This window comes from Schistocerca piceifrons, chromosome 2, assembly GCF_021461385.2.
Source record: "Schistocerca piceifrons isolate TAMUIC-IGC-003096 chromosome 2, iqSchPice1.1, whole genome shotgun sequence".
Lineage (NCBI taxonomy): Eukaryota > Metazoa > Arthropoda > Insecta > Orthoptera > Acrididae > Schistocerca > Schistocerca piceifrons.
The window spans coordinates 887196863-887341041 of NC_060139.1; the positions used below are offsets into that span (position 1 = coordinate 887196863).

The 144179-nt window shown below is 42.6% G+C and overlaps 1 pseudogene; it reads left to right on the forward strand.

The window, feature by feature from the left end:
• Positions 1 to 138137: 138137 nt before the first annotated feature.
• LOC124778732 lies at positions 138138 to 138255 on the forward strand (annotated as a pseudogene).
• The last annotated feature ends 5924 nt before the right edge of the window (positions 138256 to 144179 follow it).

The window sequence follows — 144179 nt, forward strand, 5'->3', positions numbered from 1 at the left end:
AGAATTACGTGCTAAACTGACGCACTGTCACAGAGAAGTGGCTTCATTGAATTCTAAAAGCTCACTGGTTTATTTTGGTGGGGAAACCTAAATAACTAGTTCATCGTGAACATCCGTCCATCTTTGGCGGCTCCTTGTTCATTCAATTGTCTAAAAGGTAAGCTGGCATCAGCATCTCTCCACGCCCTACAAAAGTATGGAAAGCTCTCCCCTCCTGACCTGAAAAAGAAATTGACACAAACACTTTTATTTACAGTTATTGATCACAGCGATGTTAGCATGAAAGGCCTTTCTCAGGAACTCTCAGAGCTCCTGGAACTGGTTATGAATGTCATTGTTCGTTACATTTGTGATTTTCGACTCTTAAATCACGTTTAGCCATCATTAGAACTTAAAGCTCTCCTCTGAACAACATGGCAGAATGATTCGTTCCCATCAGAGCAAAATCCTTTCTGTCCCACTCCGTCGCTGATGCACTTTCTCGACGTCCCCTCCAGTTGCAGGAAACCGACTCTCAATAACCTCCCGCTTTATATCAGAGAACTGAATAACATCTCCAGCTTCAGAAGAAAGTTAGTGACATATCTGTCAAAACAAAAATAAGTATTACCACTGACACTGTACGCACTCGTTATCCTTGCAAATCTGTCTTTCCAACCTGATCTCCCTCATTTCCCTGTATTCCTTGCTGATACAGTCTCCTCGAATTTTATTTCCTCAGAACTGGCTATATCAGAAAACATCTATTTTGTACACCTATAAATTCTTCTTATATCTACCGCTATCATTGTTATTGTTATCATCACTATTATTATTATTATTATTGTTGTTGTTGTTGCTGCCGGCCGGTGTGGCCGAGCGGTTCTAGGCGCTTCAGTCTGGAACCGGTCGCAGGTTCGAATCCTGCCTCGGCCATGGATGCGTGTGATGTCCTTAGTAGTTAGGTTTAAGTAGTTCTAAGTTCTAGGGCACTGATGACCTCAGATGTTAGGTCCCATAGTGCTCAGAGCCATTTGAACCATTTTTATTACTGTTATTATTATTATTTACTATCACAGTTAGTGACAAAAGCTGCAGTAATGCAAGTACTATCAGTATTAACTTTAATTCATAGTCAGCATCATTTACTCACACCACCACTTCACTCATATCACTTTAATACTAAGCTCCATGTTAAAGTTGTTATTTCTTGGGTGATTATGGTGCTAAAAAGGTATTTTATGTGCGAAATCCTGGTCAAATGTAAAAGAGGGCCTGTTGGCACTAATCATATCAGATTAAATAAATTAATTAATTAAACAGACAAAAAATCAGCGTTAAAATCCAAGAAAAATTTTCAAAATAATAATATAATTCTTTACAAAAGACGTTGTGGCGCTCAGTTGCAACCAACACCCATTATGTACCACTGGAAAAACAAACTTTCAGACAAGAAAATGTCTCTGCTTTTCCTGACAGGAAGCAGCAACGCTAGGTAGCCAGAACAAGGCAGAATAGTGAAATGTGCATCAGAGTCCTTAATGACATGTTTCATCCTACGCTCTGTTGTTTTCAAGAATACGTGAAGCCTATACTTTACTGAAAAATTCAAACGAAAAACTTAGGTCGGCTAGCGGTGTGCCCGGGAATAAAACAGAAAACAGTCGAAGCTGTCCGACACTACGCCTACATGAGACTAGCAAATGACGTTGTTCGTACACTTAGTGGCTATAAGCAACAAGAAAAACAATATATCAATTTACGATATCTCCATTTTTTGAGTTTAAAGGCTCGTTTGTAGTAATCTTTCACCAATTCCTCTCCTGTGCCAACCTTTCCATCTCAGAGCAGCACTTGCACCCTGAAGTCCTCCATTATTTTATGGATGTATTACAATCTCTCTTCCCATACAAGGCTTAATCCCTGAAGGACTGTGGAAGTTAATCCTTGATACCTTGCCACCTTCCACATCCTACTGTTTCTTCTTTCGTCAGTGATTTCAGGTGTTTCTCTCCTGGAAGCTTCTGCGAAAAACCTCTTAATTACTCACTTTCTCCTAAATTTTAGTACCCTTCAGTAGCTTCACTTAACAAACGCTTCGATTCTCTTCTTTCCAGAACTTCCCCAGTCCGTGATTCACTTCCAATATAGAACTGTGCTCCAAAAGTACGTTCTCAGAAATTTCTTCGGCATATTAAGCCCGTTGTTTTATATAAGTAGATTTATTTTGACTAGGAATGCCCTCTTTGCCTGGGACAGTCTGCTTTTTATGTTCTCCTTGTTCATCATGCGTTATTTTGCGTCCGACGGACCATTTTCCTTAAAGTACCTCGTGTTCTCAAATTCTCATGAACAGATTTTCCCTAGTCTCGTTTGGGTTACTCCTCATTATTTTCAACTTTCATCGGTTTACTATCAATCTAGCTACATCTACATGGTTACTCTGCAATTCACACTTAGTGCCTGGCAGAGGATTCATGGAACCATTTTCATACTACTTCTCTACCATTCCACTCTCCAATGGCGCGTGGGATAAAGGAAGACCTAAGTTTTTCCGTTTGTGCTCTGATTTCTCTTATTTTATTATGATGATCATTTCTCCCTACGTGGGTGGGTGTCAACAAAATATTTTCGCATTCGGAAGAGAAAGTTGGTGACGGAAATTTCGTAAATAGATCTTGCCGCCAAGAAAATCGCCTTTGTTTCAGTGACTGCCACTCCAACTCGCATATCATATTAGTGACACTGTCACTCCTATTGCGCGATAACAAGAAACGAGCTGCCCTTCTTTGCACTTTTTAGATGTCCTCCATCAATCCTACCTGGTAAGGATCCCACACCCCGCAGTAATATTCCAGCAGAGGACGGACAAATTTAATACAGGCTGTCTCTTTAGTGGGTTTCTCGCATCTTCTAAGTGTTCTGCCAACAAAGCGCAGTCTTTGTTTCCTCCTCCCCACAATATTACCTATGTGGTCTTTCCAATTTTAGTTGCTCGTAATTGTAATTCCTAGGTATTTAGTCGAATTGACAGCCCTTAGATTTGTGCGATTTATCGTACACCCAAAATTTATCGGATTTCTTTTAGAACCTATGTGGATGACCTCGAACTTTTCTTTGTTTAGTGCCTATTGCTACTTTTCGCACCATACAAATGGTTCAAATGGCTCTGAGCACTATGGGACTTAACATCTGAGGTCATCAGTCCCCTAGAACTTAGAACTACTTAAACCTAACTAACTTAAGGACATCACAAACATCTATGCCCGAGGCAGGATTCGAACTTGCGACCGTAGCGGTCGCGCGGTTCCAGACTGTAGAGCCTAAAACCGCTCGGCCAATCCGGCCGGCCTCGCACAATACAGAAATTCTCTCTAGATCATTTTGTAATTGTAACTGATCGTCTGATGAGTTTACTAGACGGTAAATTACAGCGTCATCTGCAAACAGTCTAAGGGGGCTGCTCGGATTATCAGCTAGATCATTTATGTAAATCAGGAACAGCAGAGGTGTGCTCACTAGACTGATCATTCCAATTGACAGGTCCTGTAATTTTTCTTCACTTTCACCGAGAATAGCAATGACATCAACCTTGGATTTTAAAACCAGTGTCGAACAATACTTTTACTAATAATGGAGAAAATAGCAGCAATCGATCTCAAAATTCCTCGTTCTATTTCAGCAGATCTAGACATCGGTTATTACATAGTCATCTTCGGGACGGATACTAGATAGTGAACAACATATCGTAACTGCAGACATAAGTATCACACATAACCGGAAGAACAGACAGCACGCATTCATATAGTTGAGTTGCCTCGATGGGCCATGAATCCACCACCTACAGTGCGAATGCACAATCACGTTTCGATTTCCTGTATGAACCTCGAAGCAGCGAGAGTGAAGGACATTGGAGAGGGACTGCAGACAGGTGGTGCTAGATGGGAATGTGGAGCAGCCCAGAGGCGTCTGTGCAACTGCGATAAACACTGCACTGCGCAGCCGGCACAGTAGCTCAGCGTGTTAGGTCAGATGGCTGGCTACCCTCTGTAATAAAAGAAATTGAGTGAAGCTGAACGGTCCTCATGTGACGTCCGTCCCTACCAAATACAACGAATACTAACGATCAAATTGAAAGAAAAGGGGGAAGAAACGCAACTGGCTAAGAAGCAGGAGATTCTGGGTTCGAATGCTGGTCCAGTACACATTTTCACTCTGCGTCGGTGACTCCGCAATAAGTGGTGACTCATCTGATGTCACAAGTTGCTTGCCTTTCCTTTGCCTTCTCCCCCCCCCCCTCCCCCCCCCCACCACTCACCTTCTATTTACACAATGTGTATCACAGCTACGGATTCTGCGTGGTGTCTATTCCTTCGAACACATCTGAAAGAACAGACACCTCGATTTCATACACTAACAGTAAGTGCAACATAGAATGTAAGCTATTTTTTTTCTTTGCGTTACCAGCTAATTGGAGGACATGTATTTGCAATTCCATACAAGAGCGAAAAGTACAATGTTAAAATAATATCCCAAAATAATTATAAAGGAATGAAAATAGTACATGAAAACTTGGTGTGCTCGCTCTGGCCATAAACTAAAATAATAGAGATGGAAAAATACTTTAGCGCCATCTCTGGGCTCACTTACAAAAATATATGGAATACAGCACCATCACAGTGTCGAGAGGTATGAAGTCAGCCAGTGGTGCATAAAAATGAACAAATAACTAAAATAAAGGAGTGAAAATGGTACAATAAAACGTTGTGTGCCCTCTCTGTGCATAAACTATAATCACAAAATTGGTTCAAATGGCTCTGAGCGTTATGGGATTTAACATCTGAGGTCATCAGTCCCCTAGACTTTGAACTACTTAAACCTAACTAACCTAAGGACATCACACACATCCATGCCCGAGGCAGGATTCGAACCGGTGACCGTAGCAGCAGCGCGGTTCCGGACTGAAGCGCCTAGAACCGTTCGGCCACAGCGGATGGCTAAAATCACAGGGATCACAAAAATACATTAGTTCGACCTCTGGGCCTACAGTATAAATGTGTGGAACAAGGCGGCATTAAAACTTCGAAATGGCGCGATCGATTGCTACTCTTTCCTACATTGTCTACATTCAAAGATCATTGCGCACAACGGAATCACACGTATTCCAATCTAATTTCCTTTCCTTTCGGAATTGCTTCCTCGATGTTTAGCTTCAACAGTAGGAGCGAAAGCCTGCATACCTGTCTTATATCCTTACTAATCCGAATACTTAGTTCTTGGTCTTCCATTCTTATTTTTCCCATTTGCTTCTTGCACATATTGTATATTACCGTCTTTCACTACAGCGTACACCTATATTCCTGAAAATTTCGAACAACTTGCACCATTTTAAGTTGTTGAACGCTTTATGCACTTATGTGACAGACGTCTTGAGATAGCGATACGCACATATAGTGATGCTGATAGCATCGCGTACACAAGGTATAAAAGGGCAGTGCATTAGAGGAGGTGCCGTTTGTATTCAGGTGATCTATATGGAAAGGTGTCCGACTTGATTATGGCCTCAACACGTAAATTAACAAACTTTGAGCCAGACGCAAGGGACACGCCATTTCGAAAACCGTCAGGGAGTTCAATATTCCGGGATCCACAGTGCCAGGAGTGTGGCGGGAATACCAGATGTCGGGCATTAGTTCTCACCAAGGACAACACAGTGGCCACGGCCTTTACTTGACGACTGAGAGCAGCGGAGTTTGCCTAGAGTTTTCAGCGCTAACACATAAACAACACTGCGTGAAATAACCGCAGAAATCAAATCAATGAGGGACGTACGACTAACGTGTCAGTTACGTCAGTGGAGTGAAATTAGGCGTTGACGTGCTATGGCCGAGAATGTCCGACGCGAGTTCCTTTGCTAACAGAACGATAGCGCTGGCCATATAGGATGGAGCCTAGACGACTGAAAAACAGTGGCCTGGTCAGATGAGTCCCGATTTCTGCTGGCAAGAGCTGATGGTAGGGTTCGAGAGTCGCAGACCACACGAAGCCGTGACCCAAGTTGTCAACTAGGCACTGTGCAATGCAGTAGTGGCTGCATAATGGTGTGGGATGTGTTTACATGTTGTTCCAAAACAACAAAGGAATTTTTGTGGATGACAATGATCCGCGTCACCGGCCCACAATCTCTCGCGATTGCTTTGAAGAACATACCGGACAATTCGAACGAATCAGTCCCATTGATTATTTACGGGACGTAGTCGAGAGGTCGGTTACTGCACAAAATTCTGCTCGTTTGAAAGGGCACTGCCGAGTTCCTTCCCCATCCTTCTCTTATCCTATGGGACTGATGACCTCGCTGTTGGGTCCTCTCCCTGAAATCAATCAACGAACTAAAATCCTGCACCGACAACACTTTCGCAGTTATGGACGGCTATAGAGGCAGCATGGCTCAGTATTTATGCAGGGGACGTCCAGCGACTTGTTGAGTCGATGCCACGTCAATGTTCTGCACAACGGCAGGCTAAAGTAGGTCTGGCAGAATATTAGGAGGTATCCCATGACTTCTCTCATCACAGGGTACTACAAACTGTCTTGATTTCTCTTAATTCAAAACTCCACATCCGATGTCTTTAACTGTCTTACGGCTTTTCTGATAATGTAACTCATTCTACAGATATCCTTGGCTTCTTCCCATTTTCATTTCCATTTCCATTTCTGGTCAGATGAGTATACATCTATAGCAGCAGAAAATTATATAACGAGAGTAGGATTCATTATGAACAGGAAGGTAAGGCAGAGAGTGTGTTACATTGAACAGTTTAGTGACAGCATACCAACAACGACAAAAATAGTTTTGGTATACATTCCGACGTCACAAGCTGAAGATGAAGAGATAGAGAAAGTGTATGAGGATACTGAAAGGGTAATACAATATGCAAAGGGAGATGACTCATGAAGGACCGGAATGCAGTTGTAGGGGCAGAAGTAGAAGAAAAGTTTACAGGAGAATTTAGTCTTGGGACAAGGAATGAGAGAGGAGAAAGACTAATTGAGTTCCGTAATAAATTTCAGCTAGTAATAGCGAATACTCTCTTAAAGAATCACAAGAAGTGAAGGTATACTTGGAATAGGCCGGGTAATACGGGAAGATTTCAGTTAGACTACATCATGATCAGACAGAGATTCCGAAATCAGATTCTGGATTCTAAGGCGTACCGAGGAAAAGATATAGATTCAGATCACAATGTAGTGGTGGTGAAGAGTAGGTTGATGTTTAAGAGATTACTCAGGAAGAATCAACATGCAAAGATGTTTGATACGGAAGTACTAAGGAATGACGAGGTACCCTTGAAGTTTTCTAAGGCTATAGATACAGCAATAAGGAATTTCTCAGTAGGCAACACGTTTGAAGAGGAACGACATCTTTAAAAAGGGTAATTACAGAATCTGGAAAGGAAAACGTAGGTACAAAGAAGGGAACTGCGAAGAAAACATAGTTAACAGAAAAAATATTTCAGTTGATCGATGAAAGAAGGAAGCACAAAAATGTTTAGGCAAACTCGGGGATACAGAAATACAAGACGCTGAGGAATGACATAAATAGGAAGTACAGGGAAGCTAAGACGAAATGGGTGCATGACAAATGTGAAGAAATCGAAAATGAAATGATAGTCGGAAGGACTGACTCAGCACACGGGAAAGTCAAAACAACCTGCGATGGAATTAAAAGCAAGGGTGGTAACATTAAGAGTAAAACCGGAGTTTCGTTGTTAAACGCAGAGGAGAGAGCGAATAGGTGGAAAGAGTACATTGAAGACCCCTATGAGGGTCAAAATTTCTCTGACGTGATAAAAGAAGAAGCAGGAGTCGATTTAGAAGAGATAGGGGATCCAGTATTAGAATCACAATTTAAGAGAGCTTTGGAGGACTTAAGGTCAAATAAGACAGGATCGACAACATTCCATCAAAATTTCTAAAATCATTGAGGAAAGTGACAACAAAACTACTATTCACGTTGCTATGTAGAATATATGAATCTGCCGACATACCGTCCGACTTTCGGAAAAATATCATCCACACAATTCCGAAGGCTGCAAGAGCTGACAAGTGCGAGAATTATCGTACAACCAGCTTAACAGCTAATGCATCCAACTTGCTGACAATATTGATGTACAGAAGAATGGAAAAGAAAACTGAAGATGTGTTAGATGACGATCAGTTTGGCTTTAGGAAAGGCAAAGGCACCAGAGAGGCCATTCTGACGATCTGGTTGATAATGGAAGCAGGACTGCAGAAAAATGAAGAAACCTTTATAGAATTTATCGATCTAGCAAGAACGTTCGACAATGTATAATGTTGAAAAATGTTCGAAATTCTGAAAAAAATAGGGGTAAGCTATAGAGAGAGACGGGTAATATACAATACGCACAAGAACCAAGAGGGAATAATAAGAGTGGACGACCGAGAACGAAAAGCTCGGATTAAAAGGGGAGTAAGACGGGGATGTAATCTTTCGCCCCTAATGTTCAATCTCTACATCGAAGAAGCAATGATGAAAATAAAGAGAAAGGTTCTGGAGTGGAATTACAATTCAAGGTGAAGGGGTATCAAGGGGTATCGCTGATCACCTTGCTATCCTGAGTGAAAGTGAAGGAGAATTAGATGATCTGCTGAAGAGAATGGATAGGCTAATGAGAACCGAATATGGACTGAGGGTAAATTGAAGAAAGACGAAAGGAATGAGGAGTAGTAGAAATGAGAACAGCGAGAAACTTTGTACTCAGATACGTAATCAGGTGACATGCAGAAAACATTAAATGTAATGATTATGAAAATGATAGCAGCAACTAGTATGTTTTCTTTCTGGCGTTATTGAAGCAAATCCACGTTTCACCCAGTAACTAGCGATTATCAGTATATTATTTCAGGTTTTTAAATACATCCCCTAGTACGTAAACCCATGTTGTTCGGGCTCCTGTCACAGTTCATTCAAGACTAGCCGAAGTAGTATGTATTAAAAATCTGAAATATTGCTTTAATAGCCGGCCGCGGTGGTCTAGCGGTTCTAGGCGCTCAGTCCGGAACCGCGCGACTGCTACGGTCGCAGGTTCGAATCCTGCCTCGGGCATGGATGTGTGTGATGTCCTTAGGTTAGTTAGGTTTAAGTAGTTCTAAGTTCTAGGGGACTGATGACCTCCGATGTTAAGTCCCATAGTGCTCAGAGCCATTTGAACCATATTGCTTTGATAATGGCCCGTTATAAATCTAAATCTGGATTTGCTTCAATAAAGCCAGAAAGGAAATGACTGATTGCTGCATTCCACCATTTTGAAAGTCATATCACAGTCGTTGAGTGCTTTCCGCACTGCTAATGGAAGTTAATTTGCCAACAGAGACAAAATTGTACCTAAATAAGAGTTCAGGTTTGCATTCACAAATACAGCAAAGTTTTGGTTATCCCAGTGTTTTGGGTTTCTTAGGCTAACAAAGCCACTGCTATAACATTCAAGAGAAGAGTATGTTTCATGTAGCGAAAATGAACAAATACTCGTAACCCTAAATGCATGCTCTTTATTATCCATGTTTATCTGAAATAATATACTGATTGCTGCATTCCACCATTTTGAAAGTCATATCACAGTCGTTGAGTGCTTTCCGCACTGCTAATGGAAGTTAATTTGCCAACAGAGACAAAATTGTACCTAAATAAGAGTTCAGGTTTGCATTCACAAATACAGCAAAGTTTTGGTTATCCCAGTGTTTTGGGTTTCTTAGGCTAACAAAGCCACTGCTATAACATTCAAGAGAAGAGTATGTTTCATGTAGCGAAAATGAACAAATACTCGTAACCCTAAATGCATGCTCTTTATTATCCATGTTTACTGGCCTTTTTTCTTATTTTGGTGCGTACTACCTCCTCTCAAAATATGGCAAGCAGAGAGCTTGTAATGGAAGAGATTTGTTTCATAGTATCGAAGAAGAAGTGTTCTTAGTTCTTAAGGTAGGCGTTTTAGAGCCCATGTTGACTGTTTAGAAGAATAGTGAAATCAGCTGTACTGGGGTGGACGGGTCGTTGTAACTTAAATGTTTGTCTGTTTCTCTCTATGAGAGCGACCGTTCCTAAAACTACCACCAGAACTTCTCAAAAATGATTACCAAACAAATTCTTAACTTAAACTCCTGTCAATGCAAAACTCTGACTGAACTGTATTGCATAAAGGCTTTATATGTTTCGTTCAACACTCTCTATAAACTGAAGCTAACTATTTCTATAAAAATGCAGTGCTACCACTGATGTAACCCGACTTCAGAAATAAATGCGCAGCTGAACTTACCGTATTTCCACTTACCTCGTGTCTTCACAAACATTTTTGCAGATTTTTGAAAGTAGCGCACAGGGTACAGCAGCAAAGCAAGATTGAAAAATTGTGATTGATACTTCCGTTCCAAAAAGCGCAATGTGCGAACGTACATAAAAAACTGAATGAATGGTGAGACTTTTTACTGGTAGAAACTAACTTCCGACAAAATTATAATGAAATTCTATATTCAAAAGTAATGCTTTACAAATTAATTGAATGTTCACGATACTATTTACATAAAATGACTTTAAAAAATAACTTAAAGCAAGAGGAATCTCCTCTTCCTATAACTACAATCCATATAACAGTACTATTATCTGAGCTTCGGTACTACAATTTCAATTATACGAATCAATGTTACGCACTTGCGTGCTTACCTCAATGCCTGAACATTCCAGAAAAATGCACAAGAAATTTGTTTATGTTCCCTCTCCAAACCTGCATCAGAAATACACATACTTCAATTCCATCAATTTATATTACATTTGTAACGAAAATTTCCGGACCATTCTTCAAACTACGCCTGTTACTAAACACTGCTCAACTTAAAACGCGTCTAACTTTGCTTGTGCTCACAGGCAGAGGGGGTGTAGCAACACTAAGATAGTGTAACAACAGTCAAAGATTACTCGGTTACATGGTTTTGCTCTGTGTGAGCTATGTATAACGATATTTACGTAAGAAACAGAATTTACAGAGTGACCAAAATATTGTGCTTATCTCACATGACACAGATAGTTAAAACGGAAGTAACTAAAATGATATTAGATGGAAATTCAGGGGATCAAAATGGACAGGGTAACTGAGAACAATATGGATTGAGTCAAGGAGGTCCTGAAGAAAACTGGCTGTTGGGGATAGAAAGCTTAGGATCGCCATAACTGGCAGAAAATGTATTGTGGAGCCACAGAAAAAGAAAAGAAAGAATATTGTGAAGACTGTCCATAATACTGGGCAAAAACAAGTAAACAGAATGTTACTACAGAGTTATTTAGTAATTTGCTGTAGCGTCTCAACCCGAAATACGAAGAGAGGAGAGAACAGTAGTGTGGAGGGTGAGCAACAAAGGAACAGCGGAAGAGCTGCGTTGCAGGGCGGCCAAGTTTTCTGGCGGAGAGTGGAGCAGCGCCGGTCCAGTGGACGGTAACAACCGCAGCGATTAGGCGGCTGTCATTACGGCAACTGCCCGCGCTCCGCGCCGCTCTAACGGTGATTCGCGTCATTAGCTGCTGGGCTGGGCCGACCCGGGAAAGGCCGGCTGTGGCCCGGGACGCTGAGTGCCCGGTGGCAGGGCATCTGCCTCAGAAGGATGCGCCGCGCCTCGCCGTACACCAGGCGGGAGAGGCCAACTTCTCTGGCGCATCAGCCCCACCCCGCGCTCTCCCGGGTGGACTCTGCCTGAAACGACAGGCTGGAACGGAGAGAATGCTGTGGAGTAATTCAGCATGGCCAGTGGACTAGCTCCAGCTTTTAAAAAAATTTAACTGTCGTGCCCTGCTGCTTGTAGCGGTACAGAAGGTGCGCAGTGTCACGTGAACCTCACGCCCTACAAGATGTATGTGTAACAAAAGTACTGGAATTTAACATGTTGTTGGGCCGATCTTATGTTGTAATATATGATATTAGAAACCAAGATCACTTGCTGTGAGTCGGCCAGGGTGACCGAGTGGTTCTAGGCGCTACAGTCTGGAACGGCGCGACCGCTACGGTCGCAGGTTCGAATCCTGCCTTGGGCATGGATGTGTGTGCAGTCCTTAGATTAGTTAGGTTTAAGTAGTTCTAAGTTCTAGGGGCCTGACGACCTTAGAAGTTAAGTCCCATAGTGCTCAGAGCATTTCAGTTGCGTAAGTGAATATATGATCCTTTCCAAACACAGGACATCTTCATACGTTACGATATATCATAGCATCTTTGATACTCATATGTTTGCAAGCTCTTTGTATGTATGAAAACGTGTGGTGCGTGGTAGAAATCTTCTCAGTGACAAATCTAAAGTGTTCAGTGAGAAAAATTTACAATAAGAATGCAGTGGGAATGTATTCACATCTGTTGGACGAATGCTATGGAAACAAACACTCCAAACCGACGTTTTACGTAAGTCACATGCAACGAAAATCTGTAACACAACCATCTGCGTGTGGCGTGATTATAATTATGTATTATTTATATTTTAGGACAATTAATCTGTAAAAAACACACCACATGTCATAAGGAAAGCATGTAGACCGTCTGAAGATGAATTACGATTCGAAACCGGTAACGGTACCCTTTGAATAAAGGAACTGAAAGTAAATTTGTGGCTGGTTGCTGTCCCAACACCATCAACATTTGTCTTCAAATAACAGCCAAGGTCTCCATCATGTCATCATATGACAAAATTGCATATGATAATCTTTTCCTTTTATCTCTCCTTTTTGTACGCTATTCTCAGTATTTGAATAATATAGGTGTTAATCAAAACATTACCAGTGTAGATTTTATCGTCAATACTTGCCGTTACTGTCAAGATGACTCACTTCCCTACTTTAAGTTTCCACAAAGTTTGTTAATTGTGGTTTTCTGTCCTTGGGGCGTTACACCTGAGCCTTTCTGCCTACCCTGGCTGAAGTACAGAGAATACCACGTGTGAAACACTGCAACCAGAAAAGAGAAGGAGTTAAAATGGTTCAAATGGCTCTGAGCACTATGGGACTTAACATCTGAGTTCATCAGTGCCCTATAACATAGAACTACTTAAACCTAACTAACCTAAGGACGCCACACACATCCATGCCCGAGGCAGGATTCGAACCTGCGACCGTAGCGGTCGCGCGGTTCCAGACTGAAGCGCCTAGAAGCGCTCGGCCACTTCGGCTGGCCAGAAGGATTTAATATAAAAGTAGACGGCTTAATACTGGTAACGACTGAAGTTTAACGACTAAAGTTAAACACGTTAAATATTTGTTAACTGATAATGATAGCGCTCACAGACTGTGATGAACTTAAATCAGCTACGAAAGAAACATGAGACCTGCCAGTCCAGCAATGGTCTTACATGTATCGCTACAGCATATTACAGTTAAAAGAGGGGTTAAGTTATGCACCTGTACAGGGTCTATCTGGTAATCCATTGCGTCTTGGAGTTTGTTCAGTTTTAGCCATTTCAGCTATTTGTTTCTGGTGACATTTTATGGGCATTAGTCCGTGGTCCAAGGCGTATTCTTCTGCCTAACTTTTTGTATTCTAATGCTGGGAATACCATCACATGCTTAACATCTCAGAAAGCAGTTACAATCTCAGACAAACTCAGAAAGCCGAGCAGTTTATATATTTCCAGAAACAGTCGGTTTATGACGTCATCAGACCACTGCCTAAGATCGCAGAGTCGCGCCAACGTGGATTACAGAGCTTTGCTTGATACTAAGACCGCTTGCCACAGCCAGATTACACAAAATCCCTTGCAGTAGAGGTCAATCTACATAGAAACTATCAGAAGGAGCGTTAACGCACGTGTTATGGAACACAAGAGCAATTGTCGATCTAGGAAACACGGATAAATCGGCAATAGCAAAACAAACACTGGGACCAGGGAATCAACAAATTCGTTTCTTTGACACCACAGTTTTATCAAGATCTGACAACACTAACCTGTTCGGCTCCGGTAGCTGAATGGACAACGTGATGGATTGTCACCCAGTTTCGATTCCCAGCTGGGTAGGTGAATTTTCTCCACCCAGGGACTGGGTGTGGTACTGTCCTCATCCCCATCCTATCATCCTAATCGACTGCAGGTCGCCGAAGTGGCGTCACATTGAAAGACTGGCACCCAGCGAACGACCTACCCAACGGGGGAGGGGGGGAGGGGGCTAGCCAGCCATACGATAAACTAAAAAAAACAGCTTGGACGAATAGAGGGGTCACAGATATTCAAAAAAAACAACATAAACAGAACAGAGACTGAAATCAGAAAAATTGTATGCCTTAGTACAGTAGTCGAAATCAGTATAAAGGCAGCTTTTTTGCAAAATTAATAGTACAATTCTACAGCATACATATATCGAATTTATTATGAAAGTAGTAGATACACATAAACTATAGACAGTCATGACGGAATTACATACTTCTTTCGTAACAGGAGCGTCCGCCTCCACAGCTGTCAGCGCGGCAGAATGCCAGGCGAGGGGCCCAGGTTCACTTCCCAGACGTATCATCTTCATCGACACCCAACGAAAATTACCGAATAACGAATTAACATTGAACTCTACTTTCAGTTTATTATGTTTTAGTATAAATCCAATGTATTCTTTTCCATTATTTATGGCCTGACTTGAAACACCACAAAGCAGCCACTTCCAGTCCCTTATGACTCAACGATAATGAAAATTTGATAATTAGGATCTACCGTCGAAACTGATTGCAGCAGAATCAATAAAGAACTGTAGCTATGTTGAATGTAGCCTTGTACAGAAGTGAAACGCAGACGATAAACAGTTAATACAAGAAGAAAATAGAAGCTTTTGAAATGTGGTGCTACAGAAGAACGCTGAAGATTAGATAGATAGAATTACTAACGAGAAAAAGCTGAAACTAAATGAGGAAAAAAAAAAACACAACTTTACTAAATGAAGGAATCAGTTCATACGACAGATCATGAAGCATCGAGAAATTGTCATTTTGGTAGTGGGGGGAAGTGTTGGGGGTATTTCATCTTTTAGTTAGTCTTGCTAGGATGGGTAGGATATGTACATGATGTGTACAGGCGCAGGAGGAGCTGACCCCAGTTCATCAACAGCTGAATGCACTTCCGGCTACGGTCAGTCATCTTCATCCTGCTTCCTCGGTGTGTAGCGGTGACGGAGAATCTGGCACATCGCATGGGACATATGACGTGTCGCTTCTTTCCCCATGGACTCTGCTGCCTAAATACCTCCTAGTGTACCCGAGGTGGTGGATCCGCCCTTGAAGCAAAGTGAGTGGCAGGTGGCAATGCCTTTGCCCCACTGGAGGCCAATGTGGAGTCTGGCCGTCTGGCCTCACCCATTCACCCTGTGAGCGTACAACAGGATCCGAGCACGCACACGGGAGAATGGTTTATCGTGAGCTGAAACGTTAAGCGCTTTGTGGACCCCCTTAGCTCCCGACAGCGATCAGGGCTGGAAGACCAATGTGCAGCCGGTATGCCTGCCAGAGGGCCTCATCCAAGATGCGGAGGTGGCCTTGTCTGGGGCTATCGAGCGGGCAGGGTGCAGTCGTCGGCAAGTGGTGGCTCAAGTCGGCACCATCGACGCCTGTCGCGTGTGTTCTGAGATCATCCTCAATTTATACGAGGGTTGTCCAGAAAATAAGTTCCGAACGGTAGGGAAATGGAAACCACTTGGAAAATCCGGCAAAGCTTTGGACAGATGTGTTGGGCAGTGTCTCTAGTATGCCAGTCGATCGTGTCGCGTCGCTCTTTTCAGTTTTGAGTGAACAGTGAGCACTTAAATATGCGTAGGAAATAGCGTCTCCCGCCAAGTATGACGGCCTGGTTAGAGATTTCGCCTGTGTCATGCAGCCCACATAACGCAACTGTCGAGCAGTTCCTTCTTCTTGTCAATACTCGGGCCGCACACTGCAGGAGCAATGAAGACGTTCCTGCAGCGTTTCCGATGAGAACTGTTTGATCACCCACAATACAGTCCGTAATTGCCTCCCCTGAGTCTCATCTCTGCTCACAAGAACCGATGGCTATGAAGACAAAATTTTTCCACAGACAACGAGCTGCAGACCAGGGCAGATAACTGGCCGAAAGCACAGGCGGATGCTTTCTATGACGAGGATATTGGAAAGTTGATACAACACTGCGACAAAACGCGAAGTTGGAGCATCGACTATGTACAGAAGTAGGTAGAAGGTGTATCTAACTTTTAGAAATAAAACGTTCCTCGTTTTCACTGTGGTTTCCATGTCGCGACCGATCGAGTGGTGGAAGTGATGAAGGCTGCTGGCCTTAAGCGTGTGGTGCAAGCAAGGTTCGCAATTTGCAGGATTGTTCCCTGAGTTAATCGGGGTCGTTTGATCAGGAGTCGAGTAGAGGGTCTCTGCCAAAGGATTCGTCGACTCTGTAACAGGCCTGTTGGAGTTTCCTAGACCTGCGTTATCAATTGGGGATTTGTAGGACTCTCCTTGATAAGTCAGGAGTACACTACATAAAGGAAGCAGCTACTCGCGTAGCAGAGTACTTGTGGACACGAGATGAGGATTTTGTAAGCTAGACAGTAGTTTGAGGTACCGTACTCTGGTGAACACTCACTGGTTGATACGCAGTAAGGGAAGTTAGAGTTCAGAGCAAATAAACTTCCGACTGTCAAAGTTTTATCAATAAATCGTTGAAGTATCCGTAATAAAGTTGCAGAATTTACTGCCCTCCAGGAAAGTTGTCACGCTAAAATTATTCTCGGGACCGAGAGCAGGTTTAAATCCAAAGTGGAAAGTTTTGGGATATTGAGCGAGTCACAGAGCGTATATCTGAAAGACAGATTGGAGGATATCGGAGGGGGAGTGTTCACTGTCTGTATTTATGTCGAAGTTGGGTGTGACGGCGAATTTATCGTGTTGCGTGTAACAGGTCTAGGTGAACCCAAGGTAATTCTTGGATGTTTTTAATAGCCATACTCTCCACCCGATTCTCCCGTGACAGATGTAGTGTAATTCAAAGAAAGACTGTAGTCAGCAGCGAGTGAATATCCAGATCACACAATACTAGTTGGAGGCGACTTTAACCTATCAACTTCTTGATGCAATAATTTACAACAGACTGTGTCGCCTGGCAACCAAGAGCTGTTGCATAACGATTTGATTCACGGATCCAGTTATACGGCTCCTTCCGTGTACAGCGATTTTACGACCCTGACGTGTGGGGCCTGAAGATGGCATCAATGTAATGCCAAAATTGCTAGTACATTGTTCATAAAAGAAAATAAATTTCTACAATACACATACTCTGTTTGTAAATTATTGCATCAAGAAGTTCAGTCCAGCCGTTGTCCCACGGTCCATAATGGATCAACGAAGATTAACCTATCAAGTACAGACTGGGATGTCTATGGATTCATTGCAGAGGTGTATAGACAAACAGTCGTGCGAAGTACTTATGTTTTCTGAAAACTGTCTTGAACAGCTAGTTCGGCACTCCACACGAAATGGAAATAGACCCTGTAGCTACAAATAGGCCGGACCTTATGAACAACGTCAGTATAGAAACGATTAGGGATCATGAGGTGTCATTATATCAACTATGGTTACGAAAGTTAATAAATCAGTTTAGAAGACTAGAGGAGTATTTCTGCTAGAAACAGCAGGTAAGCAGTTGTTAGCATCTCACTAAGACAATGAATTGACATCAGTTCCAATAAGATGGAGGTATAAGAACTATGGGCAAAGTTAAGCAAACTGTAAATTGTGGTTGGAGAATTATGTGCCTAGCAAGTCGATCAAGGACGGAAAAGACTCATAATGATTTAATTATCAGTTTCGGAAGATTCTGAGAAATCAAAGGTTGTTGCATTCTCGGTTCAAAAGAGAACCAGCAATTGACGACAAGCACAGGTTAGTAGAGATTCGTACGTCTGTGAAAAGCTCTATGCGCGAAGCAATCAATAAATTGCTACCGTCACACCTTAGCAAAAGATCAGTCAGAGAATTCGAGAAAATTCTGGTCCTATCTAAAGTCGCTGGGTGGCTCTAAGCTTCCACCGAGTCATTTTTTGACCAGTCTGGTGAGGTAGCTGAAGAGAGCACAACGAAGCCAAAGTTTTAAATTTCACGTTCAATAAATCGTTCAAGCAGAAGAAAAGTACAAACATACCGTATTTTGACCATTGAGCAGAATCCTGTACAGACGACAAGGTAATATGCTTCCCTGAGGTAGAGAAACAACTGAAAGAGTGAAAAAAAATCACCAGGCCCGGATGGAATTCCAGTTCGGTTTTTCAAAGAATACTCTGCAACATTGGCTTCTTACTTAGGTTTTACTTATCGCAAAACTCTCGCTCAGTGCTAAGTCCCAAGCGATTGGAAGAAGTCAGGGGTGACTCCTGTATATTATAAGGGCAAAGGAGAGGACCCGTAGAAAATCAGACCAATATCCAAACATCGGTTTGCTGTAGAATCCTTGAACATATTCTCTGTTCGAATATAATATATTTTCTTTAAACCGAGAATATTAAGCCGGCCGCTGTGGCCTAGCGGTTCTAGGCGCTTCAGTCCGGAACCGCGCTGCTGCTACGGTCGCAGGTTCGAATCCCGCCTCGGGCATGGATGTGTGTGATGTCCTTAGATTATTTAGGCTTAAGTAGTTCTAGGTCTAGGGGACCGATGATCTGAGAAGTTAAGTCCCATAGTGCTTAGAGTCATTTCAACCATTTGAACATTTTAAGTTAGAGAACCAAGTATGCTATCCTCGACGGCGAGTGCTCATCAAAGACAAGGGCATCGTCAGCATTGTCCCAGGGAAGTGTGACACGACCGTATTACTCTGTGTACACATAAAGTATTTGGTGGATACGGTGCGCAGCAATCTGCGGTTAATGTAAGTTAATGCGGATGAGTAGCAAAAACAAACCCGCAATGTTCGGCTACAGCGTTAGTAATGTCCTGCTCGACACAGTCACGTCGCTTACATACCTGGGTGTAACGTTGGACAGCTATATGAAGTGGAACGAGCATATGAGGATTGTGATAGGGCCGCCGAATTGTCGACTTCTGTTTATTGGGAGAAGTCTGTGGAAGTCTGGTTCATCAGTGAAAGAGAACGCATATAGGATGCTAGTGCGACCAATTCTTGAGTACTGCTCGAGTGTTTGAGATCCATACCACGTCGGATTAATGGAAGACATCGAAGCAATAATTAGGCGGGTTCTAGAAGTGTTACTAGTAGGTTCTAAAAGCACGCAAGTGTTACGTATATGCTTCGGTAACTCAAATGGGAATCCTGGAAAGGACATTCTTTTCGGGGAACATTGTTGAGAAAAGTTATAGAATCAGCACTACAAGCTGATTTACAATGCGCGTAAGGACCGCAAAGGTAAGGTGTGAGAGGAGGGGAGGTATATAGACAGTCGTCTCTCCTTCGCTCTATTTGCGAGAGGAAAAGGAAAGGAAATGACTAATAGCGGCACGAGGTACCCTCGACCACGCACCGTGCGGTGGACTGCGGAGTATCCATAAGTGACGTAGGTGTAGATATAAAATTGTAGAGGGCGCCAAGGGATGACTACAGCAACCAGGTTCAAATGGATATAGGTTGCAGTAGTTATTCAGAGAAGAATAGGCTTGTACAGGATAGACTAGGGTGGAGAGCTGTATCCAATCTTCGGACGGAAAGTCACGCCGACAATATATAAATGAGTTGTCCAGTTCCTGCTGCGCATTAATAATTATGCTCGAAAGATATTTACCTGCCGTATATTTAAGGGTAGCCAGTACGATTACCATTTGTTTGAGTACCTATGCAATTTTAAAATGGGAAAAGTGAAATGTCAGTATGTTTTGTTTCACTTTACGTATCCCTAAGCTGTGAACTTTCTTTATAATCTCTGTTCTGCACACTCAATAACTGAATGATTTGCCTACGTTATGAAGCTTGAAAATTACGATACCAATTACGTATCTATGAGTTTGCCATGGAGATCAGGTGATATAGATCACGAAGTGAATTATTCTACCTAGGACCGGTTTTCAGAGCAAGGCTGAAAGGTAAAAACATCTCATAATATGAGACGCAGTCGTAGTAGCGTATGCATGCTGGATAAAGAGTACTTTCAAAAAGGGTGGCTGCAAGGACAGTGATGTAAACAACTCGGCATGGTGCTGCTTTAAGTCCTGATATGAGACCCTGAGTTATTGCCGCCTTCCATTACGGGATCTATGCAAAGTGCTCGTCACAAAACGAGCGACAACGTACCGCAAAAGTTCCAGGCAGTAACCCCGGTGACATATGTCCCTGCCTGACTAATGAGAACGAGTCGTGGCGAACACTCGTGTACGCTTTCATGCTTAACACTGTGGGTTTTTAACAAATGCGTAAGACGCTCATCTGAAATTATAAAAACCAGTTTCAAGCAACGCAGTCTTTCACTTTTCCAAGAAAATGATGTAACACCTGTTGAAATACAGAACAAGTAAGAATACTCTGTTCGTGTTCGTTTTTATTAAACATATCAGCATGTAAGGAATAAGAGCGTTTGGTAACTTGATAAGGTTCTACGAAGCAGCACGGTTAAGGATGTGAGATATGCGAAATTCGCGTTTATTGACACTGACCATTTCGAGCACATTTGTTACCATATATGATCCTATACTTTCGAGGGGTAGCATTAACAATACATCAGAATTACGTTAACTAGATCTACATCTACGTTTGCGTCATTACTCTTCAATTCGTAATTAAGTGCCCTGCAGAGGGTTCATCGAAACACCTTCAAACTACTTCTCTACCGTTCCACTCTCGAAGCGCACGCGGGAAAAACGAACACTTAAATCTTCCCGCGCCACCTCTGATTTCTCTTATTTTATTATGATGATCATTTCTCCCTACGTTGGTAGGCGCCAATAAAATATTTTCACGCTCTCGGGAGAAATTTGGTGATTAAAATTTCATGCGGAGGTCCTGCCTTACTTTTAGTAATTGCCACCCCAATTCGTGTATCATATCTCCCTTATTTCGCTTACCTTGCATAGCGGGCAGACTGCTAGTAATGATTTTTTTTTTTGAGCCATTAGTCTTCTGCCTGGTTTGATGCAGCCCGCCACGAATTCTTATCCTGTGCCAACCTCTTCAGCTCAGAATAGCACTTGCAACCTATATCATCAGATATTTGCTGGATGTATTCCAGTCTCTGTCATCCTCTACAGTTTCTACCCTCTACTGTACCCACTAGTACCTAAGATGTCATTCCATGATGTCTTAACAGATGTCCTATCACCTGTCCCTTCTCCCTGTCAGTATTTTCCACATATTGCTTCCACTCCGATTGTGCTCAGAACCGCCTCATTCCTTAACTTATCAGTCTACCTAATTTTCAACATCCGTCTGTAGCACCCGATCTCATATGCTTCGATTCTCCTCTGTTCCGCTTTTCTCACAGTCCACGTTTCAGTACCATACAAAGCTGTGCTCCAAACGTACAGTGTCAGAAATTTCTTCCTTAAATTAAGGCCCGTGTTTGATACTAGTAGACTTCTCTTAGCCAGGAACGCCCTTTTTGCCAGTGCTAGACCGCTTTTGATGCCCTCCTTACTCCGTCCGTCGTTGGTTATTTTACTGTCTAGGTAGCAGAATTCCTTAACTTCATCTACTCTGTGACCGTCTAACCTGATGCTAAGTTTCCCGCGATTCTCATTTCTGATACTTCTCATTACTATCGACGTACTTCGATTTACTCTCAATTACACTGTTCATTCCGTTCAGGTAATCATGTAATTCCGTTCCAGTTACACTCAGGATATTAACGTTATCAGTGAATCGTATCATTGATATCCTTTCACTTTGAATTTCAGTTCCACTTCTGAACCTTTCTTTTATTTCCATCATTACTTCTTCGTCGTATAGATTGACAAGTAGAGGCGAAAGGTTACATCCCTGTCTTACACCCTTTTTAATCCGAGCACTTCATTCTTGGTCGTCGACTCTTATTTATTTCCTCTTGGCTCTTGTACATATTGTATATTATCCGTCTCTCCCTATAGTTTACAACTATTTTTCTCAGAATTTCGAACATCTTGCACCATTTTACAATGTCGAACGCTTTTTCAAGGTCGATAAATCCCTTGGGTGTGTCTTGATTTTTCTTTAGTCTTGCCTCCATTATCAACCGCAACGTCATAACTGCCTCCCGGTGCCTTTCCCTTTCGAAAAGCCAAATAGATCGCCATCTAACACATCCTCCATTTTCTTTTCCATTCTTCTGTATATCATTCATGTCAGCAACTGGGATGCATGTGCTGTTAAGTGGATAATTCTCGCAGTTTCCCGCTCTTTCCACTTTCGGAATTTTGTGGATAATGTTTTTCCGAATATCTGATATTATATCGCCAGTCTCATACATTCTCCACACCAACGTTTCTAGAAATTCTGATGGAATGTTATTTCACCATAAGTTTTCCAAAGCTCTTTTAAATTCTTATTGTAGTACTGGATCTCCTATCTCTTTGATATCGACTCCTGTTTCTTCTTCTGTCACGTCACTAGAAATGTCTTCGACGTCATAGAAGCCTTCAGTGCTCTCCTACCATCTATCCACTCCCTCCTCTGCATTTATTAGTGCTGTTCCCATTGTGTCCTTGATGTTACTACCGTTACTTTTAATTTCACCGAGTGTTGCTTTAACTTTTCTACAGGCTGAGGTAGTCCTTCCGACAATTATTTCTTTTTCGATTTCTTCACATTTTTCATGCAGTCATTTCGTATTAACTTCTCTGCTCTTCCTACCTATTTCATTCCTAAGTGACTTGCTTTTCTATATTCCTGAATTTTCGGCAACATTTTCGTACTTCCTTCGATCAACTGAAGTATTTCTTCTGTTACCTATAGTTGCTTCGCAGTTACCATCTTTGTACCTAAGTTCTCTTTTCAGCTTCTATAATTGCCTCTTATAGATTTCTTCCATTCGTCTGCAACCTAACTGCCTAATGAGTTATTCCTTATCGCAATAGCTGTAGCCCATCTACTCATTCTTTAGTACATCCGTATCCCACTTGTTTGCACATTTATTTTTACAGACTAATCTCTTAAATTTCAACCTACTCTTCATTAATACTAAATTCTGATCAGAGTCTATATCTGCTGCGTGCTACACCTTGCAATCCAATATCTGATTTCGGATCTCTGCATGACCACGATATAATCTAATGAAATCTTCCCGAATCTCCACCAAGTATACCTCAAGTACACCTCCTCCTTTCGTTATTCTTGAACAGAGTATTCGAAATTACTGGCTGAAATTTATTACAGAACTCAATTAGACGTTCTCCTCTCTCATTCCTAGTACCAAGTCCATACTCTCCCTTAACCCTTTCTTCTACTCCTTCCCCTACAATCGCATTCCAGTCTCCCATGACTATTAGATTTTCATCTCCCTTTGAGTTCTGAATTACACCCTCAGTATTCTCATATACTTCCTCTGTCCCATCATCGGCTTGCGACGTTGGCATGTGTACCTGAACTATTGTTGTCGGTGTTGGTTTGCTGTCGATTCTGAGGAACAAACCTACCATTAAATTGTTCACAGAAATTAACTCTGTGCCCTTCCTTCCCATTCATGACGAATCCTACTCCCGTTATGCCATTTTCTACTGCTATTGGTATAACCCTGTACTCAGCTGACCGGATATCCTTGTCTTATTCCAATTCATTTGGTTGACGCCCATTAAATGTAGACTCAGCTTAGTATTTCCCTTTTCAGATTTTCTAACTTCCCTACCTCGTTCAGACATGTGACAGTCCACGTCCCAAATGGTAGAACATTATCCTTTCGTGGTTATTCAGTATTTTACTCATCATTACCTCCCCCCTTGCCAGGCCCCTCCCAGACATCCGAATGGAAGAATATTCCGGAATCTTTTGCTGTTCAGTTACAGGCCACATGTCCTGTGGATACACATTCAGTGTCTTTAATGCAGCGGTTTGCATTGCCTTCTGCATCCTCATACCATTGGTCATTGCTGATTCTTCCTCCTCTATAGGTAGTTTCCAAACCCAAAGGCAAGAGAGTGCACTGGAACTTTGTACGCTCCTCCGCCTCCTTTGACAAGGCCATTGGCAGGATGCGGGTAACTTTTATGCCAGAACCCTTTGGGCACCACTACTGATGATTTTTATTCAAAATTTAAGCGGTAGTGGTACTTATTACTAATCAAAGACGCTATCCCTAGACCATGGAGGCACGAACCAAAAGTGGCTCAGTGGACGACCTCCTGCTTCTTGCACCTAGGTATCGACTTCACAGGCTCCAGCCAGAGCTTTTTTTTTATCTTATGGGACTTAACTTCCCCTTTCCCCCCATGAACCATGGACCTTGCCGTTGGTGGGGAGGCTTGCGTGCCTCAGCGATACAGATAGCCGTACCGTAGGTGCAACCACAACGGAGGGGTATCTGTTGAGAGGCCAGACAAACGTGTGGTTCCTGAAGAGGGGCAGCAGCCTTTTCCGTAGTTGCAGGGGCAACACTCTGGATAATTGACTGATCTGGCCTTGTAACACTAACCAAAACGGCCTTGCTATGCTGGTACTGCGAACGGCTGAAAGCAAGGGGAAACTACAGCTGTAATTTCTCCAGAGGGCATGCAGCTTTACTGTATGGTTAAATGATGATGGCGTCCTCTTGGGTAAAATATTCCGGAGGTAAAATAGTCCCCCATTCGGATCTCCGGGCGGGGACTACTCAAGAGGATGTCGTTATCAGGAGAAAGAAAACTGGCGTTCGGATCGGAGCGTGGAATGTCAGATCCCTTAATCGGGCAGGTAGTTAGAAAATTTAAAAAGGGAAATGGATAGGTTAAAGTTAGATATAGTGGGAATTAGTGAAGTTCGGTGGCAGGAGGAACAAGACGTCTGGCCAGGTGAATACGTGGTCATAAACACAAAATCAAATAGGGGTAATGAAGGAGTAGGTTTAATAATGAATAGGAAAATAGGAATGCGGGTAAGCTACTACAAACATCATAGTGGACGCATTATTGTGGCCAAGATAGACACGAAGCCCACGCCTACTACAGTAGTACTACTTTAGTTTATATGCCAACTAGCTCTGCAGATGACGAAGAAATTGAAGAAATATTTGATGAAATAAAAGAAATTATTCAGATAGTGAAGGGAGACGAAAATTTAGTAGTCATGGGTGACTGGAATTCGTCAGTAGGAAAAAGGGTGGGAAGGAAACGTAGTAGATGAATATGGATTGGGGGTAAGAAATGAAAGAGGAAGCCGTCTGGTAGAATTTTGCACAGAGCACAACCTAATCATAGCTAATACTTGGTTCAAGAATCATAAAAGAAGGTTGAATGTATGGAAGAAGCCTGGAGACACTGACAGGTTTCAGATAGATTATATGATGGTGAGACAGAGATTTAGGAACCAGGTTTTAAATTGTAAGACATTTCCAGGGGCAGATGTGGACTCTGGCCACAATCTATTGGTTATGAACTGTACATTAAAACTGAAGAAACTGAAAAAAGGTGGGAATTTAAGGAGATGGGACCTGGATAAACTGGCTAAACCAGAGGTTGTATAGTGTTTCAGGGAGAGCATAAGGGAAACGACTGACAAGAATGGGGGTAAGAGATTCAGTAGAAGAAGGATGGGTAGCTTTGAGGGATGAAGTAGTGAAGGCAGCAGAGTATCAAGTAGGTAAATAGACGAGGGCTAGTAGAAAGCCTTGGGTAACAGATGAAATATTGAATTTAATTGATGAAAGGAGAAAATATAAAAATGCAGTAAATGAAATAGGCGAAAAGGAATACAAACGTCTCAAAAATGAGATAGACAGGAAGTGCAAAATGGCTAGACAGGGATGGATAGAGGACAAATGTAAGGATGTAGAGGCTTATCTCAATACGGGTAAGATAGATACTGCCTACAGGAAAATTAAAGAGACCTTTGGAGAAAAGAGAACCACTTGTATGAATATCAAGAGCTCAGATGGAATCCCAGTTCTAAGCAAAAAAGGGAAAACAGAAAGATGGAAGTAGTATATAGAGGGTCTATACACGGGCGATGTACTTGAGGACAATATTATGGAAATGGAAGAGGATGTAGATGAAGATGAAATGGGAGATACGATACTGCGTGAAGAGTTTGACAGAGCACTGAAAGACCTGAGTCGAAACAAGGCCCCGGGAGTAGACAACATTCCATTATAACTACTGACAGCCTTGAGAGAGCCATTCCTGACAAAACTCTACCATCTGCCGAGCAAGATGTATGAGACAGGTGAAATACCCTCAGACTTCAAGAAGAATGTAATAATTCCAGTCCCAAGGGCAGAAGGTGTTGACAGGTGTGAAAGTTACCGAACTATCAACTCAATAAGTGTCGGCAGCAAAATATTGACACGAATTCTTTACAGGCGAATGGGAAAACTGGTAGAAGCCGACCTCGGGGAGGATCAGTTCGGATTCCGTAGAAATATCGGAACACGTGAGGCAATACTGACCCTACGACTTATATTAGAAGCTAGACTAAGGAAAGGCAAACCTACTTTTCTAGCATTTGTAGACTTAGAGAAAGCTTTTGACAATGTTGACTGAAATACGCTCTTTCAAATTCTGAAGGTGGCAGGGGTCAAATAGAGGGAGCGTAATGCTATTTACAATTTGTACAGAAACCAGAAAGCAGTTATAAGAGTCGAGGGACATCAAAGGGAAGCAGTGGTTGGGAAGGGAGTGAGACAAGGTTGTAGCCTCTCCCCCATGTTATCCAATCTGTATATTGAGCAAGCACTGAAGGAAACAAAAGAAAAATTCGGAGTAGTTATTAAAATCCATGGAGAAGAAATAAAAACTTTGAGGTTCGCCGATGACATTGTAATTCTGTCAGAGACAGCAAAGGACTTGGAAGAGCAGTTGAACGGAATGGATAGTGTCTTGAAAGGAGGATATAAGATGAACATCAACAAAAGCAAAACGAGGATAATGGAATGCAGTCAAATTAAATCGGGTGATGCTGAGGGGATTAGATTAGGAAATGAGACACTTAAAGTAGTAAAGGAGTTTTGCTATTTAGGGAGTAAAATAACTGATGATGGTCGAAGTAGAGAGGATATAAAATGTAGTCTGGCAATGGCAAGGAAAACGTTTCTGAACAAGAGAAATTTGTTAACATCGAGTATAGATTTAAGTGTCAGGAAGTAGCCATGTAGGGAAGAGAAACATGGACGATAACCAGTTTGGACAAGAAGAGAATAGAAGCAATCGAAATGCGGTGCTACAGAAGAATGCTGAAGATAAGGTGGGTAGATCACGTAACTATTGAGGAGGTATTGAATAGGATTGGGGAGAAGAGAAGTTTGTGGCAAACTTGACTAGAAGAAGGGATCGGTTGGTAGGACATGTTCTGAGGCATCAAGGTATCACCAATTTAGTATTGGAGGGAAGCGTGGAGAGTAAAAATCGTGTAGGGAGATCAAGAGATGAATACACTAAGCAGATTCAGAAGGATGTAGGTTGCAGGAGGTACTGGGATATGAAGAAGCTTGCACAGGATAGAGTAGCATGGAGAGCTGCATCAAACCAGTCTCAGGACTGAAAACCACAGCAACAGCGATGGGAATTAACTGCTAAGGTCATCAGTCCCTAAGCTTACACACTACTTAACCTAAATTATCCTAAGGACAAACACACACACACCCATGCCCGAGGAAGGACTCGAACCTCCGCCGGGACCAGCCGCACAGTCCATGACTGCAGCGCCTTAGATCGCCAGCCAGAGTTCAGCGGGAAAATGTACAGCCAGTTGATGCAGTCCATCCGTTAGCACGTTCGCCACAATCTCTTTTGCAGCCTGAACCTGCAACAGAGAGTGAGTTATGTCAACGCATAAGCGGCGCCTTCATTGGTCCACGCCACCCAAGTACTGCCTCTACCTTCAGTCCTGGTACTTGATCTCCAACAGGCCCTTAGTAGGTGCTTCCATCTGGCACCATCTTCAGAATCCGACACCAGATCCTTAACCTCCCACTTACAAAAGGTGGTTTCGTCCTTGTACATTTTCGGGCCAGAGCGACCGCATTATGTGCACACACCATGTTGAGAGGTTGGTAGGAGTCTTCACTATCCCTTACGCACTGCATCTTGGAAAAGCTCATCCCAGACTCACCTGCCCTACTGGTCGTTGCTGTTGATGCATATCCCCAGCAATCAAATGGCTCTGAGCACTATGCGACTTAACTTCTGAGGTCATCAGTTGCCTAGAACTTAGAACTAATTAAACCTAACTAACCTAAGGACATCACACACATCCATGCCCGAGGCAGGATTCGAACCTGCGACCGTAGCGGTCGCTCAGTTCCAGACTGTAGCGCCTAGAACCGCACGGCCACCCCGGACGGCCCCCAGCAATCCGCTGGGGGCACATCCCCAGACGTCCACTAGTCGACGTTGTGGAAGACTATCCATGAGCATTTCCTTCCATCTGACACGACGGCTCTTTGTTACCACATTGTCAAAGGCAAGTTTCCCAACAACCAACGGCTTCACCGAATCGGCCTGGTTGCGTCACCTCTTTACACAAGTTGCCTCTGCAAGACCACTGACGGGCACCACCTTACCTGCACTACAGAACGCGAGGTCTGGTCGCTGATACGGTGTGCACTGGCCTGCTGCCTCCGAGCCCCAGCAGCAACGGTCCACCCCGTCTCCTACTCGTTCCACACACTTCTCATTTTCCCTCAGCTAAGAACCACGCTATTACGTGGTTCCAAGGTAAGGCGATAGCCCACTTTTCCTGCGATCCTCCCACACTCCACACTTGATTTATTGTGCCATATACTGGAAGCTCAGAGTGCGCTCGAACGTTTACCCGTATATCGTCGGACACCTACCAACTATTTGCGCAGCGTGATCAGCAATCCTCGCCCCCCCCCCTCCCCCCCCCCCTAGTTGTTGAGTATGCAGTATGTCCAGGTTGAAGCTCTACATATGTGCCTACCGCTGTGGACGAGCGGTTCAAGGCGCTACAGTCCGGAACCGCGCTGCTGCTACGGTCGCAGGTTTGAATCCTGCCTCAGGCATGGATTGGTGTGATGTCCTTAGGTTAAGTTAGGTTCAAGTAGTTCTAAGTCTAGGAGACTGATGTGACGACCTCAAATGTTAAGTCCCATAGTGCTTAGAACCATTTGAACCATCTACATGTGTGCAGTGGGAATTACACGGTAGACTGCCTTTTTTTCCTGATTTCAAATTTTAGTTCTGTATTTGTCTCTGCGATGTCGCGGGTGGGCCTCGCCCTTAACGACATCCACCTCCCCTATCCCCCTCCTCCTAGGAACGGAACGATACACCAACCCATTATCGTCTCAAAACAAAAAAAAAAAAAAAAAAAAAAAAAAGAGAGAGAGAGAGAAAATTGTTACTTATCATCTCACATGTAGCGTACCTCTGGCTACACAAGTCAGTTCAGAGGTTGGATGAAGGCAACCGCTTACTGCCTGCACAGGGTCATGCCTAGTAAATCACTGTGGTATTCAAAAAAATCTTCGCTTTGATGCCAGCTTCTACATGAATCAAACTATTTTTTGTCTTTCTGTTCATGTTGTACAAAATCTAAATAAAACCTAGTCATTCTCCGATATTTGACATCTAATAACGTAATAGCAAACTGCAAATTATCTAAAAGTATATATAACATGTCTCTGAAATACGTAAAAGTTCCAAAATACAAGGTGTGATTGGAAAGTTTTAAGAATGGGCTTGTAGTTGTACAATGGTTATTGAGATGCATCTCCTTCAAAATATTCCCCTTCTGACTGAACACATCGACTCGAATGGTGTTTCCACTTTTGGAGACACTCCTGCAAATTTTTTTCCTCAAGTGTGTGAAGAATTTCCATATTTGCCTGGACATCTTCAATCGAGTCAGCGAAAATTTCTTTTAGGAAACAGGTAGAAGTCTGCAGGGCCCATTTCACGGGAATATGGCGGTTGTGAAGCACAGGAATTTTAAATTTGGTCAAACATTCAACGATGGAGAAGGCACAATGAGACAGAACATTGTCATGGTGTAGCACCCAACTCAGATCTTCAGTTAAAATTGACTGAACTGCGTAGAAACTTAAATGAAGTTCAGCAGCCATCTCCCTAATTGTAAGTCTAAGATCAGAGCGCACTAAGTCGCGAACTTTCACAACTTTTTCATCAGTTTTTGAGGTGGAAGGGTGGCCAGACTGTGGTTCATTTTCAAATGATTCGCGGCCATTTTTAAATCTGTTGGACCAGACAAAAACATTTGACTGGCTCATACAGTTATCTCCAAAAGCTGATTTTAATAGTTCGTAAGTCTCATAAGCTGATTTCCCTGTTTTAAATCAAAATGTCACACAAATTCGTTGCTCCGTTTTTACTCACACAGACAGAATCCGGCAACAAGCCCTAACAGACCCGCACATAATCAGCTGCCACAACGAACTGAATAAAGGAAACTCAGTTTCCTGTCAGTGGGCGTTCAAGGCCAAGGCAATGACTCACTCCCCACCTTCCGTGTACCTGCCCGCCAAACCAGTAAGCAGTAGCGGATCTATTCTTAAAACTTTCCAGTCACACCTATTATACACTGACGAGAAAAATATCGCAACACCAAAAAATAGATAATGTGGTTGTTATGGTACTCAGTCCGAAAACTGGTTTGATGCAGCTCTCCATGCTACTCTATCCTGTGCGAGCCTCTTCATTTTCGAATAACTGTTGCAACCTGCATCCTTCTGAATCTGCGTACTATCTTCATCTCTTGGTCATCCTCTACTATTTTTATCCCTCACATTTCCATCCAGTACTAAACTGGTGATTCCTTGATATCTCAGAATGCGCCCTATCACGTTGTGCCACGAACTTCTTGTCTCCCAAATCTGTTCAGTACCCCCTCATTAGTTACATGATCTACCCATCTAATCTTCAACATTCTTCTGTAGCACGGCATTTAGAGAGCCTCTGTTCTCTTTTTATCTACACTGTTTATCGTCCATGTTTCACTTCCATACATGGCTACACTCTAGACAAACACTTTCAGAAAAAAACTTCCTAACATTTAACTCCATATTCGTTGTTAACAAATATCTCTTCGTCAGAAACATTTTTCTTGCCAGCCTACATTTGGTATCCTCTCCCCTTCAGCCGTCATCAGTTACTGGTATTTTACTGTCCAAATAGCAATAATTATACACTACTTTAAGTATCTCGTTCTCTAACTTAGTCTCTTAGCATCACCTGATTTGATTCCACTACATTCCATCATTCTTATTTTGTCTGTCGGTTCTGTTCAACATGGGGCTGTTGATAAAATATCGATATAACATTATTTTTTCCAAAAATTATCGGTATATATCAGCGATTTTTCTCCGATTTATCGATACATCGGTATCGAACTGGCAGTGTTGAGAGCTGATATTTTTATTTTATATCATATTTCTTTGGCAGTTAGCGGTAAGTACTTGAAATTGTTCTTTTGCTTATAAATTTAGATAACATTGTCCATGGAGTGCGGGGTCCTGGTTCTATATTGAGGTTAAAATCAACAGTCGAGATCGCAATAATGTTGGTTTATTTACCGGTTTCGGATTCTGTTAAAGCCATCTTCATAAATTTTGGCCTCCTATGGCTGGTGCTAGCGGCTCCTCGGTTTCCTCGTGATGCCACTATCGTGCACCAAGATCTTACGCATCGACAGTGTACGATCGTGACATCACGAGAAAACCGAGAAGATGGGTTTAACATAAGCCGGAACCGGTAAATAAACAAATGTTATTGCGATCTCGACTGTTGATTTTAACCTGTTCTTTTGAAGTTGTACCAGAAAATAATTTTACTTTCATTGTGTGAAGAAGTCATGCTTTTTTTTTTTTTTTTTTTGAGCTTCCATCACGTCCAGTTTTTCTCTTTGTGTGAAGGAAGTATAGATGACACAAAGAAGAAGTCCGATTGCACTGAGGGGTGGCGGTGTGAATTGAATAACAGTATTTCAAATGTGAAGAAATACTACGTCAGTTGCGTTACGACATAGCTGCTTAAAATAATGAACGAAAGTCAAAATGACAAGATTGGTCTTCGTGGGAGAAAAACCAGGGAGGTCGACTTGAAGTGTTCCAGACAAATCCGATATGTGGCGAAACCGAACGACGGACCCTTCGGTCACATTTTACTGTGCCACTTACATGCAGTTACCGTTGTTAGCAAAGTAGTTATAGTGAAGCGTGGAAGTGTATCGTTTTCCTTTCAATTATTGCTTTAAGGGGCGTAAACAGGCTGCCAGCTACTTGATGTACAGAATATCTAACAATAAATCAATACTTACATATACAGCTCTAAAATCGGCAGTGCATTTACAATGTGTAGCCGATATTTCTATAGGCCGATGCGTTGATACTTTTTCCGTCGACGTAACGATAGATCGACATTTTTTCTCGACCTATGTAGGTCCGAGAGCGACATTTTTTAAAATACTGATGTATTGGATTTCTGATATTTTTTAAAAATATCATCAATCTTACTGTCTGTAAGTCCATCTTTTCAGAGATGGTTGCGGGACACGGCTGTCCGATACAGGATGTCAAATCAAACATCTTCCAGCCATCTAGTTTCCAAACTTATTTTATTTGGCTACCAGTAAATCGCCGAAACTGGTAGCCAAATAACTAGACGGCTGAAAGGTGTTTGATTTGACATCCATGATCAGTCCTAGTTCAACTATTCTTCCAAGTTTTTTGCTGTCTCAGAGGAACTTACCACAAATTTCCAATTTCCTTTTATTCGCCTCGACTCTTATTACAGTCGTCTAGTTTCTGTAGAAATTTTACCCATGCTACTTTCATAATTTCAAAGAGAGTACTGCAGTCAACTTTTCAACATTGACAAAATCACTCTCTAAGTCTACAAATGCAATAAACGTAGGTTTTCCTTTCCTTAACCTGTCTTCTAAGACAAATTCTAGGGTCAGTTTTACAGAGGAGCCGAGCGGAGACTCTTCTGCAAGAAGTCAGGATAGTAGTTGGGTACTTACGACGCGTCTCTGACGCTAGTAAAACATCAAAGTTAAGTTATTTATCACCCATGCTTACACTCGTCTTGTCCCACACTGGTCTTGTAGCCAACGCCTCATTCAGTTGCTTGTTGGATTCACATGACGACTGCCGAGTCAGCTCCTCGTCAGCAGGCCCAGAAGAAGAGTGAGTGATGTCACCCCGCGGCGCGCAGCGACGCTGAAATGGTCCAGCACGAATGATCTTGTACTAGCTGCAGGAGAGTGCTCGATCCTACTCCGATTTCTATGATGACCCTTGATGACCCATCCGAGATGTGGTGCTGTCAAAGTCGTGCGGTCGGTCGATCTCCTTCCTACCGGCCACGTAGGTTTCAGCACCTGAAGGTGCCACGTGTTGAAGAGGAACGTGGACCCTACGAGCCCCTGCTGCCGGTTTCCGCGCTGAACTTCGGTGCCGTCAGCACTCCTGCATTTGGTGCTGTCGGCAGTCAGTCAGCTTCTGCATCATCAGTGGTAAGCGGCGAACAGTATGGAGTTCATCAGGCTACGACCATTATCTCAGGTACAGCTTTGCTGGTTCGTAGACTGTTCTGGAGTATCTAGGAAATAGATTCTCTTCAGTACCGTTATCATGGAATCGAGTGCTATTACTGTGAAGGCCATCGACACCAATGATCAACTCCTTGAGAGCTGGAGAGCTCGAGTATTTAAAGGGAGCTAACGTGCGGCTATGATGCGATGCTTGGTTCGTATATGAGTGCCACATTTCTGTTTGTTTTCTGCCCCGTGTTATTTTGTGCTGATCTGGCCCTCTCTCTCTCTCTCTTGGCACTATGTTGTAACGTGCTAACGCCTGACCCACTTGCGACATACCACTTATTTCCTCTTCCGTCTCTGCCTTTGGCGTGACTACACTTTGCTTACAGCAAGGTGAATCAGTTTTAATAAAATGTTCAACGCCTTACTATTCTGTGCCATACCAGTACTGCCTCGCATGTTCCTACACGTCTCCAGAATCCAAATTGATCTTCCCCAAGGTCGCCTTCTACCAGTTTTTCCATTCTTTTGTGAAGAATTCGTGTTAGCATTTTGCAACCATGACTTACTAAATGACTGTTCGCTAATTTTCACACCTGTCAACACCTGCTGTCTTTGTAATTGGAATTATTATATTCTTCTTGAACTCTGAGGTTATTTCATCTGTCTCATGCATCCTGCACAGCATCACATGGAAGAGTTTTGTCGTGACTGGCTTTCCATGGCAGTCAGTAGTTCTGACGGAATGTCGACTATTTCTGTGGTGTTGTTTGACTTAGATCTCTCAGAACTCTACCAAATTCTTGTCGCGGAATTATATCTTTCGTCTCATCTTCATTTACTTCGTCTTCCCTTTCTATAACGTTGCCCTCAAGTTTTTCTTCCTTGTATAGACTCTCCAAGTACTCCTTCTACCTTTCAGCTTTCCTTTCCTTGCTTCGGACTGGTTTCCCGCCTGTGCTCTTGATATTCCTTTTTTCCCCAAAGGTCTCTTTAGTTTTCCTGTACATGGCATCTATCTTTCCACTCATGAAGTATTCTTCTAAATCCTTACATTTGTCCTCTAATCATTCCTGCTTAACCATTTTGCATTTCCTGTCAATCCGACTTTTTAAACGTTTGTATTCCCTTTTCCCTGCTGCATTAGCTGCATTTTTATATTTTTACCTTTCATGAATTAAATTCAGTATCTCTTGTGTTATTCAAGGTTTTCTACTAGACCATGTCTTTATATCTATTTGATCCTTTGCTGGCTTCATTACTTCATCTCTTAATCCTACCCATCCATCTTACTTTCCCCGTTAGAGTCAACCGTAGCGAAACGCTACCTCTGAAACTCTCAACAACCTCTAGTTCTTTCAACTTATATAGGTCCCATCTCGTTAATTTCATACATTTTTCCAGTTTCTTCAGCTTTAATCTACAGTTCATAACCAATAAATTGTAGTCAGAGTCCACATCTGCCCCTGAAAATGTTATGCAGTTTAAAACCTAGTTCCTAAATCTCTATCTTACCATTATATAATCAATCTGAAACCTTCTGGTGTGTCCAGGTCTCTTGAATGTATACAATCTTCTTTTTACGATTCTTAAACGAAGTGATAGCTATGATTAAATTGTGCTCTGTGCAAAACTCTACGAGGCGGCTTCCTCTTTCATTCGTTTCCTCCAGTCCATATCCACCTATTATTTTTCCTTCTCTTCCGGTTTCTATTATCGAATTCGAGTCCCCCATCACCATTAAATTTTTGACTCCCTAACCTGTCTGCATAATTTCTTTTATCTCGTTATACATTCCTTCAATCTCTTCATCATCTGGGGAGATATTTGGCATATAAACTTTTACTTCTGTGGTGAATGTGGACTTTGTGTCTGTCTTGACTATAGTAACACGATCACCACGCTGTTCATAGTAGCTTACGCGCATCCTCATTTTCTTATTCATCACTAAACCGACTACTGCAATACCACTGTTGGATTTTGTTTTTATAACCCTGTATTCACCTGACCAGAGGTCCTGTTCCTCCTGCCACCGAACTTCACTAATTCCCACTATATCTAACTTCAGCCGACCCATTTCCCTTTTTAAACTTTCTGACCTTCTTGCCCGATTAAGGTCTCTAACATTGCACCCTCCGAGTCGTATAATGCCGGTTTTGTTTCTCCTGATGACGACATCCCTCCTGAGTAGTCCCCGCCCGGAGATCCGAATGGGGGACTACTTTACCTCCGAAAGAATTTTATCCAAGACGACACCATTACCATTTATCACACAGTAGAGCTGCATGCCCTCGGGAATAATTACGGCTGTAGTGTCCCCTTGCTTCAGACGTTCGCAGTACCAGCACAGCAAGGCCGTTTTGGTTGATGTTACAAGGCCAGATCAGTCAATCATGCAGACTTAAAAGGCTGCTGCCTCTCTCAGGAACCACACGTTTTGGCTTCACGTCTGTGCGGCTATCTGTATAGCGTTAACCGCATTAATGTAGAGTAATGAAATGCCGGGAATGCCTTGGTCTAGGTAACATATTTAAGTGGTTAACATGGCGAGATCACAGGTTAGTGTAAGCGCGAAATAAGCCATTTTAAATATGGAATGTTGGTACATTAATAACCGGACAACTGGAGCAATCACCAGGCGTGCATGCATTCTATTGTACAGGTGTCAGATGTAAGTTTGTGCAGTTCCATGTCGGTTGCAATAGGTCGGTCAATACAGGGGCGGTTATTACTATTTGTGGATTACGCTGAAGTTGTCTACCGATGATGTCCCACATGTGCTACATTGGGAATAAATCTGATAATCGAACAGGCCAAGGCAAGACGTCGACACTCCACAGAGCGTGTTGGGTTACGACAATGTGGTCGAGCGTTATCCTACTGGGAAGGACTCCCTGGAATGCTGTTGATGTATGGTAACGCAACAGGACGAATCATCAGGTTGACGTACAAATTTCCAGTCGTGATTCGTGGGTCTTCCACGAGAGTGCTCCTGCTGTCATTATGAAGTCGCACCCCAGACCATAACTCCAGCTGTAGATCGACTATGTCTAGCACACAGTAGTATGTCTAGCATGTAGACCAGTTGGTTGTAGGCATTCGAATGAACCCCTTTTAATCAGCACCAACACCGAGTCAGAACCAGCTTTCATCGGAAAACACAACACGTCTCGACCCAGTCCTCGAATGGGTTCTTGTTCGACACCACAGAAGTCGCAAAGGACGGCGATTTCGGGTCAGTGGAATGTACTCTACAAGACCTCTGGCTCGGAGTTGCTCTCGAAGTAACCGATGAGTAACAGTTCGTTGTATCACTGTGGTGCCAACTGCTCGCTCAGGTTGCTGCTTCAGATACAGTATCATGCGCCAAGACTATAAACCGAGCACTATGCTCGTCCCTCTCAGTACTGTCACATGGCCGTCTGGAGCCCTATCTTCATGCGACCGGACATTCTCGTGATCACTACTGACAGCAATCATGGGAGGTGCCTGCCATGTCTCTCTGCAGCATCGCAGAAGGAACATCCAGCATCTCGTAGCCCCCTTACGTGACCTCGTTCAAACTCAGTGAGTTGTTGATAATGGCGTCTTTGGCAGTTTAAAGGCACTCTTGACAAATATCAATTCACGACGTGTTGCTTGAGGCTTTCCCGACGGACATGTTGTATATATGGTTCTCGGGCGAGACGTCGGATGTCATAGTGAAAACTCCACAATATTTCGTCAGCGCAACTGGCCGACATCTTCAGGTGCGATGAACATGATGTCGGCCAGTTGCGTTGACGAAATATTGTGGAGTTTTCACTATGACATCCGACGTCTCGCCCGAGAACCATATATACATCAATTCACGACGTCTGATCTCAAAGGTAACTGTCACAACCGTTACAACGTGTGTTTAAAGCAAACCCGCTATGCATCCTTTTAGTGGCGCTACTCGTGCCACTCTTATGCTACTGACGCGAAATTTAAAAAGACGTCTTTCAGTTGTAAAAGCACGCCTACCAACTTTCACTTACGACACACAATTCGTTGTTGGCGTTGCGACTTTTCTTCCGTCTATGAATAATCATAAGAACGTGGTCTGGTGTAAGTCACTCACTTGACTCTAGTGCTTCGGCACGTGACCAAGTTCTTAAGTCGGAGGATAGAGCATTTTTAGTGGTCTTATGATGCTCTTGGTGGACAAGTTTGTTTGGTAAACTTTGGGCAGTCCGTGAGCCACACAACTTTATGTGTTGATTGGGACATAGAGTTGTTTTTATGTACACCTATAACGGACCAAGAAATGTTCTGGACATTAAGTGCAAGTGCAGCTATAGCCGACTGAATGTTTGCCGAGGTGAATCTGTCACGGTATATAAAGTTCAGCGGGCCGGAGTGGACGAGCGGTTCTAGGCGCTTCAGTCTGGAACCGCGTGACCGCTACGCTCGCAGGTACCAATGCTGCCTCGGTCATGGATGTGTGTGATGTCCTTAGGTTGGTTGGTTTGGGGAAGGAGACCAGACAGCGTGGTCATCGGCCTCATCGGATTAGGGAAGGATTGGGAAGGAAGTCGGCCGTGCCCTTTCAGAGGAACCAACCCGGCATTTGCCTGGAGTGATTTAGGGAAATCACGGAAAACCTAAATCAGGACGGCCGGACGCGGGATTGAACCGTCGTCCTCCCGAATGCGAGTCCAGTGTCTAACCACTGCGCCACCCCGCTCGGTGATGTCCTTAGGTTCTTATGTTAGTTAGGTTTAAGCAGTTCTAAATTCTAGGGGACTGATGACCTCAGATGTTAAGTCCCATAGTGCTCAGAGCCATTTAAACCATTTTTATAACGTTCAACTGATATATTGAACTCTAACCATTTAATTCAGTTTTAACGATTCAGTGCTATGTACAATACCTTTGGCTTACATTCGCTACTGCCGGCAATACTGTGCTTGCACTAATAATTCAAGCAGTAGATTTTTTATTACTTTACTCTGTTTAAGTATCACCCTGTGTAAGGCCATCGTTTACAGTAACCCTGCAATCGATCCGAATAAACTGACAGTGAAATTTAAACCTATGACGAGGCTACGTCATTACCCTGGAGGGCCGTTCCTTTAATATCCCCATTATTTTATTACTCCAGTCATTGAGTTTCATTGTTATATAATAATGTCACTGACTGCTAGGTTAATGTGCCTTATAAAATATCGTTGCTTCTATAAGGCCTTAAAGGAACAGTGAAAAATCAAACTCCTTGTGACCTTACTGTCACAGCTATACCATTTCGTGGTTAGCTTTATTTGTAGTGTGCCGGGAATATTTGCTTGGAGGAAAGCTTTACATTTTTCTCACTGGGAAGGTGTTCTGGTGTTGTGTCTGATTTCTCTTTGTCGGCCGGAGGCAGTCAGTCAATCTCGTTAGGAAGGGCGGGGGTCCCCTGGAAGCTGGGCAGCTTTCAATGCACTACGGGTGCGGCCTCCTTCATGCTTCTGTCAAAAGATCCGTCACCTCTCTCAGTCATAAGCAGAAGGTGCCTACTACACTCCTGGAAATGGAAAAAAGAACACATTGACACCGGTGTGTCAGACCCACCATATTTGCTCCGGACACTGCGAGAGGGCTGTACAAGCAATGATCACACGCACAGCGGACACACCAGGAACCGCGGTGTTGGCCGTCGAATGGCGCTAACTGCGGAGCATTTGTGCACCGCCGCCGTCAGTGTCAGCCAATTTGCCGTGGCATACGGAGCTCCATCGCAGTCTTTAACACTGGTAGCATGCCGTGACAGCGTGGACGTGAACCGTATGTGCAGTTGACGGACTTTGAGCGAGGGCGTATAGTGGGCATGCGGGAGGCCGGGTGGACGTACCGCCGAATTGCTCAACACGTGGGGCGTGAGGTCTCCACAGTACATCGATGTTGTCGCCAGTGGTCGGCGGAAGGTGCACGTGCCCGTCGACCTGGGACCGGACCGCAGCGACGCACGGATGCACGCCAAGACCGTAGGATCCTACGCAGTGCCGTAGGGGACCGCACCGCCACTTCCCAGCAAATTAGGGACACTGTTGCTCCTGGGGTATCGGCGAGGACCATTCGCAACCGTCTCCATGAAGCTGGGCTACGGTCCCGCACACCGTTAGGCCGTCTTCCGCTCACGCCCCAACATCGTGCAGCCCGCCTCCAGTGGTGTCGCGACAGGCGTGAATGGAGGGACGAATGGAGACGTGTCGTCTTCAGCGATGAGAGTCGCTTCTGCCTTGGTGCCAGTGATGGTCGTATGCGTGTTTGGCGCCGTGCAGGTGAGCGCCACAATCAGGACTGCATACGACCGAGGCACACAGGGCCAACATCCGGCATCATGGTGTGGGGAGCGATCTCCTACACTGGCCGTACACCACTTGTGATCGTCGAGTGTACACTGAATAGTGCACGGTACATCCAAACCGTCATCGAACCCATCGTTCTACCATTCCTAGACCGGCAAGGGAACTTGCTGTTCCAACAGGACAATGCACGTCCGCATGTATCCCGTGCCACCCAACGTGCTCTAGAAGGTGTAAGTCAACTACCCTGGCCAGCAAGATCTCCGGATCTGTCCCCCATTGAGCATGTTTGGGACTGGATGAAGCGTCGTCTCACGCGGTCTGCACGTCCAGCACGAACGCTGGTCCAACTGAGGCGCCAGGTGGAAATGGCATGGCAAGCCGTTCCACAGGACTACATCCAGCATCTCTACGATCGTCTCCATGGGAGAATAGCAGCCTGCATTGCTGCGAAAGGTGGATATACACTGTACTAGTGCCGACATTGTGCATGCTCTGTTGCCTGTGTCTATGAGCCTGTGGGTCTGTCAGTGTGATCATGTGATGTATCTGACCCCAGGAATGTGTCAATAAAGTTTCCCCTTCCTGGGACAATGAATTCACGGTGTTCTTATTTCAATTTCCAGGAGTGTACCTCTGCCAACACCAGAGAAAAACTGAGCACAACATGTTTGCCTATTCTGTTCCAGCGTCAAAGGATAAGACAACGAGACGCCACCTCATCAGCGTGGGTAGGTCTGTCACTTTCGCTCCAAAATTTGGTCTACCCAACAGAAGTGAGTCGCCCAGCCATCATGCTTCGCATTGAGTCGTCCCATCCATGTTGAGTTTCTTGAGAGCAGAGAGCTGTTGAGGAAGAGCTACCTTTCACTGTCATTTGATCACCGCACACCGTGACGGTCACTCTACTCCGGCTACTGATTGCTGATTTTGGTGAAATATGAGTTGTTTTAATTACGAGAGTGCAATCCGTGTTGAGAGCAGCCCAGTACTTTCTTATTTAGCTCACAACTTGAGTTGCTCAATTTCGTGGTAATTTATGGCAACTTTTTGTATCGGTACCTTTGATTTCGCTACCTGCAGAAATTGTTGCACTTTCTGCAACGTTCGACGCTTTTTGGTACTTCCTGTGGGGTCTTGCGCATTCGTCTCTTATAGGGTGCCTAAAGGATGCTGCGTTCTCGGAATGCTATACAACAATTCAAGCAAATAACATTAGTACTTTTATTTCAATGAAGCAGATTTGACAATACGAAGGGCGTTTGAAAGTCCGTGCAAAATAAAAACTACTCCGTGTTTGGTGTAAAACTTTTTTACTGTGCGGCTGGTCCCAATGGAGGTTCGAGTCCTCCCTCGGGCATGGGTGTGTGTGTTTGTCCTTAGGATACTTTAGTTTAAGTAGTGTGTAAGCTTAGGGACTGATGACCTTAGCACTTAAGTCCCATAAGATTTCACACACATTTGAACATTTGAAACATTTTTTTTTTCGACATAGTCTCCTTTCAGACTTATACACCTCGCCCAACGCTGTTCTGATTTGTTGATCACTTCCGAATAATACTCACCTGTAATAGTTTTACCCTTTTCCAGATAACGAGGATTATCCCTTGTGAATCCCAAAAGACAATCGCTATAACCTTTCCGGACGAAGGAATGGTCTTCGCCTTTTTTGGTGCAGATTCTCCCTTGGTAACCCATTGTTTAGATTGTTGTTTGGTCTCAGGAGTATAGTAATGCATCCATGTTTCATCCACAGTGACGAAACGACGCTTAAAGTCCTGCGGATTGTTCCTGAACAGCTGCAAACCATTCATGCAACACTTCTCACGATTCCGCTTGGGTCAAGCGTGATAGCTTTCTCATGTCCAAATGATTATGCATAATATTATGTACCCGTTCATTCGAGATGCCCACAGCAATAGCAGTCTCACGCAGCCTTAACTCTTCTGTCATCCATCACCATATCATGGATTTCTGGAGTCGTAACCTCCACAGGGCGTCAAGAACGTTCAGCATCACTTGTGCCCATATGGCCACTCTGAAAAATTTGAAACCACTTATAAACAGTTCTAATCGAAGGTTCAGAGTCACTGTAACGTTTATAAAGCTTCTCTTTAGTCTCCTAAGGCGTTTTGCCATTCCTAAAGTAATGTTTAATCACCACACGAAATTCTTTTTCGTCCATTTTTTGACAATTACTCGACTTCCCTGATTCACACGAATTCCAAACATAAATAAATGGACCAATATGCTTGAAACTTGGTGTGCGTTGTTTCCAAAGATGCTACTAACTAAACATGACCCTGATACGTGCTGGTGGTGCCATCTCTCGGACTTTGCACGGACTTTTCAAACGCCCCTCGTACTTAACTTGAATGTGCAAAATGTTTTCGCAAGCGATGGGCGATATGCAATACAATTCAGAGTCCTTGGCTATTCCAAGTTGGCCAGCCACGGTGGTCTAGCGGTTCTAGACGCGCAGTCCGAAACCGCGCGACTGCTACGGTCGCAGGTTCGAATCCTGCCTCAGGCATGGATGTGTGTGATGCCCTTAGGTTAGTTAGGTTTAAGTAGTTCTAAGTTCTCGGCGACTGATGACCTCAGATGTCAAGTCCCATAGTGCTCAGAGCCATTTGACCCATTTTTTTATTCCAAGTTGACACACGTCACTAATAACTGCTCTCGTAGTACTCTCTGCTAGGCCATGCTAATATTCTCTGAAAACTGTCCACCAATGTCCGGCTGAGGCTGTTTTTTCTCCTTTATTGTGATTTCATTACCCTGTCCCACATGGGCAGGGCAGGGCTGTTAGCGGCACAATCCGCCGCTCTTCCGCCGAGTGACATGACAACTAAGACAAGTAAAATGTTACATACATAAGGTGATAAAAAAGGGGAACATAAAACAGAGTAAGGGAAGATAGTGGAGTTAAAAATACACTGACATGGAGACGTTCACGGGGGGACAATTAAAAAAGTTGTCACAAAGTTAAAAAAAGCAGTTGGCAATTCTTAAAACACAAATAAGACAGTGAAGGCACATGCACAGGTTAAAAGTAGATCACAGTATTAAAAACGCTCAGAACAACACACTTAAGACCCACTTCGAGCACACACGATGAACAACAAAACTGCCAGGTAGGACCTGCCGAGGGAGAGGCCGCAGAGGATGGAAAAGGAGGGGAGAGCAAGGGGCAGCAGGGGAGGTGACAGGACGAAGAGAGTAGGGGCATCAGCAGGTACACTAAGAGGCAGGAGACTGGTGGGGCAGGAGATGAGGAGGGAAGACAAGGCAGGAGAGAGTGCAGAAACACTGAAAGGGGAGCACAAGAGAGGGAGGGGGAGTAGGAGGGGAAAGCCACTCAGCAGAAGGGAGGGTGAGGAGAGGGATCCCTGAGGAGGAGGCAGGAGGATGGGGTAGAATTGGTAGGAAGGGTAGATGTCAGGGCAAAGCTCATCATCCGGGAGGGGTATATGGTGGACGTTGTGTTGGGAAAGGAGGCGGAGAGTGTGGAGATGGAGAGAGGGTGGGACACAACGGTAAAGGTGCGGCAGCTGGCTGAGTGTAGAGAGGAATGGAGATACCAGGAGGTGAGGGGGATCAATGTGGCAGACAATATATGGTGTGCAGATGTGTTCAAGGAAAAGGAGAAGGTGGGGGAGGCGATCAGGTCATAGAGGATGCAGAAGGCGAGGCAGAGCACATGACGTTCGAGGATTTGGAAAGATTTATAGAAACTGGGAGGGGCGAAAATCCAACTTACGCTAGCATAACAGAGGATGGGGCGGATCAAGGATTTGTAGGTGTGAAATATGGTGGAAGGATGCAGACCCCATATTCGGCAGGACAGGAGTTTCAGGAGGCGAAGTCTGTTGTGAGCTTTGTTTTAGATGGTAAGGAGATAGGGAATCCAGGTGAGGTGGTGGTCGAGGGTGAGGCCAAGGTATTTGAGGGTAGGAGTGAGGTGGATAGGACGGCCATAAATGGTGAGGTAGAAATCATGGAGACGGAAGGAGTGGGTGGTGCGGCCTATGATGATCGCCTGGGTCTTGGAGGGGTGGCCGAGGCTGGCATGAGCGGCGCTTTCATTCATTTCTTGCAGAGGCCGCTCCTCTCGTCGCACTGTCCTTCGTCAGCGTGCTATTGGCTGACGTCGCCGCACCACCTTCTCTGGTCTTGCGTTCTTCCTCTTCGTTCCGGCGCTTGTGATTACGCTAGAACACTTCCCCACAATGTAATAATCATTCTATAGTTTTAACTGTGTTTTGAGAGAACTTTCTTCCCTGTCAGTCATCAGAGAAAATAAATACACTCCTGGAAATTGAAATAAGAACACCGTGAATTCATTGTCCCAGGAAGGGGAAACTTTATTGACACATTCCTGGGGTCAGATACATCACATGATCGCACTGACAGAACCACAGGCACATAGACACAGGCAACAGAGCATGCACAATGTCGGCACTAGTACAGTGTATATCCACCTTTCGCAGCAATGCAGGCTGTTATTCTCCCATGGAGACGATCGTAGAGATGCTGGATGTAGTCCTGTGGAACGGCTTGCCATGCCATTTCCACCTGGCGCCTCAGTTGGACCAGCGTTCGTGCTGGACGTGCAGACCGCGTGAGACGACGCTTCATCCAGTCCCAAACATGCTCAATGGGGGACAGATCCGGAGATCTTGCTGGCCAGGGTAGTTGACTTACACCTTCTAGAGCACGTTGGGTGGCACGGGATACATGCGGACGTGCATTGTCCTGTTGGAACAGCAAGTTCCCTTGCCGGTCTAGGAATGGTAGAACGATGGGTTCGATGACGGTTTGGATGTACCGTGCACTATTCAGTGTCCCCTCGACGATCACCAGTGGTGTACGGCCAGTGTAGGAGATTGCTCCCCAAACCATGATGCCGGGTGTTGGCCCTGTGTGCCTCGGTCGTATGCAGTCCTGATTGTGGCGCTCACCTGCACGGCGCCAAACACGCATATGACCATCATTGGCACCAAGGCAGAAGCGACTCTCATCGCTGAAGACGACACGTCTCCATTCGTCCCTCCATTCACGCCTGTCGCGACACCACTGGAGGCGGGCTGCACGATGTTGGGGCGTGAGCGGAAGACGGCCTAACGGTGTGCGGGACCGTAGCCCAGCTTCATGGAGACGGTTGCGAATGGTCCTCGCCGATACCCCAGGAGCAACAGTGTCCCTAATTTGCTGGGAAGTGGCGGTGCGGTCCCCTACGGCACTGCGTAGGATCCTACGGTCTTGGCGTGCATCCGTGCGTCGCTGCGGTCCGGTCCCAGGTCGACGGGCACGTGCACCTTCCGCCGACCACTGGCGACAACATCGATGTACTGTGGAGACCTCACGCCCCACGTGTTGAGCAATTCGGCGGTACGTCCACCCAGCCTCCCGCATGCCCACTATACGCCCTCGCTCAAAGTCCGTCAACTGCACATACGGTTCACGTCCACGCTGTCGCGGCATGCTACCAGTGTTAAAGACTGCGATGGAGCTCCGTATGCCACGGCAAACTGGCTGACACTGACGGCGGCGGTGCACAAATGCTGCGCAGTTAGCGCCATTCGACGGCCAACACCGCGGTTCCTGGTGTGTCCGCTGTGCCGTGCGTGTGATCATTGCTTGTACAGGCCTCTCGCAGTGTCCGGAGCAAGTATGGTGCGTCTGACACACCGGTGTCAATGTGTTCTTTTTTCCATTTCCAGGAGTGTATCTATTAACAGTCTTTCTTTGATTTGTAGATCATGTACATTGTCCGACAACTTTTCCATTGTTACGCGACCTACTAATAATAAATATAGCCTGGTGCTCACCTAAATTTGTTGTTCCCTCTAAGGCGGTGTTATTGTTGTGCACAGTGGGCAATAGCCAAACTCAACGAGCAGTTATTTTAGGAATTCAGAGTAAAGAACGAGCATTGCATTCGCTCGTCTTGTATGATCAAAGATTTATTTTATAACAAGCATTACATTTACGAGAGTCGATTCTGATCGATTACTGAGGACCAACCACTCAGCGAAATTGCGCTCTTATAATTTTTGTGAATAATTGAAAACTTCCAATACATTCCGAGTTTGTTACCTTCGTTAAAAACGTGTTCAGTTACAACCACCACAACAGATCTTTCCTGCCTATCGGGCAGAACAGTTTCCGTGAAAGAGTTAGTGTCATCGTCCAACGTCATAAGTGCCACGAAAGGTAGTAAGGCAGATTCTTTTAACGGTTTTTTATAAGCTTCCGCGCAGTTGAAACATGCAGTAATTTTTTAACATCTGACTTAAAACTTTTCGTAAACGTGAATAAAGATAAGATCGTTCACTGACAAAGCATATTATGCAAAAAAAATTGCACTGTGACCCCGATATCGAATTGGTGGAGTTCATGGGTACTCAAGACTGTTAAGTATTGCATAAATGAATTTAAACGCGGTCGTATTTTCCACATTCAGGGCTCTCGATAAAAGGTTTCTGCTGAAGAAGTGGTCGATAATATTCATGACACCGTGATAAAAGGAAGTCGCATTAAATTTCATAGGACTGCTAACATGATAGGCATCTTGTGTTATAGCGTAAATTATATCCATGGTGACCTGCTGCAGGTGAATGAAAAACTAAACGCTTGATTTGAACCGCATTTGTTCGCTCCAGACCGAACACATCAACGAAAAATATTTTAAAATCGTGTCTCGAAAATTTGAAACATAATGCGAAGGTCATCTGCAACCATAATCGAAATGTGTCCGAAATATCAAACGACGAGGCAAAACTGCAGTGAACTTGCGAACTATTGTAGATGTACCGAAAAAATTGCTAAACTTATAGGCCGAAAAAGTGATTACGACTTTGTTTTAACTTATGCTGTATTATCATGTTTGCCCTATTCGGGATACTCTTTTACCCCGCAACGAAATGAGTCATCAGAGGTCATGAGTGGTGTACAAAAATACACTCTTGTGCGAACACACTGTTTAAACTGTTACACGAGCCGTCGCGATGACAAATACGTACATATTAACTTAAAAATAGTCTCCCAACCACCACATTCTACCAGCTTGGTATCTTATAACGATTAATATGTGTATTCTGTTCTGCCGAGTCTTCAATGAGCTCAGTGGAAGTTAAGTTGACAAATACACCTTTGTTTTAGGAACAAATAATGGTTATTTATAGTGAGGTGCGTTCAACAAGAAATGCAACACACTTTTTTTGGAATGGAGGTTGGTTTTATTTAGGATTGCAGTATACCATATTATTCCCCACACTTTTGGCTACAAACCCTATTTTCCAACATAGCCGCGTGGGGTAGTCGCGCGGTATTGGGCGTCTTTCCACGGTTCACGCGACTCCCCCCGTCGGAGGTTCGAGTCCTGAGTGTGTGCGCTGTCCTTAGCGTAAGTTAGTTTAAGTTAGATTAAGTAGTGTGTAAGCCGAGGGACCCGTGACCTCAGCAGTTTCGTACCAAAGGAACTTACCCCAAATTTTTTCAACGTAATCCCCTTTCAATGCGACGGACTTAAGCTGCCTTACTGGGAGGTTTTGTATGCCCGGATGGTACCACTCCACTGATCGATGTCGGCGACAACGTCATTTTGCATCAGTAACCTCCCCTTCATCCACGTGCTGCTAGCTGCAGAGTGGATCCATCAATGAGCCAAACAGATGGAAGTCGGAAGGTGCGAGATTCGGGCTGTAGGGTGGATGAGGAAGAACAGTCCAATGAAGTTTTGTGAGCTCCCCTCGTATGCACAGCCTTGTGTGAGGCGTTGCGTTGCCATCGAGAAGAAGGAGTTCATTTGTATCTGTGTGGCAACGAACACGCTGAAGTCGTTTATTCCATCTCCTGAGGGTAGCACAATACACTTCAGAGTTGATCTCTGCGCTATGAAGGAAGACAGCAAACATAATAACCCCTTCAGAGTCCCAGAAGACAGTCGCCATTACTTTAGCGGCTGAAGGTGCGGCTTTGAACTGTTTTCTTCGAAGGACAGGAGGTGTGGCGCCACTGCATGGATTGCCGTTAGGTTCTCGGTTCGAAGTGATGAACCCTTGTTTCATTGCCTGAGGAATGTTTGACAAAAAATTGTCCCTAATAACCTGATAACGAGCAATCAATTCCATACAGGTGATTCTTTGTTGCTCTCTATGGTCTTCAGAAAGGCGACGAGAAAATCAGCGGGCATACATCTTGCAGTACCCCAGCGGATGGACGACTGTCCGCACTACCAACAGAGACGTACAACTGGACAGTGAAATTTTGGATTATAATTCGTCGATCACCTCAAATGAGAGTGTCCGCACGTTCCAACATAGCGAGACTCACAGTTGTGTGCAAGCGAGAGTTCGGAGAGGTTTAGCGACCCTGTTACGATGCTGACAGAAGTCTCGCTCAACGACTCATCGCGCTTTTCTTCACTGCCAGGTCTCCGTAGACATACTGCAAGTGCCTGTGAATATCCACGATGCTCTGGGTTTCGCCAATGGAAACTCAGTGACACATCTCTGCTTCGAACGCACCTCCGTTACAGATGTCATTTTGAAGGCTACGTATAGCGCCCTCACCAGTCGGAACTTCATGAAACTATAGAGGTTGAAGCAGGAATAATCATGTGGCCCCGCAACAAATTCCGCATTTTTTCAACCAAAATTGGTCGATAAAATATAGTGTGTTGTATTAATTACTGAACGTCCCTCATATATATCCTTGCTTAAAAGAAAGGTGATGCGACCTGGCATTTGCATTTGAATGGCTTTTGTATACAGTTTTGCACACATTTTACACACGTTCTGTCCACTTCTGTAGTTGAGTGGTCAGCTTACACAGCTGCCGTACGAAGGACCGAGGATCGATTACCGGCACTGTCAAAGAGTTTTCTTTGCTGAGAAGTCTGTTACGAGGTGCACTCAGCTTCGGGATGCCAACCGAGGAGCTACTTGAATGAGAAGTAGTAGCTCCATGGCCTGGAAACTCGGCAAACCGACCAGAAGAGCGGAGTGGTGACCCCTTACCGCCGGCAGCTGTGGCCGATCGGTTCTACGCACTTCTGTCCGATACCGCACTGCTGCTACGGTAGCAGGTTCGAATCCTGTCTAGGGCATTAATGTGTGTGATGTCCTTAGGTTAGTTAGGTTTAAGTAGTTCTAAGTTCTAGGCGACTGATGACCTCAGACATTAAGTCCCATAGTGCTCAGAGCCATTTTTTTTTGAACGTTCAATAAGTAATGCAACACACTTTTTTCTTCGCGAATTTCGGTTGAAAAAACGCAGTATTTGTTGTGAGACACTGCGGAATAATCCCGATTCAGCCCCAATATTTTCATGAGGTTCCGGCATCTAGCTACACTGTTATAGATATCAGAGTGGTGTGTGTAACTGAGGTGCGCTCCAAGCAGAGAGCTGTCACTGAGTTTCTTTCGGCGGGAAACCAGAGGATCCCGGCTATTGATAGTCACTTGCAGAATGCAGTGAACAAAAGCACGGTGAGTCGTCGGGCGAGGCGTCTGTCAGCATCGCAACAAGGTGGCGCGAACCTCTCCGAAATATCACTTGCCGGCCGATCGCGTGCAACTGTGACTCTTGCTATGTTGGAACGAGAGGACACTCGCATTCGAGGTGATCGACGGATCATAATCAAACATTTCGCTGGTCAACAGCACGTCTTTGTTGGTAGTGCTGAAACACTTGTCCACCAGCTGGGATACTCAAAGGTGTGTGCCCGCTGGGTCCGTCACCGTTTAACAGAAGACACATGAAGAGCAACAAAGGATCAGGCGTTTTACGAGGCTGATCGTGACAATTTTTTGTCGATGATCGTCACAGGGGAAGAAACATAGGTTCATCACTTCAGATCGGAACAAACGGAAATCCACTGAGTGCCGCCGTCATATCACCTCTCCTCTGAAGATGCAGTTCAGAGGTGCACCCTCTGCCGGAAAAGCAATGACGACGGTATTCTGGGACTCTGAAGGGGTTATTCTGTTTGATTTCCTCAGTGACGGTGCAACGATCAACTCTGAAGTTTATTGCGCTATCCTCAGGAAACTGAAAAACGACCTCAGCCACATAAATGCAGAAGAACTTCTGCTCCATGACAATGCAAGGCCTTACAAATATCTAAGGACCAGAAAGAAGAGCGGTTCTAGGCGCTTCAGTCTGGAACCGCGCGACCGCTACGGTCGCAGGTTCGAATCCTGCCTCGGTCATGGGTGTGTGTGATGTCCTTAGGTTAGTTAGGTTTAAGTAGTTCTGAGTTCTAGGGGACTGATGACCTCAGAAGTTAAGTCCCATAGTGCTCAGAGCCATTTGAACCACTTTTGAACCACAAAGAAGTTCACAAAACTTCATTGGACTGTTCTTCTTCATCCACCCTACAGCCAGAATCATCTCACATTTTCCGGCTTCAGTCTGTTGGATGCACTCCGTGGGAAACAGGACATGGACGATGGGTAGGTTATTGATACAGCAAGACGTTGGTTCCGAGTCGAGCAGTGGAGTGGTACCACGCAGGCCCTCCCAGTAAGGTGGCGTAAGACCGTTGCATTGAACGGAGATTATCTTGAAAAAGAGGATTTTGTAGCCAAAAGAGTGGGAAATATTATGGTGTATTGGAATCCTGAATAAAACCAGCCTGTTTACAGAAAAAAACATTTTTCATTACTTACTGAGCGCCCCTCGTACATTGTGTTGCATGATCAGATGGACATATGGTAATAATTGGACAATTCTGAAAGCAGAATGTTGCATGAACAACATTTATCAATGGTTTTCGCCCTACAGATATTTCAATCTCATGGCATGTTGACCATTTGATTTATTGAATGTATTATTGCTCCAAATCATTGCCCCTGCGTAAAACGGATATCATTTGCTGTTATCAGTGGAGCAGCTGTCTACGTCATCTGCAGTATACATTGGTTGCATCATTTATGTAAGTGAGTCGTGGGCCGTTACGCTGCACGTTCTCTATTAGTCATTGCCCGCCCACGACAAACCGCCCGCTCTACACCTCCACCAGGTAGGTGGCGCTTGCAGGCACTGACAAGAGGACTCTGCCAGCATTTTCTGGCCTGTACAGTGTATTCACCAAGTCATTCATGAATTGCTACTGTCGTCATGTAGAGTGACATATTTTAGCCGTCATTCTCATATTGCTGCTATAACTGATTTTGACATTTTCCTTTAACGGCGTGATTTGTGGTGTTCCTTCAAGATCATTTCTGGCGCCAGTTAATATTATCACTACCCGAGTTGTTGCTCATTTTAAAATTTATTAGTTCTTATGATGTCACTTCAAACTGTTTGCATCTCGAAATGGCTCAAGTTTTAAATTTTTTTGTACTTCAAAATTGTTAACTTTTTTAAAATCACTTAAATTTCTAAATTGTTAAATTTTTATTTTTATGTGCTTGCTGTTCTACAGCGTTTAAGTTTTATTTGGAAACACTGTCTTTTCAATAAAGTTTGAAAATGGTTCACCAAATGCTCTTGGTCTCAACTGAGCCCAATCTTACATCACCCAGCCCATCTAGTTGGCCTGTTAAAACCGGTAAATATATTGCGTGCCCATTTAGGCCGTTAATTTCATTGAGAAAAATTGACAATAAAATACTAACAGGAGCGGTAAGTTAATTCAGTATCATCATTAATATTCGCTCGAACCTGTTTCAGAAAGCTACATCTCAGAGACATTGAGAATATATCGTTTGCTTAGTCTTTGTACCTACAGAACCTTCCATAGCGTCACGTCTCACTGCAGTTTATTTCTGAAACCTGTCGACCTTGAAATGAGAGACTGTACTTTTTAGGTACATAAATCCAATTGTATATTGAGTAAGCAGTAAAGGAATCAAAAGAAAAATTCGGGGTAGTTATTAAAATCCATGGAGAAGAAATACAACTTTGAGATTCGCCATTGACATTGTAATTCTGTCAGAGACAACAAAGGACTTGGAAGAGCAGTTGAACGGAATGGACAGTGTCTTGAAAGGAGGATATAAGATGAACCTCAACAAAAGCAAAACGAGGATAATGGAATTTAGTCGAATTAAGTCGGGTGATGCTGAGGGAATTACATTAGGAAATGAGACACTTAAAGTAGTAAAGGAGTTTTGCTATTTGGGGAGTAAAATAACTGATGATGATCGAAGTAGAGAGGATATAAAATGTACACTGGCAATGGCAAGGAAAGCGTTTCTGAAGAAGAGAAATTTGCTAACATCGAGTACAGATTTAAGTGTCAGGTAGTCGTTTCTGAAAGTATTCGTATGGAGTGTAGCCATGTATGGAAGTGAAACATGGACGATAAATAGTTTGGACAAGAAGAGAATAGAAGCTTTCGAAATGTGGTGCTACAGAAGAATGCTGAAGATTAGATGGGTAGATCACATAACTAATGAGGAGGTATTGAATAGAATTGGGGGGAAGAGGAGTTTGTGGCACTACTTGACAAAAAGAAGGGACTGGTTGGTAGGACATGTTTTGAGGTATCAAGGGATCACAAATTTAGCATTGGAGGGCAGCGTGGAGAGTAAAAATCGTAGAGGGAGACCAAGAGATGAATACACTAAACAGATTCAGAAGGATGTAGGTTGCAGTAAGTACTGGGAGATGATGAAGCTTGCACAGGATAGAGTAGCATGGAGAGCTGCGTCAAACCAGTCTCAGGACTGAAGACCACAACAACAACAAATCCAATTACTTTCCACAGTGCAACTGAATACACTTACACCAAGGTTGGTTTATTCCTTCCCAAATACATTACTGTGGAAGTCTCCCATAAACTCTTCATTAGACTTAAAACGTTGCACTGGCCAGAAGTAAGATTTGTTTTGTAAAAAATCTCTCTTCCCAAGTATTTGTTTAATTCTTCTGGCCCAGAAGAGTGGCGCAGTATTCGCCAGTTAACGTTTTATATTCAAAAATCGTAGGCCATGTGGTTCCAGGCATAATTTTTTCTCCGTTTTATGCAGCGTCATATGCATACGAACACGGACGCACGTCTCTCTCTCTCTCTCTCTCACACACACACATACACACAAACAGACACACACAAATTTCTTTGAATAGTGAACAGTTTCCAAAAAGTAAAAGGTAGTAAAAGGATTCCCAGCAGTATACTTTTTTGTAGCAGTGGATACATACTGCGCATTACCCACAAAGTGGCCTTTTCCAAGGGTGTCAACTTGGGGTTCAAAAACATATATGCGAAACAATGTGGACTTTTTACAAGTATCCTAAAAGCAGTGAAGATAGATAACACCATGAATTTGGTATTTGTACACTATGAAAAGGATTGTACAGTACTACAAAGTAAAATAAAAAAGGACAGTAGTACGTGACCTTGCTGTCACGGAAAGATACAGCATATTATTGTGGGAACAGTATTATAAATTTTGGTTTTCTTCCGAGGATATATAATCAGCATAATAGAATTTATATATTAACGATCTCGCCAGTGATGTAAACTTCAAGCCCATCATTTTGCGTATTTGGGAGGAATGAGATTCAGGCGTTCTTTATGCAACACATATTTAAGTTTTCAGTGGTTTCCCAAATTGTTGAAGGTGAATGAGGGACCTGTTCCTTTAAAAGGACCCCGCCGATCTCCACACGCAACCTTCTTGCACTCTGAGCTTCTGTTACGTCTCTTGCATTAAATCTCACTCTTCGTAGGTGGGGTGGATGCAATAAGATAAAGAGTCCATAAAAGTGAGTGAAATTCTTAAAAGATATCAACTAAGAAACTAATCACAATTGAACTCACCCGTAACATTAAAAAATCTGGGAATCTTACTAAGCAATTTAGTGGATTAGGGAGTCACTGCAGTCGCATCCGGCTTGAGGAGGGGTTCAAATCTCGAGCTTCGTATTCGTGTTTACATCAGTTTATTTACGAGATTTATTGGGAGAGCCAAGTTCATTCCTTTGACAAGGCCAGGGCCGCATTCCTGCCCGCACACTCCAATCAGAGCTTCTGCTGGGCTCTAACGACCTCGTTATCGATGCTACTTTACATCCTAATCTTTCCTCGTCCTTTAGAAACCATTCTCTTGGAGATCACGATTAAAGTAGACTAGCAACAGCTCATACTTCAATGTTTCCCATAGAGTTGGTGTACGGATCTATGAAAAATCAAGATAAATATTTAAATAATATGCCTAGCCAAAGACTGCACAATGATTTCTAAATTGCAAGAACCAGTCATCCAATCATGACCTTTTTATTTGTACCTCCGTTTGAATAGATGTCCATATGGTAAACTACTGCCGTCCTAACCAGAGAAGTCCATAACCTCAATGACGACGGAAATAAATTGCTAAAAGATGCAGTAACGATCCATTATGTTTATCGATTTATTCAGGAGGCTCACGATCTATTGTAAATCTTACTAGCTGACGTCACTCCGAGAGCGTCAATGTCACGAACTTAAATATATCATAGCCAAATGTCAGTAATACGCCATACATCAATGATATAAGATGCCAGTGGAGGGCAAGGTTCATACTCGATGCTAAAGTGTTGCATATTAGTGCTCTTTTCTGGAAAGGCAGTTACCAGAGACTACGTATCCCCAGTTTAACTGTAGTAATAAGAAGAGTCTGCAGTTTTCGTCATGTGTTTCAGAAATTACTTACTGTGACTTACAAACAAATAATTTGACGTTTTTGCCATGAGCCGTCTGATAAGACAATCGATTGCGGTGTCTGTTATTTTTGCATGGGAATATACTCATGTATGTGCTTTAGAACCTTACAGTGCATTATGTTACATATTAAAGCTCGAGCACTGTATTAACCTTCCATCCATTTTTTGTCAATATTCTCAAAAATTTAGAGAGCAATTACCTCATAAGTGGCTTCTTTACCATCTGACAACAACTTTGTCGTTAAACAATGAATTAATATATGTTGTAATCACATTTTGGATTGCTACAGATTTCTGATACTTAGAATGGTATTGACACAGACAGTGCGATTATTTAATTCAGTAGCCGATAAAATACAAGCTACTGTAACATTTTGTAGTTTGTCAAAGGGATTTTATTCTATAAATCAGAACTTTGTTATAATCAAATTTGAATATTATCATGACACACGAAATTCTACAGAATGGTAGGGAGCATAGCTAACAGGAAACGCGGTGTAACAATAGGGAAGAGTGTTGTATTGACCTATCAGTCTTCTTCTGAATGTAAATTAATTACATATCTTATACCACATTATTCCATATTAGGCTCCTTGCTTTCTTTCTGTGCACATCAATGATCTTTCAGCAGTAACATAACCAGATGATTGGTTTATTTTGTTGCTGACAATACATACATTGTGGTATCTAGTAAATCAATGCAGTTTCAGAAAGAACTTTTAATAAAGTTGTCAAATTTCCGTCATTAAACTCTGTAAACTTACCTCCTGCATATCAAAACCAACAAGAGGTTTCCATTGAACACATGTATACAAAAGATACACTGTTAAATTCCTTCTATTGAGACTAGATAATAATTTTAGTTGGGAGGAAAATTGCTGTAAGCACAAAATATATCTTCATTTTCTCTGAAAATGTTGTCAGAGGTAGATGATATGAAAATAGTAAGGCTGACAAACTTCTTTAAGTTTCATTCCATAATATCATATTTTGGGACTACTTATCGATCCAAGCTACAGTTTTTGGCATCCAAAAGCACATATACGAATTATTTGTAGTGGAAATTCTCGAAAGTCTTTCAAAAATCTGTTCAATGATCTGTATATGCTATATTCTCTCACCATATTTACTCTTTAATTAAACTTACCATACATAAAGTCTGTCTTTCAAAGCAATTCCTCATTTCATGGAAACAATATCAGGAATGCAAAAGATCTCAATAAAGACATCAAATCATTCACTTTCATCCAGTAAGTTACTCATTTTTCATTAATACCGCTTTCAGTATCTCGCCAGCAAGCCATAAGAAGTTTAGCTGCTTATGGAGTTTAAGAAGAGCATATACGAAGTGTTGGTCGCCAGTTCCACCTAATCTGTTGAGGACTGTCATAGAAAAACCAAATGGTATACTTGTTCTTAAAAATATTACATAAACGCCATTTAATATGTGCCTTCAGTGCAGTAGTACAACCTGTATAAGTAGGTCCTGAAAACTTAGTTTGCCTTGGCATTAACCTAGAACCTATAAATTATTTTCTGCAGTAGTATGTGCACATTTAATATTCTTGAAAATCTTTTCAATTAATGCATAAATGAAGAAGAATATGAATACTTGGACTTTTGCACATTATTGATAAAAATCTCAGTTGCGATCAGTGAAAGGAGCATTAGTGTCTCAGTACTATGTAAATCCTGTTACCTGTTTTCCTGTTTATGGTATGTTCCACACACTTATGAATGTCTTCACTATGAGTGTACAAAACGAACAGTGTGTACAATCTGGCCCATGGATCCCATCGAAAGGAGCATCTTGGATACAAAAATAAATAAGGTATCGTATTGCCAATTATGTTCAAGGGATAGGAAAATAGAGGAACAGGAAAGGAAGATTAGAGCCCTTCAGGCTGAACTGAATATTTCTAGGGAAGAACTGATGAGTTTAAGGGGGAGGGGGGGTGACAAGGGTGAAGACAGGTAGGAAGCGGTAACAAGGAACAGCGGCCACAGAAAGAGAACAGTATCTGACATATTCATAATTGGTACAAACAATAAATTTGCCTCGTTGCCTCAGTCAACTAAGGAATTAGCTCTAGTAGATGTAAGTGTAGTCAGCACTCAGTAGATTTTCACTAGGAAACCAACTGTTGCAAAAAAAAGTAGAAAGTAGGAGGAAAGTTCTGTTGTTGGGTAGTAGCCATGGAGGAGGTGTGGGTCAGATCTTGCAGGAACAATTAGGTGACAGGTACCAGGTCACCAGTATTGTCAAGCCCAGTGCATGTCTTAGCCAAGTGATAGAGTATGTAGGATCATTGTGCAAGTGCAGTATCATGTTTTGGTAGTGGGTGGAGAGGAAAACAGTGTTGATAGGGATCAGGGCTACAATACTGAGTGTGACCTGGTAAAAATAGCATCTGCAATGAACCACATAAATGTTGGCTTGGTTCCTGCTTTCATGTGGTATGATCAGCTCCAATTGAACAGCTCTGTCAGGAGGGTCAATATGGAGCTAGATCAGCTGCTTTTGGTGGCTACTTTGTCAGACATAGGTTTGGTTCCTGTTGATGGTATTGGTAGGTGGGACTTCAAAAGACATGGCCTGCATCTCGGTAGGGAAAGGGAAGGGTAATGTGGCTGGGATGATAGCAAAATCTTTAGGGGGGGGGGGGGCACTGAAACCAATGGGAATACTTTTTTAGGCTAAGATAAGTGTTCAATCATCCTACATTGATTGGAATTAAGCTTAATGAGAAGTTCAGACAGGCAGGTGCTAGAGATGTGTAAATATCACAAGATTCTCATAACAGTACAGTGATAAATAATGTTAGTATGTTACAAGATTCAAATAAAAGCACAGTGGTAAATAATGTTAATATATTGCATCAGAATATCAGGGGGTTAAAAAACAAAGTAGATGAGCTTCTTGTTTGTCTAGAAGATTTAGAAACTGAGGATGGAATAGATGTACCATGCTTGCTGAGCAACTTATAGTCACAGGTGTGTAAATGATAAATGTAGGTGGATATAAGCTTTCAGCGCATGTAAGTAGAGACACTGTGGAGAGAGGCAAAGTTGCCATACATGTTAAAATCTGTAGTAGTGTGAAAAATTTGGAAACTAAAACATTTTGCATAGAGCAAAATATAGAATCATGTGCATGTGATCGTAAACTAAATAATGGAACTTTTATAACTGTAGCCATGTATAGGTCCCCATTGGGAAATTTTCAACTATTTTTGAAAAACTTGGATTCTTTGTTGTGCTATGTATCAGACAGAGGAAAGCAAATTATTTTTTGTGGGAATTTCAATGAAGATTTTCTGAAAGAGTCTGATAGAAAGCTTGACATTGACTTGGTTCTTTCAATTTAACATTGTTTATTGATTTTCCTACTTGGATGGTACAGGAAAGCAGTACACTGAGAGATGATGTTTTCATAGACCAAGAAAAATTAAATCAAATAAAAACTTTTCTGGTTAAGAATGGTCTGTCTAATCATGATGCACAACTAGTTACAGTATATGATACAGTAATGCAAAACAGTCCTCCAAAGTAGTGTGTACAATTAACGATTTAACAAATCAAAATTTTAGGGAAAGCTTGCAACAGTTAGGCTGGGATGAGGTGCACGGGGAACATGATGATAATTTAAAATTTAACCTATTTCATGATAGCTTTGTAAGTATATTTGAAAACAGTTCCTCTAAGAAAATAGTGACATATAATTGTAAGAAACCATATAAAAAGCTATTGCTGACTAAAGCGATAAAAATATCCTGTAAACAGAAAAGGGAAATGTATCTTACAGCAAGGAGGAATAATGATTCCAAAACTGTGACACATCATAAAAACTACTGCACTGTAGTAAGAAAAGTTATTAAAAAGTCCAGAAGTAAATGCATTATGTCTGAGATTAGCACATCTGATAATAAAATTAAAAAAATTGGAATATTGTTAAAAGGGAAACAGGATAGCTGAGAACACAGGACGACTCTATTTCTATCAAACACAATCAAAAGTTAGTTAACAAGAGGCCAGAAGTAGAAAACATTTTGATAGTCATTTTTAAATGTTGTAGAGAAATTAGAACCCAGCTATTCATTAGAAAATGCAAGGGAGTATATGGAAGAGGCAGAACCTACGCAATTTAATAAAACTGAAGTTCAACCCACCTCTCCTACTGAAATTAGGAAACTAATAAATTCACTCAAAAGTAATAGCTCACATGAAATTGATGGCATTTCCAACAGAGTACTAAAAGCTTGTTCCCAGCAAGTAAGTATATGTAGTTTATGTAGTAGCTCATTAAAACAGGGAATTTTTCCACATCGACTGAAATATGCTATTGTTTAACTATTGCATAAAAAAGGGGATAGATTTGATGCTAATAACTACCACCCAGTCTCACTTCTGACAGCTTTATCCAAGATTCTGGAAAAAGAAATGTGTTCAAGAGTAGCATCACATATTTGTAAAAATGAAATACTAACAAAATGTAAATTTGAGTTTCAGAAAGGTGTTTCAAGAGAAAATGCTATATATGCTTTCACTGATCAAATATTAAATGCATTGAATAACCAAACATCACCTATTGGGATATTTTGTGATCTCTCAAAGGCTTTTGATTTTGTGAATCATGAAATTCATCTAGATAAGCTTAAGTATTGTGATATGAGTGGGACAGTGCACAAATGGTTTAATTCATACTTCACTGGCAGAATGCAGAAGGTTGAAATTAACAGTACAGATTGTCTGAAAAACCCAGCAGAATCCTCTAACTGGTGCCCCACAGGTTTCAGTCTTGAGTCCCTTATTGTTCTTAATAGATATTAACGACTTGCCACTCTATACTCATGAAGCTGCAAAGCTAGTTCTTTTTGCTGATGATACAAGTATAGTAATCACACCAAACAAGCAAGAATCAGCTGAGGAAATTGCAAATAATGTCTTTCAGAAAGTTATTAAGTGGTTCTCATTACACCAAACAAGCAATAATCAGCTGAGGAAATTGCAAATAATGTCTTTCAGAAAATTATTAGGTGGTTCTCTGCAAATGGACTCTCACTCAATTTTGGGAAAACACAGTTTATACTATTCTGTGAAACAAATGGCATAACACCATTGATAAATATAGACTATGAACAGAAGTCTATTGCTAAGGCAGAATACTCAAAATTTCTGGGTGAGTGAATTGATGAGAAATTGAATTGGAAGAAACACATCAATGATCTGCTGGAAGAGTTATTTACAGGTACTTATGTTATTATGGTTGTTGCAAATTTTGGTGACAAACATATCAATAAATTAGCCTACTATGCCTATTTTCATTCACTGCTTTCATATGGCATCATATTTTGGGGCAATTCGTCATTAAGAGAGGAAGTATTCATTGCACAAAAGTGTTTAATCAGAATAATAGCTGGAGTCCACCCAGATCACCTTGCAGACATTTATTTAAGGAACTCGGGACATTCTACAGGACATTGGCAATACATATATTCACTTATGAAATTTGTCATTAATAACCCAAACCATTTCAAAAATAACAGTGAAGTGCATAGCTACAGCACTAGAAAAAAGGATGATCTTCACTATTCTGAATTAAATCTCAATTTGGCACAAAAAGGGGTGAATTATGCTGGCACAAAAATCTTTGGTCGTTTGCCAAGTAGTATTAAAACTCCGACAGATAGCCATCTAACATTTAAAACCAAATTTAAAAAAATTCTGAATGACAACTCCTTCTACTCAATATACAATTTCTTAGATATGAAGTAGTAAGTGTAAATAAATTAATTCATTATTTTATGTAAAGTAACACATTGCACATCATTATGAAATGTTCTATTCATGATCTATGGAACAAGTTTTAACGTATGTATGTATGTACATGTGCTCAATACATTTCAGTGCAATGCAATAGAATGACTGAAAACTATAAAATATAATATTCCACTATTGAGTATATTTTAATCAATTGTTATAGTTTCAAGACACACTTCAGTGGAGTAGACGAAATTGTATAACAACTCTTTATCTCCAATCTTTTATCTCAAAAATGTTTAATATGTTTTGATCAGTTGTTAGATGTGGAGCTATGTACATGGCACCTTTTGTACTTGTAAGCATTCTATAGTTAATTTTCATTATACTGTTGCAATCAAATATACATTCTTTTAAAAAGACTTACTTTAATAACGACAAAAGTAATGAAAATTATACATACTACTAATCTATATTCATAAGCTATTTTCTTATAATAATCTTGCAAAAGTATCAGGGAACACATGAAACACTTATAGCATTTATCTATACAGCATACTACACATAGTGTCATATTTTTTCTAAAGTTAAAAGGTTGAGTGAAGGATCTGTAAGCAAAATAAAGGGTTCAAATTACATTTGTTGGTGGTTAGAGCAGTTTGGAAGACCAAAACATTTATATGCACTTACATGCTACGTGTTGACATGCAGAATAACTACTGTCTATTTACTACTATCAATTGTTTCTGAGATTAATTTCTATCAACAGGCAAAATTAAACAAAATTATATCTTTTAGATGTAAGGATCTAGTATTTTGCTTTATAATTGGGTATGAGTGAGTTCACTGAAATTAATTTCAATTTATGAAGTCTCTGAACGTCTAAGTTGGAACTCGTAATTCAGGGAGAGTGGCGTGGACTTTGTGAGTGGTGGTATATTTATGACTTGCATGAAAGACTTACATGCCTTAAACCAGAAGAGACATTACAGTATAAAAGTTTTCAAAATGTGTATGAACAGATCAGCTAGTGTTATGCAGAGCAATCGCTGGTGAATTTACAAAACTGATTCACACAGTGATTATGTGTGTTTAACTGATCTGAAGAAAGAACAGATGGAATATGAACCATCACTAACAACATCTAATTTCTGTACAAAAATTAAATGGTTATGGCAAGTCACAGTGAATATTAAGAAATAACCAGACCACACAACTTGTGAGTGAAGTGTTATATGAAATGAAAAGTAGTTTTGCTCTTAAGTTAAAAAAGTTTATTTTTATTCAGTTCATCGAGTAATGTTATTTTTATGACAATGGGAAATTGGCACAGAACAATTTCTTTATATGTGTAATCTCTGGCCCCAAGGATTGTCTCTACAATTAAATGTGACTTATTTGGAAAGTGATTTTGGTGTTTACTTAAATTATTTTGTTTTCATCTTCACATGATTTATCTTCAGAGGCAGATACATGCGACTATATTAATTTGAGATTTTAAGTGAACAGCTGCAATTTCATATTTGTAGGATACACAGAGCGTAAGTGGAACAAATATGGAAAAACGGAAATAATGCAGTTTTGATATTTTCGAAATTAATGTTGTGAGGAACATGTCCATAATTAAAATTAACGGTTTTTTATTCATTATGAACGGATTTTCACTATAGAATTATTTATTTCTATGACCTAGTATTGCATTTTGACCATGTTGCCATTATCTTGTGGAAATAATTGTGCTTTAGTGATGTCAAAACCTAAAAATCTTCTGAGATATGTTCATGTCACTATCATATGCATAAGTTGGGTCTTTAATTTTAGTGTTGTTAACATATTTTACATCAATTACAGCAAATCATTTCCTGAGTATATTGTTACAACAAGGAACTTGTCCAAAAAAATTTTTGGTGCAATGTGTTAAGAAATATGAATTGTTTCTGATTGTGAGATATGAAGTGGTTTTGTTGGTCATTGATAATTAAAAAAAGTAAATATAAAAAGACACATTTCTTTTCATTAAATTAGCAGCAATAAAAATCTGGTCACTGATATGAATTTCGCTAAGTGTTTTTTTGTAAACAAAACAGTGCAAATTTTTTAAGTTTTTCTATGTCACTTCTTAATGAATTATTACATATGGATGAATGTGAAAAAGTTTTGAAGTAGCAAGTAGCACTCTTCACTGTTAATGAAATAGTTTTGTAAGTTTTGATCTAGAAATAGTGACATTAGTTTACAAAACTGTTACTCTGTTAGAAAACTAGAAAAACACTCATGACTTAATGATATTTTACAAACCTGGTATAAGAGTGCATTATTCACAAAATTTTGGCTCCTTAAGCTTCTGTTCCTCACTAAAATGACTATGTAGCACTTAAGATGTAGAAATATACTGTATTAAACTTTTCTTAATTTTATCAACCATTTACAACTCTAATTGTGCATACTTCAAATGTAACAGAAGTGAGATGCATGATTAATCCAGTTCAGGTTGGTCTGTTTGTAAGGGAAGTACTGAACATGTCCTACCACTTGTACTGCAGTGTTATAACAGACTACAGTAATGTTGTTTGTATTGTACTCAGTGTGTCCTGCAATGTTGGAATTGTAGAAGTGTCGATTCTTCATTTTACAGACTGTCGAAAGCCCAAATGAGTGAAGCCATCTGCTGAACCACGTTTCCTACTGCAATCAATCTTCAGGATGTTAGCAAATCAATTTCTGACGATATGTGGTAACCACAATCTCGCCGAAGATGGTACGCTTCTCACCACCTGTTGCCCAGTGTTCGCTATTTGCAGTACAAAGTTATTGCTGATCCATGTCGTGTTTGTGGATTTCACCTTCGAACTATACTTTGGATGGTGTTTCTGTCTTTGGTTGTCCACCCAGTCAGCTGTTCTTGCACTGTTATAGGAGAGTGTGACTCTGCAAGATTAGTTTCAGATGTATTCTTGGGTTCATGTCCAATAGACAATGCAAAAAAACAGTAGATTTACAACTTTCTGTAAGAAGTACTGAATTTCATCTGCTGTAGATTGCCAAAATTTAACAACACTTTTAGACTGCATCGACTACTGATGCTTTCACATACATAACCCAGCAGTGGTGTGGCGTGGATTTCTGACACTAGTGGTATGTGGGGTGTAGTACACCCATCTAGTTTTTTATATATTTTGAGTGTTTTAAAACCGAAATTAGTAGTTCAATAAACTGTAAATTATTATTATGATTAATATGATTGTACATAATTAATATGTACTGACAATAATGAAATGGTATATTATTTATTTATTATTAGTCACATACCTGTTAGAAACGTTGGGTCATATGCTACAACTTTCGCACCCAATGTAACATATTCACTGGCAGAGAAATGTTTCTTATTGTTACAAACTTGTCAAGAATATCTCTAATTGAAGCCAATGTTTCTGTTTGCTTCGTGGCTGCTCGAGTATGTTGGCATGAAAACGAGGACAATGCACGAGGAATCTGAATTTTTGGATGGACATAACAGCCCAAAATATCTTCATACCATTCTCATCAGATGCCCAATTCAGTCTACTTGCCCTTATAGGTCCCTGCCAAATATAGGATCCCATTGTCATCATTTTGTGCTTCATTATAGGTTTTAGAAATTTTTTTTGTGAATACTTCTCTCTCTGACACTCTATTTGCTTATTCATAAACAAAGCAACTTGTTCAATAACATCAGAAAATATAAAGAGATTGAAGCACTCCAATGGTGTAGCACACTGTTTGGCATCACCAATGACATCTAGAAGATGGTTAATAATATTGCACAAACTTGTTCTAACATTATCTTGTGGATTTACTTGTTCCATCTTCTACTAGATAATAACTATCACTGACCTCATCTTCATCGTTTTCATCTTCTTTCTGCCCTGATGATGTGTTGTGATCACACAATAATAGCATCCTCTTTATCTCCATCATTGGAATCAAGTGGCCTCTCTTCAAGTACATGATCACACTTTGTCCCCTTTTGGTCCATATCTGTCCATACATAACAGTATTTGCTATTAATTACATGATCAGTTATAATGTTACATGCATAATATGGATAAAAATGCAATGAAATGCCTACCTTGACTTTTTCTTCTTATGGGATATGAGTGATGTGTTGGGGTTTCGCAACCCAGCATGCTCAAACTTGTTTCAGCATCATCTGACGAAGTCCTGTTCTCAACTAATGCCACAAAAACACTCTTATCTCACTCTACTAGTAGCAGCTACGTGGAACCACAAAGTAGTGTGACTTGCCATATAGTTATAACTTAAGAAGTTTCGTATAAGGGTATACCAACCCCTACACACCATTGCTAGGTTAATTATCCCCCTATACTTTTATCATCTGCAAAAAGGCAAAATTTCAATCTTGCACCAGTGAAACTTCGACGTTTGTAAGAAATAACTAGTAGTCTTATCATTGTCGCTAATGTTCATCACGGCATGCATCTTCTGATCGGTTGTATGGGATCGGCGCAGTAAGATTAGAGACGCGATACGCAACCAAATGGTGGAAAAGAGGCTGGTATTCTGACGTGTCCATGAGCACACCGTGACTGTAATTGCCCGATTTATTGATGTATCAACATGGACTCTCCACTGTGTCTCCAAGGAATGGTGTACAACTGCCAGCAGTGTAAAACGGCGTCAAAATAATGCCCCTAAAATGATTCTGGCGAGTGTCTAGCTTTACCTGTGGCAGTCAGTGAATGCAGGTCCATCTAAATCATTTTCGAGGCGGACGTTGCAAAGGGAACTGCACAATGGACATTTGATACCTCGCTAAACGCCATTGCTGACAACTACACACGAAAACCGCAGGTCGCATTTTCTCCTACATCTCTATGATACGCTGCGGAAACTCTCGTCTTCCACCACGGCAGTCGTGTTCACAGGACTGGAAGCATACATTCGTAGGTTGGCGAACACTCTCGCGTCCCATCACACCTCGGCTAGCCCTTTAAAACATCCGATCTTAAACCCATAAGAAACATCTTGGATTATAGCACTTGGAAGTAGCATCTGTGGAATATGGCAGCCGTCTGGGATTTAATCATTACGAGTGGGTCAGATGGATCTGGCATACTTGAAGAAACTTGCGGTTACTCGTCTTCATCGCACTCAGGCCATCTTGAAAACGAGAGGAATTAGTGCAGACTATTAGTGTTAATTCTCCTGATGATAACAATCTCTTGTCTTGTATGTTTCTTATAACTGTGATATTGAATACCTAATGAGGAAATCTTCACTGAAATTGATACAATCATAAAAATTATAAAAAACAAAATTTCCTGTTGTGTTGACTGAATTTCAAACAGAATTTTGAAAAGGTGTTCTAACTTAATAAGAAATGTCTTCAGTGATATATATATATATATATATATATATATATATATATATATATATATATATATATATATATATATATAACGCATCACTGGCACAGGGTATTTTTCCAGACAGGCTAATATGGAATTGTGAAACATCTTCACTAGAATAGTGACAAGAAAGACTTAAATAATTGTCTTCATGTTTCCTTACTGAAATCTTTCTTCAAAACGATTCAAAAAAGAATAGTCTCGCATCTAAGTAGAAACAATTTACTTAGCATATCATAATTTGGATTGCAAAGGGTTTGCTTGACTGAGAACGCTGCTTGTACATTCACCCATAAGCCATAAATAATAAAACATTGCCAGTTGCAATTATTGGTGATCTTTCCAAGGCATTTGATTGCGTACAGCATGTTACACTCTAAAAAAAACTTAAGGTTTATGGACTTGATGGCTCTACACAAAACTGGTTTGAACCCTACTTAACATACAGAAAAGAAAAAGTTGCACTGAATAATTCGAAAAATGTTGGGACGGTAGATAATTTTAGCGACTGGGGAGAAATAACAAAGCGAGTCCCACAGGGATCAATTTAGGGTCTACTGTAATGTCCTAAAGTAGGGTAGAGGAAAAATGGGTGGTTTCAGATAAATCTACAGTTCCCGTCTGGTCAGGAGCAACTGCAGAAAGACAGACTGACAGTGATGGCAGGTTGGTTGCTTGAATTAGCGCGAAACACAGTCACAGTCACAGGTAACCTGCGAGAGGCGCGTGTTTTAGGACTAGATAGGATGCTCACAGCACGAAACTCAGGTATCTGCTTAACACAATTCATTTGCATTCATATCATTACACTGAAGGTTATTTGTGAACATGAGAAAATACAAAGGATATAATTGACTACGCAACAGAAGTCAGTGCCTGAGTCTGTGGGTGAGAGCTAACAGATACAGCAATCACTAGCAGTAGTATAAAGTATGAACTCTGAAGCAGCGCTCCAAGTGAGATAAACAGACTTGTCGGTACTTACCGTAGCTGCCGGCGAGCGACACGGAGTTGGCGCCCCAACGATCTGAGTGAGAACTTATACAAAAACATAGTTTTTACAGGCTTGTGGTGGCGCACTATATCTCCCTTCCTATAGGAAAGACACTTTACAGGCTTTGACCAATCTGATATGTGGCTGTGCATCCCCAGGATGCCTCTGGCAAACCACATTCATATTTCTAGCCTTCTCCTGTTTGGTAGATAGCGATGTTTTTGTTCCTTACATTACCAGACTCCAAGTTTGGTAGCGATGACCTTAAAGCACAGTGTCTCTGTGCTTCCTATTATGGCTAGCAATAACTGTGTTTTACGCCACTTCGCCCCACCCTGAGGCCTCTTGTGAGTGGGAACCGCTGTTTCAGCGGTTTTTCCCGTTTCCCATCTCTAACCTATGTAAATCCATTAACGTTGCGTTTCTCAGGAGCAAATATCAAGCTTGCTGCCTCTGATAAGAAGTGCCTATTCGTCCGCTTATTCTACAGTAACGGCTTAGAACAGCGTCTAGGAGGAGGATGGAGCTACCAGTTAATTCCCCGAAGTGAAACTTTGAGACAGCTGCCCACAGGGTCTGCAATTCTCAGCGCTCTAGAGTTACTGTTTACCTCTGGTATCCTAAACGCTAAAACTTTGCCAGCTCTTTGCATTGTGCATCTGATTTTCTATCTTGGAGTGCCGTTGATGGCTTACAGTACAAGTAATACGTATATTGTCAATATATTTATTTAATGCCTATGGCAAAAATTTGTTGATAATCTCATTGCAACGAATCTGTAATCTGGCTTCAGTTGTAGTTAAAATATTTTAGTTCTAAAATGACATTATATACATTCTTGGTTATTCACATCAGTCCTTTTTACATTTTCCATTTTTAAACACACACGTAAACGTCAATAAAAAATTATTGTTTTGTTTTTACTGCGCTTACATATACATACAAACATCAATGCATGACATTGTTGCATTTTTCACTGCATGTACACATACACTCCTGGAAATTGAAATAAGAACACCGCGAATTCATTGTCCCAGGAAGGGGAAACTTTATTGACACATTCCTGGGGTCAGATACATCACATGATCACACTGACAGAACCACAGGCACATAGACACAGGCAACAGAGCATGCACAATGTCGGCACTAGTACAGTGTATATCCACCTTTCGCAGCAATGCAGGCTGCTATTCGCCCATGGAGACGATCGTAGAGATGCTGGATGTAGTCCTGTGGAACGGCTTGCCATGCCATTTCCACCTGGTGCCTCAGTTGGACCAGCGTTCGTGCTGGACGTGCAGACCGCGTGAGACGACGCTTCATCCAGTCCCAAACATGCTCAATGGGGGACAGATCCGGAGATCTTGCTGGCCAGGGTAGTTGACTTACACCTTCTAGAGCACGTTGGGTGGCACGGGATACATGCAGACGTGCATTGTCCTGTTGGAACAGCAAGTTCCCTTGCCGGTCTAGGAATGGTAGAACGATGGGTTCGATGACGGTTTGGATGCACCGTGCACTATTCAGTGTCCCCTCGACGATCACCAGTGGTGTACGGCCAGTGTAGGAGATCGCTCCCCACACCATGATGCCGGGTGTTGGCCCTGTGTGCCTCGGTCGTATGCAGTCCTGATTGTGGCGCTCACCTGCACGGCGCCAAACACGCATACGACCATCATTGGCACCAAGGCAGAAGCGACTCTCATCGCTGAAGACGACACGTCTCCATTCGTCCCTACATTCACGCCTGTCGCGACACCACTGGAGGCGGGCTGCACGATGTTGGGGCGTGAGCGGAAGACGGCCTAACGGTGTGCGGGACCGTAGCCCAGCTTCATGGAGACGGTTGCGAATGGTCCTCGCCGATACGCCAGGAGCAACAGTGTCCCTAATTTGCTGGGAAGTGGCGGTGCGGTCCCCTACGGCACTGCGTAGGATCCTACGGTCTTGGCGTGCATCCGTGCGTCGCTGCGGTCCGGTCCCAGGTCGACGGGCACGTGCACCTTCCGCCGACCACTGGCGACAACATCGATGTACTGTGGAGACCTCACGCCCCACGTGTTGAGCAATTCGGCGGTACGTCCACCCGGCCTCCCGCATGCCCACTATATGCCCTCGCTCAAAGTCCGTCAACTGCACATACGGTTCACGTCCACGCTGTCGCGGCATGCTACCAGTGTTAAAGACTGCGATGGAGCTCCGTATGCCACGGCAAACTGGCTGACACTGACGGCGGCGGTGCACAAATGCTGCGCAGCTAGCGCCATTCGACGGCCAACACCGCGGTTCCTGGTGTGTTCGCTGTGCCGTGCGTGTGATCATTGCTTGTACAGCCCTCTCGCAGTGTCCGGAGCAAGTATGGTGGGTCTGACACACCGGTGTCAATGTGTTCTTTTTTCCATTTCCAGGAGTGTACTTCGAAAAATTAATATAAATCAAGTATTAAAATTTTTTGGTTTCCCACATTACAGATACATGTACACAGGGAAAAAATTTATCTTCCTTTTTTTTAGTTATAAGTATATATAACAAGTCAGTACTTATTTGTTTATTTTTCTCGCAATACATGTACGTAAACACTTCATTACAGAGCACCGAATACCAGGATTATAATAACTGACCTGAAATAGTACTCACATCCTTACAAGATACATGTTTACGTTTTCCTTGTGTGATCAACAATACTAATTCCTAATGTACTAAGGGACTTTTGCAATGCCTTCCATTATCTTTTATCCCTGCATGGAGTTGGCTTAGGGGATGATGCACTTTTCTCACTGCGTTCGAACGTAATGGATCCTTTATCACGCTCTTCACTGTCTCCTCTAGTTGGCCGTGTAACCTCAGATCCTTTCACATCTGTTTTCTATGATTGTTCTCATCCACACTCTGGCAAAATAATCATCGCTCATGTCTTTCCACTCATATGTCAAACAATCTCTAAACCACTGGCACTGTCTGCACAAACAACATGTGAAAGTAATAGTAAGTATTACAAACCCTAAATAAGACCAGAACGAGTAATGATATCAAGGTAGGTTTTTCTAAGAAACTATGCTGCTCTTGGAAGGCTATCTGCTCTTTCAACGGAATATCTAGCTTTGACTCAGAAATGTTCCTCTTTTCTTGCTTGTTATACAGCCATCAGTCTCCACGTTTATAGCTGACACTATGTCTATACCGGTCAAAGTAATTCTTATTATTTTTTCCGACAGTATGAACGAATAACAATTCCAAATATTATCGTTTAGTTTCACAAACTGCTTAATACAACCATTAGTAATTTCCTATACTTGTTGCAACAGCCTGGTTTCACGCGTTTTGTGATCATACATGGCTGTGAAAATAACTTTTTCTTACAAATTTTGCAAGCGCGATCTACCTCTTTATATAACAGTTGTTCGTTACTCAGTTTCACATAGTCCTGCCTGGATTCATCAGTTGATAAATAATCTTTCTTTGGTTTTATCCACATGAATAAACTTTGACTTCTATCAACTTCAGAAGGGGGTAATATTCTGTAGAAATTAAACAGGTCATTTTCCACTAATGGGACATTCAGTACTTAATTCATACCCTGACGTAAACATATCAACATCATTTATGCCAAATAACTGGTGTCCAGCCTCTTCCTTAAGAGCAGCTGGGAGCTTATTGTCTTTAATATCATCCAGAATTAAATGCAAGTATCTGTCTATCCGCTCTGGCTCAATTAAATGAGGTTCCGATATTTCTTTCTGTGCATTTACTTCGGCAAAAATTACCATCCTTATTACCTTTCTAACTCAGTGTTTATCGGCACCAACTGTATTAACTGTCCATTTTCAGTAGTGATCACAGCTAAGTGCGCTGTCTTCTGATGACTGCTGATAGCATAGTCACTCATGTACCTGTGGAACATCTCCATGTTTTTAACAGTCACTTGCTTGTTGCGTGCTAGACTAGGTACTGTATGACAAACTTTTCGAAGTTGCCTTTGCTCTTTGGTCAACGTAAGCAACTCCTTCTGTTCATTTTCAGTTAAATCAATCATTTATTTGACACAGGTGGCATGCTATCCATCTAATATCCTAAACATTATTCTACTAAGTTCACCCACTAAATTTAAGACACCACATTCCCTATATGTCTCATCTCTTGTTATTTGTCCAACTCGACCTTTCAAATTAATAAGCTTTCTCACATGCCATCTAAGGCTTGCTCTACAGCTGTACATTCTTGATCGCTTATTCCAACACTTGTTGACTTTTCTTTACAATACCTTACCGATAAATGTGCCAATCCCTGTCATCATCATCTTTCCCCTAAAGTTCTCCTAGAGTAATATTACTGACCATTTTCCACTTCATACTATAAGTATATACCTTGCCAGTAGTGTCATAGTATAAGCCCTACGATGAAGTAAGCTTCTCTATGCTAAAATCTTACAATTATCCGTGGGTGTACGCTACTACAATACAGCTCACCAGGTGCAACATTCCTCCCTGTTTGCTCGTCTGAAATTCAAGAAACAGTTCTATTTCAGCAGACCTCCTTTAACCTATTGGCATGCACCGTTAAAAGTTTGTTTCTCTTTAAAAGAATGGGACCTTTGACCTTACTGCAGTGTATGGGTCATTGCACTGCGTTTCTAGCTTACGGCTTCTGCCCCATCTAACGCTTTTGCCGTGCAACAGGACTTCATATCTTGTTCCTATCTCTGTCATAGTATTCTTTGTTGTTCTCCTTCCACTGTTTATTGTAATCTCTGGCACATATGTGGATCTGTCTCATTTTCTCTTTTAATTTGAGTAACAATCACCATAATTAAAAGTGACACCTACGGGATCTTTCTGCAATATGATGCTCAGTATCTTACATTCTCTACCGAAAAATAACTCATGTGGTGTTTTGGTTCTGTGGGGTGTGGTATTGTACATGAATACCGCGAATGGAAGCCATTCGTCCCAATTTGATTGACTCCTATTGATATAGTGTCTCAAGAAATCTGTTACAGTTCGGTGTGATCTTCCCAATGCTGCATTCGGTTCGGGGTGGTAACAGGAGGTCTGTACCCTATCAAATGGCTCTGAGCACTATGGGACTAACATCGGAGGTCATCAGTCCCCTAGAACTTAGAACTACTTAAACCTAACTAACCTAAGGGCATCACACACATCCATGCCCGAGGCAGGATTGGAACCTGCGACCGTAGTGGTCGCGCGGTTCCGGACTGAAGCGCCTAGAACCGCTCGGCCACACCGACCGGCCTGTACCCTATCAGTCCTTAACATACATGCTCTCTTTAGAAAGTAATTCAAAAAAATTGTTACCGTTGTCATGAGTATTATCCAGGGTATCCCAATTCTCAGACTTATACTTCCCATCAGGACATCAGCTTTTCTACGGGTTCTGCAACAATGATCTTTGTTAAAGCATCCTGGAATGTAAGTATGTATTTATTATTTCTATCTGTTACCCTGATGGGACTGACAGTATCACACCTATCAAACACATTTCTGGTGTTGGCCTTTCTGTCTTACTATGCGTTATCTTGTTTTTTGACGGCTAACACATTTTCTGATATTGTCATCAATTTCCTTCCTCAACCGGACCACGTTTGGTATGTCCTAATTTGATCACACTCCCTCACGGTCTTTTGGTGAACGCTAATGATGAGTCACCGAATTCCCACAAATTTCCGATTTTTCTTCAGCAGATATCTCCTGCTGTTCGTCTGTCTCGATTATACGCTTTTCCTTACTTTAATTTGCCCCAGTTTTGGTATCAGCTGACGGTACTTCCCTTATCTTCGACAATGCATCAGCTATCGAGTTGTTTCATAATCGTACTCCCTTAATTTCAGTATGAACTTCATTAAACATAAGGACGGATAGCTAATATATTCGACACACTGCGGTGGTTTTATGTTTTGTACAAATGGTAAATTTACGACCTAACACATATGGTCTGAAATACTTGACTACCAAAACTATGGACAATAACTCTTTCTTAATTTTACTATAATCTTTCTCTGCATTGTTGAGATTTCTGGAAGCGTAAGCCTCTGAAAGCTCTTTTACCTACTTCCCCCAGGCTACCCCACCGTGCCAGCTGTCTCCTGGCTAGAGACAATCGTAATTATAAACTTTTTTGAAAAATCTAGGTATTGCAAAGTATGGGGATTGAGTAGCTTCTGTTTTAGGACTTGGAACACATTCTCTTGTTTGGCACATCTTTTTCCCAGCAGTGATTTAGCCACTTTGGCTTTAACCAATCTTCTGTTAACGCATTTCCAGATATGTGACACCTTAAAAATTGATATTTATCCACCTACAACCTTAAACTATGTGGACTTCGCCTGTTGAAAGCTTCACCCAATCGGACATTGTGCTTCTTTGGAGATGGACAAAAAATTATCACATTTTCTAAATAAATAAACTTATTATCATCCTTAAAACACATTAGAACTGAATTCATTATATTTTACAGTATGGAGGGCGCAGAACGGAGTCCCATTGGCATACTTTTAAACGTATAATGGGCGCGCGGTGTACTGAAAGCCGCAAGTTCTCGATCCTTTTCGTCTGATAACATCTGACAGTATCAAGCGTTGAAAAATATTTTACATTGCCCAATCCGTCCAAAATCCCATAGATACGCGGGAGTAGGAAGACTGTTGTCATTTAGCTTTGTATAATCAGCTACAATCCTTCGTTTCTGTTTACCGGATGCATCCATCCTTTTGGGAATCATAGCTAACGGAAAATTCTAGATACTTGTTGAAGGTACTGTTATATCGTCCTCCTACGCCTGATTGATCTCCTATCGCAGCACTTCTTTCTGCACTTACGTCATTCGGTAAGGACGAGAGCAACTTTGGGAATCAGCTTTATTTGATACTGAATTGTATCTGTGTATGTCAGCTTATCTCCTGGCAGATGAAACAGATCATTGATTGATTATACGCAGAACACTTCTCTGTTATGCACTGCTTCTCTATGGCGTTTAAATGATCTAACCGCCTCTTTCAGTAAATTTATTCTCGATTTTTGCTAACTCGAGATTCTGTCTCCTTGCGCACAGTCCACTTCGGACTTCGGCTAAATGGCAGACGTTTTACCACCTTAGTGCGAGGTATGTCAACACAAGCTGCCACCTCTCGTGTATTTAACACGCTATTTAAGCAAGAGTTTTCCCGTAGTCTCACCAGCGCTTGTGGTAGGTACAGGCCATCCTGCAATTCTTGCCTCTCAACGATGCCTTCTCTTAGGGTGGTATATGCAACCCTTATCCTCTAAATACTCTCTTTACGAGAGACTGGCCTGCCTCATGTTCTGTAGCTTCTGTTTACTGTTGGTAAAATATCTGTCTACTGGTAACTTGATTACTTTGTCATTTCTTCGGCGTATTTTTGTTTACCGGTAATCTCTGAACAAATCAGAGAACTATGAACTCTACTGCACTCACATTTTGCAGGTTCTGAATCTTTTAACGGTTTTCTAAGCCACTGCTCCTGTGTGCTTGCGTCTTTCGCTCCTGTCTACGTACAGAATTTAATGGGCCTAGCCAAAATTCTCAGGGTTCCCTTGGCGTAATGGATTACTACGCCGAGCTTCGTAAAGATGTCTCTGCCAATGAAATCAGCACAGGGAATATCTAGTTCCCTTCCTACCGGATGAAACTTACGTTTCACTATTCGTTCCAGATCTATTGGAAGATCTAAAACTGTAGTCCCATACATATGTATAACCGTACATTTAATACTTTTAACCTTTTTAATTTCTTCAGTTCTATACCCATTCTGGCTTTGCAGATCCTTTATACTGAACAAGTTAATCTATGTCCATTATCTAGAAGAAAATGTAATGGACTTTCCGTACTTTGTGAGGATTAATTCTACAAATTCATTTTTACTTTTACAGTAGACTTTAAATATCTTGGTAAGTTCAGTATCAGGTAACTGTAATATTGCTTTTCTTTCATTTCCCAGCTTCTTATTTTTCATAGAGTACTCCATACTCTCGTCACTCTCTCTATCCATGATCCCTGGGCTATGACACGCAGTACACACAACTGCCTTCGCTTTCTTTCAAGCACTACTATGTCCCAATAAATTGAAGCTTTCCCACTTGACTCGCTTTAGAGCCTCTAACTTTACGAATTCTTTGCTCGGGTCACCAGTTTCGCGATAAATTCCATGATTTGTCACTTGTTTTACTCTTAACATTACTTCTGAAATCCTTAGATATGTCCCCTACACGTCCACTTGAAACACATTTAATGGTAATCTCCCCATTTTTCCCTGATGACTTTTATCACCAACTCCTTTTTGTCTGGCATATATTATTGCTCAATCTTTTGCCAAACCTACCTTAGCAGCTTCAGTTAGGGTGATATTTTTGCCCCTTGCACGTACAGTTGTTGGTATGTGTTCCTAATAGATTCCCTGCATGAATATTGCTCTGCTTAATTTTCATATTAATGGCAAAATTCCGCCAGTTCTGACTCTGACATCGCACTGTGGACAGTCTCACGAAATTGATGTTGAAATTAATCTGCTTTGCCAGAATAATCTGCAACTGTCTAGTAGAAAACACGACCGAGTGAGTGGAGCAGTGGTTAGCACAATGAACTCGCATTCATGAGGACGACGGTTCAAACCCGCATCTGGCCATCCTGGTTTGTTTCCAGTGATTGCCCTAAATTGCTTCAGGCAAATACCAGTATGGTTCCTTCGAAAGGGCACTGGCAACTTCCCCATCCTTCCGCAACCTGATGGGACTAACAACCTTGCTGTTTGGTCCTCTCACACAAATCGGCCAACTAGAAACCATTTTACATCTGTAGAAATCTAAAGTACACTAACATGCGTAATTTTCCAACAAAATATTTCTTACTTCTTCCCATGTGGAAGATAATTTGCACACGAGCAGTTCACTATGCACAGGATCCTCAATACGGTTTTCTATGAACTTTAATAGTACTGGACAGTCTGCTTCATGCACTAGTTCAAAAGTCTACATTACTTATAAATGTATTTAATGAGGATTTTGTACAATTGGAAGCAAGGGGAAAGAGTTTAAGGACATCGCTAATACTAACGTTAGTTGCTGGTGCTGCTCCACTATGAAGAATTGCGTTGTTAGATGAGGCCATGACTTTCTTTGATTACTAGTGAGTTGTATACAGGGCGGTTCATTGATAGTGACCGGGCCAAATATCTCACGAAATAAGCATCAAACGAAAAAACTACAAAGAAGAAAACTCGTCTAGCTTGGAGGGGGAAACCAGACGGCGCTATGGTTGGCCCGCTATATGGCGCAGCCATAGGTCAAATGGATATTAACTGCGTTTTTTTAAAAAAAAAGGAACCCCCATTGTTTATTACATACTCGTGTACCGCGTAAAGAAATATGAATGTTTTAGTTGGACCACTTTGTTCGCTTTGTGATAGATGGCGCTGTAATAGTCACAAACATATGGCTCACAATTTTAGACGAACAGTTGGTAACAGGTAAGGTTTTTTAAATTAAAATACAGAACGTAGGTACGTTTGAACATTTTATTTCGGTTGTTCCAATGTGATACATGTACCTTTGTGAACTTATCATTTCTGAGAACGCATGCTGTTACAACGTGATTACCTGTAAATACCACATTACTGCAATAAATGCTCAAAATGATGTCCGTCAACCTCAATGCATTTGGCAATACCTGTAACGACGTTCCTCCCAACAGCGAGTGGTTCGCCTTCGGTAATGTTTGCACATGCATTGACAGTGCGCTGACGCATCTTTTCAGGCGTTGTCGGTGGATCGCGATAGCAAATATCCTTCAACTTTCCCCACAGAAAGAAATCTGGGGAAGTCAGATCCGGTGAACGTGCGGGCCATGGTATGGTGCTTCGACGACCAATCCACCTGTCATGAAATATGCAATTCAATACCGCTTCAACCACACGCGAGCTATATGCCGGACATCTATCATGTTGGAAGTACATCGCCATTCTGTCATGCAGTGAAACACCTTGTAGTAACATCGGTAGAACATTACGTAGGAAATCAGCATACATTGCACCATTTAGATTGCCATCGATAAAATGGGGGCCAATTATCCTTCCTCCCATAATGCCGCACCATACATTAACCTGCCAAGGTTGGTGATGTTCCATTTGTCGCAGCCATCGTACATTTTCCGTTGCCCAATAGTGCACATTATGCCGTTTACGTTACCGCTGTTGGTGAATGACGCTTCGTCGCTAAATAGAACGCGTGCAAAAAATCTGTCATCGTTCTGTAATTTCTCTTGTGTCCAGTGGCAGAACTGTACACGACGTTCAAAGTCGTCGCCGTGCAATTTCTGGTGCATAGAAATGTTGTACGGGTGCAATCGATGTTCATGTAGCATTCTCACCACCGACGTTTTTGAGATTCCCGATTCTCGCGCAATTTGTCTGCTACTGATGTGCGGATTAGCCACGACACCTACTTGGGCATCACCATTTGTTGCAGGTCGTAGTTGATGTTTCACATGTGGCTCAACACTTCCTGTTTCCTTAAATAACGTAACTATCCGGCGAACGGTCCGGACACTTGCATGATGTCGTCCAGGATACCGAGCAGCATACATAGCACACGCCCGTTGGGCATTTTGAACACAATAGCCATACATCAACACGATATTGACCTATTCCGCAATTGGTAAACGGTCCTTTTTAACACGGGTAATGTATCACGAAGCAAATACCGACCGCACTGGCGGAATGTTACGTGATACCACGTACTTATACTTTTGTGAGTATTACAACGCCATCTGTCACAAAGCGAAGAAAGTGGTCCAACTAAAACATTCATGTTTCTTTATGTCCTACACGAATATGTAATAAAAATGGGGATTCCTATTAAAAAAAACCCAGTTGATATCCGTTTGACCTATGGCAGCGCCATCTAGCGGGCCCACCATAGCGCCATCTGGTTCCCCCATTCGTTAGACGAGTCTCGTTCTTTGTAGTTTTTTTTCGTTTGATGCTTATTGCGTGAGATATTTCGCCCGGTCACTATCAATGGACCACCCTGTAGAAGAGAGTCGAAACAGCACAGCTTTTTAAGACAACTGCCACACTACACAGCTAAGCTGAGCTGGGCTGAGCTGGAGTCGGAAAGAACACGTGATGCCCAAAATGTCACATCGCTTTCAGCTGTGATGTGTTAGGCCATAGCCCACCGTCCGCTGCTCGCTGGCCACCACTGAAACATCACGAAGACCCCACACGCCATCCGCTGCTGGACCATGCTGTTGCTGCATGTCATTGCCCTGAAGATCCTCTAAGGACCGCACTTACTCCTCCATCTCATCATCGCTTTGTCGTTTCTGTAACCCCCACACTCTTGTGTACTTGCGAAAAGCTGTCCTTGTTGCAACTTCTTTATCTGACATCGAACTCCAGACCTTCTTTCATATGCTCTCCTTGCTCTACTCTTCTCTCTGTAGTGCAAGTGTTGCTTCTCATACGAAAACAAACACATCAGTCCAGTCCTGTCACTGGGCTGAGTATTTTCGAAGTACCTGCACAATCCATCTCAAAAATCATTAGATAACCCCATATCTGTCACCAGAAGTTGTTCACCTTTGTTGTGCCCTAATGTGGGACAGAGGGAAGACAGCGGGTCACACAGCCCTGACATGAAGTCACAAATGAGGTATGTGACCGTGTTGAAGAATACGTGGAGTCAGCAAAATGCTGGACATGTCGCTGAGGGAAAAGTTACTGAGTGCAAAATAAATTAATTAACCCAATGTTACGGATTTTAGTGTTTGCCATCGTCAGATATCCTGGAACTTTAAGTAACCATGGACATAACTAGTGGACACAATAGTTAAATGTTGTAGAAGTAACAAGCACTGAGCAGACATATTTCACTTTAAACGTGTACAATTCGCAGTGTGGTTACCTTGTGCCTTGACTATAAACAAAGCACAAGGGCAGATGCTGGCCTTAGTGCCAGCTGCTTTTTGCACGGCGAATTCTACATAACTCTCTCCAGCGTTACTGAAGCAAAAAAGCTATTTATTCAAAAAAAAAGTTCAAATGTGTGAGAAATCTTATGGCACTTAACTGCTAAGGTCATCAGTCCCTAAGCTTACACACTGTTGTTGATGTTGTTGTGGTCTTCAGTCCTGAGACTGGTTTGATGCAGCTCTCCATGCTACTCTATCCTGTGCAAGCTTCTTCATCTCCCAGTACCTACTGCAGCCAACATCCTTCTGAATCTGCTTAGAGTATTCATCTCTTGATCTCCCTCTACGATTTTTACCCTCCACCCTGCCCTCCAATGCTAAATTTGTGATCCCTTGATGCCTCAGAACATGTCCTACCAACCGGTCCCTTCTTCTCGTCAAGTTGTGCCACAACCTCCTCTTCTCCCCAATTCTATTCAATACCTCCTCATTATATTAACAGAATCTTCCGCCGGTTGTTGGTAGAACAACATTATAATAAATGAAAAGCACCAGTTTGCTTTTGTTCTACAATATACATATTGTAGAAGAAAAGCAAAATGAACCTCCTCATTAGTTATGTGATCTACCCATCTAATCTCAGCATGCATCTGTAGACCACATTTAGGATGCTATTCCCTTCTAGTCTAAACTATTTATTGTCCATGTTTCACTTCCATACATGGCTACGCTCCATACAAACACTTTCAGAAACGACTTCCTGACACTTAAATCTATACTCGATGTTAACAAATTCCTCTTCTTCAGAAACTCTTTCCTTGCCATTGCCAGTCTACATTTTATATCCTCTCTACTTCGACAATCATCAGTTATTTTGCTCCCCAAATAGCAAAACTCCTTTACTACTTTAAGTGTCTCATTTCCTAATCTAATTCCTTCAGCACACCCGACTTAATTCGACTACATTCCATTATCTTCGTTTTGCTTTTGTTGATGTTCATCTTATACCCTCCTTTCAAGACACTGTCCATTCCGTTCAACCGCTCATCCAAGTCCTTTGCTGTCTCTGACAGAATTCAATGTCATCGGCGAACCTCAAAGTTTTTATTTATTCTCCATGGATTTTAATACCTACTCCGAACTTTTCTTTTGTTTTCTTTACTGCTTGCTCAATATACAGATTGAATAGCACCAGGGAGAGGCTACAACCCTGTCTCACTCCCTTCCCAACCACTGCTTCCCTTTCATGTCCCTCGACTCTTATAACTGCCATCTGCTTTCTGAACAAATTGTAAATAGCCTTTCGCTCCCTGTATTTTACCCCTGTCACCTTCAGAATTTGAAAGAGAGTATTCCAGTCAACATTGTCAAAAGCTTTCTCTAAGACTACAAATGCTAGAAACGTAGGTTTGCCTTGCCTTAATCTTTCTTACACACTACTTAACCTAAATTAACCTAAGGACAAACACACACACCCATGCCTGAGGGACGACTCGAACCTCCGCCGGGACCAGCCGCACAGTCCATGACTGCAGCGCCTTAGACTGCTCGGCTACTTATTCATGTTCCCAAATACACTACTCCAAATGTTCTACACATAGAATTTTTAACAGTCAAAATTAAATTCGCCATTCACAAAGTCTCGAGCACAGCCTTAAACAAATACTTGGTTAACACCTGGTTTCTCAGCTAGTCCAAAACAAATGATTGAGAACTTTTGGAGCAAGTGCAGCTGAGATGGTGGACACAAGAGAGGGTTTCGCAGCTGGAAGCATCGAAAAATGACAGCTAAAATCTGTGCAGCAATTACAACATCTGTCTCATTACGCTCCTCTAATGCTGTAGCTCATCCTCGAAACACAGTTGCGTCTTGCCTGTGAATAAATCCCTAGTCCAGTCGTTTTACTTACTGCTAGCGAATATAGTAATAAAGCCTGGGCGGTGCTTTACGAACCTGACTCTTTGGTGACACAAAGAGAGAACTCTGCCTTCTCAGATATTTATGGAGCTGAAGCCGTAGAGCGGGGCCCTGGTGGGCCTGCTCCAGTAGCGCCTGTGAGCTCCACGGCACCCCTGAAGATCACCTTTAAGAAATTTATCCCTATATAAATTAAAGGAGTTATAACAGAGAGGGAAAAATGCCCATCTGTTAATGGAGAGCTGGCAATGCGTCAGGACGGGCGATCCAGAAGCCGTTTGTCTGCCCCGCGGGCCGGCTCGGCGGCGGCGTAATTGGAGGCGGCGTGGCTGGTCGCTTAATGAGGCTGCTAATCACGTTTAATTACACCGCGCCAGGTGGAGCGCCCGGTTAATTAAAACTCCGCCACCGCCAGGCGCGGAGCGCTACAGTCGCAAAGTCGGCCTCGTCTCTCTGGGGATATTTTTGGGCCACGCACCTGTTTTCTGCCAGATATACAAACAACCACCAAGTATTTTGTTGGTAAACATATATTCAACAAATTTGCCAACGCCGGAAACGATAATTACAACGCTCTGTTTGAATTACCGCGCTGGAGAAAAATTCTGAAACGTGTGGTTTTTATTGAAGATAATTACTGACCACATACAGAAGCTGCTTGCGCAGCAGGTGGGTGTTAGATCGACATCAGAAGTCTGGATGATTATGGTACGTTTCTGTGGTATAATTACACTACTGGCCATTAAAATTGCTACACCAAGAAGAAATGAAGATGATAAACGGGTATTCATTGGACAAATATTATGTACTAGAACTGACAAGTGATTACATTTTCACGCAATTTGGGTGCATAGATCCTCAGAAATCAGTACCCAGAACGACCACCTCTGACCGTAATAACGGCCTTGATACGCCTGGGCATTGAGTCAAACAGAGCTTGGATGGCGCGTACAGGTACAGCTGCCCACGCAGCTTCAACACGATTTCACAGTTGACCAAGAGTAGTGCCAGGTGTATTGTGACAAGCCAGTTGCTCGGCCACCATTGACCAGACTTTTTAAATTGGTGAGAGATCTGGAGAATGTGCTGGCCAGGGCAGCAGTCGAATATTTTCTGTATCCAGAAAGGCCCCTACAGGACCTGCATCATGCGGTCGTGCATTATCCTGCTGAAATGTAGGGTTTCGCAGGGATCGAATTAAGGGGAGACACACGGGTTGTAACACATCTGAAATGTAACGTCTGCTGTTCAAAGTACCATCAATGCGAACAAGAGCTGACCAGACGTGTAACCAATGGCACCCCATACCATCATGCCGGTTGATACGCCAGTTTGGCGATGACGAATACAAGCTTCCAATGTGCGTTCACCGCTATATCATCAAACATGGATGCGACTATCATGATTCTGTAAACAGAACCTGAATTCAACCGAAAAAATGACGTTTTGCCATTCGTGCACCCTGGTTCGTCGTTGAGTACACCATCGCAGGCGCTCCTGTCTGTGATGCAGCGTCAAGGGTAACCGCAGCCATGGTCTCCGAGCTGATAGACCACGCTGCTGCAAACGTCGTCGACCTGTTCGCGCAGATGGTTGTTGTCTTGCACACGTCCCCATCTGTACACTACTGGCCATTAAAATTGCTTCTCTTCTTGGTGTAGCAATTTTAATGGCCAGTAGTGTATATTAATGTCAGAGATATAGTGTTATTTCAAGAAGTAATGTTTAGGAGCTGAGGAACGTCTGAAGCAGACTGACATTCAATACTTCCTGCACAACCACAGAAGAACTGTCAGTAGTGAGGATCACGCAATGGTTTCAGAGTATACGGTACTCGCTGTTCTGCATTCGTCATGTCTGTACGTTTGGAGATCTTCGAGATAAGCAAAAGAACTTTTTTGTGAGGGTAACAACACAGTTTATGTCATCACATTTGCTTCGGAGGTTCAGACATTACATGATAAGTGGAGAACAGAGGGAGTGATGGTCCACGGTCACCGTTAGATGTACCATGAAGGTTTCGGAGCAGGTAGGTATAGAGATCTAGACCAGAGGACAGGATGGTAATGGCAGCTTTTTCTTTTATGAATTGGACTATATTAGTGGTTGCAAGAAAGATTTTTTAAGTATAGAAGAATGCTCGTAACCTACTATAATCTAATATGATATTTTCAATGTATGCAGTTAAGTTAGAAAGATACATCCTCTCCCACGAACAATGTATTTTACCGAGATGGCGGGGCTTACACAGCTCAACGATTCGTGTAGACTTACCGAAGGTGCAACTGCTACGGAAAGGTAACAGTTGAGAGGCCAGGCAAACCGATCGGTCCTGAAGTGGGACAGCAGCCTTTTCTGTAGCTGCAGGGGCTCTGGCCTTGAAAAGTAACCAAATTGGCCTTGCTACGCTGATTCGACGAACGGCTGAAAAGAAGGAGAAACTACTGCCGTGACTTTTTGTCGACGGCATGCAATCCTCCTGCCTGGTTAAATGATGATTTCATCTTCTTCGGTAAAATAGTTCCCCATTTGGATCTCCGAGTGGGGAAGATTGAGGAAAACTACGTCTTTGGGAAAAACAAAACCGGCATTCTACAGATCGGAGGGTGGAACGTTGAATCCTTTAGTCAGGTAAGTAAGCTACAGAACTTAAACACGTATATGGATAGGTTGAAGCTTGATATAAATGGAATTATTGAAGTGCAGTGTCAGGAAGAACAGCACTTCTAGTCAGTTGAGAATATTGTTACAAACATAAAATCAAATGAGATAATGTAGCAGTAGGTCTAACAACGAATAAGAAAATAGAACGAACAGCATGGAATTATTGAAGTGCAGTGTCAGGAAGAACAGCACTTCTAGTCAGTTGAGAGTATTGTTACAAACATAAAATCAAATAGAGATACTGTAGCAGTAGGTCTAACAACGAATAAGAAAATAGAACGAACAGCATAGCGAACGAATTATCGTAGCCAACACAGACTTGAAGCCAAGGTCCACCACAACAGTACAAGTTTATATACAATCTAGCCCCGCAGACGTTGATGAGATTAAAATCGTGTATGAGTAATACAACGCATCTTTTTGTTCTGAAAGCAGATTGATTTTATTCAGGATTCCAATATACCATATTATTCCTCACTCTTCTGGCTTCAAAACTCTACTGTTGGACGTCGGAACCAACGTCTTGCTAAATCAGTAACCCCCCATCATCCACGTACATCTTCTGTCTTTGGGACAGTCAGAAGAAGTCGGAAAGTGCGAGATCCGAAGTATAGGTTCGATGAGAAAGAACGTTCAACAAAGTTTTTTGAGCTCCTATGGGGTACATAAACTTGTGCGAGGCCTTGTGTTGTCCTGGTAGGGAGAAGTTCGTTTGCATTTTTATAGCGACGAAAACGCTTAAGTCGTTTCTTCACTTTCCTGAGGATATCACAATCCACTTCAGAGTTAATCATTGCACTATGAGAAAGGATATCAAACATAATGACCCCTTTAGGGTCCCAGAAGACCGCCGCCATTACTACACCCACTGAGGGTGTGGCTTTGAACCTTTTCTGCCGAGGAGAGGTTGCCGTTTTGTTTCTTGTTCGAAGTGATGGACCCATGTTCTATTGCTGTGATGATGTTCGACAAAAATTGTCATGATCAGCCTCGTAAGGCTCAAGCAATTCCGCAAAGATGGTCCTTCGTTGCTCTTTATGGTCTTCTGTTAGGCGTCGAGGAACTTAGTGGGCACACAGCTTTGAGCACCGCAACTGGTGGACAATCGTGTCAGCACTGTCAACAGGGAGTTGAGCAGCGAGCTGTTTGAATGTGATTTGTCGATCACCTCAAATGAGACTGTCCGCACGTTCCAAGGTTGCAGGAGTCACAGTTGTTTGCAGCTACGCCACACCAACTTACTGCTATGGTGACAGACACCTCGCCCAATTACTCACAGTGCTTTTGTTCACTCCCAGGTCTCCATAGACATGCTGCAAGTGCCTATGAATAACTGTGGTGCTCTGATTTTCCGTCATAACAAACTCAATGACAGCTATCTGCTTGGAACGCATTTACGTTACAAACGCCATTTTGGAGGCTTCTTATCGCGCCACTACCTATCGGAACTTCATGAAACTATAGCTGATCGGAAATATTCTGTGGTGTCCCACAGCAAACTTCGCATTCTTTAAACCGAAATTGGCCGAGAAAAAAAAAAGGTGTTGCATTGCTTATTGAACGGCCCTCGTATGATGAGATGAAGTAAATTATTCCGATAGTTAAAGGAGATGAAATTTAATTATGACGTGTGACTGCAATTCGTTTTCAGCGAAAGGAAGAGAAGGAAACTGTTAATAGAACAGGGACTAGGGGACAGCAATGAAAGACCGGTTTAAAAATCACGAAAGAAAACTGCACACATGGAAGAGCTATAGCGACACGAAGATTTGAAATAGGTTATTTAGTGGTAATACGAGGGCTGGAACTTTAATAGTGGCAACTATTTATTTACTGCTCGTACAAAATAGATACGTGTTTTAAAGTTTTACTGACCTTCAACGTAGTCACCAGCATTGTGTACAGCCAGTTGCCAGTGATGTGGAAGTCGTAGGATACTCTTAGCAGTGCCAGTTGTGTTGACAGTTCAAGTGACGCGGCCTGTTGCCAGACGAATTTGTAGCAGTTCTGAAGACAATGCCGTGAAGTGTTTCCTTCAGTTTAGAAATCGAGTTGAACGCACAATGGCTTAAGTCAGGGGAATGCAGTAGGTGATATAGCACTTAGCCCCCCCTCCCCCCCATGAACCATGGACCTTGCCGTTGGTGGGGAGGCTTCCGTGCCTCAGTGATACAGATAGCCGTACCGTAGGCGCAACCATAACGGATGGGTATCTGTTGAGAGGCCAGACAAACACGTGGTTCCTGAAGAGGGGTAGCAGCCTTTTCAGTAGTTGCAGGGGCAACAGTCTGGACGATTGATTGATCTGGCCTTGTAACACTAACCAAAACGGCCTTGCTGTGCTGGTACTGCGAACGGTTGAAAGCAAGGGGAAACTACAGCCGTAATTTTTCCCGAGGGCATGCAGCTTTACTGTATGGTTAATGATGATGGCATCCTCTTGGGTAAAATATTCCGGAGGTAAAATAGTCCCCCATTCGGATCTCCGGGTGGGGGCTACTCAAGAAGGAGGCAGGGGTCAAATAGAGGGAGCGAAAAGCTATTTACAATTTGTAAAGAAACCAGAAGGCAGTTATAAGAGTCGAGGGACATCAAAGGGAAGCAGTGGTTGGGAAGGGAGTTAGACAAGGTTGTAGCCTGTCCCCGATGTTATCCAGTCTGTATTTTGAGCAAGCAGTGAAGGAAACAAAAGAAAAATTCGGATTAGGTATTAAAATCCATGGAGAAGGAATAAAAAATTTGAGGTTCGCCGATGACATTGTATTTCTGTCAGAGACAACAAAGGACTTGGAAGAGCAGTTGAACAGAATGGATAGTGTCTTGAAGGGAGGATATAAGATGAAAATCAACAAAAGCAAAACGAAAATAATGGAATGTAGTCGAATTAAGTCGGGTGATGCTGAAGGAATTAGATTAGGAAATGAGACACTTAAAGTAGTAGCACCGAGCGAGGTGGCGCAGTGGTTAGCACACTGGACTCGCATTCGGGAGGACGACGGTTCAATCCCGTCTCCAGCCATCCTGATTTAGAGGTTTTCCGTGATTTCCCTAAATCGTTTCAGGCAAATGCCGGGATGGTTCCTTTGAAAGGGCACGGCCGATATCCTTCCCCATCCTTCCCTAACCCGAGCTTGCGCTCCGTCTCTAATGACCTCGTTGTCGACGGGACGTTAAACAACACTAACCTAAACTAACACTTAAAGTAGTAAAGGAGTTTTGCTATTTGGGGAGCAAAATAACTGATTCTGGTCGAAGTAGAGAAGATATCAAATGTAGACTGGCAATGGGAAGGAAAGCGTTTCTGAAGAAGAGAAATTTGTTAACATCGAGTATAGATTCAAGTGTCAGGAAGTCGTTTCTGAAAGTATTTGTATGGAGTGTAGCCATGTATGGAAATGAAACATGGACGATAAATAGTTTAGATAGGAAGAGAATAGAAGCTTTCAAAATGTGGTGCTACAGAAGAATGCTGAAGATTAGATGGGTAGATCACATAACTAATGAGGAGGTGTTGAATAGGATTGGGGAGAAGAGAAGTTTGTGGCACAACTTGATTAGAAGAAGGGATCGGTTGGTAGGACATGTTCTGAGGCATCAAGGGATCACCAATTTAGTATTGGAGGGCAGCGTGGAGGGTAAAAATCATAGAGGGAAACCAAGAGATGAATACACCAAGCAGATTCAGGAGGATGTAGGTTGCAGTAGGTACTGGGAGATGAAGAAGCTTGCACAGGGTAGAGTAGCATGGAGAGCTGCATCAAACCAGTCTCAGGACTGAAGACCGCAACAACAACAAGCCCCAATAGTCAAACAAACCAGTGAAACTAATCAAAATGATGGTTACATCCTGCAGAAAGTGTCATCACTTCTGTCTCTAAGCTTGTCGTAGGTTGTGTTCCAAAAATGAACAGGACAGAGAAAGAAGTGATGACACTTTCTGCAGGACCTGACCATCATTTTACAGGACAATGCTCAAGCACGTACAGTGCAAGCTGTTACTGATTTGTTTGACTGATGGGCCTGCTAAGTGCTATACCACCTACTGCACTCCCATGACTTAAGCCCTCGTCAGTTCAACTCGATTTCTAAACTAAGGGAAACACTTCACGGCATTCGCTTCCGAACTGCTACACGTTCGTCGGGCAATAGACCGCGCCGCTCGAACTGTCAACACAACTGGCATTGCTAAGAGTAGCCCACGACTTCCACATCGCTGCAACAGGTTATACGCAATCCTGGTGACTACTTTGAAAGTCAGTAAAACTTTGAAACACGTATTTGTTTTGTACGAGCTGTAAATAAATAGTTGCCATTATTAAAGTTCCAACCCTCGTACATCGAGTTCGAAATCAGATTTTAAACTGCAGAACGTTTCCAGCGGCAGACACGAAGTCTGATCGTAACTTATAGGTTACGAACTGCAAATAAATACCGAAGAAATTGCACAAAAACAAGAAATTAAGGAGACAGGTCCTCTATAAGTTGAAATAAGCAGAGGTTGTTAAGAGTTTCGAAAGAAGCATTAGGCATCCACTGACTGATACAGCGGTGCGTAGCACAGTGGAAGAGCAATAGGTAGCCTCCAGAGATGAAATAATCAGGGCAGCAGAGAATCAATAGGTGAAAGGACAAAAGCCAGTAGATACCCTTGGAAAACAAACGAAATATTCACTCTGACGATAGGAGAAAATATAAAAATATAGCAAATGATGTTGGCAAAAGGGAATACATAGGTCTGAAAAATGAGATTGACAGAAAGTAGAAAATGATGAAGCAGGATTGGACAGACGATAAATACAAGGAAGTAGATGCGAGCTTTATTAGAGAAAAGATAGACACCGCCTATAGGAAAACTAAAGAGACCTTTAGAGATAAGAGAAGCAGCTATGTGAATATCAAGAGCTAAGATGGTAAGCCAGTACTAAGCAAAGCAGGAGAGCCTGAAAGGTGGAATTCATGCGTAGTAGAGATATACAACGGTAATGAACTTGTAGACAACATTATATAAATTGAGGAAGAAGAAGATGATGAATGAGTTGAGATACGATTCTTCTACAAGAATTTTACGGAGCACTGAAAAAACTTAGTGGAAATAATTCGCCTTGAGTAGATGGCATGCCCCCAAAATTATTGAGTTCCTTAGGGCAGACATCTGTGACAACACAACTCCACCTGGTGTGTAGCATATATGAAACAAGCAGAAAACCTCAGAAATAAAGTAATAATTCTAATCTCAAAGAAGGCAAGTGTTGACGGGTGTGACTTTTACCGACCCATCTGTTTAATCATTCATGTTTCAAATTACTGACACGAATTACTTACTAAAGAATTGATGAACTGGTAAACGCCGATATCGGGGAAGATTAGTTGGGAACGTAAGAAACGCAGGAACACACGATGCAATATTGGCCCTAAGATTTACCTTACAAGATAAGTTAAACACAGGTAAATCTTCTTCTACAGTACTCGTAGATTTACAGAACGCTTCTGGAAGTGTTGATTGGAATACACTTTTTGAAATTCTGAAGGCAACAGGATAAAATACAAGATGCAAAACTTTATTTACAAGTTGTTACGAATACCTAGCAACAGTTATAAGAGTCAAGGGACATGAAAGGGAAGCTACAGTTGGAAAAAAGCGAGATGGGTGTAGCTTGTCCCCTGTGCTATTCAATCGGTACATTATGCAAGCAGTAAAGGAGACTAAAGAAAAATTTGGAGAGGGAATTAAGGTTCATGGAGACGAAATAAAAACTTTAAGGTTTTCCGATTACATTGTAATTCTGTATGAGAAATGAAAGGAATTGGAAGAGCAGTTGAACGCAGGGGATAACGTCTTGAAAAGGGGTTATACGAGGTGCATTCAAGTTCTAAGGCCTCTGATTTTTTTTCTCCGTACTGGAAAGAGATAGAAACATGCGCATTGTTTTAAAAGGAGGCCACGTTCATTGTCAATACGTCCCAGAGATGACAGCACCGTACGGCAAATGGAATTTTACCGCCAGCGGCGAGAATGAGAACTGTTTTAAATGCTTAAAATGGCGGCGTTTTCCTTACTTGAACAGCGTGCAATCATTCGTTTCTGAATTTGCGTGGTGTGAAACCAATTGAAATTCGTCGACAGTTGAAGGAGACATGTGATGATGGAGTTATGGATGTGTCGAAAGTGCGTTCGTGGGTGCGACAGTTTAATGAAGGCAGAACATCGTGTGACAACAAAACGAAACAACCTCGGGCTCGCACAAGCCGGTCTGACGACATGATCGAGAAAGTGGAGAGAATTCTTTTGGGGGATCGCCGAATGACTGTTGAACAGATCGCCTCCAGAGTTGGCATTTCTGTGGGTTCTGTGCACACAATCCTGCATGACGACCTGAAAATGCGAAAAGTGTCTTCCAGGTGGTGCCACGAATGCTGACGGGCGACCACATGGCTGCCCATGTGGCATGTTGCCAAGCAATGTTGACGCGCAACGACAGCATGAATGGGACTTTCTTTTCGTCGGTTGTGACAATGGATGAGACGTGGATGCCATTTTTCAGTCCAGAAACAAAGCGCCAGTCAGCTCAATGGAAGCACACAGCTTCACTGTCACCAAAAAAATTTCGGGTAACCGCCAGTGCTGAAAAAATGATGGTGTCCATGTTCTGGGACAGCGAGGGCGTAATCCTTACCCATTGCTTTCCAAAGGGCACTACGGTAACAGGTGCATCCTACTAAAATGTTTTGAAGAACAAATTCCTTCCTGCACTGCAACAAAAACGTCCGGGAAGGGCTGCGCGTGTGCTGTTTCACCAAGACAACGCACCCGCACAGCGAGCTAACTTTACGCAACAGTTTCTTCGTGATAACAACTTTGAAGTGATTCCTCATGCTCCCTACTCACCTGACCTGGCTCCTAGTGACTTTTGGCTTTTTCCAACAATGAAAGACACTCTCCGTGGCCGCACATTCACCAGCCGTGCTGCAGCGATTTTCCAGTGGTCAAAGCAGACTCCTAAAGAAGCCTTCGCCGTTGCCATGGAATCATGGCGTCAGCGTCGTGAAAAATGTGTACGTCTGCAGGGCGATTACGTCGAGAAATAACGCCAGTTTCATCGATTTCGGGTGAGTAGTTAATTAGAAAAAAAATCGGAGGCCTTAGAACTTGAATGCACCTCGTAAAATGAACATCGTCAAAAGTAAAAGAAGTTGTAAGGTGCCGGCTGTGTTCTTTTGTTTGGCTGCAAGGAACGATCTGAAAGTAAACTAGTGATCCTAATCTGTATTTCTGGCTGAAAACAGACAAAACGTGATATCAGTGCTCTTAATTACAGATTCCTACTGTCTTTTAACGTATCCACTGTTGATCGTGTCGTATCCTGTAAGTGCAGTGGCCCCACTGTGGTTAATTAAAGTAGGAGAATTTTCTGCCCTGAAAACAAGTAAATTAATTTCTTTAATGTAAAGCATCGTAATCAAGCAGCACAGTGCGATATTATGGAGACGAACACGTTTAGCCGTGCCTCATATATAGGATGAAGAAAAACTCACGCGCTCGGACTTCGCAGCGTGATTCCTCACATACTAACAATACAAAACGACCTTTCACAAAACTTGGTCCTGTGCATATTTCTGGCAATAAGTGGACGTTCAAGATTGGCTACCTAGCAACACTGTAACCACATGCATGGTTACTATCTCTGTCACCAGTCCGGATTAGCACTGTGCAGATAGTGCAGTGGATAGCGTTTGGGGTTAGCCTGCAGGAGTTCAATGGTTCGATTCTCGGTCGAGGTGTATTGGTTTTATTAGTCAGTTTCATTGTACCATATAATACTGTAGTATACACCTTTTCTTACGCCGCACGTATCCTACATTTATGTAGTACGTTCTTAACGAAATGTAATGTACGTGAACGAGGCAAGAATAATAGTACTAATCGATGGAACCTTTGGGGAAGGGTGCACAGAAAACAGGTTTGGAATCCAGTAGATGCAGTGGTGTGAAACAACTCGCGTCAACGACGTGCAAAAGGCTTCTTTAAATGATGACCAATGAATGGTTCAAATGGCTCTGAGCACTATGGGACTTAATATCTATGGTCATTAGTCCCCTAGAACTTTAGAACTACTTAAACCTAACTAACCTAAGGACATCACACAACACCCAGTCATCACGAGGCAGAGAAGATGACCAATGAAAATGATTCTATTTCCATTTCTGTGTTCGTAGTACGTAGCTGCAAATGTTTTGCAGAAGATCCATTGTAATCGCTGTATGACGATTAATGCGCAATTTACCGTAGCACGCAGCGTACATTTACCAAATGAATACAAATTCGTCTCGATGCAAAATCGAACCCACGACCTCCCGCACGCTAACCCAAAACGCTATCCACTGCAACAACTGCACAACATCAAAACTACATACCGAAATATGTAGTTACCATGCATGTGGAATACGGTGTTTCCAGATTGCCAATCTTTGACGTTCATTTATTGCCGGAAATATGCGTAGGAAGAATTTTGTAACAGACATTTTTGTATTGTTAGTATATGAGGAATCTCGCTGCGAAATCCGAGTGAACGAATTTTTCTTCGCCCTGTATTTCTTGATCCTTTGCCTGATTCATGTGAAAATTACCTGGGGAACTTGAAGTAGAACACTGAATTCAAAACTTTGGATTTATGAAGAGTTACTTTTGCATGGAGAAAAATTGAATTACGTAACGGCCAGTGTTATTAATTGCCACTGACTCTTACGAAATGACGTGTTGATCATAACTTAGCAGACGAAGTGATCGGCTTGGCGGGTGCCTCTATGAGGACAGGGTACAGAATTTCATAAGCTAGTGCGTCATTCAACATTCTGCAACCAAGATGAGCTTTGCTGTGGGCAAGGAACATTTGTTGTGCTGATAAACTTACAATTTCATTAAACGATTTGCATGGAACAATAGCAAAGCGAGAGAACAATTTATGTTATTTACAGTTACTGAAGGAAGAGAGGTCAATCTAAAATAGGACGGTGTAAAGAATTTAGCTTACGACACATGTGGCAAAGATTTCAGCAATCGGAAAGGTTTTGACACAAAGAACTGTGACTACGGACAAGATATGATCGTGACCTAATTATCAGTTGTATTGCGCCTCACCGTCATTGCCTTGTGGTACAGCTGCACAGTGTCACCCCGGCCAACAGCTCCTCCAACACGTCCAGATTGTACTTCGTCCCGTCTTCAGCTGCCCACCTTTCGTTCCTCAACACCCCTTGAGGGCTACTTGTTTGGCGCACCGGCCTTTGTGGCCGAGCAGCTCTAGGAGCTTCAGTCTGGAACCGCGCAACCGCTACGGTCGCAGGTTCGAATCCTGCCTCGGGCATGGATGTGTGCGATGTCCTTAGGTTAGTTAGGTTTAAGTAGTTCTAAGTTCTAAGGGAATGGTGACCTCAGATGTGAAGTCCCATAGTGGTCAGAGCCATTTGAACCATTTGTTTGGCGCACAATCCGACCAATCACGAGCCTAGCTTCCGGGCGTAACACAACGGCCCAATCGGCTCGCGTCAAAAGCGTGTTCTACGGATTCCTTGTTCGTATCTTTTAACCGACAAATTTTCTAGAAAAAACTCGAAGCTTCTACCACGAACTCCCACCAGTCAGTGGAAACATTCGTCAATGGATTCAGCGGGAAAGATCGTTCCACTTACGCGCTCCAAGTCACGTAAGCCAATGCAGATAGGGTTGCGGTCCTCCGCCACCATTTCTCTCCTTCTTCGATTCCACGTCTTGCTATTGTCCTGGGTATACCCGTGGTTTAAGTTACCGTTTCTAAGGTCGGAGAGAGCAGAAAATTCGCATTAGTCCACAGTCACACTAACAGAATGAATTCCATGCAAGATGGGGAGTGTTCATGAAAGAGAGGATGCTGATCGTAAAATTAGGGCTGAATAAAACACGTACCATACATATCACTTTCCGTAGGCATTGGTCTTAGTAGGAAAGGATAAAGATTACATACAACAATGATAAAATACCGTCTCTAGGTGACAGGATACACTGAACGAAAGATGTACTCAGATAAACGTACGTCTTTCAAAGAGTAATTGAATGTAGTAGACTTACATCAAGTGAAGCTGGAGGAATGAGATTAGAAAATGAGATAATAGAGGTAGCTTAATAACTAAAGAGGGCCGAAGTAGGAAGATATAAAATGCAGATTCGCTGTAGCGTGAAAAAAAAGAGCAATTTGCAAGATTTGTTTCAAATGTGAGGGTTTGGACGTTGTTTTCCGAAGGTATTTACCTCGAATGTTTGGAAGTGAAAGGTGGAGGTTAAGTAGTTCAGACAAGAAGAGTATTGTGCCCCTGGGTGTAGGAAGAGTCACAGAGAATTCGACATTTATTAAATAGTTAAAACACGAGGATATTTATCAACACTATTTACAAGATAGATGTTTTGGTACATAAATTTTACATACTTCATTCTAACTGCTCCATCCTGCGTCTTACAAAACTGTGGATCGCTGTCTAGCGGTTGCAATGTAGAATCACTTGGTAGCTGTTATCAGATTAGTAGCGGCGTCCTAAGTTCTATTCTCTCTGTGAGTCTTCTGAGACCTTTGGTGGAGTTCGGTGTGCGGCGTCTTAAGAAGAGGCGCGGAGGGTCACATTTGCACGCAGTGAATCGAAGCGAAGATGACGGCCTCTAATGGTGTCTGTGGCGGCACCCATCGCAAGGCAGCGAACTCTGGAGAGACGGAGCTCGGCACGGCGCACCGGCGGGCTCTTCAGAAGTCTATATGAACACGGTATCTGTTCTTTCGGACATGCCCGAAAGAACAGACTCTACCTTCATACAGATAAGGCTTACCGGCCAATGATCTTCTTCAGTGCAGATGCACTCACATTCCTCAAACTCTTACGGGAATCGGTAGACTGACTGCCTCGAGGAATGAGTATAGCGGGCAGGGGCACTAAAAATGTAGTGTATGGACGGGAAGTTGAAAATGTGGGTCTCTGTGTCCTCGATGGTTCAGTCGGATAGATCGTCTGCCATATAAGCAGGAGATTAATTGTTCGACTCCCGCTGGGGGCACACATTTACAACTGTCCCCGTTGACATTTATCAACGCCTGTAAGCAGCTAATGGTCTGGATTTCATTGTAATTTCATTCTTTAGAAGCCTTGTCTTCCGCGGCGAAGTATGCAGCGCTGTGTGCATTAGTCAGGGATGCCGTCGATACAGCAAAGATATTGGAAGATTTCGAAATGTGGTACTGCGAAAGAACACTAGATTTGCTGGATAAATCGAGTAACTAATGAGGAGGTAATGAATCGAACTGGGGAAAAACTAAATGCGTGGCACAACTTGACTTAAAGAAGGGATCGGTGAATAGGAGACATCCCGAGATATCAAGGAATTGCCAGTTTGGCAATGGACGGAAGTGTGAGGGATAGAAACTGTGAAGAGAAAATGGTTACAGTAAGCAGATTCAAATGGATAAAGGGTGAAATAGTTATTCAGAGATAAAGAGGCCTGCACCAGGTAGAGTACCATGGAGAGCTGCATCAAAGCAGTTTCTGGACTGAAGAACACAACAAGACGGAGGTAAATACGCAGACTGAAGCGATGAATGAAAATTTGTGTCAAGGCCTTGTTACAAATTTGTATATATACTCGTCATAAATGTTTGAGTTTCGAAAAGGTCCCTGGAACGATACAGTTTCATTTGATTGAAGAGGGAGCCACTTTTTTCATTTCAAATGGTAGTATTCCTAGGCTGAGCGTTATCAATACCACTGAGGAACGATTGTAGAGTGGATCCTTTTGTATTTTCTGTATTTGTAGTAGTCAAAGTCCCGTACTCTGCACATGATAGTGATATTAGTGAAGGACAGAAATTAATCTCAGATATAGATAGTTGGCAATGAAAATAATGACATCCTGTAAGTAGTGTCAATCAGAATTGTAGATCCATTCATTGTAAGAGCAATGAATACTCGCCTAAAGAAATAGAAATGATCAAAGCTGAGAAAATGTAATACAAAAAGAACTTGCAAAATTGTCTACAGAGTGTTGTAGGGGTGACGTCTGCCACCGCATGTATCAGGATGACTAGATGTAGCGGGAAGACACCAAATGTAGTGGCTGGGTGCCAGGAGGTACTGTGTTAAAACTCAGCGAGAACTTTCCAAGTGATTTATTGTTTTTTAGCCACAGTGCCCTCGTTCCTGTTGGTCTATGTCACAGGGCCCCGTAATGCTGAGGAAGCAACCCAGCAGCCCGTGTAATGCAATGCTGTGTCGAGACAGCCTTGTACGCCAGCAGAGTTGCGTCGTCGCCAGGATGCCGGGAGTTGACTCAGCGGTCTGCGACCCTGCCAACTCTTCGCCACTCGGTGTGAGCTGCAGGGGGCCAGCTGCTGCTTCTTGTCGCTGGCATAGCTGAGAATGTGGCGACAGCAAGTGCCCATGATCCGGCGTCCAAATCTGCGGCCCTTGCCTTGGGATGTCTCCAGCGCGTGTCGGGAGCCGAGACGACGGCCCGTGGTAGCGACCCAAAGAGTGGCTCGCCACTGGCTGGCTGCGGACCCCGTGTTGGCCTCAGAGGGTCGAACCAACAACATGCCGTGGACTGGGATGCTGATGCCCCATCTGTTGCTGCCCATAGCCCAGTGGTGCGACACGCACCGCCGTCCAAGAGGGCTGCCACACTTGAATTAGTCTCGTTAGAAAATGTCACCTATTTATACTCGGCTGTGCGCCTCTGTTTTACCAAGTGCGACACTTTGTGTCACGTACACATAACACTTAGGTTGGCCAGTGGCACCCTTCTTCCAGTGACCTGCGCCATGAAAACTGCTGTGTATGCTCTCTCAGGCAGTTCTAGGCCCCTGTGGCCTCTATTTGCCTTTGCAACTGCTGGTATGCGTAACCCACTGCAATCCGGCCTGCACCTGGCTGTACCTTGTGCTCAAAATATCGCATAAAACTTTCTCTATCCTAAACGGTGGTGCCGCTACATTATTCCCCTCTTCAGAAAGACCGGGTCCCCGGGTAGACCCTTAACTAGCTCTTAACTTGTTTGGATCGGCACCTATGGCATATTTCCTCATTACTAGGAAACTTAAATGTGGTCTAGTGCCCTCTTAAAACCATGACATGAAACTAAACGTAAAAATTCCTTACTGGACGACCACTGCTCAATCAACCCCTTACCTGCTTGTCTCACGCCCTCGGTATCCAGTCCACTGGGACATGGACTACCCTTTGTTCCCTCTTGGAATTAACTCACCGCCTGATCAGAAAGAAAACAACACATAACAAAGTTAAGGCTGCAATGACACTTCGCACAAAGGTGCTCAAAATGATCGTTATTTGCCGTTGCCTTTCCCTATACTGAGCGACATGTTAAACAAGCTGTTCGGTCAATATGCGACCCTCTTTCTCTAAAATGAACTGGTTTACGGATGTCAACAGACCTGGCTCCAGAGTTTGATTTAACAATGTCAGATTCTGCCTTGGCAAAAACTCTAAAGTGCCCTCTGGCTAGTACAGCTGTGGCTGCGTAACATTCAACTGTGTGACTCCTGAAATTGACGCTGTCAGATGAAAGGTTGGTCCCATTATGCCACACATAGTTCCATTGATTAAAATTCCATTTCCTTCGAGATCTACACGTTTTTTGGAGGAAATCCAATGCATCCCGACCCGTTGCAAGCTCAATTTTGGCTCCACGATGTCCCTTGGACAGCCTATTCCTTTCCCACTGGCTAAAAATAACTGCACCGTGCATGTGTCTGGGATTGGTACTTACCACCCTGGCTGGACAGACTGTTACCTTCCCTCTACGGCAGCTTCGTAATTCCTCCCTTGCCCTCTGAACATTGCCTAAGCTCTCCGGACACTTCTTCGAGCCTCCTTACTTCATTCCACATTTCCCATACGTTCCATACCAATCTTAATGCCCACTGGTGACTCGACACCACCACATCTTCCTGCCCTGAGTACAGCACACCCCCATCCAGATGTTGCACCCGTAAGGTGTCCACACCGATGATGAAGAGATGAATCAGCACCACCGCTCCCCCTTTCAGTGACCTGAGGACAGGGATCACCATCACCCTTACCCCCTCTCCAAAAGGAACTAACCGCAGCAGGCTATAGTCCAAAATACATACAGTGTATTCATTAAGACCTGAAGATGCTGTACAGCGAAACTCGTGACAAGGAGTAAAAATAAAAGAATTTTGGCAATTAACACAACAACAGTAAAACATCTGAGTTGAACATGGTCGCACACCTGAACCATTTCATGTCCGAAGTAGTAAGCTAGTGAAATTCCTTCTACACAAGCCAGTTCGGGTGCTGGCGCCCCACCACTGACTCAGCGAGATGGACGCGAGACACTTCCCACTTAGCACTCTTCGTGCAGGTTCCACTCTGCCTGGGAGGCACGCTGGCCGGTCTAACAAGGGGAGGCCGCCAATTGTGAAATTCAGATTCGATTCATACTGCGCATAATAAGAGCCCATGGCCAGAGGTGTAATGTGGCAAAGCACCAAGATGCACTTCTCAGCCGTTATCGAGAAAATCGAGTTACAAGAAACCGTTGCGATGAAATACTCTCTACGAATAATAATTATTACAGCGTCGTGGCTCAGCGGATGCCGGCACGGTAGCTCAGCGTGTTCGGTCAGAGGGTTAGCTGCCCTCTGTAACAAAAAAACTGAGTTAATGGATCAACAACGAACTGAAACGGGTGTCTTTCGATGTCCGCGCCGAGCAGATACAACGAACTAAAATGAACAAAATGAGATTTAAAAAACAGTGATGAAAAAAAATTTTAAAAAAGCGGTAAGCGCTCGGGTTCGTAATCCGAAGGTCGCCGGATCGAATCTCGCGCCATGCAATTTTTTTATTAGTTTTTTGTAACATAAACTATTAATGAATTACTTATGCATGTTGGTGAAGGCGGATCGCTCTCCAATTGTACCGCCTCCATTTTTCCGTTTGTTTAACAGGGTGTACCAAAGCTCTCCCGTTCGCACTGATTTTCGACGATGTTATAAGTTGCGCTAGGGACCGCATCTACCTTCTCTCGAAGTTAGCAGGCAACTACGCTGTTATGCGGTTGCTCGTCTCGGCCCATTCAACATCTGTCCTTCAAGTGTAACGAGCGAGTAACGGAGTTTATATTTCATACCTGCCACAGCAAATTTGTGTTCGTGGGTCTCTGTTCTAATTCGAACGTTTGACTTACGCTACACGTATTCGTTTCGGAATATAGTTTCTACGTCTTCCGTTAACTATACGTGGTTAACATTATGAAGACAATTAATAACATTTGTGAAATACAACTTTGTTTGCGGAAAACATAATGATGTTCGAAGTCTCCAGTTTTTCCGCGAGAAACGAGTTTCAACAATTTATTATATGCATTATTGTTGCAACTGATTGCTGGGAATTATATATATATATATATATATATATATATATATATATATATATATATATATATATACATTAAAATTACACAAAACAAATACTAAAAAAAAAAAGTTGCATGGCGCGAGATTCGATCCGGCGACCTTCGGATTATGAACCCGAGCGCTTACCGCTGCGCCCCGACGATGTGGAAAAATCATTAATCGTAGAGAGTATTTCACTGCAACGGTTTCTTTTAACTGTCGATTTTCTCGACAACGGCTGAGAAGTGCATCTTGGTGCTTTGCGACGTTACACCTCTAGCCATGAACTTTTATTATGCGCATTATGAATCGAATCTGAATTTCACAATTGGAGGCCTCCCCTTGTAAGTCAAAGTCATAGGGAGATCATTAGATAAAAACGCATTACTCGAGCTAGTGGCTGTCAGATGCGGTCAGTGCACTGGAATATTTTTGAGTTTCGGATGCTCCGTATATGAAATATTTGTCATAAAAGAGAAGAACAGCCATCGAGCTGTAGTTGGTAAAATATTACGCATCACAGCGCAAATGGTAGGAAAAGGAATATTTTTGTAATGTGCGTCTACACAAAGACGCGAGTCCAGCATCAACTGCTTGTAATAAACACCATGACCCGCCGAGCGCAGATGTACAAATAATTGCCGCAGCGCTCGATCCCAATAAGATACGAAACATATGAAACATATGAATCATAAAAAAATTTTCTATTGTTTTGAATAGTTCTAGAGACTTGGTTACCTTTTACTGTTTCGATGCTGACGTGTTAGGAAGTGCAGTGTAGCATCGCTACAAGTTTTATATAATATTTGTGTACCAGAAAATGTAAATTTTCGAACGAACGCTTCAATAAACAGTGCGACGCTATGAAATATTCCCGCGCACGCAAGGAGAATTAATTTTGAGGAAATATTGGACATACAAGAAAGGACATTGTCGTAGCACGGAATGCGCATAAGAAGTGCAAAATGTAAGTTTTATATTCCATGGTTATTTATTCATGTTTAGTTGCATGAATTATTTCAGAATATACCGATGTGTTATAATGAAATCCCTCTTTTATTCTTTTCTTTGAGTAACCTCAGTGCTTTTGCATTGAATGCACACTGTGTTACAGAGCAGCTCTTTACAGTGGTATGTTGGTTGTTTCGGGAGGCTACTAATATATTCAATCACAGATTTGATAACCATTACCATATCCCACTTTCCTTCATAGATTTCCCTTTCAAAATTCAGTTAGGTTCGTTAGGCATTTGTATCGACAAATCAGAGTGCGTGAAGGCAATCCGGGTTAATTGTCAGGTTCAAACCACCTTCGCGTAATCAAACACTATTCCTCCTAGACACAATCGAGAACCGACGTAACGCAATTCCCAAAAATCTGCTCTCTCTCTAAACTGCACCAAAATCGGTAAATAAATTACCGTTAGTGCAAGATCTAGTATAATTACCATCGTCATACCACATTACATACAACTTATATATATATATATATATATATATATATATATATATATATTACTAGAATATCCAGTATATTTGTTGGACACTGGTTTGGATCGTATGCTACTGTGGCATCTAGCAATTGCATGGTGGTCTGTGGCAGTCGCCTCACGTTTTTGTTGGCAATACATGAGCTACAGCTACGATGCCTAGTACATCTGCAGTCATTTGCGGCCGTTTCAATGAAGGTAAAATCTTTTGGGTTCTTAGTCCGTGTTATGTTCTTCTTCTGTTTCCTCTCACACAATCGACGTTTCCAACCCTCTGCTGGCATTTCCCTGAGGATCTTTTGGTGTCCTGATTAGATGAATAACGCCAAAGATCTCTGTCGCGTTTACTTGTAAAAGGGAGCTCACACGTGCTTTTCCTGCAGATTTGGGATTACTGCGTGAAATCTTTGCATCGTCACTGAATAGGTAGAGAAACAGGCAGAGAGAGTTTCTTGGTAACGCTACTAGCTGTGGCGTAGTCACGAATAAGGACAGTGTTCCAGAAACTACAGAATTCAGTTCTCTAATTCCAGTAGATCTAGTTGATCTTGACGGTAATTTTCCTGATGCTCTGTAACCGCAGGTATCATACTTCGTTTTAAGAGCGTGTGACGTTTTTACTCTTTAATACTTTCTTTTACTACCCTTCCAGTAACACCTACATTCACTTTTACAGAGCCACACGTCACTTCCTGGAGTCTGGAAAGGTTTTTATTTTGCTCCGATTGAAAAAAATGTGATTTTGTATACTATCTTTTCAGAATAGTCCTGGTTATGCGCTCAATAACTCTAAAGAAATTCTGTAAAGTTATTATGAAATAGCTTGTCGTCTATCTTCTTAGCACCATTAATACTATTAGCATTATTAGCGCTATTTACGGACAAACACCCATCATTGCTTCTTCATGTACAGGTTGAACAGCACTCCTTTTTTAATCCTAGTACTTATAACTTGGCTTTCTATTTTTATTGTTACCTCTATTTTCTTGTACACATTGTTTTCTACCCTTCTTTCCCTATTGCTTATAACTATTTTCCTGAGAAGTACAAATGTCTTTCATCAATGAATGTTTTTTTTCTAGATCGACAAATATGATTTGATGTTACTTAAGTCTCCCTTCGATTGCACACCGTGAACACCACGTCCTTAAAGTCTTCTGTTGTCTCTCCATCCTCATGTTGAACGGTATCCCGCGGATTCTCAGTATTTATCGAATAACAATCCCACTTGGAGCAGAATAATAATCAATACCCAACAGCACACGCAAAGAAGTCTGCTTAGTGACTGTGGAATACTGCAATATACGTAAACAACCCCTTATAAAGCTAATTGGCTTAGCGGCGCCCACTTTACTAAGCGCTTATTTTCTGACAAGCCAAATGAAATGATGAATAAACCATTGCAAAATTAAAGAGCAACGCGCACAAACACTGCTAATGGCACTCCATCTGTATCACTAAACAGTGAAAGCAGTCACCCGATAAACCCAATACCAGTGGCAGGTTGCCTGCCTGATGGCTTCCACAAGCTAAAAATTTGATTTTTCAGTATGTCTATAATTATTGAACGAATTTTAAAAATCTGAAATACTGTCGTAATTTACTCATCAAGAGATATAATCTTACGTCACAGGTTTAACACTATGAGCAAGGTATTAAAGTTAAAAACTGTGTGTATGTCTTGAGGGAGTGTAACTCAGAGGGTTCAGATTGCCCAGACTACATTCATCCCATATTTGGGAATGTGAGCACTTAGTGAATTTCAACGAACTTTGCAAATTATTTCAAACCTGAATGAAATTTTCACTCTGCAATGGAGTGGGCGCTGATATGAAAGTATCTGGCAGATTAAAACTGTGTTCCGGATCAGGACTCGAACCCGGAGCCTTGCAAGGGTTGCAAGATGACTCCTGTGAAGTTTGGAAGGTAGGAGACGATGTACTGGAGGATGCAAAGCTGTGAGGGCGGGTTTTAAACAGTGCTTGGGCAGCTCAGTCGGTAGAGGACATTTCCACAAAAGGCAGAGGTCCCGAGTTCGATTCTTGGTCCGGCACGCAGTTTTAATCTTCCAGGAATGTTCAGTTTCTAACCTTTTCTAAACTGTATTACAGATGCGAGTTTGATTCTTTAAAGAATCTGTGAAGGGATACTGGTATACAGTGTGTAAAATAAATAGATGACTAAACTTTCAGTAAACGTACCTCACATATAGAGAAATAGAGTGTTTTTCATTGACATGGTCTGGAAACGCCTTATTTCCTTATTAACGCTCATTTTCTGCTTTTCTTCATAATCACATTTAACGTGGGGAACACAGAACTAGAACATACCAGCGTCATATGAAACGTTGAAAATACTCCCTTGGTTACGTTTTGGTACAATGTGCAGGAAGTAATAATCCTTAAGAACGCCTCCAGTGTTTATTGCTCCAGTTGAGAGTATTATTGACATGCGACTGGCTTCATTGCTTGTGTTGACATGAAACTACCTTTATGGCTTGTGTTACCATGCGACTAACTTCATTCTTTTTGGCGATATGCGTCACACTTCGTTGTTTTATGAGCGTCAAGCACTTTGCGCCAACTGTTTAGTGTTCATGGTGGACTGTGTAGGTACGTAGCATGAGTTGTTAAGAGTTCATTGCGGACTCGGTTTCCAGTACAGTGCTGTGAAAGTGTACTCAAAGCGGAGTTATCAGATGTTCATTTGCTGTACGGATTAGCAGATGGTAATTGCCGTGGCGCTCATTGTCTGTATCGGGAGAGATTTCCAGAACGACGGTGCCCCTACAGTAGGGCGTTTGATGCGATTGCTCATCGTCTTAGGGGGCATGGAAAGTTTGACGCCAATACTCGCGACTGGGGAGGCTAGAAGGAGATGACACCCAAACTGGAGCTGCAACTTCTTCATGCAGTTGACAACAACCCTAGTGTCAGCTGCAACTAGTAATGTTGACCATATGAGTGTCTGGAGAGTACTACCTGAGAACCTGACGCACCTGTACCATGTACCACATGCGTTGGGACTATCAGCAGTGGATCTTTCGGCACCCGTATACTTCTGTAATATGATGCTTTCAACAACATGCCAACAGTCACTTTAACACAAATGCTGTTCACGGATGAGGATTTATTTCGACGTAACCAGATTGTAAATTTTCAGTCAGCACGTATGGGCTGTCGAGAGTCTTTACTAAATTGTGCAGTCTCATCACCAACAAAGACTGTATTTTGTATTTTGACAGTTATTTGTACGACAACGTTATGATTTTTACTCTCAATTCATCTCTTCCGTGCATACAATGTTTGGTTCATGTCTTATTACCTAGAATACCGTTTACCATTTACCTAAAGAATTTCATGTCTTTGTCAATATGCAACGTATATGCTGATTTGTCTACTTTAACTGTATATTGCGTACTGGTCTTTAATGCCACCAACAAACTCTTTTTTCTTATAGAAACTCACTTCATATATTTGCTTGTATTGCCGTATGATAACACACACACACACATTTCAGTTTTCATTCTACCTGATGTATTTACTCATTTCTAACAGTATCCTCTTATTACGTGTTATGCTGAATAAGAACATTCATGGGCATGTTCAGGCATACTCTTCCGCACTGTGAGACACTTATGTAACGTATGGACGTATTTTTACAACAATGTGCTAGTTGACTTCAGCTGGATTTATGCAATTATTTCACAAACATTTGGTGAAACAAAATGCTACGTTTTCGAATTACTATGGCACTTTACAGTACTGTCGTACTCTGAGTTGTCAGTGGAATATTTATGGACCAATACTGCATCCTCTGACTCAGCTCTTACCCTTCTCACAAATCAACCAGTACAATGCTGTAAGTGTTTTGCTCTGAGGCTTGTTAAAAACATGTTTAGTTCAAAACACATTTCAAATTAACGACGGTTTTCACTGATTACATATAATTCAACGATGGCAACATAGATTTTGCAATGGTTTAGAAAAACTTGGAACTTTACCACATTTGTATTCTTACTGGTGCTTTGATCAAACTGATGTTTATGGACTTTTGGTGCGCCTTTGCACGATTTTTTAAACCGATTTGTGTGGATTGTGTATGCACCCGTGCACAATGATCAAAGACGATTTGTCAGAGGCTATTAGTGAGCCTGTGAACGGCAATTGAAGAAAATTGTAAATTATGAACTTTTTTATATTTTTATACTATTTGCGGTCCATTTCTTTATTTCTACTTATGCACTTCGCGTTTTAACTTCGTTAGCGAATTTAGCAGTCTAATCTTTGTTAGATAAAAATCCATCTTATAAAACTCTGGAGGGAGAGGCCGGGAGATAGTGAAAGATGTGTGTGTTAATTTTTGTAGAAATTTGTCTCGTTTCGGATGTCTGAAATCGTAATCATAAGGTTTGGATTGCTTAGAAATGCGCGCGAGCCTCGACAGAGATGCTACGCTGCACAGAGATGAGTCAGAGTTGATCTTTGCTCTATGAAAATGCACGCCAGATTTATCGGACGACCGCCAAGAGAGGAGAGGATACAGTTCAGTTGAGCTTTGGAATCAGATGTGAACAGTCGATTTTTCGTTTAGTAGCAGCAAGGGACAAACAATGGAGATTTTTGGAATTATGTTATGAATCAGTAGAAGACTTATTTCGCAGAGAAAAAGAATTGATTTTTGCATTGGTACGATTATGTTTGTGAAGAATGGATTATAGTTAATGATTAAGTTTGTTTTATTTGCGACAGCGGTGTGATAGTGCAGCATTCTTGGTTCGTCAGACATCCAGATGAGGAACCTTTTACATCTGATTTTTTATTAGGATTTCTCGATTATTGGCGGAGAAATGGACTTAAGAATTAGATTTTGGAATTTTGTTTAAGGAAAGATGATACATATGAAACTTAATTTTTGTACTTTTTGGATTATATTATCACGTGTTCTCAGAGAAAGCTATAATTGAAGTTACATTAAACGTTACTAAGTCAGATTATTTGAGATAATATACAAATACACTGAAAACAGAAGTCTAAAGAACTCAAGTAACTTAACAGAAAAAAAAGAAATGAAAACATACCAAACACAGCAACATTGATTTCATTTAGCATAATTTCCGTATACACACACATCCCAATAGAAGAAATCATCAACTACATAGAAAGAAACCTCCAACTCCAAGGAAACATACCCACAACAAACATACAAGAAATATTGGCCATACTCAGGCTCATCACAGAGCAAAACTACTTCACATTCAACAACAGATTTTACTCTCAACAAGATGAACTACTCATGAGATCCCCAATCAGTGACCTCCTAGCTGACATTTTCCTCAGTCAGATGGAAAAACAAATCTTTGACAAAATAGTAATACCAAAACAGCACAAAATAATATATTGGTACAGACATGTAGATGACATGATTTACCTAATATATGAACCACTGCGTCGCATAAAAGAACTTCATGACAACATAAATTCTATCCACCCACAAATACAATTCACCATTGAAACACAAACAGATGAAAAACTTAATTTCTTAGGTCTCACCATACACAAGGGAAACAACAAACATGAATTCACCATCTTCAGAAAACCCACAATCTCCATTACCATTATTCATAGCCAATCCAATCACCCCATAACTCACATAGAAGCCAGCTTCAGATATTTACTTCACAGACTGAACAAAATGCCCATGAACAAACATGATTTCATACAAGAACTAAAGATAATAAAACAAATTGCACAGGAGAACCGATACGTTGCAAAGAAACCACACAAAATATACCACAAAATACAAAAACAAACAACACATAACCATGAAACACACACGCAAACAAACACAACACGCAACAAATCAGCAGACAGTAAGCAACAAATGGCACATAATGACTTACAACAAAGTCACACACAGGGTGGGTAATATACTAAAAAAACAAGGACTTAACATCGCATACAGAACCAACAACACAATACAAAGCAGATTTTGAAGAAATACCAACTAATACAGTCAATCTGGTAAATACTAACTTCCAGAATGAGATTTTCACTCTGCAGCGGAGTGTGCGCTGATATGAAACTTCCTGTGTTCGAGTCTCGGTCGGGCACACAGTTTTAATCTGCCAGGAAGTTTCATATCAGCGCACACTCTGCCAGGAAGTTTCAAATACTAACTTCCTTGCAACTGCTGTCAATCTGTATATGAGGGCCATACATGTAGGAATTTTAGAACCAGGTATACAAAACACCTCAGAGCACTGAAAAGTAATTGCTCACACTCAACATTTGCACACCACCTGATAGCACACAATCACCACCTAACAAACATTGAAACTGACTTACACATCCTAAAAACTAGTAGCAGTAAATACCAAAAATTAACTACAGAAGAAAACTATCACATCCAAAAATCAATAGCCCAAGGAAAGAAAGTACTCAATGAATACACATCACTCTGCAACAAAACCTCTTCGCCACAATAGAAGAACTATACAAATACCACCCAACACACACACAGGCACACACACACAAACTATACACCACTGACGCCAAATACATTTCAAATCGCCTGCCTCATCCAGCCAAACACGCTACGAAACAAATGAATACCACACAGTCACAACAACACGTAATGGTAGCGAAAATTCTGCCTATTTTTTGAGAAATCGAAAAAGTGCAGTGCCAAGCGACCCTAAGCCACGAAGTAAGCCTATTTACTTCTCAAACAACACAGGAGAACGCACCACAATTGCAAAACTGTAAATTACATACAAAAAACGTTATACAGATTCATTTCCGTTCGTAAATGTATAACAGAAAAATAAATTACGTTTTGCTGTTTGCAGATGACAAGTTGTATATTGTGTAGCAGAATAGCTTCCAAAATAAATGGACAATAGCATCATGTAAGGTATGTTAACTAATCCATACATCCACTTTTCGCCAATTAAGCTATAAATGTAACTTTGGTATAATGTTATAAATAACACAAATGTTAATATGTATCATCAATTTTACATTTAAAAATAAAAATTAAACCCACTGAAGATAGCACAGAAGTGCTGAAACATCTATGTGTGAAACAAAACAGGAAAAAAGTGTCTTGCGTAAGGCGGAATTCTTATCCCATTTTGGGTACATGGGGCGCACAGTTGCCGCGCGGTGTGAGGCGGCATATCACGGACCCTTCCGCTGGAGGTTCGAGTCCTACCTCGGACATCGGTGTATGTTTTGTTCTTAGCGTAAGTTAGTTTAAGTAGTGTGTAAGACTTTGGACCGATGACCTCAGCAGTTTGGTCCCTTAGGGATTCACACACACACACATTTAGGTACATGGGAGTTGGCAGTCTCTGGAATAATCAACCAGATTCACTATAATTTAGTGAATGCCCGTCACTCCACTAAATTGTAGACGTATGGAGCTGCAGAGGTCCAAATTGTGAAGCATATTACTAAGGGGTAAAATTAGTGTTGAGAAAGAAACTGTCATTAGTGAACAGCAATAGAATAGAAAAAAGTGTGAGTTGGAATTTAGACAAACTGAAAATAACTGATGCAATAAAAAAATGCAAACTAACCGTAAGTAAGAGCTTAAGTCATGAAGAGCCACCAGTAGGAGTAGGCGAAAGGTGGAGCAGAAATAAGAATACCGCAAAAGAATCAATAGGCATGAGAAGAAACAGATGGATCCAGAAAAGGTTTGGTAAAGATTGAGGTTAGCAAGACAGGAAAACAACAGAACAAGAACGAGATGATTACAAAGAGACCAGAAATAATACGGAAGAATATAGGGAATTAAACAGAAGAGTTAAACGACCGCGCAACGGAAAGAAAAGAAGGTGGGCTAAGAAGAAATTCCAAAAACTAAAGGAACTTAGTGAAATAAGAGAATTCTGTCATGCTGTAAGCAAAGTGATGAGTAGATTCAAGCCAATAATGAAGGCATGCTTCAGTAAATATGAGAAAGCGATAAGGGAGGAAGAACAGATAGTGGGCAGATTGGCTGAATACTTCAAAGACACTAAATGACAACCTGGAAGAATAACAAACAGCCTCACAGAAAGAAAAAGCTGAACTAGTTTTAGGCAATGAAGGAAGAAAGCCGACGCTGTAAGATGCTTCTCTGGCTACCCAGAAGACCAAATACATCGATCCCCCGTTGAAGATGACATAATATTTGAATTAATAAAATGTGGTGGAAGTGCTGTAATAAAGGAGCTGCACACGCTAATACCAGACATATGGGAAACTGAAACCATGGCGCATAACTGGAAAGCAGGCATAATGATCCCCATTACATAACAAACAGCCTCACAGAAAGAAAAAGCTGAACTAGTTGTAGGCAATGAAGGAAGAAAGCCGACGCTGTAAGATGCTTCTCTGGCTACCCAGAAGACCAAATACATCGATCCCCCGTTGAAGATGACATAATATTTGAATTAATAAAATGTGGTGGAAGTGCTGTAATAAAGGAGCTGCACACGCTAATACCAGACATATGGGAAACTGAAACCATGGCGCATAACTGGAAAGCAGGCATAATAATCCCCATTACAAGAAAGAAGGTACAACAGCTTGTGGAAATTGCAGTGGTATAGCATTACGAAGCAGGACTTATAAGATCTTCATAAACATGCTAAATGAAAGAATACAATAGTGCACAGAAGGCGTACTAGGGAAACATTAGGGTGCCCTTTGACCAAAAAGAGGAACAACCGATCAAAGGTTGGTAATCAGACAAATGATGGAAAAGTTATCTGAACGTAATATAGATCTGCACTTCCTGTTCATCGTTTCGAAGAAGCCTTTCACAGCATAAATCGGGAAGATCTATACAGAATGCTGAGAGAAGCTCCTATATGTGTCATACTAATAAATCTAATCAAAATGAAAGAATAGGGACAAGAGCAAAATTAAAAATATGTATTAGGACAAATGAAACCTTTGTCTTCAATTAAAGGAGTGGAGCAAGGTGATATGGTAGTCTGTCCAATGTCTTATTCACTACAGTCCTGCACAGCTTAGTAAATAAGATCAATAGTAGAGGCACCATATTTGTGTAAACTGCAATATTAGGAGGAAACGCCAACAAACTTAAAGAAATATACCCAACAGTAGAAACAGTAGAATCAAATGTCGTCCTCACAGTACACTAAAATAAATATAATATTTGGTAATGTCACACTCTGTCAGAAGAACCCCTAAAGGTCTAAATATAATATTTCAAAGGAGTGTCCTCTTTTAGTTAATTGGAAGCCTTAATATCAAATGATAACAGCCTTCGAAATGCTATAATGGAAAGGGTGGAAAAAGAAAACAGAGCTTACTTTGTAAATCCACAGCTCTTCAGAAAGAGCCTTTTTAAAAGAATAACAAAGCTCCTTATACGTAACTATCCAGATCACCAAGTGTCAATATAGATCGGAGGTATTGACACTGACAGAAGATGAGAAAAACGCTTTAAGAAGCTTTGCGCGAATATTACTCCGTAAAATTTATGGCCCAATATGGGAAGAAGAAACTTTTAGGATATGCTATAACGGCGAGCTACCAGCATTACTACAAACAATAGATACAGTAAAATTCGTCAAATCACAACTAATACGATACATAGGACACGTGTAGAGAATGTTGGAGGATAAAACACAAAATAAAATTGTTAAATGTAAGATCCGTGCTGCTGTATAGAAATGGAGACATAGAAGAAGGTGAACTTATGATGTAAAAGAACATCTCACAAGCACGGGAACCCGGGGTGGAAACGAGCTGGAAACATCTGGGAAGCATGGAGTAAACTAATTGAAGACGCCAAGCTCAAAAGGCGCTACAGAAGAAGAAGAAGTCTGCGTTCTGCTTCGTAAACCGTCCCGATAGTAAACGTGTCTACAGTATTCCCGTGTCGTAGCCTTTATGCCATTTCGAGGAAGAAAAATCAGAAACACATTACGTTTGAATGCACTTTGTCCACTATCCTTCAGTCCACAGTTCACCAATAAACAATTTCTATGTCCGCGTTACCCATCGATACACATCTAAACTCTCGCACAATACTATTAAAATTAAAATCTTATTAAACTTTTTTTTAATTTGAACACATACAAAAGATTTTTAAGATTAACAAAAAATATTAAACAAGAAGTAGTAAATACAGCAGAATAAATCCCATTCAGTTTCTGACAGTTATATATGATACAAAAATATGATGCATTACATTAAACACGAGAATTCGTATGGAAAATAAATATATTTGTGTTTATTTCTTGACAAGTTTCCACAGACCGCGGTCCCACCGCTGTCACGACAACAGTTCAAATGGTTCAGATGGCTCTGAGGACTATGGGACTTAACATCTGAGGTCATCAGTCCCCTAGACTTAGAACTACTTAAACCTAACTAACCTAAAGACAGCACACACATCCATGCCCGAGACAGAATTCTAACCTGCGACCGTAGCAGCTGCGTGGTTCCGTACTGAAGCGCTTAGAACAGTTCGGCCACAAAGGCTGACTCATGGCAACAGTACTCAAATGCGTTTTCGTTATGCAAATTCTGTTACACAACCTTTTCTTTTCTACATAACATCGATAGCGGAGGAGTTGGAGGGTATCAGTTTTTAACGTCCCGTCGACAACGAGGTTATTAGAGCGCAAGCTCGGATTGGAAAGGATGGGGAGGGAAATCGGCGGGGCTCTTTCAGAGGAACCATCCCGACAGTGGCGTGAAGTGATCACATATAATCTAAATGTGGATGGTCAGTCGCGGGTACCAACCGTCCTCCAGAGTGAGAGTCCAGAGTTCTAACAACTGAGCCACCTCGCTCAGTACGATGACAGTTTTACTCCTAGCTGCTGTGTGCGGTTACGCTGAATTTTGATCATTTGTTTATCCAAGCACGTAGTACACTACATGCCTATTTAACATTTGTTACGTGCCGTCTTCATGATCTCGCAAGTTTAATGGCCAGTAGTGTGAATTTTCTAGCAGTGTGTTACGTAGCCGAAAAACGCCGTCTCTTCTTCGAGATAAACACGGCAAAACGACATAAATTTGGGAAGTCTGACATGCTGAAAATGTGAAGGGTCACATGAGCTAACTTTTCTTGGGATATTTTTCTTGGGAAAGAAAGGACAGTCACGCTGGTTTGCAATGTGTCTGCCGGCGACAGATGGGAGGCCGCATTTCCCTACTGATAGAGAATCCGCCGCTGCGTCAGCTCGGCTGTCACAGCCGATAAACAAGATGCCGTGCGGCCAAGGGCTGTCGGCATCTCCCCCTGCGCAAGGGAAAACGCAGAGAGCACGTGGGGCCAAGAAAACATTGCATGAGGATAGCGTCTCTGGCATGTAATTCGATTCGCCGTGGTGCCGCATACAGGCCCACTTACTTCTTATATTTTAACTGACTCACGGACAATCCTATCACCTGTTCTGTGTGCTAAGTTTTATCTGTACCCTTTACACTGCATCACAAAGTATATTTTTAATGACTTGTCAAAGAGCTTGATCTTTAAGTATATATCTGCATCTACATCTACATCTACATAGATACTCCGAAAGCCACCGTACGGTGCGTGGCGGATGGTACCCAGTACCACTGCTCGTCATTTCCCCTCTTGTTCCGCTCGCAAATAGAGCGAGGGAAAAACGACTATCTGTATGAGCCCTGATTTCTCCTTCCTTATCTTCGTGGCCCCTACGCTCAATGTACGTTATCGGCAGTAGAATCGTTCGGGAGTCAGCTTTAAATGCGGTTCCCTAAATTTTCTTAGTAGTGTTTCTCCAAAAGAACGTCGCCTTCCCTCCAGGGATTCCCATTTGAGTTCCCGAAGCATTTACGTGACATTTACGTGTTGTTCGAACCTACCAGTAACAAATCTAGCAGCCCGCCTCTGAATTTCTTCGATGTCTTCCTATAATAAGACCTGGTACCGATCCCGAAAACTCGAGCAGTACTCAAGAATAGGTCGCGCCAGCGCCCTATATGCGGTCTCCTATAAAGGCGAACCACTCTTCCCTAAAATTCTCCCAATAAACTGAAGCCGATCATTTGCGTTTCCTATCAGTTTTTACATGCTCCTTTCACCTTGTATCGTTTTGCAACGTTTCCCCCAGAGATTTAAACGACTTGACTGTGTCAGGCAGGACTCTAGTAATACTGGACCCGAACATTACAGGTCTGATCTTCCTACTTTTCCGCATTAACTTACTTGTTTTCACATTTAGGGCTAGCTGCCAATTATCACACCAACAGGAAATTTTGTCTAAGTCGCCTTGTGTCTTCCTACAGTCACTCAACTTCGACACCTTACTGAACACCGTGGCATCATCAGCAAACAATCGCAGATCGCTGCCCACCCTGTCTGCCAAATCATTTATGTATGTAAAGAACAACAACGCTCCCATTACACTTCCCTCGTGTACTCTTGACGATAACGTTATTTCTGATGAACACTCGCCGCCGAGGGCAACATGCTGGGTTCCATTATTTAAGAAGCCTTCCAGCCATTCACGTATCTATGAACTTGATCCATATGCTCGTACCTTCGTTAACAGCCTGTAATGGGCCACCATGTCAAATGCTTTCCGGAAATCTAGTGATATGGAACCTGCCTGTTGTCCTTCATCCGTAGTTCTCAGTATATCATGTGAGAAAAGGGGAAGCTGAGTTTCGCATGAGCGACACTTTCTATTCCCGCGCCCGGGTTCCCGGGTTCGATTTCCCGCCGGGGTCAGGGATTTTCTCTGTCTCGTGATGACTGGGTGTTGTGTGATGTCCTTAGGTTAGTTAGGTTTAAGTAGTTCTAAGTTCTAGCGGACTGATGACCTTTATTGGAGTCATCTTCGATTTCTCCAGTCGCTTGGGACTTTGTACTGGGCGAGATATTCACAATAAATGCGAGATATGTAAGGGGCTAATGCCGTAGGGTACTCTTTGTAAAACTGAACTGGGATTCAATCCGGACCTAGTGGTTTATTTGTTTTCAAGTCTTGCAGTTGTTTCTCTATGCCAGGGATGCTTATTTCTATGTCGTCCATACGGAAGTCTGTCCGATGGTCAGATGACGGTACGTTTGTACGGTTTTCCTGTATGAACGATTCCTTGAACGTGAGATTTAAAACTTCGGTTTTCGTTTTGATATCTTCAACTACCACACCAGACTCGTCAACAAGGGACTGAATGGATGCCTTAGATCCGCTTAGCTACTTCACGTTTAACCAAATTTTCTCGATTTCTCTTTTTCTAAGGTGTGACGGTGGTGGTTATCGTTGTATGCATGGAGCATAGATCTTTTCACAGACGCACGAATCTTTACCCACCTTCGCTTGCCGTCATTTGTGCGTCCCCTTTTGAACCTAAAGTCAACAGCCTCTGCTTCCTCAGCATCAGCTGAATTTCGCTATTAAATCATGGTGGGTCTTTTCGATCTCTTATCCACTTCATAGGCACATAACTCTCCAGACCACGATTTACAGCCTGCTTATACTTCTCCCATAATTCCTCTACATCCATCTTACTGAAACTAAGCGATGCCAATTCACTGTCTAGGTAAGATGTTAATAACTGTTTATCTGTTCTGCCTAGCAGGAACACTCTCCTAGCCTTCTTGACTGATTTATTAACTTTCCTTATCGTAGTTTCTATAAAGACATCATGATCGTTAATCCCAGTTTCTATACTGACATTGTCGATAAGGTCTGGCCTATTTGTGGCTGCAAGGTCTAAGATATTTCCATTACATGTGGGCTGCCGAGCGAGCTGCTCAAGACAATGTTCAGAAAACGTGTTCAAAAGTATTCCGCATGTATGTCTGTCTGTGCCCCCCGCAATGCATCCATAGACATCCCAGTCTATACTCGGCAGGTTAAAGTCGCCTCCAACTAGTATTAGATGATCTGGCTATTTACACGGTATTTGCCGTAGCTTTATTTCAATGACTCTAGAACTGCCACAGCGGAATCTGGTGGCCGGTAAAAACTTAGTTTGATCTACACCTGTCATATGCGACCAGATGATTTCACTGTCACTCTCTCCTTCGACCTCAATAGAGACAATGCTTTGGTTAACTGCAATGAACACTCTCCCCTCTTATGGTCTCTAATCTGTCTTTCCGATATACGTTCCACAACTCGCAAAATATCTGAGAGCTTTCCACTTCCAGTTTCAGCCAGCTCTCGGTCCCAAGAATAATTTGAGCGAGAGAACTTTCCTGGAGGGCAGTAAATTCGGGAACTTTATTACGAATACTTCGACAGTTTACTGATAAAACTGTCACAGTTGAAGACGTTTAACTATCCTAATTCTGATAGACTGGCGATAGTTCGTTAGAGCACCTCAAACTATTGCCTAGCCTAAAAAACTGTCATGTGCACTCCACAAGTTCTCTGCTATCGGAGTAGCTTAGCTACTTCCTTAATGTATTGCACCCCTTATCTGTCAAGTGGAGTCCTAAAAATCCACATACGATAACGCAGGTCTAGAAATCTGCAGCCAAGACCGTCACAGAGTTGACGAAGCCTTTGGTTTGAGACCCTCCACTAGGCTCCAAACGAAAGGACTCCGATCAACTCTGGGAACGATGATGCAAATTGCAGTCTTCACCACCTTCGCCAGCCGCCTGTACGAACTGAGGATCACCTCAGTACCAATGCGACAGGCGTCGTTGGTGCCGATGTAAGCAACAACTTGCAGACGGCTGCACCCTGCTCCCTCGATAGCCACAGGCAAGTCCGCCTCCACATCTCGGATGAGGCTCCCCGGCAGACACACCGAATGCACACTGGCCTTCTTCCCAGCCCTGAACGCTACATGTCTAAGGAGCTGCATAACGCGTCTAACATTGGAGCTCCCAATAACCAGTAAATCTCTCCCCGCGTCCACTCACAGGGTGAACAGGCGAGGCCAGGGGGCCAGTTTCCACATTGGCCTTCCAGCGACGCGAACGCGTTACCACCCGCCACTCACCCCGCTGTGAGGGCAGATCCACCATATCTGGTGCAGTAGGAGTTGCCTCGGAAGCAGAGCCTGTGGGAAAAGCAAATGACGCATGAGGCGTCCCATGCGACGCCCCAGACTCTTCGCCACCGCTACATCCCAAGGCAGCTGTTCGCGAACAGCGGCCAGTTCTTCCTGCGTCTGCACGAAGCATGCACACATCCTATCCATCCTAGCAAGACTAACTGCAGAAGTGAACTATAAAAGCAGACAATCGTAGATATGTGACTTGCTACCCTGTTGATATGTCACCAATAGACGCTGATGGGTTACAGAGCTACGTAACTGCCTACGCAGTGAACAACAACTGCGCTATGACTTAATGAATACACCTATTGCAGTATATCACATACATTATACTTAATAGACCACAATGAACAACCAAACAATTTTACTGATATTTGATTGTTGGGAAATATTTTCATCATGAGTCACTGTTAATGCGAAGTTTTTCAATTAATCCAAATAGTCTACATAAATAAAGAAAAAGATTTTTTAAAGAAAAGATCGAACGTTTTGTGAAATGATTTGTCTAAAAGTTGAAATAAAAAAGATTAGAAAAACATCTGACGCACTTCATTTGTTACACATGATTTCGAGCATCATTCAGAGGCATGTCAGGTGCTTCTCTAATCTATTTTACACTCCTGGAAATGGAAAAAAGAACACATTGACACCGGTGTGTCAGACCCACCATACTTGCTCCTGACACTGCGAGAGGGCTGTACAAGCAATGATCACACGCACGGCACAGCGGACACACCAGGAACCGCGGTGTTGGCCGTCGAATGGCGCTAGCTGCGCAGCATTTGTGCACCGCCGCCGTCAGTGTCAGCCAGTTTGCAGTGGCATACGGAGCTCCATCGCAGTCTTTAACACTGGTAGCATGCCGCGACAGCGTGGACGTGAACCGTATGTACAGTTGACGGACTTTGAGCGAGGGCGTATAGTGGGCATGCGGGAGGCCGGGTGGACGTACCGCCGAATTGCTCAACACGTGGGGCGTGAGGTCTCCACAGTACATCGATGTTGTCGCCAGTGGTCGGCGGAAGGTGCACGTGCCCGTCGACCTGGGACCGGACCGCAGCGACGCACGGATGTACGCCAAGACCGTAGGATCCTACGCAGTGCCGTAGGGGACCGCACCGCCACTTCCCAGCAAATTAGGGACACTGTTGCTCCTGGGGTATCGGCGAGGACCATTCGCAACCGTCTCCATGAAGCTGGGCTACGGTCCCGCACACCGTTAGGCCGTCTTCCGCTCACGCCCCAACATCGTGCAGCCCGCCTCCAGTGGTGTCGCGACAGGCGTGAATGGAGGGACGAATGGAGACGTGTCGTCTTCAGCGATGAGAGTCGCTTCTGCCTTGGTGCCAATGATGGTCGTATGCGTGTTTGGCGCCGTGCAGGTGAGCGCCACAATCAGGACTGCATACGACCGAGGCACACAGGGCCAACACCAGGCATCATGGTGTGGGGAGCGATCTCCTGCACTGGCCGTACACCACTGGTGATCGTCGAGGGGACACTGAATAGTGCACGGTACATCCAAACCGTCATCGAACCCATCGTTCTACCATTCCTAGACCGGCAAGGGAACTTGCTGTTCCAACAGGACAATGCACGTCCGCATGTATCCCGTGCCACCCAACGTGCTCTAGAAGGTGTAAGTCAACTACCCTGGCCAGCAAGATCTCCGGATCTGTCCCCCATTGAGCATGTTTGGGACTGGATGAAGCGTCGTCTCACGCGGTCTGCACGTCCAGCACGAACGCTGGTCCAACTGAGGCGCCAGGTGGAAATGGCATGGCAAGCCGTTCCACAGGACTACATCCAGCATCTCTACGATCGTCTCCATGGGAGAATAGCAGCCTGCATTGCTGCGAAAGGTGGATATACACTGTACTAGTGCCGACATTGTGCATGCTCTGTTGCCTGTGTCTATGTGCCTGTGGTTCTGTCAGTGTGATCATGTGATGTATCTGACCCCAGGAATGTGTCAATAAAGTTTCCCCTTCCTGGGACAATGAATTCACGGTGTTCTTATTTCAATTTCCAGGAGTGTATTTCTTTTAGACAAACCATTTCACAAAATATTTGACTGGTTACTTTCATTATTTTTATTTTCAAATTTTATTCAGAAAGCATGCTCTCCTTGTCAGTTCATTGGCTTTCTGTTCTGGGAATGTCCTAAATTTAATACTTGATTCGAAGGAAGTCTCTTTGACAAATATCAAACCAGAGTATCTCCTTATGTGCAGAACAGCTAGGCCTTGAGAGATGAACTTTTTGACACTTCATTTCCATAGCTAGCTGCAGCTGTTTGTGAAATATTTCAATTTTCCCTCAAATCTCTGCTTACGTTTTCCTTAGTTTTCCTCATTACGTTCAAGGAATTAAATATTTTTTTCACAAACCTAGACCTCACACTGATCGCTTTGATATCCCTTTGGCCAATTTTTCACTCTTCGTTTGACTATGAGAATTCAGACAAAAACACACCATGTAATTTTCTAAAAATGTTAAACAGCCTAGATCGATTAAATGTCTCTTCATTTCTCGACAACCAGTTTCAATAGACTCTGTTATCATCTTCAGGTCACAAAAAATCTTGTAATGAAACGTTTTCATTTTACGTTAGACCTCACACCAGGTTGTCATGTGTATAAAAATCAGCACGTTATAGAAGGTCTGTCATCACTAAAGATTTAAAAACATAAAGCATCGTGTTCAAGTGGCTATGTCCACATATATATCGCTTACAGATGCTTGGTAGATCACAAAAACACATTACACAGTAGCAGATCTGTTTACATAAGATCTACACATTCTAAACATTGAAAGTCCACTTTCGGAATGTCGCTCTCTCTGTGGCGTACGCTGCAGCGACAAGATTTAACCAAGTTTGAATTCATACATCGCCAATTGCAGTGGTAACCAGGCAGTGCCGCAGACGTCGCCTGACCTAAGACGCTGTTGTGTTTGGTGGTCCGAAGCTGCTGCACGTTGTCGATCGCTTCTGTCGCTTGCGTACGACGCAGCCTTCAGCGGACTCCGTCGTGTGTTGCAATTACTTGCAACATTTACAACGGTTGTGGGGCAAGAGGTGAGATACTGCCGTACGGCCGAGTGCGAACATTCTACTTGGCGACTGCTGCTTCCAGTGCACTTCCTGCTGCTCAGACCAGGCTGTAACCTTATAGAAGCGCCTCAAGAAGAATGATTGCCTAAGTGGATTAATTTTGGGCACACGACATCGAGGGCTATGAAACCGTTATTTCCGAAAGATCACAGGAGGAAGCTTATTTGGGGAGAGCTTTGTGATAAACCTATCTATCTCGATCTCACCATTCCTTTTTGCTAAATGTCATGGTTAATACTTTATGTATGTGTTTATCTGTTACATTTATTGGGGGAAATTAGGTTTTCCTTATCTGTCTCTGGGTCGAATGGTGACGGTTGAATACTACATTAGATATATTAAATTACTAATATATGTATGAGGACTGAAGTTTCGAATGAAAATTTTTAGCAAGGCTAGGATTCGAACCCAGATCTCCTGCTCACGTGTCAGATGTGCTAATCACTACACTACCCTGCCACAACTGCACGAACTACCCTAGCGCGCCGCCCCTCTCACTCCAAATTCTCATTCACACCTTAGCCCACTTGGTATTCCCCCTAAACTTGAACAGCATCTGCCTAGTGATCAGGAGACACATGTTCGAATCCCGACCTAGGTACAACATTTTCATTTTTTTTCTTCTTGATGCAATAATTTACCAACAGCTGCATGTATTGCAGAAATTTATTTTATTGTATGAACTTCTATGTGCTACCTGTTTCGGCATTATATTGATGCCATCTTCAGACCCCACTCGTGATAGTCGTAAAATCGCTATACATGGAAGGAGCAATATAACTGGATCCGTGAACCAATTCGTCCTGCAACAGCTTTTGGTGGCCAAACGACACAGACATTTTCATCTGTCGCTTCAGTCTCTAAATACAAAGCATACTTGTCTGATACCTGAAAAGGTCTCTGGAGACAGATAGTTTCATTTTATTAAATTATTGCTTCAGGTGGGGTCCTCTTATAATCATTCTGGTTTTCTTAAGTCATATGATAACTTCGTGAGAGCCCATACAGAACATTGTTACTGCAGTGATTAATCATAACATTATTTTGCTGTAATCTTTAATATGTCATGTACATAATTAGCACCTCCCGTGTTTTGGGGACCAGATTTTATCACTTGTTTGAACTGGTGTTTTAACGTCCTGATTATGTATTTTTAATAGTGTTCCTTTCTCTCTTTATATTTCTGCAATTTCTGTTATCCTGACTAATTGTTATCGTACAGATAAAAACAAAATCGAAATAACAGATAGATAAGCGGTAGCAGAACGAGTCGAGAAGCGATTAATGTAGTCGAAAGTAAAATTTCGCATATCGACTCGACTAAGCAGTTACAGGACTGCGTAGTCAGTAAATGCATATCATATATACTCACGATGCTCTCGGTCATTCCGACACCACAACTGAAGATAACACAGAGAACCCAGAAATTCTACATTCGCTCTTCTGATATTGAATCGCTGCGAACGGTCGTATCACTGTTCATTGTTTCTCTCTTCGGTAGAATCGCGAAACGACAGATACAGAGGTAAGTAATCTCTGAAAGGAAAACCGTTGAAAATCACTCTACGAAGTAAAGGAGAAGTTTATTTGTACGAGTTTGTTCCGTTTTGTCACTGGAAAAAGTCCAGTTTGTTTCCATTTTCAAGAGTTATCGTCGGTCAAATGAGTGTAAATATTGGTCTCTCTCACTGACGTTCATTTGCAATTAGAATCATTGTTAACTATCTCAAAACCACTGGAAATTAACATGGATGTCACAGATAGCAATCTTGTGAAACTCAGCTCGCTCTGTTCATCAAACTCCTTACCTTTTGGAATATACCAGAGTTCCGCATTGTCTCCTAGTAAACGAAATAGGAGCTTACTAAGTACAGGACCAGCACTTTGGTTACATTCAAAACTTCCTAGTAGATAGAACGAAGAACATCTTTCTTAATGGGAGAAATGAAATTGACTAGGAACAGTATTGGGACCGCACTTGTTCACTATTTATGTAATCGATCTGCGGAAACCGTTTGAAGATCAATAAAGCTTTTCGTGAATGGTGATGTTGTAGACAGGAAAGTTGCAACTCCAGAAAATGTTTATAAAATGTAGGAAGACGTCTGGATGGACAGTGCTTGGTACAGAGATTGATAGTTGCCCCTCAACATTAACAAGTGTTAGATACTGCAAATAAACATACGGAAACATCTTTTACTATTCTGTTACATGATTGGCGATCAACCATTGTGATGAAGTGCTGCGATAAAACACCTAGAAGTATGCTTCTGCTACGATAAAAAAATACGAGGCGTTTTCCGAAAGTAGTGTCCGATCGGTCGCGAAATGGAAACCACAGTGAAAATCCGATAAATCTTTGCGTAGATGTGTTGGACACTGTCTCTAGTTTGCCCGTTGATCACGTCATGTCTGTCTTTTCAGTTCTGAGAGCACAGTGACCACATGAAGATACCTAGAAAACAGTGTCTCCCGCCAAATATGAGTGTCCGTGAGAGATTTCGCCTGATTTGATGCAGCCCACTCAACATCATTGTCATGCACTGTACAGGGGCAATGAGAACGCCCCTGCAGCGTTTATGGTGGGAAGTGTTTGATCGCCCTCCATACAGCCCGGACTTTGCTCCCTCTGTTTTTCATCTCTGGTGACATGAACCGTTGGCTTTGAAGTCATCGTTCTGGCATAGACAACGAATTGCAGATGAGCACAGAGAATCGGCGAAAAGTGCAGACGGCTGCTTTCTACGACGAGGATACTGGAAAGTTGGCACAACGCTACGACAGATATCTCAGACGTAACGGCGACTATGTAGAGACGTTGCTGGAAGGTGTGGTTAACTAATGCAAATAAAACTCTTTTGATTTTATCTGTGGTTTCCAATTCGCAACCGATCGGACGGTACTTTCGGAGTGCGCCTTGTACATTGCCTCTAAAAAATGTGAAGCACTCAAAAGATGATTTTGTAAACGGTTCCAGGTATCTCAACAAGGCTTTCATCAAATAGAAGTACGCTAAGTGGCATGTACTTTTACACGTGATAATGTGTTTTAACTCTTGTATAGATCGAGATACCGAAGCAAGTATTATTAAATAGAATAATATATTCGTATAGGGTGTCCAGGCTAGAGGTATACACAAACAAATCCTTATAACGAAACAACTCGTTATTTTATGTAGTTGGGTAATATGCAATCGATAGAGACACTATCCAAGACGTGATCCTTATCGCTTGATGAACAACGCTGAGACGTATACCGCATGCGTGCCAGTGACTGAGCATACTTATCTCTACATCTTGGCGAACATTGCAGTCCCACAGACGCCTTCAGAATTTATTTTCCAACAGGATAGTGCCACACCCCTATATCATACATTCCTCCATGGTATGTTTTCTGAGCGTTGGATCGGAAGGGACCGAGGGGGGAATGGGGGTTGCGGAGACAGGGGTCCTTGTCTTCCGCTGGCTTCGAGTGCAATGGGCCTTATAAAGGACAATGTTTACAGAACAAGGGTTCGAGAACTGGTAGATTTGAGACAACGAAACTACGCCGCAGTAGAGGCCATAACACTTGCCATGCTTATGAATATGTGGCGAGAAGTGGAGTAAATTTCTAAACCTTAATAGGTACTGATATGTAAACAAATGTTTTTGTATGCGTCTAGCCCGGACACACTGTACTTCTTTAACGGCATCTGAATACGCGTGAAAACCCTAGTACAGTAATATAATACTTGTTAATATTGAAGTTGAAGTTCTTTTGTGCAAAGAATCCTGAAAAATGCACTAAAATTGGAAATCAGTGGAGTCAGTGTCAGCTACCGCGAAGTAAAAACCGCCAAACAGACCTCTCATTAGAAGCTCCGTCGTTACATGGAGCAAGACAAGCCTATGCTACTAAGATAAAACTTCATTTCCTATACGGCACTGTGTCAGTTATGACTTTTTTGCATGGGACTACGCCATATACTAGATTCTGGTGCATCAGCTAAGACTTAGAAAACTGTTTCAAATGTATGTAGGTTTTCAGGTTTTTGTGGAAACAACTATCGATTCGTCTAGCAGTTTTCCATTTAAACCCTCCCCGTTGCTGCTTACTTGTCAAATTCGAAAGATAAACATCGGTCATCCATTTTCATAGTAATAAACAGGCTCACACGGGAGGTAAAGGAAATTACTGTATTAATTTTATTAGATTTGAAAACAAATACGTTACCCTTCTTTGGTTGGGGACGACTGAATGGATCTTTCAGTAAACCACCTCCTGCCAGGCAAATGTATCTTCCAATACTATTCCAAATTGTAATTACAGGAAATACACTTTAAATGAACTAAGTAGTTTATTCAGAATGACTGACGACTATCGCCTACAAAATAAATACTTTTCTTAACGAAACGCAGTTTTATTCTTTGCTTAAGTATGTGCTCGAAATTGTTAATCATAGACCGCAAGGCACATTTACAATCACCGTTTGAGAGATAGATGAATAAATGAAAGTACACTGCATGCTGTGGCGATTCGACAGCGCATATCGTCTGACGTAGTTGAGATTTCACTAAAGACTGCATTTTTCGTTGCTCCTCATGGAAAGAAATCAAGAGAAGTCAAATCAAGAGACCAAGCCAGCCATTGTACTGCAACAGTCTGTCTTATCCAACGGTCAGGAAAATTTTCATTCAGTATTAGCATTGCAACACGGGAAGAGTGTGCTTGTGAGCCGTCGTGTTGGAACCACATACACGTCGCATATCCAGTGGTAATTCTTCTAGAAGAACCTAATGTTCTTAAGGAAGTGTGCATACTATGTATTTCTATTTAACATCCCTGAGATGAAGTGAGATCCCACAACGGAATTTCCTACGATTACGATTACGCTTCACGGTCGTTGTTGTTGTACCTGACGAAGCTAGCGTGGATTTCCGGCTGCCCAGTAGTGTATGTCACATAAATTAACATTACCTTGGATCGTAAATGTCACTTCTGGATATACAGATCCATGTCATTGTACCTTCTTAATCTTACGGCTTCTTATAGCCTGCTGAAGAACTTTTCTACCCTCCCTCCCCCCCTTGTAGCCTTCTCACCTCACACACATGTGAAAATTCAGGCCAATTTTCCTGGAATAAATCCTTAAAATACGAGTACTTGAGCATGACTAATATTACTAAGACGTAACTTGTCACTAGTTGACACTCGCTCTGACTTGATCGGTCTTGTTGCCTCAGCACTCTGAGCCCCCACCAATCATCGTCTCTACATATTCACATGTTTTCTTACCTGCCCCTTTTTTTTCCTTTCTAACACTTTTCTTTTTACTTCTCTATTTATGATCCTATGTCACTCTGTGGTGTCACCGCCAGACACCACACTTGCTAGGTGGTAGTTTTAAATCGGCCGCGGTCCATTAGTACATGTCGGACCCGCGTGTCGCCACTGTGTGATCGCAGACCGAGCGCCACCACAAGGCAGGTCTCGAGATACGGACTAGCACTCGCCCCAGTTGTACGGACGACGTAGCTAGCGATGCACACTGACGAAGCCTCGCTCATTTGCAGACCAGATAGTTAGAATAGCCTTAAGCTAAGTCAATGGCTACGACCTAGCAAGGCGCCATTAGTAACATTGCATGTATCTAAAGAGTCTCACTTGTATCGCCACAATCTCCAGATGTACCAAAAGGATGGATTAAAGTTAAGTATTCCAGAAGCTCCGTACTTTTCTTTATAGCATTCATTATGTATCCTGTTTCAGACCTCACGCCATCCTGTTTTAGCTTAGCGCGTGCCTTTCGGCTTCCTCTCATTGTGTCTAGGCTGTCTTGTCTAGACACAACACACACTCTATTTTGATGGTTATTCACATTCAGGATGTCAAACAAGCTTCTCTTTCCCTTTCATCTCCGCCACGTCTGCATCCCACAAAATTAATTAGTTCCCCTTTGCTTATTCTCCAAGGGTTTCTTTTGTTGCTTCATCTGTTGCTTTTATGTACTCATATCCATCTTCTATTGTTCTGTCTGTATTCTCCAATTTTAGAAAAAAAATCGCTGTTGGTATAAGTACTCAGCACTATCTTCCCTCAGAACATCCAAATTACATCTTATAGTCTCCGGCTGCTGAGCATGGCGGGTGCTATTCTGTTCCCAACTACTCCCAAAAGTATAGGGGTTATAGATTTCACATTCCACAAGGCGATTATCACTTCCGCTACCTGCTCCATTTTTAACTCTGAAATCCCGAATTTTTAAATTACCCTTTCACTTCAAGGTCAGTTAGTCAATGATAGCTTTCAATCCTCTGGTATGGCTACACAATTCAAATTTATGTATATCCTTGTGAACAAAGAATTTATTTTCTGCTCATAATTCATGATGTTCCAGTAAATCCACCAGAATTCTCACATTCTCGTTCCCAACATCCTCCCTACACATCCCAACAGCCTTGTTAGTCCTCTCTTTCGCTGCTCTGCTCTCTGCTATTAAATTTTCCTGGTAGTATCAGTTCACGGCCTCTTGGAACGGCTTCTGAAGTCTGTCAGTATCTGCTCAACATCTTCTTTTAAGTTCAGTTGTGCTCGTCGTTAGGGGCATACACTCCCACTGTCACTACGGCTATAGTTCTAGGTTGAGCTTTATCAGTCTTTCATTAATTGCTTCCCACAAGGTTACATATTTTGACCACCGTCAGACGTGCAAATTCCGTATTAGGGCTACTCGTTTATATCGACAGTAGCCATTTTCGGTGAATGTGTCTGACTAGTTGCTAGGTAACCAAAGGACGCCATCCCACCTGGGGTCAGAGAGGCGGTGCTGAACGGCAAAATATGTATGTGTGCGGCGTACTCAGCGAGTTTTGTCTCACAGGCTATGGTTTTATTGCCGCTGGCCGGATATACTGTATGCGCTCATTTGGCTCTCTCTAGCCATTTTGAGCACATTTCGCAGTTTGTGGTAAGTCTGAGCTATGTTTGATTTATATTCGTAATTTTGGCATTGTGTTATACTCCTGAGTGGCATGGTTTATTAGCATCTGTACAAGCTCCATGATTTTATCTTATCTAGGGGACTCTATGCACGAGTCATTACTCTAAAATCTTCTTGCCGTTTGTATTTGTGGTGCTCGTCAACCTTTCCCCACAAGTTGCTGCATATGTTTCCTTGTTTTAGTACTGTTGGGACTGATGCGGTTTGTAAGTTGCAGGAGAGCTAATGGTCATTTCATAATTATATTGAATTCAAGAGGGAACTTAGAAGCAGGCCATGATTTATTATCCGGTGTGCTTCCGAGTAGAACTAACTTTATAGCTATTTAAAGAAATGGAAGGCGGGCGAATAAGAGGCACCTCAATAACCTGTTTAATCGTTTACGCAAGAATTTGTTTATAAAACAGCTGGCCAGCTAATTTCACGCACGCACGTTTCTATAAACTGTTTACTGTCCTACCGCATTTGAGTGTGCTCACTTCTAATGCTAGTATCACATCGCGTGTTTATTTGGCTTCCTCTGCTGTCCCATTGGGCTTAATCTGATGTATTTAGAGTGCGTGTTGCTGGCAGTAGACAGCCATTAATTTTTTTAATTGTTAGTTCCTCTAATTGAGCATTTATCTTAATTTAGCTGCCTCAAGGTGATTCTGTTTTAATTTCATGTCATGCTGGCAGGCGGCCTCTTGCTAGAATATCTAGTTGTACTCACAGCTAGTTTCATAACTTTCTTAATAATCTGAATGACTGATACAAATCTTCATTATTCACAGCTGTTGATGTCAGATTCTTTTAGTTAAGTTATTTGTGAAAACCTTTGACAGCGCCATCAAGAGGTCGCTGTTGGTATGTTACTGCATTTTGCCATGGCATAATGTTTAAATATTTTCAATCGTTTTTGAATCATCTATACCTAAGTTCAGTGTTTTGTGTACATTTACATTCTCAGAGGTCTCACTTATTACAAACATTTGATTCAATTTTCGTTCAAAAAATTGTAGCCTGTCCGCTGGTTATGGCGTATCTGAATTAACGTTATGGACATATTTTTGGTGGTCCTTATTGTATTCTTTTGAACTATTCTGTAAAAAGCTTATTGGGCCTAGGCTGCTAATTTGGTTATGCAGGAGTGTTATTACTAATATTATTACTATTATTATTATTGTTTCACCTGAATCTCTTGGGCGCAAGTTGATAATGCTATCTTGACTCATTTTTGTATTTTATTTAAGTGCTTGTAAAATTTCTCTGTGCTTTAAAATTTTGAAAATTGTAATTCAATGTTCTTTGGTTAGTTTTTTGCTTGAAGGTCATTAACTCTTCTACCTTAACTTTTATCCTCTGCTCTTAAGAGATTTTCAGAGAAAAGGTACTAAGTTATTATTTACAAACTATTTTGCCCAGCTGGCTATCGCTTCCCACCATTTAAGTAGAGTAACATCTGCTCCTGCTCGCGCCGTACCGCTTTTGTCCACTCAACTAAACAATCCAGCAGACTCCAGCAGATATTCGCAACCAGTAACTTCCTTTTTTGTTTCGGAAATAACAGCTGCTTCAGTGTTGTTATCTTACATCCATTAAAACTTTGTTTATTCCTGATGCCCTGTACACGCCAAATACCCAAATGCAGAGTCGATTTTTGTTTCCGTTTGGATGTTATCCTATGGTGGTCGTATTAGATCTGACTGATTTACGTTCGTCAGTATCAAAAAGGTAATAATTTTTACGTCCACCACCCTCAACACTAGGATGTTGTTACTGTAGCGCAAGGGTAACTAACTGCTAATTTGCTTTGGCCCTCGTAGACACACAAATGAGATGGCTAAAGTCTCATAAATACAACTGCTACGGAAATTATGTGACAACTTGTCCAAAATAGGTGAGCAGAGAAAGCAAGTTGAGTTATGCTCGCGAACCAAGAAGACAAGGTGCAAAACTATAATAAATATTTTTATTTCCGTAAGCACAAAATTATAACTTGGATATTGACACAGAATGTCAGAGCAGCAGGTTGTACAGAAATTACGAATGTGAGCAGGAATTGCTGCTGGTTTGCTAAATACACGTCTGTATTCGTAGTTTGACTATAGATAACGTGCTGTTAACTCTACTGCAAGTGACGGGCCATTAATACTAATGTAGAATTTGTCTAACTCAAAACGGTGATTGACCTCGCTTAGGAAAAACGAGGCTTTGCAAGCAAACAGAGACTGACTGCGGCTACTGCAGATGGCACCAACATAGCAAGATGGGGTAATGTAGCTCAGAACTCCCTATCTGCTAATGCTGCGACACTTACGCAAACCGTCCTCCGCCAATCAACCAACCAACCAACTCACAAAAGCCGCAGATATGACGAGAAGCTGACGGGTGCATGGTGACAAAGTCGAAGCTGCGAGAGTCGTAGACTCCCCAGCGTCCGATCTGCCATAATCAGGGGTGAAGCAAGATTAATTCACAGCCGTGTGGAAAGTTAATTTTCGACCAGGTGTCCGGACGAGTACAATTCAGCGGAAATCGCACCGTGAATGCAGAAGATATAAAGCGACTTAATCTACGACCGTCCAGAAGTGAGTCACCAATCCTTTCTTTAGCACCAGACCACGTACACCCATCCCGTTGCTCTCGAAAATGGTCGGTCCTGGTATATCAACAAAACCAGCGTCAATGTCGTCACCGAAACAGATGCTCTCTGCTCCCACTACAAAAACAGGAAAACATTCGCGCCAATATCAAGGTGTCTCGCCAATACCAAAAACTGACTCGGAACGTGGGCAGAAGTAACAGTCCACCTACCAATCACAGACCACACCAAGTCAATGCGCGGGACAACTCAAGCGTGGGGTGCAATGACCGAACATGTAAACTTGCTGGACTACGTGAGATGCCTCTCCAGCGGGCTTCCCGCAGGGAAATCTATCCCCCTACCGACCCAGGTGCTGTGAGCTCAGTCACCGATTCTTGCCTCGTATTAATACCAGAAATAAACTGTCAACACACAAATTATGGTTGTAGGACAGTCGTCATCTGGCTTCGTATTCAGGACCTATTTGGCAAGGTTGACACTAATACCAGCTAAGTTACCCCCGTTATAGCCCCCTCCCCCCCCCCCCCCCAGCCTCATCAGAGTTTGCAAACTTCTCTTTCTGCATGGACAGTGCTTCATTATGGCGGTGACCTCTGGAGATGCAACACTCAATTCGAATCATCTTATGCGTTTTCTATATCTTTGATCGTCAGTTGAGTTAGATTCCAGAGACGCTTTCGTGCAAAATTTATACACCGCTGTAATCATTTTCGTTCTACACGTCGGCCATTAGGAGATACAAAAGGCATAGCTGCCACTTCATTGAATATCACTTCTGTGTTACGTCACTCTTCCGTGTTAGATGTCACTTCTGCGATACATTTTGTTTAGACCTTGCTTCAGCATTATATATACTGCTATTAACTACACTTATGAATTATTTATTTATTTATTTACCCTCCTCGCCGAATTACTTAAGGGAGGAAAAGGATTAAAATCTGAATAAAGTATTTAACTTAAAGTTCACATGCTGATTTCGTTATTTTATACAGAAGACTAGAATTTCATAGTCCCTATATAGACTAGGTTTTACTTTGATGGTATATAAACTGCTGTACGTGTCAAACACAGTCGTTAAATTGTTTAAAATCTTTCCCAATGCCGACTGCCGCCAAACAAGACGAATGCTATTTTCGTAATTGAATATTAGCACTCGGAGAAAAGCACAGCTTTTGCTGCTCCTGTGTCTGGCAAGCACTATACGTTATTTAATTTTAATAAAAATAATTTTAATAAAAAGCAGTCCATATCGAAATAATTGCTTTCATTTCTAATTCTGGTTACTAGTTTCGGTCTGTAGGGCTACCCTCAGACCAAGGCTCCAGACGATGTGAGGAACGATTACACAGAGCCATTATGCAGTACCGATGGTACCTGTCACTAACCGAAAATGGTAACCCGAATTAGAAATAAAAAAATATCGCCACCTGGAATACTTTTTATTTAGATGTAAAGTACAATCGCTGCATTTCGTAGTAATGTCAAAAAATTCGATGTGTTGTACATTTACATGTTTTGTGAGAAGTTCGTTATTACTTGTTACTGACATCATAATCACAAAGTGACAAGTAACGCCCTCTCCCTCCCCTTTCCCATCTCTCTCTCCAACTCTCAATGCTGGGCATACCACCGTTTGGCGAAGGTGGGAACACGTAGTGTACCCAGGAATATTAGTGGATAGTTTTGGCGGTCCAGGTATTATGGTGTGGGAAGGCATAATGTTGCATGGGTGTACCGAACTCCAGATCCTTGAACACGGTATACTCACAGGTCAACGTTATCGTGATACAGTATTACTTTCTCACGTGCATCATTCCAGGGGTGTATCCGCCCCTGACGTCATATTTATGACTGAGGCGACCGCACTGAACAGTGCAGGCCTCCACCTGCACTGTTCCACTATTCGATGCGGTCGCATCACTCATAAATATGAAGTCAGGGGCGAATACACCCCTGGAACGAGAGGATATTCGGAGAATGGGGTGGGCTGTCTGTTCTTCCGACTTAAATCCATTCAAGCACGTGTGGAGCGCGTTGGAGAGACGTATTGCAGAACGTCCATCTACAGTAAGGACCATCCAGCAGTTGTCAACACCGCTGGTAGAGCACTGGAACGCCCTCCACAAGAGCTCCTTAACAATCTTGTGACAAGCGCTAGAGCACGTTGCAGAGCATTTATTGCCATCCGCGGTGATCACACAGCCTATTACGAAGCATGTCCTTCCTTTCGTAGTGGTCAGGGTATCATCATAAGTTCGGCTGACTTCAGTGTAATTGGTCCCTCTGAATAAAAGTGTCGTTCTTGTTCGTTCAGTGGGTGTTTCTTTGAGTTAACTTCTGTTTTACGCTGCAGCAGTTCTGTGTATGGAACAAGTTTCATCGAGGTATGTTACTTGGCAGTGACATGTGATGTGAAAGTGACTTTCGTCCTCAAGTTCTGCACACCCGTGTAATAGAAATATCCCCAACTGATATACAGTCCCTTTCATAAGAGTGTTTAGATCAGAATAGGATACGGAAGGTGTCAGCTACCCTTAAAATCGTTTTTGTTTGAAGTAATGCTTGCAAATTTCGAAGATACTCGTACTTGATACAACGAACCGTTCTGCTGAATGCGCGGAATAACTCCGTGTCCTCTTAAAACTGGTGAGCGAAGTAACATCTGTTAAATTAATGTATGCGCAGCCACGCTCCCCTATGCGAAGCTGCTGCCGATAAAAATCCTGCGAAATATTGCAAAAGGACCTGCCGCATACGTCGAGGCAATTTACAAAAGGAAAGAAAAAAATACGTGCCTGTAACACGTACAAGGGATTTCTTTTCCTACTCTCCTGGTATATGTGTACAGTATTTTCATGCAAAGGTAATGAATATTCCGCAGATGGATATTGCGAGCGTGACCCACACTGAGGCAAAGTATTAACCAGCTAGCCATTTTGACATTAACGTAATTTTGCAAGGAAACCTGTATTTGTAAATGGAGCAAAAGAGTTTAATCCTGTTATAATCCCAGTATAATATTTTTCATAAAACTGTTGTATTATTACTCCATACTTTTAAAAAATTCCTCAAGAAAGATGTTATTATGGATCGCAATGTTATTATGGAGCACTACTAAAGAACCTCACAACAAGCCACGAGAAATGGTGTTGTAACAGCTATGGATCATTCATGGGAACTGTGGAAACACCAACACGTCAGCGTTCACTCATTTTTACTAACGCACGTAAATGGTACCAATTATTTTTCCTCCTTTTCTACATTTCTTTAGTGTACTTATGTATTAAGACTAGCCAATATTTTTCTTGTTTTAGTCACATCATCTACCTATGAAGCATTCCCCTGCCCCCGTTGCCTCCTACCGCCTCGTTAATAAATACGGAAGTCCGAGAGATGTGTTTAAGTTTGTTTTAAAAATTTGGAAATTGTCTAAAAAAGTATATCACATATATATAATCAACGTAATTATAAAATTTGATGGAACAGGGAAAAGTTGAAAAAAACTGTGTTCCGTAACTTTCAATTCGCATAAATTATTCTTAGTGATCAATAAGCTTGTAAAAGGTTATTCAGATCTTCTATATATTCATCAATATGATACTAGTCCAGTTTCAGCTTAAAACAAACCACCTCAGCATGAAAGATTATAACCTTGTGAGACGCAAAATACCATTTCCAAATACAGGAAGTCTTAAAATGCTCCCAAGGGACACCATAACTTTATTTTAAGTACCGTACCTCGTTTTTGAGAAAGGATTTAAAATTCTCAAAATATTAAGCTAATGTAGGCGAAGTTCTCAATAAGTAGCCCAAATAAACTACAAAAACGCACGTTATTAATAGCAGAAATTACAGATAAACCAGTTGTCTTCTTCATCAGCATTGGAAGATAGATGGTGAGCTCATCAAAAGCGTAGACGCTGCATCCGTCCCTGCTTTGCTAATGAGTCCGAATATAGTCTATTAAAAATGCCTGCTTCATTTGCGTCTTCTTCACCTGATAAAGTAGAAGAACGTCGTTTTTTTCAATTTTTTTAGCCAGTCTCTTCTTGCAACTGACGTTTCCTGATTCTTCGTATTCTTTACAGCTTGACCCTTTTAGTTCTCCCCCATAAAAAGTTTTCGTTTTGAGTTTTTCTTTTCTTTTCTTTCCCGATTTTTTCTTCAGCTTTCAATTATTTTGGAATGGATTTGCCTTTTTTCCTATTGGTGAGCTTCGCACTTTCTACGAGGTCAATCACGAAAGGAGAACCATTAGAAACTTAGGTGACACAGAGCGTGACGATGTTCCCCCCATCGGAGGTTCGAGTCCTCCCTCGGGCATGGGTGTATGTGCTGTCCTTAGCGTTAAGTTAGTTTACGTTACATTGCGTAGTGTGTAAGCTTAGGGACCGATGACATCAGCAGTCTGGTCCCATAAGACCTTACCACAAATTTCCATCATGACGATGGCATGCCAGAAGTACCAACAACCAAAACAATACGACCGCTTGTTCTTCCGAAGTCCCAGGAATAGCTATCAATTCATATTGTGGTTCTGGAAATTTTTCAGTTGCAGAAGATTGGCAAACTTCATTTTGGAGCACGTTGGCTTGAGAGACATCATCTTAAAATGTCTCAGCTACTGACACTTCCTCTTGTGGTGCTGTGTTTTTTGGTTCTCTTTCTTTCTTAAAAGTGCAGGGCAAAACGGGATTACCTCGGTTTTGCCTCATCTTGTGCACGAGGGTTTGCCCAGCAATGGAAAGCTGAACAAAAAAGGCGTTCGAAAGTTAGCATTCTCACTATGTTCATCATACAAACATTCTTTTAATTTTTTTTTTTTTTTCAAAACACTGCTTCAAAAAGTGGCAACATCGGAACAAGATTCACCCAAAATACTCAGAAAATCTAAAAGCAAAAGGAATAAGCATCCGCTATTGACGATTATCTACAACTCCCGGAAATGGTGGTGCTAGTAGTTAATGACGTTATCAGACCAGTGCCAGCACTAGTCTCAAAGATCAGGTGATGCCCCATTTGACCCGCATACCTGGGTTTACCCTACTCTCCCTTCGATATTACTTCCGCGAATGTATACATTAATCAACAGATAAAGTGAAGAGTTCACTCGTCCTGACCTCTGTGCAACGTTTCGTTCGGTATTGTTCACAACGCAACGGAAGCAGCTTGGAGCATGCGCTTTTACGTATTATTTATTCCGTTTTATCGTCACGCAGAGAGCTGCTTAGAAGTTTTTATAGATATAATGATTCTTCGTTTGTTATTTTCATCTGTTGATAGTCTGTAGATGACCACTGTCCGATCGGAATTGGTTACGATGCTGTGAAATAATGTGATTGTGGCTTGTGCACTATGTATGTATGTTTGCCAGACCTAGCAAAAAGTATAAAACTCGAATTGGCGTTGTTGATCAACTGAGACATGCCAAAATCCTAGTTTCATCCATTAATGTGTCGGAAGTCTGATGATACGTATATTAGTAGACACAGCTTATCTGCAGACCAACATAAGGAACAGAAAGCTATGTTTTCTTTCGAGCCTTGCTTCATTACTTCGGCTACCATGTTAAAGTAGAGAACGAAAAATTGGTGATAACGTACTTGTCTGTACGTTATCTCCGCATATGACTATAAGTCCCGTCCCTGAGTTTGATTTCCATTTGTCTTGAGGATTTCTGCTCGCAATCACGTCAGAAATATACAACAGTTTTCAGTGTTCCATACAAATCTGAAAGTTTATCTCAAAAAACAGTGTCTTCTTTTCTTACCACAGCCAACCAAAAGAAATCCCAGATGCGTACCTTACTCAGAAAAACGAAAACATTAAAAATGTATCAAGGTTTCGAAATTGCACAAGAACCTCTTACGTTAAGGCAGTATACAAAAAGCTTTGTTAATAGACGAAAATCTTAAATTTCCTCAGGTTCTAATTCATACATGCCAATGTAGTAGTTATAGACCTACAATAAAATTGTCTTACAAAACGAAATGTGGAGCTTGGTCCACCTGGGAAAATTTCACGAATATTTATTTGTTATTTCTTGTCATTTATTTTAAGTTTCAGTGTTATTTATTCTACAATCTTTATAAAAATCTCACAATATATATCGCGAAGTAGTGTCAACTGTGGGAACTGATTAAGCTTAGCGATGTCGAATTCGGTATAATTTGTGCCTCTTTGACCTGTTTTCTGTTCGCGTTTTCCTTCATTCAGATTGTAAATACGCCTACGTGTTTCATTAAAGTACTTTAATCAATATGTAAAATTGTAAATGAGGAGACTTTGGGGTCACTGCGTAATGTTGCTCGTTTACTAATTAAAATGTTCGATAAATTTATTTTCTTATTAGATTTGGGTAAAGCAATACATCACATATGAACAGATACAAAAAAAGTACACGGGAAAGTGTTAACTGCAGCTAAAAAGTTAGCAAATGAAGAATCAGTACTACCGTAAATGCTGAAAATAAAAGTAAAGCAGTCTGTAACGTTGTAAAACAAACATGAAAACCAGTAGAATCATTGGTCGGTAAACGATCGACAGAAACCAGTAAGTTTTGTGAATAACATTTTTCAGGTACAGCAGTAAAACTACAATGTATGAAGTCAGGAAAATAGTACGAAAAAGCAGCACCCAGCATCCAGATACAAGGTCAGTCTGTGCACCCAATGGAGGCATAGGCAGTATGCAAGCCCCGTTAATTCGCAAAATAAAATCAGTTTTTCAGTTTAAGTAACTTTTCGGAGTATCTGAAACAAGCAACAGTTCTGCCTCTGCTAAAGAACAGCGATACAGAAGATCCGGAAACGTATAGGCCGATTTCTCTGCTGTCATCTCAAAAATAATGGAAGCCCTTATGAAAGTCCGACTCGAATAAATATATCCTCCTCAGTGAAGCTCAGTTCGGCTTCTGTAGAAGTATAGAATCAGTCATAACATAGTTTAAAAAGGTGGTACTAGATACAGCAGCCGCGCGAGATTAGCCGAGCGGTCTGAGCCGCTGCAGTCATGGACTGTGCGGCTGATCCTGGCGGAGGTTCGAGTCCTTCCTCGGGCATGGGTGTGTGTATTTGTCCTTAGGTTAATTTAGGTTAAGTAGTGTGTAAGCTTAGGGACTGATGAGCTTAGCAGTTAAGTCCCATAAGATTTCACCCACATTTGGACGTTTTTGAGATACAGCACACAAGACTGAATGTGTTCCATAAAATTTCCGGTATGCAGCTGCATAAACTTCATTTCTTCCTCTTCTGATATTTCGGCTGTATACCGTCCAGCCATTTTCAGGGTGAGCTGGATGGATGACGCTCCAGCGCTTGCTCCGTCCTTTTGAACCCGCCGACCGCGCCATTGCGCATACGACCACAGATACACAAGGCGCCAGAGACATTGATCGGCGGCAGAGAGGTACAACATGTGCATGAAATTAGTTCTATGGGTGCACGGTCGACCCACACGGTGATACCGGGCTGCACCGTTGCGAAGTTTTTGTGAGTTCATTACAGAAACTGCCGGATTATATAATTTGTCCAAGCTGAAGCCGCTATCTCTATCAATTAAATTCGTCCCAACCGAATTTCAATTGCTTCTTTCACTATTGAACCCCAAAAAGACGAAGTCGAGGCTAAAATTTCGAAGTTTTCGTACACCATAGAGTGCCCAATGTCAATACAGTACTCTGCCACCGCCGATTTTTTAGGTTGTAAGAACCGGGTGCACCTGAGATGCTCTGTGCATCTCTCATGGACTGTACGTGTTGTCTGTCCGATGTATTAACGGCCGCATTCACACGAGATATTGTAAACCCCAGGCTTCCGAAGCACCACATCATTTTTAACGGAACCCAGGAATGCTACTATCTTTGGTGGACGGTAAAAATAACTTACTTTGTGTTTGCTGAGGATGCGTCCCATGTATGTCAGGCAAGCCAGGATATAAAACTTTCCGCGTCTTCTTCTGCATTCCTTATTCCCACTGTTGATTCCATTCGTAGTGCCTTACGTATTTGCTGAGGCGAATACCCGTTGTTACTTATAATCCGTCTTGATTGCAAAATTTTTATTCATATGACCGGTTTCGGTTCATCTAGAACCATCTTCAGATCTGATATTTCGGTTAGAGGAGTAACCCGTCCAAATCCAGCGGATGACAAAGGAAAAATAGTTCATGAATAGAAACGCGCAAGAGTCCATAGAATAACATGTTCATTGTAGTTCTAACTCTTCTTCTTTGGCATACTTGTCATGTATTATAAAACTTATCGTACCATTTAGTTTAAAATTTTTTTTAACCCAAGTCCACCCAGGAGAAACATTACAATAGGCCCCTGGTATGGCTGAGACAAAAGAATGATTTTGGACCAGACATACCACAGTACTGTTCACTTCTTCCACATGATTGTACATGCACGTTTATTCAGTTAATTTCTAAAATTAGCTTTCAAGTATTATCATCGTTCTGCCTGGGACGTTATCTCGTTATATGAAGAAAATCTGTAAATAAAATTGTTAAATTATTAGTAGCTGCCTCCGGTCTCGTGAGATCTGAAATAAAGTTAATTGTCCTAACCGACGGCACGTCTCCTAGATGACCTAAAAGAAAGATGTTACAGATTTTTCTAAGGTGGCGCCTAACAATGAAAATTCTTTAAGGTCCATATCTGCTTAAGGCAATACAGGTATCCGACTAACAATAGATTGACCACATTACACAAATTCTTTTGACAAAATAACCACAGCTAGATTTATTGCGTGCTGTTTTTGCTATTTTTTCCGACAGACTGGAAAAGAGTGGACTATTCATTGTTAAATATGATATGCCTTATTTTGCCCGTTTATTTATTCTTGTTATTGTGAAGATTCACTTCCGCTTGTACTCTCTACCTAGCACAGACTTGGATTTGTTTATGCTGAAGAAGATTGATTATTTTGTACGTCGCCCTTTGCTTGCAACACATCTCTGTACTTGCAAAGTTGAGTATTGTTCGTCAGAGTATCGGAGTGGACACGGACAATAAATCAGAATGGTGCAGCTGGTGCCTTAATTCTACCTTGTCTTTTCTTTGCAGGCGGGGGGTGGGGGGGGGGGGTGGGGGTGGGGGGGTATTAGCATGTTTTAACAGTATATTATTTTTTCCTTTCACTGTTTTGAGGTGGGCGTCGCAGATATTTTTTTTTTGCTTCTGTGTTTATTTATATTGCTTGTATTGTCTGTTAATTGCATTTGTTATTCCAAAATGAGCACCCCAACTCTCCCACCCCCCGCTCAGGCCCCTCAGCTGCAGGTGATAGATGCAACGCAGCTAACGCAGATGTTTGAGTTTCAGACGCAGGGGATAGCAACACTGCTAAACAAGGTACAGCAATTACTGGCGAACCAAACGCCTAATGCTGCGCCACAGGCCACAACTGTAGCTCCGAGTGACATACCGCCTTTTCGCCAGTTTAACGGAAAAGACGAAACGCTCGACTGGTTGCTATAGTATTAAGCCCACATCATTGCTCACAAAGTATCAGGTACTGTGAAACTGCATTACTTTTTGTCAACATTAGCAAGTGCAGTATTTCGCCTCATTCAGAAATTTTTCCCTAACGCCACTCTGAGTGAAGTTTCCTATGATCAAATGGTTCAAATGGCTCTAAGCTCTATGGGACTTAACATCTGGGGTCATCAGTCCCCTAGACTTAGAACTACTTAAACCTAACTTACCTAAGGACATCACACACATCCATGCCCGAGGCAGCATTCGAACCTGCGACCATAGCAGCAGCGCGGTTCCAGACTGAAGCGCCTAGAACCGCTCGGCCACAGCGGCCGGCTCCTAAGATCAGGTTGCATATTTTCTAACTAGATATTATGACTAACAAGTGAATGTGGTAGCATACAGTTACCAATTCTTTCATTGCAGGAAATGGTCAGAACAAATTTATGACGAGTGGGTAACAGATTTGCAGAGTATGACGAGGAAATCCAAATTCAAATGTGCTTATGGTGCTTCATACTTAAGTTGCCTGTAATTGATGTCAAACTTAGCGAACAGATTTTGCAACAGTCTGATCCATCATTCCAGCATGTAGTGAACATTCTAGGTCAGTATGATTCAGTTGCCGTAGCTTCCGATAAATTTGAGCAGCCACCAATTTGTGTGGTTGAGTCGTCCCTTGCTTAGAACTCGCCCAGTAGGCAGCAACACACGCCACGCCGCATAAACAGTTCTCTAAACAGGCGAGCAGATTTAAGTCATGTCCTCAGTGCTATTCGGCAACGGCCTTGCCGCAGTGGATACACCGGTTCCCGTCAGATCACCGAAGTTAAGCGCTGTCGGCCGTGGTCGGCACTTGGATGGGTGACCATCCGGGCCGCCCTGTGCTATTGCCATTTTTCGGGGTTCACTCAGTCTCGTGATGCCAAGTGAGGAGCTACTTGACCGAATAGTAGCGGCTCCAGTCAAAGAAAACCATCATAACGACCGAGAGCGGTGTGCTGACCACCCCCCCCCCCCCTTCCTACCCGCATCCTCAGCTAAGGATGACACAGCGGTCGGATGGTCCCGATGGGCCACTTGTGGCCTGAAGACGGAGTGCTCAGTGCTATTCACAGCACAAACATCGAGAGTACCCATCGAAACAAGCAGTGTTACGCTTGTGGCAAGAAAGGTCATCTACAATCTGTAAGTTTGCAAAAGCACAAACAAGAATTCTGCCCGCTCACAAAAATCTAGTCACAAGGCCCATGTAATCAGTGCAGTGCATTCAAAGCCTGATGCAAGCATTATCAAAACTAGCAAGCAAACCGTTTCTTCAGTGACACGCGAGTCCAACAAACTTTTTGTTTATTTGCATATTATTGGAAAACGTGAGAAATATCAATTGGACGTAGGTGCCTCTGTTACACTGCTGAATCGTAACACTTACGAACAGTTAGGCTCCCCATATCTGTCTAAAACTAGCACGCACCTGACGGCTTCCCATTCTCGGAAAATGTACTTTGCCTGCCATGTAACACTCGCATACGTGGACTGTGACTTTCACTGTGCTACAATCACTCGATTGTGAGAACATATTTGACCTTGATTCGTTTCGTTTGTTTGGCTTTCAAATTCAAGACAATGTCAGTGACTGCATTCAATGCCAAAGACAGTGTAGCTAGCTGAAAGAATTCCCTGAACTTTTTTCTGAAGGTTTAGGCAAGGCTAGCAATTTTGATGGTTATATTACTATAAAAGACAATGCTCAACCGAAATTTTACGGGCCAGAACTGTTCCCATTGCATTACAGGACAAATTGGCTGCTGAACTTGAAGAATTGCAAGATAGACGAGCTGTTGCGCCCATTCAAGCTAGTAAGTGGACAGGTCCACTGGTTTTGCTCCCAAAACCTTCAGGTCGCATTCGCTCCTGTGTTGACTCTGTCTACAGTCGACCCATTAACTATGATTGACACTTATCCAATGGAATCTGACAAGCCAGTTGTGTTCCAAGTTCACGCTTCCTCTACAGAATCGGTGCGGTGCTTTCAAACAGAATTGGTAATAAAGTCAGGCCTATTGCTTTCCATCAAAAATGTTGTCCAAAGCACAATTTAGCAGTTCACAAATATAGAAAGAAGCATTGGTTGCTGTGTGCGGTGTCACCAAATTCCACCACTATTTGTGTGGCAGAAAACTCTATTTAGTAACGAATCTTAAGTCATAGTTCTTATATCATCCGATGAAGCCGGTTCCTGTACGAACTGCCCAAAAATTGCAACGGCCGGCTTTGTTGTTGTCTCAGTACCAGAAAGAGACTGTGTATCGTCCGACGGCTTAACATAGTAATGCGGACGCACTTTCCCGTCTTCCGACCGGCGCTGACACAGACTTTGACGCTTCTGCTGCATCTTATCACATCGATGCTCAGGATTCTGAACTGCTTCAGTCCTTTCCTCTAAACTATAGGAAAATAGTACAGACCATGGAAGTTGATTCCGATTTGAACATTTTGCTAAAATGCATTCGCACAACTTGGCCTCGCTCATTGCTTAACATAAAGAACTGTGCAGTGGGCTGATACATTGAACGTCGGCATAGCCTCGCAATACGGAAAGGTGTGAGTCTTGTTCAAAATGACAGTGGACAATCACGTGCGTTGACCCTCAAAGCTTTACAAAAAGAAGTGTTGCAGTTACTTCACCAAGGACACTGGGAGACTATTCGTAAGAAACAGTTAGCGCGTCGACACTGTACTTGGCAGAATATGGACATTCGTTGGTTGGTTGTGGTAGACTCTTATAGCAAGTGTCCTTTTGCTGTGGCAATGAAGTCCACAGCGTCACGTAACATAATTCAGGCGTTATCCTTTATTTTTTGCCTCGAAGGATTTTATGAAGTCTTAGTGTCGGACAACGGCCTCAGTTCCCATCAAATGAATTTGAAACATTCTATGAATGTAGTGTCATAAAGCATCTAGCTAGTGCACCGTTCCATCCACAGTCAAACGGCAAAGCGGACCGTTTTGTCAGATCCTTCATGCAACTGATGGCCAAACTTTGCACCGCACACGCCAGGGATCACGCATTGCAAGATGTTTCTCGCCTCCTATCGTTCGCATCCACGAGAAGGGCCATCGCCGACGGAATTGCTTCACTGCAGCCGCCATCGCACACTGCTCCACCTCCCCCCAGGGGATCCACAACTCTTTTGTGGATACGTGTGTAGCGAGCACGGGACCCCGAGCTAATGTGGCCTTCCTTCTTTCCCGGGCTGCATACCCCCCCTTTCCGTATCCTTCCCCATCCCCCATCTTCGCCCCCCCCCCCCTCACCTCTGGCTCTTTCCTTCCCTTTCTCCCCCTCTGGGAGTATGGTTTGTGCCTACGTCCGGAGACAGACGCTTGTAAATGTACCGCACTCTTCGCCTTCCTTGCTTGTATGTCTTCATCTTTCTTTGTCCTTCTCTTTTCCTTACCTCTTCTCTTTACCTCTTCTCTTTACCCTTTTCTCCGCTGCGGCGTTTGAGACCTCTCTTCTTTCCTTTCCCTGTCTCTTTCTTCCTCCCTGTGCGTGTCTGAAGGCCGACCCACGCACTTCCATGCGTAGCCGGTGACGGGGTAACGCGTAATTCCCCGCCCCGGGTAGACAGGTAGGACACGTACGTACCCCCTGGTAACGGCCAGGCCCAGGGAGGGGTGATTACCCGAGCTGATACCTTCCGAAAGTGCCGATTGGTCCCTCCGTCCGTTTGTCGGGAGGTGTGACCTGAGGTGTGAACAATCACCTAAGGCGGGTGTGCCCTCGGTGAGGGCCCCCACAAGGAAGGAGCGCGCCATCGGAGACGCCGGTAATCATGGGGGATTCTTCCGCAATGGTTTCCTCACCTTCCACTATGTCTGCTCACAAACGTAAGTTCACTGAGTCTCAGCCACAGACGGTTCTTCCATCGTTGCCACAGTTCCTTGTTGTTTCTCGGTCTGACGAAGGTCACGACTTTTCCACAGTCAACCCTTTCATCATTCAGAAAGGTGTCGACGCAATTGCGGGTCCTGTAAAGTCTTGTTCCAGATTACGGAATGGCACCCTGTTGTTGGAAACACACAGTGCCCTCCAGGCTCAAAAATTGCTGCGTACTTCTCTGCTCCACACCTTCCCTGTCCGGGTGGAACCGCACAGTACCTTAAATTCCTCGCGTGGAGTCGTTTATACACGTTCCCTCGATGGATTGTCTGACGAAGAAATTCAGCACTACCTGTCTGACCAGGGCGTCACAGCTGTTCATCGGGTTATGAAAAGGGTTGACTCGAACATCATTCCAACCCGCACTGTCTTCTTGACATTTGACAAAGTTCAACTCCCATCAAAAATCAAAGCAGGCTATGAGATAATTTACGTTCGCCCTTATGTCCCAAACCCCACGCGTTGCTATCGATGTCAGCGGTTCAATCACACCAGCCAGTCCTGTTCCAATCCGGCCAAATGTGTTACGTGTGGCAAGGATGCCCATGAGGGTGCTTGTCCACCTCCATCCCCTCGCTGCATCAACTGTATGGGTGACCACGCTGCTTCCTCTCGAGATTGCCCCATTTTTAAGGACGAAAAACTCATCCAGGAAATAAGAGTGAAGGAAAAGGTGTCGACCTTTGCTGCTCGAAAGTTACTCGCCAGTCGACAGCCCACTGTGCCTCAGAAAGAAAAATACAGCGCTGTCCTTGCTTCTCCTCGGCCAACAAAGGAGGCGGCCACGCAGACTTGCGACCTCACCTTTAGTACCACGGTCGTCAGATCGGCCAGCGCAAAGATCGCCCGTTCAACCTCACCTCTTTCGCCTGCCCGCTCAATGGCTCACCCTTCGTCGGGTTCTGCTAAATCTCGAGCCCAAAAGTCAGACGCCAAGTCTTCGAAAAAAAGAGCATTCTCGTGAAGAGTTTTTACGTACCGCAACTTCACAACCATCGGTTCCTCCTTCATCTAAACATCATACTTCCAAGAAGGCTACGAAGAAACACAGTTCCTCTCCTTCTCCGCCAAGGCGTGTCCCATCTACAGCACCACCTGGCGGAAATCGCCCTCGGCCGTCTTCTGTGTCGCCGAGGTGCACTGCTGGTGGCCGGTCAACTGGCCGATCGTTGGTGGCTGGAGCTGCTCCTGACCAACCTATGGATCAGGATCTTCTGCCTTCGACTGAATGCCATTCCATGCTGTCGGTCGCAAGCTCTGAGCAGTCGTTGAGTTGACAGCACCCTTGGTCACGTTCCTCCATTTTCTGTTCACCCTATGTCCATTATCCACTGGAATATCCGCGGCATTCGAGCCAATCGGGATGAATTGTCGATCCTCTTACGATCCTACTCGCCAGTCATCTTTTGTCTTCAGGAAACAAAGCTGCGTCCCCATGACCGCTTTGTTCTCCCTCATTTTCAGTCCGTCCGATATGACCTCCCCTCTGTTGAAGGCACTCCAGCCCATGGAGGACTCATGATTCTGCTCCACGATACTCTCCATTATCACCAAATCCCCTTAAACAGTTCCTTCCAAGCTGTCGCCGTCCGTCTTTCCCTTCCTGGATATACGTTCTCTCTTTGTACGGTATACATTCCATCGTCCACACCAATGGCACGAGCTGATCTCCTTCATCTTCTTGGTCAGCTTCCACCCCCCTATATGCTGGTTGGGGACTTCAATGCCCACCACCCGCTTTGGGGATCTCCACATCCTTGTCCACGTGGCTCACTATTGCTAGACGTCTTCCACCAAGCGGATCTAGTCTGCCTCAACACTGGGGTCCCCACATTTTTGTCTGCCTCCACGACAAATTTATCTCATTTGGACCTTGCGGTCGGTACTGTTCCGCTAGCTCGGCGCTTCGAATGGTTCGCCCTTGATGATACACACTCGAGTGACCACTTTCCATGTGTTCTTCGACTGCAGCCTCAACTGCCATATATGCGCTCGCGACGCTGGAAGTTTGCCCAAGCCGATTGGACACTTTTTTCGTCTCTAGCGACATTCGATGACCGTCGCTTTCCCAGCGTCGACACATATTACCGACGTTATTCTCACAGCTGCGGAACGTTCAATACCACGCACCTCCGAATTTCCCCGGCGCCCCCCAGTTCCTTGGTGCAACGAGGCATGCCGTGACGCAATACGTGAGCGGCGACGTGCTCTTCGCATTTTCCGTCACCATCCAACTTTGGCAAACTGTATCCGATATAAGCAGCTCCGTGCGCGATGCCGTCGCGTCATCCGCAATAGCAAGAAGGCAAGCTGGAAATTCTTTATTAGCTCATTTAACACCTTCACTCCCTCCTCGGAAGTTTGGAGTCGGCTTCGACGGTTCTCCGGCGCGCCTAGTTTCTCCCCGGTCTCTGGGCTCACTGTCGCGCATGATACCTTAGTGGACCCCGTCGCAATTTCTAACTCATTGGGTCAGCACTTTGCTGAGATTTCGAGCTCTTCAAATTACCCGCCAGCGTTTCTCCCGAAGAAACGTGCAGCGGAAGTGCGACATCTTGCTTTCTCCTCTCAAAATCGCGAAAGCTACACTACTGTTTTCTCCATGCGGGAACTCCAACATGCCCTCTCTTCTTCTCGCTCCTCCGCCCCAGGACCGGATGGTATCCATGTCCAAATGTTGCTGCATTTATCAACCCATAGCCTGCGTTACCTCCTTCGCCTTTACAATCGAATTTGGACCGACAGTACTTTTCCCAGACAATGGCGGGAAGCTATTGTCGTTCCCGTTCCGAAACCTGGAAAGGACAAACATCTCCCCTCTAGCTATCGCCCCATTTCTCTCACGAGTAGTATCTGTAAGGTTTTGGAGCGTAT